This window comes from Alosa alosa, chromosome 5 (assembly GCF_017589495.1).
Source record: "Alosa alosa isolate M-15738 ecotype Scorff River chromosome 5, AALO_Geno_1.1, whole genome shotgun sequence".
Classification (NCBI taxonomy): domain Eukaryota; kingdom Metazoa; phylum Chordata; class Actinopteri; order Clupeiformes; family Clupeidae; genus Alosa; species Alosa alosa.
In genome coordinates, this window is record NC_063193.1 from 24,462,234 (window position 1) to 24,605,542 (window position 143,309).

The window sequence follows — 143,309 nt, forward strand, 5'->3', positions numbered from 1 at the left end:
TCTAAGACTAATTCTTTCATTAGAAAAGTCAATTTTATCAAATCTATTGTAAAAGCTATTTAACTAATTTGTTTATTCCATAGAGATGTTTAGTTGGTGCCTTTCAGCCTTGCCTTTGCCTACATATCCACTCATTAGCTTCATACCTTCCCACACCTTCATGTCATTCTCTTTTTTTCTACTTTTTTCGGTTTTCTACTTCACATTTACACCTATATTTATTAATTTCCTTTCTAAGTTCTTTATGGACCATTTTCGATGACCCTTTGTCCCCCCTAGCTCTCTTTTACCTTATTAACCTTCAAGTCTCATTATTTATCCAGGGTTTACAATTTGCATACAGCTTGACCCTTTTCTGCGGAAAACCACATCAGTACAAAATTTAGTAACCCTTTACTTGACGGGTGAGTTCATAACACATTCATAGCAGCTGTCATAAACTGCCCATAAAGCATTCATGACTCAACACTCATACCAAACCTTTCATGAATGTGGAAGACAGAACGATGACAACTTGTCAAAATAAAAGTCCAACAATCGCAAAGCAGCATTGTTGTTTTTGTTCCAAACCTCTTGCCTGATCACGTCACATCTGAGTCAATGGGCTATTCCAGTAACCTGACTCTCACCAGATGAATTTCGTTCAGACTAGCTCCACTCATCCATCTGGGATCAATCCATTGGAGAGGTGTTTCAGAAGGCTGGGCCTTATCAAAAATCCATGCATATGATTTGGATACGTCACATCTATGAAACTCCCGCCCTGCGTCCTGATTGGCTCTACCATAAAATCTGGTGCCGAAATCACTCTCAATGGAAGCGATCCCAGATGGATGTGAGTGGAGCTAGGCGGAGCTAGTGTTACATCCTGCCTACTAGGCTATGTAACCAGAGAGGGAAGACCACGCGGATTTTGCCGTATAAAAATATGTATTTATTTAAGTTAAAGGATTAACAACGTAGGTTAAGTAAAGTCAGTATAAATGATAGGTTGGGAAATAAAAGTGTATGCGATATGAGAATTGAGGTGTCGTGCGTAAAGAAACAAATAGCCAAAATGGTGCGGGAGAGGAGGATAAGCGGCGGCCTCCACAACCAGGTCTGACGAGATCTTAAAGCCCACGATCCAGGAAGTAATCACACACGTCGCGCTACACCTGTGCCACACCTGTGCTTGGCCCACCTGTAGAGGAGACGTAAGACAGGGGAAAAAAGCAACAATGAGGAGGAGCCCGGCAGGTCCGTGACACTAGGCGGAAATTCATCTGGCGAGAGTCAGGTTACTATTCCAGTGCCAAAAAGACAGAACATGGTCAAGCAAATAAATTTTGTTTCATAAAAATGTATTTGTTTTATGATGTAACCTTTGCAGATGATTTCTCATCTTTCTCATCTACTGGGAATGTCCAACCGTTCCAGGTTACACAAACACGGGTCAGCTGAATGTAGGCTAGTTTAAATTTGCCTCCAATATTTCATAAAGGATACCATTAATTTAACCTCCAGCCTCCTGGTTTTATTTTTATGCTCATTGAGCTCCATGCAAATCAAACCCTAATAGGCTAATTGAAATAAAACCATGCCTATCTCTTGGTATAGTGAAGGGTATGTGATGATGTGGGACTATTTTAATTCTAAAGGCCAAGGGAACTTCATCAGTTCCATAGTTCCATCAGATGCATAGTATCCTGGACCCATGAAATAACTGACCTTTAAAAATAAAAATTTGCCTGCCTCTTTGGGAATTTAACATAGGGGTGCCAATACTTATGACCCCTGTATTTTAAAGGAACCGTATGGAGGATTGTGGCCAAAACTGGTACTGCAATCACTTTCAAATGACTCTAGAGCGGTGTATCCCCTCCCCCTCCCCCCGAGTCGAGGTTGCCAGCTAGGCTTAGTGTTGCCAATTTAGCGACTTTGTCGCTAGATTTAGCGACTTTTGGCCGTCTCTGGCGACTGAAAAGTATATCTAGCGACTGACAACAAATCTGGTGACTTTTTCGTGTGTCTGGCGACTTTTGTTTTCTCTATGCGTTATCCTTCGGTTTGCCGAGGCTGACTGCAGCAGCAGCTTAAAGCGTGAGAAAAATCTTATCGCAAAGATGCCAAACTCTGTTTCGTTGTTGAAACGTCAGAAAATCTCCCCTCTCATGCCTGTTTCATTGTGAATTACATCGCGAATTTGCCCAAAGCGTTGCCCCATGATTATAAAAGGAATGACTGACCTATATAGTATCAGCCCATTTTATTAACAGTTAGTAGATGTTCTATAGATCTAAGCTCAGACAACGGTCATTGGAAGGTGCAGCAACTTCGGCTGAAATTACAAGAGAGTCAACGAGACGAGAGCAATGACATGATGACAGGGAAACAGGGACACGCTTGCCAGCATCGTTCAACAATTGAACAAAGGAAGTAGGCTAGCCTACAACTTAATTCACAAGCAAAGCAGTGAATGTTAGAAAAACCTATAGCATTCGTTTAGGCTATGTAGGCCTAGCTTCAATGTTGTCAATGCAAGTTGATGCAGGACTGTCGGCTGAGTAAAAAAAAAATTCTACCGCTCTGTCCGAGTGACGTTTAAGCCTATATTATGTAGCCTAAATATATCCAAAATATAGCCATTGCCTCAAGGGTACATTGCGTGTAGGCTACCCTATGGTCACATTATAATCAGACTTCAAGCAGTGCAAAGCAGATGCAGCAGTGAATAGGTTGGAAATGACTGCTTTTCAGCCACCTGATGCTAGTGTAGTCTAGATAGGCTACAGAAAGTAAAGTGTAGCCTATCAATAAATATACAAGTATATTAAATCAAATATATTTAAACTACGCTCTTAAAGCTGCCTATATGAGTAGGAGAAAAGCAAATAGGAGTAAAAGGGAATTGAAGGGCCATTAATGTTGTTGTTTTTTTTTTTGGGGTGCTGACGGCGATGATCGCAAATTAGCGTGACGTCATCTAGCGACATTTAGCGACTTTTGGAGCTGGCTTTAGCTACTTTTTATTCGAAATAGTTGGCAACACTGGCTAGGCTGCAGGATCTAGCAGGAACGTAAGCTTAAGGAGCTTCAAATGGCAAGTGACAGGACTCGTCACAGTACGTTTTTTCCCTGTTAATTATGTTTATGCTTCATGAGAGATGTTTTGCAAAGTAATTATGTATTGCAAAAAATGACTAATGACGATTAGCCAAATATAATCGTAAAGATGTACTGTAATACCACATTTCAGTCGGAACATAGATTGTTTTCATACACTGCTAAAATGACTTAGCTTCTAGCTAGTGGTGTGATATAAAGCTTTTCATGAACGCATTTAGCACGGGCGACCATGGAAAATCTTGTCTATATGTATGGAAGCATGGGGCTTTTAGCCTATACCTACAAGCATGGTAGAATATAGCATTCAAAAGTCGAGGGTCATTCCATGGCAATGAAATGTACAAGTCCATAACGCTAAAATATGTAATGTGAAAGATTACGTGACATTCTACTATTTTTGGCTGCATTAAAAACAAGTACAAAACGTTCCAAGTGGGCCAAATAATTCACATCATAGGCTACAATGTGCTTTTCATTGGTGTTATGGACGTACAAAAAGTTATTTTACCGTGGAATTGCGCCTAGTCCTTCCAAACCAACACTAACTTACTGCATAGCTCAAAAGGTAGAGAATGTTTATTTGGAGTTAGCACTTGTACTGCTCTCACTTGTTTCAGCCTGATGCAGACCTCAGTTAGGAGGTGCCCGCTGTCCTAAGTGACTCTGATGAGAGCTGGCAAGGTGAGCGGAGGCGCAGACCAAGGAAAAGAAGAGGGAGAGGGACAAGAGAAGATCGTGCAGGTCTTGGTCCAGGAGACACAGAGCAGAGAGGAGAGAATCTAGAAGGAGGAGATGGACCAGGTGGCAGAGGCCAGGGAGCTGGAAGAGAGAGTGCAGATGTTCCAGGTGGAAGAGGAGAGTGTGCAGGCCCTGCATCAGGTGACAGAGGCCAGAGAGGTGGAAGAGGTCAGAGAGGTGCGAGAGGAGGAGATAATGCTGGAATTGGCGACAGAGGAAGGAGAGGGAGAGGAGGTAGAGATGCAGAGGAAGAGAACAGAGTGCAGATGATCCAAAATGACCGAAGGGTACAGAAAGAGGTTTGTGTTACCAGAGTATGCTAAACATTTGATAGACTGCAGTAACATTATGGCTTGTAATAAGATCATCATTTGTAAATGCCAAACTTTCTTTTATGGTTTGTTTACTTAGGCACTCATTCAGGGCATGAGTGAAGTAAGACTACGAGCACTAGCAACTCAGGTCTTCTCCCGGAACCCTGGATTAGTTTTTGATGCACTTCCTTCATTGGACAGCACAACCCCACCTAACGCTGCTCTTCCACGGTGCACCTGTGGGAACTGCAGGGAAATGGCCACAGATGCTGAAAGGAAATGCCAGGGGCCTGAAAACTGCATCAGCAAATTGGCACATTTTGATCTGTATTGTCAGGGTCTTCAGTAGGGCTGTCACTTTTGTGAAAAAATCCTGTTTGATTCTTGAGACATAATTGTTAATTGAATCGATTGTAAAATCGATTTTTCATGTCTAAACACGTTTCAATTTTCAACGCCAAATATAGGCCAATCCACAAACAACTAACAGGCATTAGGACAAACGTAAAGGGGGCGCTTGAAGACGCACAATGGCGTGAAGTTTTGTGCACAATGACAAACAGGAGTGCAACATTCTCGAAAAACAATAAGCAGAGTGGACTGCCATAACATCGGTGAAAAACATTACTGCAGGCTTCAACGTGGCTGCGTTTACAATTAGAAATGTCAAACAAATGTTGCCTACATAGAACTCACGACTGCACAGTTTGCATACCGCTTTGTCCTTCTCCACAGTATACATACCGCTTTGTCCTTCTCCAAACCCCGAAGTGCTTCCATATCGAACTCCTCAAGTTATTAGGGCCTATCACTCGTCTCTCTCATGTCGCACAGGTTGATCGCATTTTCCTCAATTTTTTGGCAAAACACCAGCAGCACAGCAGCCGATTGAAACAGCTGTTTCCGGTGCGTGAAATTGGTGGGAATTTTCTTTTTAGCTTTCGCAATGATTACTGCACTTCGGAATTCTTTGTTATTTTTCTGCTTGTTTGTGAGTTTTGTTACATCTATCTTTTTCATTTGTTTAATTCGTTTAAAATTAATAGTGAACATATTTGGTTAAAATCGATTCCCTATTTTAGTTTTCGAAACTTGTGTTGGTTGGTCCAATCGATTGTGCAATCAATTTTCGAACGTAAAGTGACAGCCCTAGTCTTCAGTCTGGAATGCTGATACTGAGGAGAGCAAAATAAAAACTGAAGTTAGTTTATTTCAAACTTGGATATGTTATGCATGACATATGACTTGGTGTGTGGCATGTAGCCGAAGGTGCAAAAGAAATAAATTGGCATTCAACCTACCAAGACCTCTCCTGACTTGGGTGTGCAGGAGTTCCTCAATGGTTGGTGCCGGCACAGGGGGAAGTAGGCCGTACCTTCGGGGGTCATCAGGTCGTAGTGTCCTCTGTCTGGGCATCCCCTTACCAGCTAATCTCTTTTGAAGGATCATAGCTTGCAGTTCTGGGATGTAGCCATACGTCTTGGATGCCTTCAGAGTGTAAAGCATATACCTGCGAGCATTCTTTTTGTACAGCCTCCTTTACCTGAAATAGAAACAGAAAGGTGAGGGAAGAAGACATTTACATTCCAAGGCCCATGTTTTATAGTGTTCCAATGGTGTTGTAATATGGTATAATTGTTCAAAACAATAGCATAGAAATGAACAAGTGACTTACTGTTTGCTTCCATCAGATTTGCACAACTCTGGGCAGTCCTTGTGGTAATTGTAGTCTATTGCTGCAAGGAGCATCCTGGCCTCAAAGACAGGAGGGCTAAATGCTGTGCGCTTGCTAGTGTACATTAAAATATGGTTCTGGAAGGACTCCAGATCAACAGTAGACCTGTGGGGGGTGGGTGAGAAGAAACATTTTGTGGGATTTTGAAAATTACTTTCTAGCTACAGTAAATTACTTTCTAGCTACAGTAAATTACCTAAAGTGTAGGTATTTGTGGACCTCATTAAGCCACCGCTTGTTTCGAACGATGCTCTTCAGAGCCTCGTGTGCCATGGAGCCTCGCTCAAGCCACTGTTGAGCTCCACCAGATTCCAAGTCTGCATGCTGGCAGCCTCCTCTTATTTGGAAAAAATAACATGTACAATTAGTATAGTAATGCCCCCTCCCCTCCAAAAAAGTTCTAATTCTACAAGTAACACACAATTTCAGTACCAACTTACTCATTAGTGCGGAGATCTGGACATGGGCATCAGTGCAGACCTCCACTAGTTTGACTTCATTCAAAAGAGTGTCCACTGTCCGCACAAATGCCTCTCTCTCCATGATCACAGAATTTCGCCCAGTCTCCCTTTTGTCCACAGTGATGACGGAGAGGATTTCCCTGGATTCGTTCTCCATGGCAGTGTATGTACAGTACTGGGCGCAATGTCCAGGGCTGTCCATTCTTCCATCCGCTATTCAATTTGTAAACAAGAATCAAGGATTTTCACAGAACATCAAATTGACATATCAACATACTACTCTAGCTTAAATTAATAAAACATGTACAGTACATTACCTACTATCACCACATCTCTGTCTTTTAGGCGATGTATTGCCTCAGCCCTCCTCTCCTCCCAAAACTCCTTTACAGTGTCTATACCGTACGTGTCCTGAATTGTGAAAAAGGAACTACGGTCTACCATCCCCATGTTCATGAACTGAAACAGAAGCGAGACTTTGGCGTAGTTGCTTCCTGAAAGTAGAATGTTGCTTGCCAACATGAAGTCCCCTGCCAGCATCCCGTACCTCACAGTGGGCTGTGAGCTCCATCTCCATACAGTGTGGCCAACAGGGCAGGTCTGACAATAATTGGAACAATTGCTTCCACTAAGTGGAACTACAACTCTAGAAGCTTAATTGAGTTTCACAAAACCACTGTCAACGTATGACCATTGCCTCCAACACTAACCGACACTTATTTGCAATGTAGTATGATTATAACACCTACCCATTCCATGATGCTTGCAGTACCCCTGCGCGTAAAGGAAACTTCAAATGGAGGGCGACACTGACACTCCACTTGGCTGACGTCACATGTGTATGGGCATCTTTGGACTGGAAGCACAAGGAATGTTGCAAGCTGCTTCAAACAGTCCTCATAAGTGATGGAGGCCCGTTTCCCGATTAGGTCATCTTCAGTCATGACGCACAGTGTATCAGGAAAGTCAGGTTGTTGAAGTGGAGGTAAGGTGACTGATGGAGGCTCTACATCCGGGATGTCATGTACTGTCTCACTGGCATCTATCACAGGCAGATTGTCAAGGCATGGTGGTGCCTGCAATGCTCCATCCAACCTAAAGACATGAAAGATATATTTCCCAATTACAGATAGAAAGCCAATCAGATAAACAAAATAAAAATGGCAAATACAGAGAGGGGGTTATCTTTGAGGTACTACAGGGACCAGGAATTCTCTAAAGCACTAACATATTTTATCTTTATGTGTTTACGTATTTCATTGAATGAATGTCTGAGGGTGTATTGTGAATAATCTGTAAGGATCCAATGGTAACATACCGAATACAAATACGAGGGACATAGTCCTCATCTTCACTGTCATCTGCTTCAATCTCCTCATCATTACTGTCACCCCAATCAATTCTGGTAAATTTGATAGAAAATGATATTGGTTAATTAATACACAGCAGAACATCTTGTTACACAATATACAGTCAAACCCAGTGGAACTTACACACTGTTCATTAGGTCATTTATCTCCTGCTCATTCATGAGCTGGGTTTCAGCATCCTGGATGCTCATGTTCTGTAGACTAAAAGAAAACAATTCACCGGTCACAATAGATTTTTTTTTTTTTTAAACGAGTACATGTTCAACATAATTTCTTATCATTAGGCATATTAGGAAGCTTGAGAGGCTTTATCTACCTTTCCTCCAGAACCTCAGAGGCATCCATGGTGCGCTCATCCTCTTCCAGTCTTTTCTCAATAGGTGGCAGGTCCTCTCTGTAAATGGTGTAGTTGTTTTAGACCAAAAATGGTTCCAATTATGCAATGGAAATTAAAACAATGTGGTCCTGACTACTGACTGATTTAAAAGTGTTTCAGACGATGCACATCCAATACTGGAAAGTGATGGTGCAGTCAGTGGCAGACCTGGACACTTTGAGGCCCAAGGCAAAGGATTCCGAGGCCCCTCCGAGACCCCCCCCATGACGGTATATTGGGTGCAAAAGTGGTGAGCACATTTAACTGCAGATTTTGCATGTGCACACTAAAGTCATAAATGTGTAACAGTAAAGTTGAAGTTGTACATATTTTTTTATATCTTGTTAACACAAAATAGGGGCTACGGGTTCACAAATCCTTTTTACAGGTACACAAATCCTGTGAGTCACAACTTTCAAGAGTCATGGACACTTTTGCTCCAATCGTTGCAGCGCAGTTGGTGCGAAACACATTTGCACATCCGTGTTTCATAATCTGAGAACATGCACAACATTCGTGCATTTGTAAACCCAAATGTGAACTAATGCATTCGAAGTTGTGCATCTGTGAAATAATTTCTCATTAATAAAATTCTACAGTTCGCTTTGATTTTCTTGCACGACTACAAGTCAATTGATACACGTGCTCGAATCTGCTTCTACGAGTGACGATACTTTTGCTCCTGGATAGGTGATATAATAGGAGCAAAAAGATTTGTATGTGTGCACGTCGAGCGAATCGATCGAGAAAACAAGGCGGCCGGATCTGGATCGCGCTCAGACTACCATTGCCTGCTCGGATGTGCAAATGTGTTTCGCACCAACTGCGCTGCAACGATTGGAGCAAAAGTGTCCATGACTCTTGAAAGTTGTGACTCACAGGATTTGTGTACCTGTAAAAAGGATTTGTGAACCCGTAGCCCCTATTTTGTGTTAACAAGATATAAAAAAATATGTACAACTTCAACTTTACTGTTACACATTTATGACTTTAGTGTGCACATGCAAAATCTGCAGTTAAATGTGCTCGCCACTTTTGCACCCAATATACCTTCATACCACCCCCACACACACACACACACACACCATAACCCTAAAACTAAAACACTCTTTATTCTGTAATAATGGGACGTTGTGGGTTGTGGGATAGGAAAATGAAACAATCCGGCCAAATTATAAATAACTCCCTACAGGGACATTGTAAGTATTTTCTGAGAGGGGTGCGGACTATATTGGTGTCCGGGAGATTCTCCCCCGAAAAAAAAATTAAATTCTGATTGGGAGCATGGGCGGGAGCATGGGCGGGCCCAGATGTACTAAGGGCCCCCCACTTATTGTTGTATATGTGGGAGGGGGGGTTTGGGGGTCCTCCCCCAGAAAATGTTTAATTTGTTTGATGTGATATCCTGTATTCTGGTGCATTTTGGGGATGGCCAATACTAAATTCAATCAGATTCATAGCCTACATCCTGATTTGTTGATATTGAGGCAATGATTCCATGCAAAGGTTTGGGCTTCAGGGCCCCTGGGCCTGGGCCCGGTAGGCCCGTGCAGTAATCTATCCCTGTTTGGGAGGGACAGAAGAAGCAGTGCCCCTTATATGTGGGGCTCATGTGAGGCCTACATGATCTACCTGCTATCACTTCACTATTTGACACTATACCCTACCTGGAGACATATCTCATGTTATAAATCAAGAAGTCATTTCAGAAATTATGTTTTGTGCATATGGGTTAGCAGGCTACAATAAACTGCCTAACAGACAGCAGCCTAATTTCGAGGTATCACTAATATCTATTAAATAAATGTAAATGACACAGAATAGTGACAGAACTGTAAGCTCAAATTCAAAAACGTTTGAAGTCTACCCAAACATATGCAAAGGGAATATAAATAAATTGTGTTGCATATAGCCAGCTTAATGTAAATTTAAAGATTATGATTAGCCATTTCTATACTTTTGCCATTGATAGTTACAAAAAGCCACGTTGTTGTTTAAACTATTGTTGCTTCTAGCCCACGTTACCTCCAGTTTCACTTGCTGCAGGGACGCACACATTGCATGAACGCTCATAAGCGTTCTATTTGAGTTCTAGGCCTACATGCTGGAAATCTTAGTTCTCAGATGTAGAACTCAAATGTGTCTTGACGCCGCCGTTAAGATCAAAATAAGATGTTCTAAATGGAACGCGATCGTATTTAAGATATTACGATAGATGTAGCACTGGCACTGACACACTGACAATGAAATGCCGCCGACGTTTGTGATCAGATCAAATAAGACGTTCTAAATGGAACGCGATGTAATTAAGCTGTTCAGATCTTTTCCAAACGTCTTGGAGACGTATGTGTGCTGACTGGGCTATTTCTATATAGTTGATGACACCAAATGAATAAGTATTTCTGATTGGGGAAACTTTTAGCCTAGTTTTTTTCCCCGTCCGCGGTTCCATACCATCTTACTGCAAATGATCAGACGTGTGAAGCACCGGGCAGGGGCGTCGCTAGCTATTTAAAACATTCGGGGCTAGAGCACAGAAGTTAAAGTCCTTTTTGCCGGGGGGTTCGGGGGTTTCTCCCCCTAGAGATTTTGAAAATCGGGCTGATGAACATGCAATTTTAACCTATTTTGAGAATGAAAAGGAAGGCCAATTGTAATGACTCACGTCACGGCATTCTGAATATTTTGATGTTTAAAGACCGTGTAAGGAGAACGTCTCTTCTGCCAAAGTGCACCACACACAACACCCAAAATATGACATTAAAATAGCCTGTAGAATAAACATCGTCATGCACCTCTGTCAAGTGCACAGGTGTGAGCGTTCGTCTCGGGATAAACATTTGGACGTCATCCCCTTCAATTAATGGGCTATGGGTGCCTTGAAAGCAATGCATTTGGGTTGTGTAAGCTATCACGAACTTTTGCCCAAAGAAAAAGTTCCATTCTGTCAAAATCAAGCCCAAAATGCATTGCTTGGAAGCCCCCTCAAACGAGGTCAGGTTTACCATATTTACTGCGCATCTGATTCAATAGTAAATCACGATATATTGAAACTGAGCTGATCGAAATGTCCTCCTGGGTTGCGGGAGATGATGACACACTGAGTTTCCACTTCTTGTCCCTGCTCTGCCCTTTTTTTCTCTAAAGAAACTTCTAATCCATTTGTCCTTCTGTACACTTATTTCGCTAAGGCTAGTTAGTAGAAGCACGAAACAGCAATGCATAATAGCGTAGAGGATAATTGAAATTGCAACATTTTGCAACAAATGATTCTAAACCTGCCCAGATCACGTCAGATTTTCTTGCGCTGCCGTTAATGCACACAATGGACACAAAGGTCTCTTCTACGGGGCTATTTATTTAATTCACGATTAGAGTTTTTGTTGTTGACGGCCCATAGATCAGGGGGTACTATACCCCCCAATGAAGACCCAGTACCCCCCGCAAAGAGACAGAAATATCAGTTTTGGGGGGGTCAGATAACTTTTCTGATATTGTGAAAAAATATCATTACAGTTACAATACAAGTCAACTCCTATTATCACTGTAGGAACATTTTAATGTAAAGCGATTTCAGACACCCCTATTGTGGATCGTACCATTTTTAACCACCTATGCGCTAGAAGCAACTGAGCAAGTGTCAACATTGAATGACAAAACGCTAGGTAAATTCCTCCAGCAGGCTATATTCGGTTTGCTGCTGACGTGCATGGGTAAATGTAAGTTGCTAGCTGACGTCTAGCTTTTTGAAAATGTGTTATTTTACAACCTTCATTTATAAACGTGTTTTGTTGGCTACTGGCTACTTACCTGCTACTTACTTACCCACTAGTAAAGTGGACCTTGGTTAGGTTAGTTAGCAAGTTAATTCTCTATTTAAATAAAGCTTTACATTGTGGTGAGGTAAAATCGATTGTCATTTCCAAGGAGATGAACTCCATAGCCTACGTGTCCATTCTCATTTTATCTTAAATAAATTATTGTGGCCTTTTGAAATTAGTTTGGCACAGATCCTGTGTTTCTATACCGATATGCACAAGACGGTCTGATGTAGCTAAGCCTACATAATAGCCTGAGTGAAACCTGTGGAAACATAAAAAGACCCAAGTAGCCTAGGCTAAATATGTGCTAGTATTTGAATTTGTTTTTAATTGGTTGGTATTGTTTTTTACATTCTATTATTTCATATTTTTAGTTTGATAAATGTAGTTTACCCTGGCTACTATCTTAATGAAACTAGGATTTTATTTTATTCAAAGAGACACTATGAAGAAAAGGAAAAGGCACAGAGACATCAGGCACTTTTTTGGAGCTAAAAGAGTAAGCAGGAAATATTAACACTAAGATCTACAAACAATTACATTAAAAGTGTAGGTGCAGTTAGGTTTATACACTGTTCATGTGTTAAGGAAAGGGGTGCCCAGCAGACGGGAGAGGCACAATGATGAAAGCTGTGAGCAGGCCGCAGGGAGACGACACTATGAGGTCAGAGTTGATCAAAACAGTTCTCTTTTGGATATACAGTATAAGAAAGATTAAATATTCTGTAGTCTACTGATTATCAGTTTGTCGCATGTATGTGTGTTACACAACACATGTTGCACTTGGTGATCACGGTGGGGATTGATATGGTAATGGACCATGATGGTCATAGAAGAAGTGAAAGAGCAGGCCTACCCCCCAATTATGGTGGGGTAATTCGCACTCTGGTTCCAACTCTTTACGGGAGCGTTTATTTCCAAATTTTACTTTCATTTTAATCTGTCAAAAAGTGTGGGGGATAGAATCGTGTTCCAGCAAAAGTGTGTACGTTATAACACCCACATCCCCCACGCTTGCTACGCGCCTGACAATCAAGAAACGGTAGTAAAAACCTTTGAAAGTATTAGGCTACAATTATCAATGGTGTGTGTGTCGGTCTGTGTGAGAGAGAGAGAGAGAGAGAGAGAGGTGAAGGCTATCTGTCCGTGTAGGCTATGTGTAGAAGAGAGGGAGAGAGAGAGTGTGTGCGTGCAAACTAAATAAGGTGTTCAATCTTCCAAAAAGCCGACATCCAAAACAATAAACAGCCTATGCACTGACCGAATAAACTAGCCCTTTTCTGTTCTGTTTATTCTGTTTTCTGTTTATTTTTTCTCCATTTTTCATGGTCATGTAATAATGTTCAACCGTGAATCTTCTGGGTGGTTATCTGCATTTTTGAGGAATTCAAAATTATTAATTTGCACGGGGCCATTTTTAACGATTCAACTCGCTCTGCATCTCTTACGGTGTCTTGCCATAACGCAGGGTCGTCAAAAACAATCTTTGGTCGTCACTGATAACTGTAGTGCTACTAGGTATCGTGTTAGGGCTACTCATGTTACTGGTTTCGTTGCACCCAAAGCTTCTGCTACCGAAATGGTGTCTGTAGCAGCACCAAAAGCACCAGTGCGGACTTCGGCAGTGACAGTGATCTTGTCCCTCACGTCTGTTTCACTTAGATCAACATCATAATCATCATCATCATCAGTAGAAGAATATGTAGGCTAGTACAAGTTGCCGGTGGTGGTGCATCAGTACCACAGCTGCTGCAGCTAGCATTAGCTACACCACCCAGCTCAGCAGATGTTGCAGATGTCGATGCATCACTGTCCAAATTACTTTCTTCCGTGGAAGAATTCTTCGACTGGAATAAGTTGGTTAATTTAGGCAATTTCTTTCTAAATTCTTCCTCCTCCCTTTTTCTTTTTCGTTTATCACTTCCACTCTGGAAACGTTCCATGGCTGCTGTCAATCGCTCAACTCCACACCTCACCAAGACGTCGTTCAGACTAGAAGCTAGCTAGTTGCTGCTTTGGTGACAGGAAGCGGACCTGCAGTCATTTGATTTTATGATGAGTTTATGAGCAATCATGAGGCAAAAAATTTTTTCAATCTTTATTATGGATTAGAATATATTGTTTGGATGCGGTGATCATTTATTAAAAAAAAAAAAAAAAAAAAAAAAAACGATATGGGGATGACGAGGCCCCCTGGTGGCCGAGGCCCCAGGCAATTGTCCGCCCCTGGGTGCAGTCAGGTGTTGCTTCTTCCACGGTCTCTTACTGGGGGTTGAGGTGCTGGGGCCATAATAGCTGAAGAGACGTTTTTGTCTTAAGTAGGCTAACAAATAACCAACACATTTGCCACAGCGAGTATAACGCGGGGGAAATTACGCCATGACGGCGTTCAATATCACCAATGGCTATCACAGGGTTGTTTTCAGTCCCATCAGAAAAGATTGAGACTAACTAAACTAGATGTACCGCAGAGCGGTACAAAATATGACCGCCGCCCAGTCCAGCACATTTTTTCCACAAAAATAAATCACGCTGAAAGGCCAATATGATTCTAACTGTCTCACTAAATTGCATTATCCACACTCAATTCTCACTGGTATCTGCTAGACAACAAGTACCAAAACATGATTAGTTCATAGATGTCACATGTAAAATTCATTTTATACAGCCCCACCCCCATCTTGCCTGTTCATAATTCTGAGAAATTCTTGAATTGTGTGCATGTGCTTCGCTGCGCGGCGGTCATAATAACATCAGCAATGGGCATACAGGTCAACTTGCAGCATGTGTAGTCCACAGTATACGCGAAGAACGAATGAGGAATCATTTTTACCGAGGCTGTCTCAATTAACTTACGTTTCACATTGCCATAATGGGCGTGCTAATGTTGTTTTTCTCAGTGTCTCAGCATAATGGCAGAGAAACGGGCTCTGATAATGCATTGCTAGCTGCTAATGTTAGCAATGAGGCCGTTTTTATTTCCAGGGTTTCCCGCAGCACTTTGCAGTCAAGGCGGCCGCCTTGGCAAAACCACCCTGCCGCCTTAACTACGTCGTCAAAGAAACGTGACCAACGCCGATCTCCCTTCTCCGCAGAACGCATTAAAAAATAAGAAGAAACGTGTCATGAATCGAAAAATAATCAGATTTTATAATCTTTACATATGTGATATGCCTCCGAATCAGAGCTAGTGAGCGGTGCAAATATCTCGCTCCTTGTTCTCAAGAATCAGTCAAATCGCGAATAGAGGGAGAGCAGCTTCACAGAAGAGAACTTCTGACGGCAAATTTGAGGAAAAGTTGGTAAACCACCCTTCTTACCTAATTTGAGGGTGCTGATTCTGAATATTTTGTTTACCAAGCTCAATTCTGAGTTCTAAGCAGCATAATCAGCATTTTAGCTTATTTTTCCCTAAATTGGGTTGATTTCAAAAGTAATCACTAAAACCAAATACAAGTGTTCTCTAAATACATGTTTGAGCATTAAAGAAGCCATACTATAGTTTATTAACATATTTAATGGAAACATGATTACAGTTAACATGTAACTCGGAAATTCTAATCAAAACACAACCATATTTTTATTGCTAGTGAGTCGTGGTGTTTTATGCATTTCATCACAATAACAAGTTGCACAGATAACCTTCAACTCAGAATATATCCTACAGTACACAAGAACTTAGATAGTGGGAATAAGCCTAATGCATCTACCGTCAGCTACAACCGACAAGTAAAAAACATTTTACTTCTAGTAACACTGGATTTGGTATGTGCTTGCCTCCATACTAGAGCTTGATAATGTGCTCTTCTAATATGCCATTGAGCAGCATCACTGGTTTAAGGTAGAGCCTCCGATCCTCGACATCTAGAAAACAGAGTGGCTCTGGCATAGTGTTGTCACGATACCAAAATTATGACTTCAATACAATACCTGCCATAAATATCTTAATACTCGATACTGAAACAATATCCAAATCCTAAAATATCTGGAAAAGAAAGGACGCAGGCCTCCTCCAAGTGTATTGAGTCATTTGTGTTGAATTTGGTGCACTTTTGGTCAATTCTGGGTTTTAAACTTCTAAACTTCCTACACAATTATTATTTTTGTAGTCAGTAAAATAGTAGTTTGTGTGTGATTAAGTCATTTATTGTTTGTTATAGCTCATTTATATTGTGTGGTATTTTGGCAATAAATGACCTTTAAATAGCCAAAGTAGGCAAGGTCAAGGTCAGTGTTCAAATTACTGCATGCAAATCACTTAATGCAATGCAGAAGAGCCTAATCTTTAGGCCATCTGATGTAGGCCTTCCCGTGTTTATGGAATTCTATGACAGTTGCAAAGGGAAAAAAGTTAAGATAGTCTTCTTTGCTCCCAGTGTAATTTAATAAGTATGTTTCAACCACTCAGGTCTCAATCAGATGGGCCTACACCATTATCTGTTGCAATATCTGTGTGCATTCCTACATTAGGTCTTTCTTTGATAGTTAACATCATTTGCTACCACATAACAAATACCAAATAACAATACAAAAGTTTCTTACAAACTTTCCTGCATACTTCTTAAATGTACTGCAGTCAGATGGGTGTCCTAAAGACGTAACTAGATCTTGAGCATCTATTGAATGAGCAGTTTTTGCAGTGATCACTACTGGACATTCCACATTGCTAGACAGCACTTGAGTGAGGATAGACTTATTTCCACTTCACAAATAACCATTGCTATCTGTAATAGCTACAGTGCAGGGACATTAATCAGTTCATAGCTGAGGATTTGTCCTAGGTCCACTTCCCTTTCAGCATCAAATGCAGGAGATTTCTCCCCCTGGAAATTTTGAAATTCTGGCTGCTAAACATACCATTTCAATGCAGTTTGGAAGGGACAGAAATACCTTAACAGAGCAAGCAGCAACCCTCATCTATCTGAGGACTAAGCTAAAGTATCTATTTTGTAAGTTAATGTAAAACAGATAGGTTGGTGAAAGAACTGTAAGCTCATTAAAGCATGTTTAGACACACACATTTACACTTAGGCATACTACACATGATTTTAAAAACAGCACCATTGCAGTTGTTATGATTTGATTGATATGTGACCTAAGAACAATCTTACATTAAAAAAGTTGCTGAGGTCTGACTTTGTGGTGCTCAGAAATTGAATTAGTTTAATCTTAATTCATGTGATGAAGGACTTTGAACGAAGTTTGACAGGTGCTGAGTAACACTAAATATTTGAATATTTTACTACTAGTAATATATTTTTCATTACCATTATGGCAAGCAATAGGCTAGGCCTACCTCATTTGTAAGTTGCTACCTGCAAATCATGAGCAAGTGACCTGATAACCTAAGTTATGAGCACATGAGAGAGAGACTATTATACTTTCTTGCCCTCTACATCACGGTCATAGCAATCCTATTTATATAAAACAACTTTAGGCCTCCTTTTAAAAGACTAGGCCTATCCCTTTTCACTACATGGATTAGCCACATAAGTGAAGAGAACAAGTGGAGATTGAGAAACATCCAACGCAATGCCTTGGTAGGCCTAATGTTATTAGGTTGGATTTTGTAGCCTAGTCACTGCAAATTTAACATCCTTGTTTCTATTAAACTGGAAACAACTGAACCAGGAGACTTTGCCAAATATTTGTAATATGTGTAAGAGTAGCCTAGGTACGTTACACTGACACCATGTAGGCTAACGTTAACGTAATGCTCTGAATTCGCGGCCAACATCAAATCCATAGTTCTAACTATTTGATCGCCAAGTCAAAATTTCCTGGTCAACCACAAATAATTTCACTACTTTTTATTGCTTAGCTAGACTACTTACCACTTCAACACCATTGACTGTATCTGTTTAAACTGTAACTGTAACAGTTCAACTGTTCAAGCTCAATGCGCGTGTGAGTTGTTACAGGAACATACATAGACACCAATTTTAGGAAAAGGGCTAATGTTGACCGGTCCTCAGCTATTTTGGGACGGTTTATTCCACATCCAGAAGAATGCATTTGAGTCGTTATAGGCTCTGGCTTATTATGGAGCGTAATAGGAACCAAGTTATGATCAAGAAGGGAGGAAAAATCCGAGGGGGCACGTGCCCCCTTTATTTCAATGGGCATGACGCCACTGGTCAGGTGTGATGAAATGCGTTCATATTCCACTTTTTATGTCATAAACGTTGCAGGCCTATGGAAAGTCAAGTCATATAGTCAAGTCATATTTATTTATATAGCACACTTAAACACAAATGTTATTGACCCAAGGTGCTCAAAAATAAAAAAAAAACAGTAATAAAAACAAAAAATAAAGACATAAATGACAAAAAAAATAAAATAAATGAAAATACAAAATAATAATAATAATAATAAACAGATTATGATTATAGATAAAAATAAACATATGGTTACTGAAACTACTACTACTATAGGCCTAGAGAAAGATGTACAGTAAAGTTAGATGCCAGTTAATATAATGCAGAAAAGAAATAGAAATAAGATGAAATAAATAAAAAATTAAATAAAAATAAACAACCAAACAAGGGGAGAAATTAACATTATAGGCCAAAGAAAATAGATGGGTCTTTAAATTTGATTTAAAACTACTGATTGTGGGAGAGGACTTAATTTCTATAGGGAGATTGTTCCAGAGTCTAGGGGCAGCAACAGAAAAAGCTCTATCACCTTTAGTTTTAAGGGTTGCCTTTGGGACTGATAGGAGAAGTTGTGAGGAAGACCTCAGTGGCCTAGAAGGACAGTAGGGACTTAAAAGGTCACAGATATACTGTGGTGCCATTCCATTTAGGGCTTTGAAAACAAAAAGTAAAACTTTAAAATGAATTCTGTAATTGACAGGTAACCAATGGAGTTGGGCCAGCACAGGACTTATTTGCATATGTTTCTTTGTTCCAGTAAGAAGCCTAGCTGCTGCATTTTGGACTAATTGAAGTCTAGCAAGGGTAGATTGGTTCAGACCTAAATACAGAGAGTTACAATAGTCCAGCCTAGATGTAACAAAAACATGGATTACAGTTTCTAAGTCAGTATATGAGAGCCAGGGCTTTAATTTAGCTATTTGTCTAGCTGACTTAACTGACTTAACAGACTTTTGGTACATCTTTAGAGAATCTAAAAGAGACTTGGAGTTCGTCTTTTTTCCATTTTCGCTCATTTCTCCTACACACTTGTCTAAGAGAATGGGTAGAATCATTAAACCAGGGAGTGGAGTTGGTTTTTAACCGTTTTAGTTTTAAAGGTGCAACACAGTCTAGAGTAGCGGAACAGGAAGTGTTGAAGAGATTAACTAATTCTTCCGTATCAGAGCATAATCAGCAAAATCATAGAGTGGTCAGAGATACCAATATCAACAATTTCTAAATTAGACACAGAGAAGCCAGAGGAAAGTATAAGGTCTAGAGTGTGGCCTTTCTGATGTGTTGGTGCCATCACTGATTGAGTGAGGTCAAAAGAGTCCACTATGCATAAAAACTCATGAACCAAAGGTTTTGATGGGCAACAGATGTGAATGTTGAAATCCCCAAGAATCAATAATTTGTCAGAATGAGTGGCCATGACTGATAAAAGGTCAGAGAATTCCTGAATACATTTAGAACCAATTTTAGGTGGTCTGTACACTAATGCACAGAGGACAGGGGGATTAGCATGCATTTTAAAAAGTTGAACCTCAAAAGTAGAGTAAACATCAGTTGGTATAATTCTACAATTAAAACAGTCTTTAAACACAGTTACTAGACCACCTCCACGACCAGTAGACCTGGGGGAATTGAAGAAGCTGCACTTAGGAGGGCAAAGTTCACCGAAAGGCATTACATCACCGTTGTTAAGCCAAGTCTCCGTGATGAAAAGAAAGTCCAGTGGACTTAGTGGTAGGGTTGTCCAATGATCAAGTTGTTGCTTCAATTTGTGTTTTAATTTATGCGACGCACCGATGCTGGGTTCGTCCGTTTGGCGCAAGTTTAAAATATAGCCGACTGCGTGATTTGTCATTTTCGTTCTTTTGGCAATTAATCCCGACTGATCCCTTTAGTTAACGTTGCCAAGCTTGTTTGTTGTTGCAGTCTTTTAAAATAAATGTTCTGAGTGAAATATATTGCCGTTGCTCTTAGTTCTTTGGGACCGGGGAGCTAAATTGACCTGACCGAATTTAACCGGAGAAGCGGTAAACAGCCACCTGCTCTCAGCACAGTGTTGACGCGCAAGACTGACAATAGACAGGCCTAGGCCCGTCCAGGCCCATCCGTGCCTACGCGTATGCTTTCTAAATTATTGAGCTAACTCCATCCCCATCAACGAACTTAGACTATATGGCCAATATCTTTGAAATTTAACGGTCTTGGTTTTATTAGTGGGCATGCCTCAGACCTGTGGTGTGAGCGGTATGGGAGCGGAACAGAGCGGCCACTCCGCCTCTAATTAAAAAAGCCAGCCAAATTCCATCCATATTACACAAAACTATAAAATGATCTAAACTTCATTCACTCTCGTGTATAGATCAGGACAGACTTATGAACAGGCTGCAGGTAAACAGTCTGATAGCCTGCATGAAGATAAGCATTAATGGTCCAATAGTAAAACAGTGCAATTACCAAAGGGCCCTTGAAATGATCTTTTTTAAAGCCAAGGAGGATGGCTTTGTAACAATGCTAGTTGTCAGCTCTGCCATAAGTAGTGACTGATCACATTTGCACATTTAGTTGTTTTGCACTTTCTTTTGCACTTGTTCTATAGTTTGTAATAGTCTTTGTTAAAATTGCACAAATATTTTGAAATATTTGTATACTGTTGTGTTGTATAGTTTGTTTGGTGTTGTTACTTTGTTCTTTGTTAACTGTTATTTTGAGAAGCTGGGTATTTATTTAAAATTGTAGTGTTTAATAAATAATTGGTAAATATACAGAGTCTGTAGTGTATCGCACAAACAAGACGCCAACACCCACACCCCCCCACCGACGGCAACCGATACCAGACACCCCCTCGAGACCTACGACCTACCACTAACACATTTCCTGCGGGAAACCCTGCTACTGTTGTCAGTGATATAAGTATTTGACATGAACATGATTTCTTAACGTCTAGTGACATATTAGGGCCATTTTATGATTAATTGAAATACATTTCTTACATACGGGACCTTTAAGGAAGAACATGTATTTATTATTTATTTATTTATGATACATTATTCATTCACATAGAAAATTGGTGTCCTTAAAAGGTTGGATATTTCCTCATTTTTTACTTAAGGCATTAAGATCCATTTCCAAAAGATGATTTTATAGGTGCGGTTTTGAAAATTGGTCAAAAAACATTGGTGCGGATGGATGGCGGATGAATGATAAGTTTTGTAATGCAGTTAGCCCATCCGCGCATCTCTAGCGTGTGTTTATATGTGTTTGCATGTGTGTGTGTACGTGTGTTTATGTGTGTGTGCGCGTGTGTGTTTATAGATAGATAGATAGATAGATACTTTATTGATCCCTAAGGGGAAAATCAAGATATATGTGTGTGCGTGTGTGTGTTTATGTGAGTGTGTATCGGTGTGTGTGTTTGGCTTGATGGTGTTTTAAGCCCCCACCGTCAACTTCAAGCCAGCACTGTGACCGTTGACTTCAAGTACGAAGTACACAAATCCCGTACTTGAGTGAAAGTGGAGATACATGTGGTCAAATGTTACTCTAGTAAAAGTAAAAGTAAAAGTCCTCCTTTACATTTCCACTTGAGTGGAAGTACAAAAGTACTTGCCTTCAAATGTACTTAAGTATAAAAAGTAAAAGTCCTGAAATGTATTATGACTAATGTTGCATTTACTATTGTTGAAATGATTCGGCACAGCCATAGGCATTTATTGAGCCTTTCTCCTTCATTCAAGGACAAAATCAGCTAATAATTGTTGTATGTAGAAAGAACTAAAAACAAACAAATGTGATATCTTATCTTAGATACTTCAAAGTAACCACATCTTTCTTTGTTGAATGCTTTACACTTTCGGACCAAATCAAGATGTTCCCTTTTGTGTTTGATAGTGTCAGATATTCATATCATTATTATCATCAATATTGTGAAAAGGGGTCAACAAGGAACAGTAAATGTGGATATGACAATAATATAGGTTAGGCAACACCATTTAAAGCCTAGCTTGCTTAATAGAAAATATACAAGTACGTATTTGGACAGTCTTTTTTCCAAAAGGAACTTCAACTGTATTTCATTACATTACATTACATTACATTTGGCTGACGCATTTTTTGCCAAAGCGACTAACAACATGGTAAACAGTTTAAGTTTTAGAGCAATTCTCAACAATTTTAGGACAATTTAAAAAACATTAGAGTACAGTAAGAATAAGTGCATCAGTGAGTGCTGTTTTTAACAGTTGCGTGTCAGTTCAAGACGGCTGGTGAGTGCTAGGATCAGTAAGACTTGTTGTAAGTGTTGCTATGAGAGGAGATGTTCTCTAAAGAGCTGGGTCTTCAGGAGTTTTTTGAAAATGGAGAAGGATGTCCCTGCCCTTGTAGGAACTGGCAGTGTGTTCCACCAACGAGGAACAACAGATGAGAAAAGTTTGGATTGGCTTGAGCGCACGGTGGTAGAGCTAGACGTCGCTTCGTCTGAGGAGCCAGCGGTCTGGAGGTAGCGTATGTCTGTATGAGGGCATTCAAGTAGGTGGGAGCGAACCGAGACTACTTTGTAGGCAAGCGTTAGAGCCTTGAATTTGATGCGGGCCGCGGGACCATAGGTAGCCAGTGTAGCTGGATGAGCAGCGGGGTAACATGTGCCCTTTTGGGTTGGTTGTAGACCAGGCGCGCCACCGCGTTCTGGATCATCTGAAGTGGTTTCACTGTGCAGGCTGGGAGACCTGTCAGGAGGGCATTGCAGTAGTCGAGTCGTGAGATGACTATTGCCTGAACCAGAAGTTGGGTAGCATCTTGAGTCAAGTAAGTCCTGATTTTTCCATTATGTTGTAGAGTGCTAACGGCGGCATGACCGGGCGACTGAGGCAACATGATCTGAGAAGTTTAGTTGGTTGTCGAGAACAACTCCTAGATTTCTTGCAGTCCTGGTAGGTGAAACAGACAGGGAGTCAAATTTGATGTTGATGTCGTGGTGTATGGTAGGTTTAGCTGGGAGGACCAGCAGTTCAGTCTTTGAGAGGTTCAGCTGGAGGTGGTGTGCCTTCATCCATGTAGCTATGTCTGAGAGGCAATCCGAGATCCGTGCTGAAACCAAGGGGTCATCAGGTGGAAAGGACAGATAGAGCTGTGTGTCGTCTGCATAGCAGTGGTATGAGAAGCCATGCGAACGGATAATCTGTCCCAAGGAGGTGGTGTAGATAGCAAAGAGAAGGGGGCCCAGCACTGAGCCCTGGGGACCCCTGTGGTGAGATGGTGAGGTGCAGATAGCTGACCAAGCCATGATAATGCTAAACGAAGCGTCCTGTGAGGTAGGATTCAAACCAGGAGAGAGCAGAACCGAGATTCTCATGTTAGCGAGTATAGAGAGATGGATGCGGGTGATTAACCGCGTGTCAAAGGCAGCCGATAAGTCAAGCAGAATGAGTACTGATGACCGGCGGTCGCCCTGGATTCTTTTAAGGCTTCTGTTACAGACAGCAGAGCCGTTTCGGTAGAGTGGCCGCTTTTTTGAACCCAGACTGATTTGGATCCAGAAGGTTGTTCTGTGAAAGGAAGTCAGAGACCTGTTTGGAGACTGCTCGTTCAATGCCTTTGGATAGGAAAGGCAGGAGTGAGACAGGGCGGTAGTTCTCGACTTGAGCAGGGTTGAGAGAAGCTTTCTTAAGTAACGGTGTTACCCGGGCCATTTTGAACGCTGTTGGAAATGTGCGGAGGTTAGCAGGCATTCATCACATGTGTGATAGCTGGAGCGATGGTCGGGCTGATGGACTGAAGTAGGCTTGTAGGTATAGGGTCCAGCGAGCATGTGGTAGGACAGCTGCATGTCAGCAGTCTAGATACTTCACTCTCGGAGAGAGGCGTGAATGCTGAAAAAGATGTTCCAGCAGTCCCTAGAGGTTGTAGGAGTGCGGTATCTGAGTCAGATGCGTTGAGTGGGCATGTAGAGAACTGACTGCTGATTGCCGCCACTTTGTTTGTAAAAAATGAGGCGAGGGTATCTGCAGTAAGGCTGGATGGAGGAGGAGGCAGCTGAGGGTTGAGTAGCGATTTGAAGGTTGAGAAAAGTTTTCGAAAGTGTCTGTAGCGCTGTTGATTTTGTCATTGTAGAAAGCCGCCTTAGCAGCAGTGATGCTGGCTGAGAAGGAGGTCAGGAGTGTCTGGTAGTTTTGAGGTCATCAGTTAGTTTGGATTTGTGCCATTTCCTCTCGCGGCTCTGAGTTTGGTGCGCCATGCGATCGGAGGGTATCATTTAGCCATGGATGAGAGTGTTTGGATCGAGCTGGCCTTGTGGTAAGAGGGCACAGCTTCGCCTAGACACGCAGGTCAGTGTGGAGCAGAGCGAGTCTGTGGCCTCATTAACCTCCAGAGAGGAGAAGGTGTTGAGTGGAGGTAGACCGGAGGCAACCACAGAGGAGAAGTGCGTTGGAGACAGGTTCCGGATGTTGCGGCGGAACGTGACCATCGGCTGAGGAGCCGGAGGCTGTTCTGTCAGGCTGAACTGGATGAAGAAGTGGTCAGAAAGATGGAGAGGCGTCACCATGAGGGTGTCTGTGCTGCAGTTCCGAGTGAAGATCAAGTCAAGCTCTTTGCCAGCTTTGTGAGTCGCTGGGCTTTGAACCAGTTTGAGGTCAAAGGAGTGGATCAGGGCCAAAAAGTCCGCTGAGCCTGGGGCATCTAAGTGGATGTTCATATCACCAAGAACAAGAAGCGGACAGTCATGCTCAGGGATGGAGGACAGCAGAGTGTCAAGTTCATCCATATCAGACACACACAAAATGTAGTGGAGTAAAAAGTAAGATCTTTGGCCTCGAAATGTACTGGAGTAAAAGTAAAAAGTTTAACAAAATTGAAATACTAAAGTACAGATACATGAAAAAGGGACTTAAGTACAGTAATTGAGTAAATGTACTCAAGTAATGTCCACCACTGAGCCTAACACACTTGCACACACACATGTGCACACCCACCCACCCACCCACATGCACACACATAAAAACATACAAGCATGCAGGCAAGCAGGCGCACAGGTACGACCTAATTATCCCCACATACACACTGACAAGCGAACACACTCAGAAACGCACATATACACAAAAATAAACACCCACTAATTTACATACACAAAAGTTGCAAGAGTAGGGGCTGGAGAAGATGGAGACAAATTGACAAGTGTGATTTTTTTTTTCGCGGAGAGAATGTGCAGGACTGAGCGGTGGTCATATTTTTGTACCGCTTTGCGCTACATCTAGTTATAAACTTATTCTAGAGCATGTATTTTGGCATAGCAAATGCTTACTTGCCTTTTTTTATCTGTTTATCAGGCACACCACAGGAAAGCACACCCATACATAAGCTAATGCTGCTGAGTCAGTTTAGGCGGGGGAAAACTACTCACCAATTTATAAGAACAAAGATATAATCTTTCAGAGAAAACTTGATCTTGAACTAGAACTTGAATAGGCTAAAAGTACACAAAGTGTTTTTTTCCACAGCAGGTCAAGTAGACACACACACTACACATACAGGGGAGGACGCAGCCCCCCACACAAAAAGGAACACACACGAGGGAGAACTAAAAGGGAAACTTGTCACAATAAAGACGCTAACTTTACACTTATAACTTAGGAGATATAAAGACATAAACCCCAAATGTTGACCCCCGTATCCCAGCATGCCCTGCGTGGGAGAACGCTAACAAAGGTCTTGTGCGCCGACGTTACACAATGTTAGGTGGTCACTACTAATGTTTATGTGTTTTGTGAAAACTCTATGTCATAACTAAAAGAAATTAGTTGATTGTACTATTTAAGTGAAATGCACTGATCATGTTAAGCAGAGACAACGATAAATGTTATGTTTTTGCAAGGCAGAGGAGGGGTCTAATAAAAATTCTGCCCATCAACCGTTCCTCCTGCTTCTCAGTCCACACAGAGACATGAATGACTCCATGCATCGTGCTGCTGTGACAAATAGGCTACTACATCAAATGGTGGGTGAACTTTCTGATGAACTTGTTGAAAAATTTAAATTCTGATGAAATAACCGAAAATTATCTTCAGTTTGACCAATAGTTAGCTAAATGTTTGTTTACCTGGGAAAACTAAGGTAACATTAGCTTCGTTGTTAGCATGCTAGTAGTCTTTCGGACAGTTAGCTCATGGTAGCTACCTTCCAATGGGTGTGTATGGCAGATTATAACAATATCACATATGTTCTCGTGTAAATATACCTTCTTGGTGCTACTTAGTTTAATTCAGACTTTATCATTGAAATTGGTGTTTCTGTCTGTAGACAGTCTTAGCTAACCATCATAGATATATATACTGACAGTATATATATCTATGGCTAACCATAGCAGCACATGTTGGTTAGCTTTTGGCTAATGTTAGCCGAAGTTCATTCATTTATGTGTTGCATTCATAGGTGATATAGCAAACTTTTATTTCAACTGAGTAAATGAACATGAACTAAAAATTTGTTTTCCAGTGTTGCCAACTCTCGCGAGACAAATAAGCAACTCTCACCTCAAAAAGAAGCCCAAAAGAAGCCCAATGCCTAAAAAGGTGCCCCAAAGTCGCTGTAACCTGCCACAGCCTAAACAGCATAGACTATTTGTATAATGAGTGAAACAATTACTTTTCCAAAGCCAAAACGTACTTTATTTTTCAAGTTTTACAAAACAGAAATCTAAAAATCATTGTACAAGACACACATTTGTGTGTGTATGTGGAGAGAGAGACAGAGAGAGAGAGAGAGAGAGAGGAGAGAGGTATGTGTGTGGGGGGGGCAGAGAGAGACAGAGGTTTTTAAAGATAAAATATAAAAATAAAATATAAAAATAAAGCATATTTTAATAATAATAAAGAGAGAGTTTTTTATAAATAAAATAAATAACATATACAAATAAAATATAAAAATAAAGCAAAGCAATATTATAATAATATCAAAGCAATATTCTGCCACAAAATGTGTGCACAGCATGTGTGTGCCTGACAGCATGACGTGTGGGCCTGACAGCATGACACAGGGGTGGATGTCCCCCTATAAAAGCAGTCATTGATCAAATCATGGCATCACAGCTGACCACAAAACATATATTAAAACTTTTAGAGATCTATATATCTAGAGAGAGAGAGAGTGAGTGAGTGAGAGAGAGAGAGAGAGAGAGAGATGTTCCTGTCCGGTTTATTATGCCAAAAACAGTCAGCAACAAGCAGTTAAACATGGATGCAAATACCTTTAGAAGAAGGCCTTTAGATGAAGGCCTGGTTAGGTTACAAGTAATTCGTTTTGAAACTGAAAACATATGGATTGCCTAGAATATTAGCATAAAGATCAGGCATAGGCTACTTATATCAAATTATGCTTCATTAACAGCATCCATGTAAAGAATTATAAAAACTTTAACAGCATCCATCCAAAGAATGATGAGAACCATGAGAATGCTTTAAATCTTGAACCAATGTTTGGGTGCACACAGCCATCTCTGGAACACTAGCCTGCTGCACAACTGTTCAAAGGATCCTTAATCCTGTCCTCTATCCATCTCTGGAACACTAGCCTGCTGCACAACTGTTCAAAGGATCCTTAATCCTGTCCTCTATCCATCTCTGGAACACTAGCCTGCTGCACAACTGTTCAAAGGATCCTTAATCCTGTCCTCTATCCATCTCTGGAGCACTAGCCTGCTGCACAACTGTTCAAAGGATCCTTAATCCTGTCCTCTATCCATCTCTGGAACACTAGCCTGCTGCACAACTGTTCAAAGGATCCTTAATCCTGTCCTCTATCCATCTCTGGAACACTAGCCTGCTGCACAACTGTTCAAAGGATCCTTAATCCTGTCCTCTATCCATCTCTGGAACACTAGCCTGCTGCACAACTGTTCAAAGGATCCTTAATCCTGTCCTCTATCCATCTCTGGAACACTAGCCTGCTGCACAACTGTTCAAAGGATCCTTAATCCTGTCCTCTATCCATCTCTGGAACACTAGCCTGCTGCACAACTGTTCAAAGGATCCTTAATCCTGTCCTCTATCCATCTCTGGAGCACTAGCCTGCTGCACAACTGTTCAAAGGATCCTTAATCCTGTCCTCTATCCATCTCTGGAACACTAGCCTGCTGCACAACTGTTCAAAGGATCCTTAATCCTGTCCTCTATCCATCTCTGGAGCACTAGCCTGCTGCACAACTGTTCAAAGGATCCTTAATCCTGTCCTCTATCCATCTCTGGAACATTAGCCTGCTGCACAACTGTTCAAAGGATCCTTAATCCTGTCCTCTCCATCTCTGGAACACTAGCCTGCTGCACAACTGTTCAAAGGATCCTTAATCCTGTCCTCTATCCATCTCTGACTGCAGTATACAATATGGCCTTAAGAGAAGAAGGCAAGGACAGTACTGAGTGATACACTCTAAAAAATGCTGGGTTATTTTCTCAACCCAAACGCTGAGTTAAAACTGTTGGGTCATTGTGTGTCAGAGTGTACCCTAACATACAGGACCACTTATTTCTCAATCTCTTAAATATAGTTTAATATGGCCTAAATGCACCCGAAAAACAATGCCTCCATTTAGCCTACCTTAAAGAAGGAAATCACTCGCTTCATCTGCTTCACTTTCGTCCCAGAGTCTGCTCTCCATCTCTATACATTCCTACATTGAACTTCTGAAGCATCTCCGCTGTTGGGGCTGAGAAGCCTTTGCAGCATATTCCCACTAAATGCGCAGGCCGTGGCGAATGCTAAGTATGCTACTCAATGTTTTCTGACCCATGCGGTTTCTGAGTTTGGATTTCCGCGGATTCATTTGGGAAAAAACCCTTTCCACGCCGTCGGCGTTACTGAGGGGCATTGCGAGGAGTGAAAGTGCAAATAGTGCAAGGGCTTTGAAACATTGCTCCCCGCTGCTGTCCCTATAATTTAGAACGTCGGCCCAGAACTCTTCCGCTTGGTGGTCTTCTTTTGTGTCCCACTCATGGAAGTGCACAGCCTGATATTGGGAGTCCAGCTTCCTAGATCTCCAGTATACAGTTTTAAAACTGCGACGGTGGATAGCGGTGGCTTGGTCTGAGATAGCATCACTGATGGGCTGAACACTGCCATGGACCTCCACAGGTTCGTGTTGGCTGGCAGCCTGTTCTGAACCTGTCTCGCAGCCTCGAAAATAAAATCCGGCATCTGGTCTTCATTCCCATCTCTAAAGCACTATCAACATTGGCCTCTCCAAGGCGATGGTGAATTGCACCCCAAAGTTCACTGCGCACAGGGGCATATGATTGCGTGTGTCATCCAAATCAACATTAATCAGATGTGAATCGGACGGGGGGGTGGCGTTGGGAGTCAGGATTTTTGACACCAAGGAACGAAAAAAGTTTGCAGACAGTCGAGCATTTTGAAGGCGTTTCCGATCTCCAGCTGGAAAAAGTTTGTTTTACTCTTGAGAACTCCTGCAAGATAGGCATGAGGAACTGCAAATACAGCTTATTGATAGGGTCGCAGTACATCTGGTATAGGAGCTCGGCGTCAGTAGCAGCGTTTGGCGTCCCTTGCACAATTGAAAATGCAACTTCAGCTCATCCCACTGACCCAACAATCGCACACAACAGTCGTAGATGGATAGCCACCTTGTGCCAGAGAGCTGCGCAAGTTTAAGTGGTGTTTCTCCGGGGTTAATGGTTTCGTATACTATGGCAAACTCTCGTAGTCTCTGCGCACTGTGAGAAAACCACCTGTGCGACTGAGAAATCAGGAACTCAGATTTCTGGGCAGTGTTTCCACAGCTTTGCTTGCGCAGAGCTGGATTGAGTGACAGACACACTTAACTAGTTGAAGCTTCTCATTTTTTGCACGGAGGTGTGTGTACACGGAGTTATTCTTCCCGACCATTACACTGCAGCCGTCGGTTCCTAGGCCTACACAGCGCATGAAATCCAGTCCCACGCTTTCTAGGAACGTAGTCAGAGTGGAAGCTATGGCCACGGCATTTTCTCCGTTCAAATCTATTAAACCTAAATAGGTGGAGACAATCTTCTTCAGAGAAGTGCTAAAGTACCTGATGACAGCACACAGCTGCTTAACACTACTGATGTCAGTGCTTTCATCTATGATGAGAGGGTAGCGAGACTCCCCGATATCTTTCAGTAGTTCGTTGAACATAAACGGGGCAATGACATTTTTAATTAGTGCTGCACATTTTGTTCGGTGAATGCTCACGTCCATGTCACAATCTGTGCCAATTATTTCCCCCAAGCAATCAATACAGCGTATAGACGTGTGACATGCCACATAGGTTGCGAGCCGAAGCTCTGTCATTTGGCTTTTGGTTGATGATTTTACTACTGTGAATCCAATATCCGTTAATCTTGATGATGAGAATGGTTTAGCATTCCTTCTATGCTTTTCTGTGCGAGCATGCTGCATAAGGTCTGCATGGTGTGCTCTTATTTCTGCCTTACAGAACCTGCAAAGAGCCTTACTGTTATCCCCTGTAACGGGGCCTTAATCAATCCTTGAGCTCTTTCTGCCTCTCCCAGTCAGGATTGTATTTTTTTCCCATGCCGACCACTTTGTGGACATTATGCCAACTCTCACTACTGAACCAGTAGGCCTACTACTATCGCAAAACTCCGTAACTTGCACTAGCCAGATCGACTTTTGTTGTTGAGATTTACCAGCGTGATGTTAGAGGTATGATGCCGCATCGAGCTTGCGTCGCGCCAGCAGGCCCTAGTCTTGTGAATGAGAAGAACTGATTGGACAAACAGATAGATAGATAGATAAATAGATAGATACTTTATTGATCGCCAAAGGGATTAAATCTTAACTTAATAAATATGCCTACTGTTGACCAGCCTACAAAAACGTGAAGCACAGAGTCGCAGATATTTTTGGCATTAAGCAACCAAGTTTCTAAAAATAAGCCCAAAAAACCGCAACCCGCGACTCCACATTTTTCCAAGCGACTTCTCGTAAATACAAGCCCAAAGTCGCGTATTATAAGCGGACTTGGCAACTATGTTGTTTTCTTGTGTTCTTTTTTATAGGTTCTTCATCTTTTTTTTATAGGTTCTTCATCTACAGTGGATGTGGAATATGTGGAGTGGAGTTTATGTGGATGTGGAGTTTAAATGTTGTTTGTTCATGATTTATCAATAATAAAAGGCATTCCTATACATTGTGATGAATTTCTCTTAAATTTTTAATAAAACAGTTAAATTAATACAGTAGCCTAATCTTAAAATAAAAAAACAACAGGCCTTTCTACAGAACTTCATATTTTATGAACTACAGAGTTCAAATTTTAATGAGTTTTTTAACATGCATTTTAACCTAGTTATTTTATACAACTGCAACTTCTTAAACAATAAGTTAAGTGAACTAAAGATTTTTAGTAAAGACTACTAATGTAAGCTTAATTTGTCTACAGCATCAACATAAGGTTGTTAGTTGACACAACTAAACCTGTTTAGTTTTATGTTTTGTAAAAACTAGAATGGTTTAAGGCAATCGGTTTCCACACAATTTTCTAGTAATGACAACTAGTTCGGGTTTAGAGTGTGGTTTCAATTCTTATGGATCTGTAAAGTCGTCCAGAGAGGAGAAGCTGGGAAAAAAGTGGTAGTTTGGTTGAGAGGGATCTTTGATTATTCTGGAAGCACAGTTTAAGGTTTTAAGTTGTATTAATATTCATGCATATTCATGTGTGAGAGGATTGATTGTATTGAAGGTCGAACTGAAGTCGATGAACAAGATATTTCAGATATTTCATCCAAGATATTAAGATATTCCATTTCTCCAAAACAACGGTTAAATAAAGGGTATATTGTAGCGTACATATACTTGTGTGCTTCCGTGACTGTAACATTTAATGTACTTCCCCAATGTTAATTCTGTGATTTATGTTTAAATTTTGTAATGAATTTGTACCTCATTTTTTGTGGTAGTGTTAGCATGTAATTCTGTTCGGTATTTCTGATTTGGATTCTGTGGGCCCTACTTAGACAATCTACAACGTCTGAAGTGTATTTAAGCAAATTTAAGGCGTGGCCAGTCCATTTTTGCTAGTTTAACAGCAAAATAACAGATCAGATGCCAGGGCTGTTCTTAGGTTTCTTAATTAAGCATGGGTGTATTTTGGGTATAACATCTATTAAAACAATAAGTGCCATCTACCATTCCAATTAAAAGTGAATAGCGGAATCTGCTTGCATACGCGACCATCTATGCAACAGGATTCCTCTAAAGCTTGCTTTGCTAAATTAGTGTGTGTGTGTGTGTGAGTGTATGTGTGTGTGTGTGTGTGTGTGTGTGTGTGTGACAAGCAGAGTATCAGTATACACACATCTGCACTCGCTTAGTATTTGTATTATAGTATTTCACAGTATTGATTGACAAGGTGTTACAATCAAAACAGCCTTAAAAAAGCAACATTGAATTAAAATCCTACGGACATTCTTCCAAGCACACCAGCACAGTCTTTGCATTGTGTTGCCAGGTACTCGCTAAGGTCTTGCCACTACTAAGATGTTAAGAACAAGAGAACACTAAGAACATTAACTTGTTTGGTGACCAGGGGGGTATTCCAAGTACGTGGTTTAATGACAAACCTCAGTTAACTCAGAGTAAGCGGTAAACCTCCTACAACAAGACCCCTATGGTTTTGTAAGGAGAATGAAGCCATACAGCTCTTCTATTAGGAGGTTTACCCCTAATAGAAGAGTCTGCCTTAATAATTATTCTACCTTGTCTTTTATTACTTTTTTACTACTTTTGCCTTTGTTTTTGCTTACTAATTATTCTTTATTTTTAAATGATTTTACCTTGTGTTTTATGTTTTCTTTTTATTATGATCTTTACCTTTTAACTATTCTTTGATTTTGTGTTTGCCTTTCTTCTGTCATGCATCTATAGTGTGCAGTGTTTCCCACAGAATTTGATTGAATTTGTGGCGGGGTGTTAAGATTGTCTTGTCACTTTAAGACGTTCTGATGTGTGGATGCAATTCATAATGTTTTCTGTAGTTAGTTAAAATAAAGGTTAATACTTCTCTTTACTATTCTAACATTACCTTTGAGATACTGCTTGATTGCATAACTTAACTTAGTACACCGAGGAGACTAAACTATGTTGTAGATAGATAGATAGATAGATAGATAGATAGATAGATACTTTATTGATCCCCATGGGGAAATTCAATTGTGATAAGACCTTAGCAGAGTTAACTTTAATGCAGCAGTTTTTAACAAATTTGCGCAGAATTTTCACGTTGCTAAGCGGATTTAATAGCAATTTCGCCTATCATCTTCTATGCAATGCTTCTATGTGGCAACAACAATCCTTCAACAATTGTTAAATGCACATGCAGAGGAGGGGCAGTGGGCTTGTTACGAGAGAGAGCGGGGCGGGGCAAGGAAAGGCTGTGTGCATAAAAAGTGCAGCTCAATGAAAGAAATTTATCTTATCTTTAATTTAAATAGTACAACATAAAAGATTAATGTGTGGCGGTCGGTTTTGATTTTGTGGCGCCCCACCACAGATTAGTCAATGTATGGGAAACACTGGTGTGAGAACTGTAAGAAATGAATCCTGCCGAATTGTATGAGTGATATCATTTCTCCAACCAAGATAAAGTTCTGATGTTCTGATGGCAGGCCAGATGGTTTGGCGCCAGGTGAGGTGTGAAACACCAACGATAATAGAATGGGTTTTGGGGGTAAGCCATTGAAAACCATCCCAGCCAAAGGTGTGAGGTTAACTCATTATCATATAGCCTACATAGGACAAAAGGCTATCTGGGTAGAAGCCAGATTAATTTGCATTTGAGACCAATATATAATGACTTGAATTAGTAACTTTTAGTAGTTCAGGCAGACAGGACGAAGTAGTTGACCCAGACAGGACGAAAGAGAGAGAACTACAGAGAATATGCAGAGGGAACTCTTGTGAACCTTTCTACCATTTTACACTGGAATAAACCACTTTGCTGTATCAATCTGAAGAAGAGAAAACCTTTCCTATTTTTTCTTACAGAACCATCATACTGTGTTATGCACTTTATGCATGAGATGTGTTTTAATGTTTCCCGACGGTGCACACTAAAATATGTTTAAATGTTTTCTCACGCTGCAGCCAGTTAGCATGTTGCAGGTGTAGTAGGCTAGTTAGCGTGCTGCTAGCTGAGCTATGGCATGTGATATGGTTATGCTTCGATACTTTGATTATATGTTGGGTTTACCTGACGGGTTTACATGGTCTGTTTGGCAGGAGTCTGCACCTGGCTCGCTCCATGCCTGATTATTTTCTTTCTTTTCTGATATCTCAGATTATTTTGTTCAAATATCTACACACATGGCTACTGCAAAAATGTAAGGCTCATTTATCAAATGTTATTTTGAACTATATTAAAAAATCATCTTTGTTTTAGAAATTTTTAATGAAAGGGGCGGAAATTGGTGCTTTTACGATACATTTGTTGACAAGTTTCCAGGAAGTTTCCAGCAAGTTTCCTCCCTGGAGTTATCGTGTCACTCTGCAAACGTCACCTGGTTCGTTGGTCAGATTGGTGAATGACTATCCAATTGAGTCATTTGAACTATGCCTGTTGATCACGCCTCTTGTGCAGTATAAAATACATAGCAGACTCCCCAGACCAATGTTCAATCTTAAAAGATTGAGCTTGGTCTGGTGATAGCGAGACTAGTAGCATGCCACATTGTGACCAACTTAAGTGTTAGATCCAACTTTTCTATTTTACGATCCCCTCTGGACATGTGGGAGCCAAAATGGTCAACATGGGTTGTAAACCCAATTTCTTTGTTTGTGCCGCCAATTTTATGTCACCCTGAGATGATACCTTTGACCCCATGACCTTGAGTACCTCATAGCTGATGTTCATTCTCACTACAGGACAGTATTAAAACCACTTAATGAATTTGACATGAGGATTTATGCAAGGGATAACATCCAGGATAACACGCAAATACCTCCCCGATGCAAAAAGAGTTTTCTCCACCAAGTTAATTTACATTACATTACATTTAGCAGACACTTCTTTAATTAATTCTGAATATCAGGACACCTTACAGGATGTTATTCTGTTTGTCCCCCATGTTGCCAGTCATGTATGTAGGCAATTAGGCATGCATTTATAGCACAAAAAGGGAAATGCAGTTCAGTTTAAAAAGAGGCTGACCTGAAATTTGTTGTCCTACATTCTTTGGTTACGGAAATGATGGTGGGTAGTTTGCTATGTTACAGTTGATTCCACTGTAGTGAAGTCTGCTTCATGCAAGTTCAATCATTGTTTACATTGATATGGGACACTGATTAGATTTTTTTTACCAGATCTACTTCAATGTACCCAATGTACAGAATCAATAGCTCTCTGCCAGCCAATCAGAAAATAGTATTCAATACATTTTCAATAAAATCTAAAATTCTTTTAAAGGTTGGTATACCAAGATTATTGTGTGGGTATTTTTGTATTTTCAAATTACGTAGTATCTCCTGATTCTGTAATTGGTTAGTGAACTTAGATTCCTGATTGGCAAGTCTAACCTGAGCATCGCCATTGGCTATTCAACAGGAAGTGCCAGAACAGTCTCAAAAGTACTTGTACTTGCAGAAAATTTACGAATTGCGAGCGGCAGAGATTCGTGGCAGAATAGCTTCGTAATTGAAAGACAGCAACTGTGGAAGGTTTAGTGCCTGTGGAATATATTTGTAAGTGAAGGACATATGAGTAATACTTAAAATAGTTTGTGTTATTTTTATGTTAAATCACAAATCATTTTTACAGTTACAAATCCTGATACACACACACACAATACATATGAAACAATTCTCATCCCTAAGGTGGTGCAAAAGTCTGTGCACCTGTAGAAAAGATTTGTAACTGTACGACAGCTTTTTGTGCATAGAATATTGATTTGTAATTGTAGAAAATATTTGTAATGATAAAATATTTTTAACTGTAGGATGATTTGTAGCTGTAAAACCGATCAGTACCTGTAGAATAGATTTGTAAGTGTAGGGCATATTTGTAATATTGACAATTACTTGTACAGGTCATTTTTACAGTTACAAATCATTTCTACAGTTTCAAAACGTGATATACACCTACAAAACATTTGAGTCTAATATTCTTCCATACTTTCACACATCTCATTTAGGTGTAGTATAATTTAGATTTTCTCATAAATGTATCTCACATATTAAAAAAAGATGCTTTATCCCACACAAGCTTTTCTGAGCAGTAATTCCATATTCAATTACCAAAGCAAAAATAGTTTTTCCAAAAATGATCAGGGGATTGATTTCAAACGATATGGTACCTGACATCAAAGAATAATTTAAAAACATGTATTCACATGATACTATGAATATTGGGTTTCTATCTATTCTATAAATCTACTGAAGTGAAAAAGACCACAATGATTATTCAGAAAAATTGTGAGTGGGCAGCACATGAATTCTTCCAAGACTAAAACTAAGGAACCTGAAAGGAAATTCCGAAACATGTTTAAGCTTCCTGCTTCTGATAAAATTATTAATCATGGCTTGTACACGTAATTACCGGAGGAAACCTTCAGATAATATCACATTTTCTCCAACAAATGCCTTTATATAGGGCCATGAACATCCTAACTATAATCATCATCATCCAAGCCACTGTCTGTCCTCCATATGGCTGCCTACCGCAACAACATTTGGACTCTTGGTAAGTACTCTGTTTGAGAAAGGATGGCCCTTGGCAAACCATTTGCTATTAGGCTTAATCTGTAAGATCACTGTAGTTGCGGAAGTATCAGTGTTAGAGGCAGAAGTGTCTTTTTACAGTTGCCGAGTGTGTTACACAAGTGGAAACAAAACTGTGCCATATGTGTGCTATAAGCTGAGAGACATTCCTGGAATTTGAACAGGTGAACTGGTGTTGTGACTGAAAAATGGGACTGGGTGTAAAATGTGGGCGGTGGTAGTGTAGTGGTTAAGGAGCTGGGCTAGTGTGCAGTAGCCTGAAACTTTGGTCAAGAAGTGTCTGCTAAATGTAATGTAATAATACTGTTGATCTACTTTGTTACTAACCTGATGTGTTCTGCGATTGCAGTCCTGTTCCTGATGGGGCTTCAAACCCTTCTCATAATGACAACACCTGTTCCTCAGAACATGAAAGAGGAGCGCGACAGTTTAAGGAATGAGGCAAAAAAGTTACTCAAGTACATGGTAAGAAATCTCTCAAAATGTTTAGTGCTTGCTGCGAAACAAACCTGTAAAGCAAGGATGTATGGCTGATGGTTGGTTGCCATCAAAGTCAAAGACGTCAGACACAAAATTTATGTAAAAGAAGTATCAAAGAGGTGGTCAAAGAACCATTCTTCAGGGGGTTCTTCTATATAAATCAAAATGGTTTTATTCAAAATTTGACCATCAATTATTATTTTAATAATTAAATAATTACCAAAATTTAACTCAAAATGCAACTCAGCCTTTGCAGACTAAATCTCTAAAAACTACTGCTGAAAACTCTGCAGTAGTGCCGCAAAGTGAAATACTCTTACCCAACCTCATCACTGATCAGTGACTTGACTTTTCCTTCTAGGACAAACATAATGAGAGTCTACCTCACCCCAGAAAGCCCGAGCTCCAAGGTCTCAAAGTGCCCGTTAACGGTTCTAGCCTGACCTGTGAAGTCCTAGGCAAAATTTACTGTTTGACCACATTAAATATGACTGAGCTGGATTTTGGTCATTACCTGAATGTTGGCTTGAGGAGTCTGCATCAACGCACACAATTCCTAATGAGGAAGATTCCAGACTGCAAGTACTCCGTCAATAAAAAATTCATCAAGCAACTGATTGAAGTGCACAATGTGCTACGACTCTACGACCTGTGGATGGACACCAAAATTCCCTTTACCTGCCACATGGGCACAGTGAGCCACTGAGTTGCTGAAGTTTGGCGGTGATTTATCATTATTATTTACACCTTATTTATATATTTATTAAAGTTTACCTTCATCTGGCTCATCATGTCGTGGCTGTCCATGGGTGAATTCATTTTTTTCTGTTAAATAAATGACAACCATGAAGCAACCACAGCTGTTTGGATGTACCATCGATTAAGGGGGCGATCAGACAGGAGGTGGATTATCAGGATTATCCAGACCAAACGTGACTATTTTGCTACATACTATTCCTATTTATGTACCAGCATGCAAAATTTGAGCCTTCTACATGGTTTAGTTCTTGCGCTGTGGGCTTGTGAACTTTGACAAAAAAAAGAGGCCGAACAAAATCGACACCCCCCTCCCCCTGTAAAACTGGCTGTATCTTGGAAAGTATTGATCTTACATAAGAGTAATTTTACAGTGTGTCTCCTGGGTAACATAGGTACACCTGGCAATGTTTTCAGAATTTTTTGAGACCTAAGTGCGTGGGCCCTGGTTGAATTGACGTGGAATGACCCTATACTTACTTACTTAGACTATCAGTGATGTGGGCAGGGCTATGTGTAGCAGCGTGTAGTGCCCACTATCCAGGCTGCAGCTGGTGTGTACTTGCTGAAAGCCTTGCAGAGGCTATGTTACATAAACAACCTTACAAAAAGAATAACTTTTTAATACTCTCACCCGGGGAAGTTCAAAACTGGCTACACACCACATTGTTTAACGTCAACCTCTATTCAGGAAAAAACCTTCCACAAAAATGATTGTACTTCAGCATGAGATTAAACTTATCTTAAGGTCATGAAAAGAAGCCTGGCTATTATTAGATTTTTGAACATTTTTTTAAACAAAGATAAATTTGTTTGGCTCAAATGGGGTCCAGCTTATTTGGTGTGAAGCTGGCCAAGACTACCACAGTGAACGCATAGTCCTAACAGTAAAGCACTATGATTGAATGTTTTGATATGGGGCTACATGAGTGCAAAGAGTGCTGGGGAGATAGGCCTAACATATTTAGACAGGACTAGGGATATACCAACATACTAGCCGACCAATTCACTCCATGTCTCCTGAAGCTGGCAACAAAGGAATATTCTAGCACTTCAAAGCTCTGTCCAAGTGCCTGAGTTTATGTTGGCAGACTTGAATCCAATAGAACACCTAAGGTATTTTAAAGAGAAAGATAGAGCAATCCTCCAGCAGAGACCAGCTGTCTCTGAAGAATGGCAAATCTCTCCGGAAATGCATGCAAGGCATCTTATATGAGAAGGAGGTCAATCTCAGTCATAAAAAGTGTACCAACATTGACATACTGACAATGACAACTTAGAAATAGTTCAATTACTTAAATATGCAATTTCCAATATTTTGACATTTAAGTAACTGCACAGGGGTGTACACACACACAATACTGAATCTGCTTTATTTACACCGTGGCTTCATCACTTCGGTTGTGCATTATTTTCTGCTACTCAAATGCTGGGTCATCATCCATTATCCCTTAGGAAAGTTGTGAAGTTGACATATGTATGTTAGAATCAGTCAATAGCAGAATTAGTATTTCTTCTTAACATCATTTAATTACGGATTTACTAAACTTATTACCATTTTTCCCAGACTATAAGTCACACTTTTTTTCATAGTTTGGCTGCGACTTATAGTCAGGTGCAACTTATTTCAAAATATATATAATTTAACATGTTGTTAAATGTTAATTCCTGCTGACTAACAGGACCAAGGAGTAAACATGACCGTCTACAGTCGCGAGAGGGCGCTCTAGGCTTGTGACTCGCTGGTTTCTGTTAATTTAGCCTATTCAGCCTCCCAACACCAAAACTAGACTGCATTTCCGGCGGGAACTGCGAAAGTGTGCTTGCCCTGGTCCGGTCACCAACGTGAGCAGACAGTGACATACGCTATGCTGAACCTGGCTTGATCCAAGCATTCTAACAGTGCCTTTCAGTGTTGGAGCAGTGGCAATACCTCAAAAGCTCTATTCAACTATTGCCTTGCGGGTTGAATGCGATTCGTTGGATTTTACCTTTGGCCTGCCTTCGAATTTAGCTTCTATGACTGAGATCAATCAATAAAATAAAATGAGATCAAACTGAGATCAAATCAATAAAATAAAATGAACGCGTCTTGCGCCTCTCAAACTGGGCTATCAGGTAACCTACAGAGGAATTGAAATTATGAAATATGACCAAGGCATTAAAAAGCTGCTTGTTTGTCAGGATACTTTTTCACTGATTTATTTTTAAAAAAATATGAGCTATGAGTGTGAATGTTATATATTCCATCCCACAAAGGATGTTTTACTGGTTTATTTGACAAATAATCTATATGGATTTGCTCTATAAAGACCTTATGTCTGTTTGGGATTGTTTTGTGAGCCTGGGGTTGTTTTGTGAGCCTGGGGTTGTTTTGAGAGCCTATTGATGTATCTCAGAATAAAGGAATACTTCATATTACTCTAAACCACCGTCTGTAAATCAACTGTATACTACTGTCTACATTGCACTATATTTCTTGACCTGTCTCTGTATGTTTCATCACCGTTCTATACTTTGCCTCACATTGCAACACAGCTCAGATCTTTGGTTGCTATGAAGGCCAGTCGTTCTAAATAGATGGTTGCTATGGCCAAAGGCCAGTTCTATCTCTGCCGTTGTCAAGCGGGCATTTCGTAGAATTCTGATTAACCTTATCTTATTTAAAACATCTCTATTTTACTTAGCCCACTTCCATACAGTGGGTCCCATTAAGAAGTGGCCACTTCCTGCACGCTTGATTCACACAGCAGCATTATTAAATTAATCTGTCACCATGCGCCTATGCGTGCGTTTACAAAAGAAAACATTTTAATTTGATTCACATGAAACGTTACATTTCATGTACATATTGACAATGAGTAGGCTAGTTTTGGTTGTTGGTGGTGTTATTGCATCCCTTAGTTATGCCTGCAATGCAAGTTCCCTTAAGCTGTCACAGACGTAGGTGCTACTGTACTTTTAGGGCTAAAGTACGACGGAGTATTAGGGCCACACATGAAGAAAAAAAATATTTTTGCCATGGCGAGATTAAACTTCGACATGTTGACTTTAAAGTCAGCATGTGGACATTAAACTCGACATTTTGAGAATAAAGTTGAAATATAATATCTACTTTAATCTCGGCGTGTCGACTTTCAGATAGATTCGTCTTGTCTGTTAACTACTCATTGCCGTCATCGTGAAGTGCTGTATCTCGCGGTTGGAAATACCATGCACTATGCCGTTTAGTATATAGCTAGAATAATACATGTATCCAATGATATGTTTCTATACAAAATGCTATTTCACTCAGTTTTACGTGGGTAAGGCCACCGCACATTCAAATAACTGCCCTTCATGAACCACTCTAGGTTAACAAATTTCTCTAAAACTGCTTTTCCATGTCTCACCTGCAATAAACATAGGAGGCTATAAACACAGGTATAGCCTAAGCATACTATTTTGATCCCGTGAGGGAATATGTGTGCATATATACTTTATTTATGCACTGTGTGTGCATATATAATGCGCATGTAGGCTACTAGTACATGGGGTGGTCGGAGGAGGACAGCTTCATTAAGTCCCTAGACATTCAATAGGCTGTTTTGCATCCATTACAAACAAGCAATGTGAAATTCTAGGATTGGGGAGAAGCCTAGTATGCCTAGTCTAGTGCATAAGCATGAAGTTGAACCTTTAGATGAAAAACACTCTTTAATAATAGGCCTACAATAAATAAAAAAACAGCTAATGGCGTTTAGGCTACTTTTGACCATCGCATTTATCGCCTGTAACTCCGTGATAAGGACCTACAGGAAAGTATTTGGCTGAGCAACGGAGGTTAATGTTTTATGTTTTGTTCACATGATATAGTCCTATCTAATCATTGTTGCAGTCGAAGAAAACTGGAATGTTTAATTCGTCCTCCCTTTCAATCGTCCCGAGCGGTCCTTCTCTCTCCAAACTAACTTTATTCTCAAAATGTTGAGTTTAATGTCGACACGTCGAGTTTAATCTCGTCATGGCAAAAAGACGTACTAAAGTGCTTCGTGAATTACTGTTAGTAAAAAAAATAGCAGTCCTAAAGTTACACGTGACGAAGTTACGAGTGCAAGCATCTCATATCAAATGACCATGGCATTACGCTAAACAACATAAATCCCAATTAGCAACATACATCTCCTCCCTATAGCCACACAAGAAATGAATGATACTAAATCTCTGCTTAGCGTGCTTCTCCGCTTAGCATTCTAATAACAGAAGGGGCACATTTATGTTGTCCACTACAACATGACTCATTATGTCTGTAACGTTAACTGTATAAAACACTTACTTTCATAAAAGGATGCACACCATCCAGCACATGGAAACCGATATTTTTGGTTCTTGGCCACAAACTCAAAACGTGTCTCTCTGAAGCCCTGTTCTAGAATCTTTGCTCTGAAGGCTGTGTTGCTAGGCGACATCAAATAAACGAAATGATAGTCTTTCAGTATTAAATGTGTAGAACTAGTTCTACGTGTGATTCCGAATGGATGTGTGTGGTTTGCAAGAATAAACAAGAAATAACATTTCCAATAATTTCCCATGATAAATTACATAATATTTGCACCTTCCTTACTTGTGAATCTCACACCGTATTTCAAGCAAAGATTGTTAAGGCGGAGCAAGATACTTCGTCGTAGTTCATGTCTATGGGCGCGAAATGGGGATCGAATCCTGTCTGCATAAAGAGGCGTGTCGATGGCGTATTGGCGGCGTAAGTTGCAACCGACCAACAGCAGCGGCAGAAATAACGGCGCACACCTGATATAAGGTTGATTTTCTCCAGACTGGATTGCTCAAAAATGCTAAAAATGTACCTGAAATGTTCAGAAGGGTTTGAGGATCATGAAAATGTGCCCGAAATTCACATTCCTAACTCTATAGAACCAAGACTTTAGCATATGTGGTGAAATTCTGAGCTATGCCCATAGACTTCAATGGAGCAGTCGCTGCCTCTGCTCTGCATAAAGGGGATTTTGACCCCAGCGTCGCGATCCGGGTTCCGGAGTGGCTCCTGATGAAATATCTTCCTCCGCCTTAACAATCTTTGTTTCAAGTAGGCTACACTAGTGAAATGTAATACAAGTCTATGGTTGCCACCTAGCGTTCAGATAGGTAGGCTATTTAACATTAACGTGACATTGCTTGTTTATTCTTTCAACTCCATGCTTTTAGGAAAACAATCTTTTTATCATAGTTCCCTCTTCAACGAGCGATCACCAGCTCGTTTTTGTAACAGAGATAGCCGTTTATTGTTTCTAGGTTTACAGAAACACCTATTCATATTAATACAGGAAATCAAGTTAACGCTGCCGACCACTGTTTGTCTATTACATGGCCCAGAATGCCTTGCATGTCTTTACAACAAAACAACCCAGTAAAACCTAATTTCCCGTAAACATATGAATTTGCATACTTGTAACATTTGTAATAATACTCTCCCATCATGACATTTAACAATAAGGAAAAATGTAATTTGAATACCGTCAATGTGAAAACAACTCTATTATGTAAGCTATATATGGCTACTGTTCTCCCTACTATTTCAATTCGTAAGTCCATACTATCCCATGGCAAGGCAAGGATTTCATGACTGGGCAAGGTTGTCCGAAGACATTGTGGCTACACGGAGATATTGGGCATACTTGGAAGGCATTGATAGAAGGTGAAAGGTGAATGGAGGGAGTTACCAAATACCTGTGGGTGCTTTGCGAAATGATGGAAACTTTTGGAATGTTTCTTTTTTTTTTTAGCTTATGCACCCTCACACTGGAGTCCCCAGTTCATATACAAAATTTGGTATCGATATGTGACAGTGTTCCTGTGATATGGACAACTTCCTGTTTCGGAGCTTCGCCGCCGATTTCGTTTGGCTGTGACGGGCAAACGCTTTCGAAAATCAAAAATCCTTCTAGTAACTTTTGTGAGGCTTGGTCCAATGATGATGTACGTCAAGTTTCGTGGCGTTCGGACCAAATTTGTGACCTGTGAAAATTTAGTTTCACTTTCTATTCAATCCAATATGGCGGACGAACGACACGCCCACTTGACGTCATCTTCTCGAGCAAGTTACACTGGTCAGAGAATGTCTAATAAGGGGAGAACTGCCACTCTCGGAAAACTTCCGGTTTCTGAACTGGTTGCAGTTCCTTCTGTGGTTCCACATGAGGCCATTCCACGAAAGTGCAGAATGCATGGAGGTCTATGGAGCTGTACCCCTCAAAATCCACTTTTCTCGGGATATAATTTTTTTTCAAGTAATTTGAATATTGTATTCGAAAGGGGAGGCAAAGAAAATACACTTGGTGGAGTATTATATTTTTTAAAGTCACTTAATTGTTCTAAAAAGCCTTTCAAACATGTCAATGATGTCACTCATTAGCACAATGCTAGCGTGTTATGGGCAACAACGACCCAAACTGTAAGAGATCAAAAGGACATAAGTCAAGTCAAGTCAAGTCAACTTTATTTCTATAGCACATTTAAAAACAACTGAGTTGAACCAAAGTGCTTACAAACAAACATAAAACAATGACAATGGTACAACAACAATATAACATGGGGGGAAATAAATAAATAATTGAAATAATACACAAATTGGTCAAAAATAAAATAAAGAATAAAGAGTGTGTGTGTGTGTGGGGATTAAGGTAGATTAAAAGCTTGGGAGAAAATGAAAGTCTTTAAGTTAGACTTAAAGCAGTCAATGGTTGGAGAGGACTTAATATGTACAGGTAGACTATTCCAGAGTTGGGGGGCAACAACAGAGAAGGCTCTATCACCCTTAGTCTTAAAGTGTTTTGGGATATAGAGAAGATTCTGAGATGAAGACCTAAGTGATCTTGGAGTGCTGTAAGGAATTAGTAGGTCACCTATGTAACTAGGTGCCAAACCACTGAGGGCTTTGAAGACAAAAAGTAAAATTTTAAACTTAACTCTGTGTGCTCCACAGGTAACCAGTGCAGCTTAGCCAACACAGGAGTTATATGCTCATGTTTCTTAGAGCCACTTAATAATCTAGCTGCTGCATTTTTGAACTAGCTGAAGTCTGTTGAGAGTGGAGTGGGTCAGGCCTGCATATAATGAATTACAATAATCTAGTCTAGATGTTATGAAAGCATGTATAAGAGTTTCAAGATCGAGAAGGACAAAAAGGGCTTCAGTTTTGCAATGGTTCTTAACTGGAAAAGCTGCCTTTGACCACACTATTTATTTGCTTATTAAAATTTAAAGAGGAGTCAAAGAAAACCCCAAGATTCTTTACTTCACTGTGGCAGTTTGCAGAGAGAGGTCCTAGTGCATTTTTCAAGATAGAAACATCACTTGGAGGGCCAAAAATAATTATATCAGTTTTACTTTCGTTCAGTTGAAGAAAATTTCTTGCCATCCAGCATTTGATGTCACTGAGACAGTTAAAATATTCTCCAAAGAACAAATGCCATTAGTGTTAACAGGCAGGTAAAACTGAGTGTCATCTGCATAGCAGTGATACTGAATGTTATACTTTTAAAAATTGAGCCAAGGGGTAGCATATAAAGAGAGAATAAAAGAGGGCCCAAAATGGAACCCTGAGGAACACCACACTTTATAAGGGCAGAGGAAGAGGAGAAATTGCCTAAACTAACTGAAAATGATCTATCACTAAGATAAGAAGAGAACCATTGCAGTTCTGACAGAACGGGTCGTCCCGTTGCTAAGCGACCGAATAAGTACTCGTTCATTCAACTTTTGACCTATAACCCATGTTGAAGTTATACAAACTACAATCAAATCTGAGATTTGTCAACGACAATCAGGTCAAAGAGATACATTTAGCCGTCTAGCTCCATTGACTCCCATTCATTCTGCACTCATGGCGATCGCCCCCAGTGGAAATCTGGTGGAACTGCAACCAAAATTCGGTACAATGGGACTTAATACGGAGTGGCCAGGCTCTCCGTAGACTGGCTCTGCACCGGTACTGCCCGGACGTTTTAAAGTTGGAACGGTGTCTCTGTCTCAAAGGGCCTAGGCACAGGAGCTGGAAAAAAATTAGGGAGACGGGAATAATAATAATATTAATAAGAAAACTTAAGAAGAACAATAAGTGTTGCTTTGCAAGCACACTTAATAACAGCTAGCATTTCGCTAACCGCCAGCGTCTAGCTAACAAATGACACAGCAAAGGACAACGGCAGTTCAAACGAGGGTAAGCAAACAAACGTCTTTATTGTCTTCATGTCTTCATTAATAGCCTATTCCACGTCTGGCAGAAAGAAGACAACAAACTGTGCAACCAGGAACTGTCATTTTAATGTCCTTGTGACCAAGCTAACCAATATCAAATGGACTAAATTGTGTGGCTGAATAACTGTTAGGTTAACATACCTGCATTCAGCCTGTTGTTCTGTATAGATGAATAGCGTGCCTTTCCAAATTAAATGTCTGTTCTTGGTCTGGGATTTTGTGAAATAAATGTATAAATAAATGCGAGTCTAGTACCTACGACTTATATATCTCTCCTAGTTACTCTCCATTGGCTTCCTATAGTAGGCTAGCCAGAATTAAATTTAAATCTTTTACTTTGGCCTATTAGGACATTGACTGGATCTGTTAGTTATTTTAATTCAATAATCAAGACGTACATACCCAACCACTCACTGCGGTCTTCTGATGAGCGTCTGTTGTGTCGACCAGTCATAAATACTAGTGTTTAACCCAAAAAGCGCCTCCGTGTGGACGGGGCCTAGATCTAATTCAAGACTCTTCCTCAGTGGTTCCAGGTTGGTGGCATGAGTTGCAGTGCTCTCCGTTCCTGTGATAGTTTTGGGTCGAGAGGTCTGAAGACATTCCTGTTCAACATGCACTTAGTTTTTTAAGCGCTTCTTATGCGTTATGGTTTGTATAATATTGTTTTATTTCCATTAGGCTGTTGATTAATTACAGTGCATGAAAATGCACTGTACTGTTCTTCCTAGGCTTCTTCTTATTCTTCTGTTTCTTCTTCTAACGCAGTTAATGCAGCTTCAACCGTTTAACGTAGAAACTTCATTCAAACTATGTTACGTAGGTCTTACTAAGGACATGTGGGCTTTGTATTTTTTATCTTTGTAACTTTTATACTTTTTAAACTATCAATTAAAAACTATTCAAAATGTCCCCATAGACTTAACATGGGCTGATGACATCATAATAGAGCACTTAAGCAATTAGAATCCTAGGCCAGGTGTTCCGGCCACCTGCATCAACTGTCAGTTTCTCAGGCTTTAAGCATACAGTCTCATTCTCTTAATAAGACCACATCTTGTTCAACTGTTTCCTCTGTCCACAACATAATTTAACCATTTAAACTATCCACCTATCTAACTGTTCAGTCATTCCAACTATATTAAACCTCATTTACCTAGCAAATCATTTAACCATTTAAACTATCTACCTATTTAACTGTTCAGTCATTCCAACTATATTAAACCTCATCTAGGCCTACCTCACAAATAATTTAACCTTTTAAATTATCCACCTATTTAACTGTTCAGTCATTCCAACTTTATTAAACCTCATCTACCTAGTTCAGTCATTCCAACTATATTAAACCTCATCTACCTTTCAAATAATTTAACCATTTAAACTATCCACCTATTTAACTGTTCAGGCATTCCAACTACATTAAACCTCACCTACCTCGCAAATAATTAACCATTTAAACCAGTGTTTTTCAACCTATTCACTTTTGACACTTAAAATGTCCCACGGCACACTAACATCCTGTGTGAAGAAAAAATAAAACATACCATAGCCTAAAATTTAAAATAATACACAGATATGGCTTTATTATGGCTTCTATGCAAGACCTGCTCAATAAAACAAAGCCCTCTGTTTCATTTTGTAGGTGACTATATCTATAATTTAATTGTTGTTATGAACTGGATATGTGATGATTCTGTGAATATTGGATATGGGGGCCCAGTTGTACAATGCCTGCATACCACAAATAGTGCAATCATACAATCAATGAGGGCATGTGGTTATAAATTCTTTGATGCAACAGTTGCTTTTCTGGACCAGTGAGTGACATTTGGGTAATTTTCTCGCGCACACCTGATGATCTCTCACGGCACACTAGTGTGCCCCGCACAGTGGTTGAAAAACACTGATTTAAACTATCCACCTATTTAACTGTTTAGTCATTCCAACTATTAAACCTCATCTACCTAGCAACCAATATAGCAACCACGTCAAATACCCTAGTAACAGCCTAGAAACCACCTCAAGTACCCTAGCAACAGACTAGCAACCATGTCAAATACCCTAGCAACAGCCTAGCAACCACTTATACAGTTACAACATAGCAACCAATGAGTTTAACCTAGCAACCAGCATAGCAACCACCACAACTGACCTAGCAACAGCCTAGCAACCACCTCAAGTACCCTAGCAACAGCATAGCAACCATGTCAAATACCCTAGCAACATTCTAGCAACCACTTCCACAGTTACAACCAAAGCAAACCAATATAGCAACCAATGACTTTAACCTAGCAACCAGCATAGCAACCATCACAACTAACCTAGCGACAGCCTAGCAACCACCTCAAGTACCATAGCAACAGCCTAGTAACCATGTCAAATACCCTAGCAACAGCCTATCAACCACTTCCACAGTTACAACCTAGCAACCAATGAGTTTAACCTAGCAACCAGCATAGCAACCACCACAAGTACCCTAGCAACAGCATAACAACCACCATAACTACCCTAGCAACAGCCTAGCAATCATGTCAAATACCCTAGCAACAGCCTAGCAACCACCACAACTTCAACCTAGCAACCACCATAGCAACCAAAAGGATTACCGAAGCAACCAGCATAGCAACCACTTAATTTGGCATAATAACCAACATATGTACCCTAGCAACACTATTGTAACTATATCTGCATTATTTATTTTTACTCTGTATGATATTTTACATCATATTTTTTGCATTTTCATGCACTATATTTCCTTCAGGAAATGCTTTTCTAGTTTGACATTATTACACGGCTCAAGCAAAGTCCTTTTAGGCAAGTCCCTCCACTCGGCAGCCATTTGACAACGCTTTTTGGGCACTCGTCGGGCATCCATTTCAGCAGAAATGCGCATGCGCAAGGCTTCACGACACCAATCTTGCTCCAGCGGCGAGATCACAACACATGATTGGCACGATGTCTTCACAACACACCATATGATTGGCTCAATGTATTCACACCACACCACATGATTGGCTCAATGTATTCACATGTCGACGTTTTCCCAAGGAAAGGGGTGGGATATGCGTAGACAACGGCCATATTGGCGTGACAAACTAGCCCCATGCATTTCTATGGAGTATTTTTTGAGTGCTGTGTCTCCACATTAGAAAGTCTCAAGTGTAATTACTCCGCTGCGCGTCGGGGTCCGGTTCGCCCTGTCGGGACTTATTTTCCCAATGACTGGCGTTCTATACATTATCCCTTACTTATTGTTTGTTATTGATATTCTCCTTAATGTAGTCTTACCATGTTATTGTTTATTATTGATTGAATGGACATTATTGTTCATTATTGCTTTTTTCCCCTCATTTTTCATTGCTTATTTTATTAGGTTATTGATTGAATTTACATTGTTGTTTATTATTGCTATTCTCCTTATTATAGTTTGACCAACATTCTAATCTGTTCCCTGTTAAATTTTAAATATTATATTGTATTTGTATGTCGCTTTGGACAAAGGCGTCTGCCAAATCCCATAACCATAATGTTTTTTTCCCCTCTTCATGACTCATTTTTTGACTAATGCGACTGCCTACTCCGGAACAATTTATATTCCGGAAAATACGGTAATAACTTTAAAGGTACTACAAGTTATTTGTCAGAAATAAGAAAAAAAGACCACATTGTTACAAAAAGGCTTTTCTTTACTTGGACAGAAACAAAATGACAAAACAATATGTACAATACTGTAATTTAGTTCCAGCCTTTGTAAAATCCACAGTCTTTGCATTACACAATCCATCCAAAACAAACCAAAGATAAAATGCAGGGCTTTTCTTCCTGGGCAAACTTAAGAGCTTCTCATGAGTGACAAAACATGATACTATCCAAAACGTAAGCAATTTGACTTTTTCATAATAAAATAAGAAAGGAAAAAGAGACAAAGCAAAATGATTATGTGTTCACATGTGTGTATGAGATCACGCGGAGCAGTATTGATGTTTTGTTCATATTAGTAAGTACCAAAGAGGCCATGGAGGAGTTGGACTTACTTTATTGCCTACTCGTCCCCTGGACACAAACAGAAAATTGTGAAAGATTTGGGAAAATTGTGAAAAATTGTGATTGCTTGCGGCAATGTCTAAAACCTGACGTGTGTGTACTACTGCAGAGAGAGAGAAGGGAAGGCTAGGGCCAGTGAGGGGAGCTTGGGTCAACGGTGGCGGTCTGTTAATGCCAAACAGGCCTGGCAGGCTTGCTGAAGATGCCTCAGATCAGATAATTTCGATTTGAGGGCCGAGTCAGTAAATCCTCGAGCAATGACTTCACACACTCAGCAATAAACCAAAATGGTCATTGAGTTGCATTCACATGTGCACAGTCAAACAAAACACACACACACACAAACATACATGATGGCAATAGCTGGGATGTGGTAGCAGAGTTTAGAAAAATATAATCTTCTAAAGTTCAATAATTCTCTGACGTCCAAGCCTCAGTTAGACCACAACTTTGGTAGAGGAACTGTACTTTGAAATAAGACTGATCGCTTGGTTACCACAGAGGTGAAACCTAGCCGAAAACACAATTCAAAACATTAGTCTTTATTTCTTTCGCACATCTGTACAATTTACATGTTTAACTTGCATGCCTGAGCTTTGTTTTGAAAGGTTTGCTCAGAGTGAGCTGAAAGTGAGTGGTCTGCCTAAACCAATACTGATAGTACATTAAGCAGGGCTCGTGAATGGGGTTACTGCTCACGGCCATAGACAAGAGCCATGTGCCGAGATTTCCTGTGAAGTGAGGTTATGCAAGTCAATTTCCTGTGTGATGGCGTGATCTGTGACCGTGTCCCTGAGCAGGAGGAAGATAAACAACAACCAGCAAACAAACCATTAAGGCCTTTCCTTGCACATTCACAGTGTCTACAAGACTTGACTTTACCAAGTCACACACAAAGGCCACACACACACACACACACACACACACACGGCTTGTGCTTCTGGTGCCCCAGTGTTAAGAAGCTGAGGCACATGACATCACATCTTGCCCAGAAGCAAGAGATTACACCAAAAAGATATTGAGGTTTGGTTTCCATACAGAAAAAGGGGGTGGAAGACCGAACACAAGGAAGCCCCTGAGTGGCGAATGACGAAAGAGCGTCTGCTCTGCTCTCCACCTCTTTTCCCACAACCAGGTACATGGAGGCCCAAGGGACCAAGCAGTGCAAAGTGGAACCAGCTTCCACATCAGAGGGAACGGGGGAGAAAACCGCTTTTTCTCAGGTGTGCATTCTCCTACCCTACCTTCTGAAGTGTGTGTAGTGTGTCCTTAAAACAGCAAAATAAATAAAAGCAGCTCACAGAGAAGTGGAGTAAAGATCCCTCTGAGGAGACTTCCCTATTGGAGCACTCGACGTCACAAACCTTGCTTGTTTCAGTAACTTAAAAAAAAGTCGGAGAACAGAAATGAAGATGTAGTCAAGCTCCATGTTACACCATCCACTCAAGCTCCTCCTCTGACCCGAATCTCATCGCTCTCCCCACCTCTCCAAGGCATGAATTTCTTTTCCCTTTCTTTTGGTAACTGGGAAAAAAAAAAAAAAAAAAAAAACACCACAAAATCCTCAGGGCTGGTCTTCAAAGAGTCATTTGCCTGGCAAAGTCCAGCGCCTCGGGCATCCTGACCGGGACCCCGGGGAGGAGACTCAGGGCTCTGCAGCACGCTGCTTGGTGACGGCCTGCTTGGCTTCCTCTGGCAGGAGGGAGGGGTTACCAATGATGGAGGTGGTTGTGCTCAGTTGTCGGAGAGTGCCCAGAACCACTGCAGAGAATAGAGGGAGTGTGGCAGGGCGGGGGCGGGTGCAGGGCAAGTGGAGAGGGAGTGTGTGGCAGGGCAAGGGGGAGTAACCCAAACATTTTCATTGATTCAACTTTGTATTAATAGTCTGTATAGCTTGCCCAGATTAACTTGCAACCCTTTTAGGTTGTGGTAGAAAGTCTATTGATGTGTTTGGCCAAATAGCACTGGACGTGAGAGCACAGTGAATGTCCAGAAATACCCTTTCTGATGGATCTGTATAGTTGTGTTTAAATGACTGGCTATGCATGTTCATGAGCCCTCAAGTCACTGTACATTAGTAATGGCTTCTGTGTGTGTGTGTGTGTGTGTGTGTGTGTGTACACTCACTGGGGCGAAGCACTGGAAGGGCACAGTGGCGGTCCAACCACTGTAGAGTTGTCTCACACAGCTCCTCTTTGCTCTTGGTGGACACGCTCCCATTAAAAGACTCAAACAGTGGCTTTATGATCACACTGAACTGGACTCAAGGGTCAAGGTCACAAAGCACTGACAAGGACATTACTATGTACTGGTGAGCTTAAGTGGATATGAATACAAACACTTATACATACACATGGGTGGGTTATACAAACTCTACATATTGCTTACTGCTGGAATGACAGCATACCAAAATTCTTCTTCTACAATCTTGTACACGTCAGTACAGTAATCAAGACAGAGTGTCTGTTAATTTCTGTGCTGATGACCACAACCCCACCCCCCCCTCTGCGTGAAAAGGATACGATCCAGAACTTCCAGTTCTGCAGCGTCCGGTTCTTGACGTACTCGTCATATTTCTCCCTCATGTGGTTAAAGTGGTGCTGCGTGAGGGACACACCAGTATCTGGCAGCTGCTTCTGACACAAGCTGATGCCCACACGCACACACGCGCACACACACACACACACGCGCACACACACAAAGCGCTTTCAGATATAACCTCCGGAGTATATGTCAAACGGAGGTTTGTCAAACGGAGGTCCTACCCTTCGGATGATTCAGATTTGATGCTAACCTGCGGACCTTATACTGACCTATGTGTGAGGTTCCGTGTGGTTGATGAGTGAGGGGTGGGGGCTTGTAGAGTTCACAAGAGGCGAGATATGACGCAGAATATATGCGGCTGCTGTCACAGCTGCTGTTTGTTTACAAAGTGTATGCATTATGTAGGCTAAAGAAGAAAAATCTATTGTGCGTAGGCTAATACTTGAAGTAGTCACGTAAGTGCGCACTTGAAATTGACCTACATGTGTGCTTCGAATAAACACATTTATCTGTTTTCAACGTTATGTAGCAGAATTACTTGGCTATGGAACCCCAAATCTGGTTTGCGTTGGAGAGCATGCACGAACTTTATGGTAGCCTACCAGCCAATTCAGTAGGCTAACTCAAGACTTCTAGGCCATCATATACGTTATATAAACGTTTTTAAGCAACAAACAAAATACTAACATAACTGTGAAGTGGTTCGTTTTTTCATGGTTTATTTTTCCAAAAGCATTCTCTCCCCATTTGGCCTTGCGATGCAGTTGTAGGCTACATAAACGTGTCTATTGCCGTTCCCTTCATGTGTTCTATCAAAATGTTGTATGCCCTCATGGACAGTAGCTCCGTGATGTCTGCATCTTTCCAGGTCGGAGATTTTCTGGACAGCACTATGCCACTCCATCATAACACTGGCATTTAAGTCAGATTTAACCACATGGACGCACGAACGAAACATCACCGACACGCCTTCTGAAGGTGTGAATTTTAACCGCATGTTCTACGCTTCGTTCAGACACAGTACATTTACATAATGTCCAGAGGAAATACTAGGGGGAGGGGAGTACAACAACCGGCTAAATTCGGACTTCCATATGACCGGTTATGTCGTTCAGATATACGGCCCCACCGTTTAACATCCGCAGAACCTCCGGTCTTACACATATGTCTGAAAGCGCTTACAGACTTCAGAACTGCCACTACATCTGGATATATATATTTTTTTAAAGTATATTTTTTTGGCCTTTTATGCCTTTAATTGACAGGATAGTAGAGAATGACAGGAAGTGAGTGGGAGAGAGAGTCGGGGTGGGATCCGGAAAGGACCACGGGGCGGGAATCGAACCTGGGTCGCCGGCGTACGGTGCAGGTGCCCCAGCCAGTTGCGCCACGGCTGGGGCCAACATCTGGATATATTTAACCATGAACACTAATTTGGTACTATGCTAACCATTACAAATGTAAACCAACTTATGTCTCGACATAAAAATGCTGTGGGGGTGGGAATCACACTGACCCCAGTGGGTAGAGTAATGGTTTGGGATTTAGAATAGACAGGAGGCTGGCTTGGGGTCAAAGCACACAGGTGCGTGGCAGCAGGCTAATAGCATGCGCCAGGTGAGAAGAGGGCTACCTGATGGAGGCGTGGAGCTCCTCGATCTCCTCCTTCAGTCTGCGGCTCTCCTCTTGCATGTGCTGTCTCTCCTGCTGCAGTTTCCCGATGTACTCCACCGTTTTCTGAAGCGTGGCCGCATTACTGATCTACACACAAGAAAAACCTTGTCAACTAAATGTAAGGCTTTGTTGTAGAACTACACAGACCTACAAACACATTTTAGAGTGGACACAAACAAGAGGAAATTTGTATAATTTGTTGCATGAAGGTCATATTGTCTGAAGGTTTCATACCCCCTGAATCACAAAATGAGAATATATAAAATAGCTCTTGAATAAATCCTTTTAAAAGGATAGTTACACATTACGTTGTTTATCATATCTGTGCTTCTTCACTCTTTCATAAACTGGAACTGAATAAAGTTTACAGTTACAGTAAGAGCACAAATAAACGCAAATTCAAGGATTCAATTTTCTGCTATTATGCACCTGAAACCCGAAGACCAACGCGGTGGGAGTCACACATACCCTGTTTTAGTGAAAATTGCTGTGGAATTTCCTAGAATTCTAAGTGAGGCCCTGATCCGGCCTGAGCTGGGTTAACAGCCTGGTGGGGCCTACAGGAAACAGAGGCTTCCTCTAGCCCTCTATCATTTCACAAGTTCATCCATCCATTGTGGACAGTGGATTACATTTCGGTTCCGACACACAGGAAAAACTGAACACTTTCTGTAATATTTGCAAGGTTTTATATCCTTCTGTGCTTGGTAACCTCACCAAGCATTCCTCATGAACTCATGCCATAAATTATACAACAGCTATAATTACATTACTGATACATTACACTATGTCTCTGCCACAATGCTTTATAAATGCACAACAAAGCTTACGTTGGACTGTGACTTTAGTGTGGGTACAAGGCTGCAGAGAGTCTTAAAGCCGTTATTGATGTTGAAGCGCCTCTTCTGCTCCGCAGAGATGTGATTAATTCGGCGGCTCTGTAACACATATACACAAGATCAGGGGGAAATAAATACAACCATCAGCAATAGAAGCAACATCAACAGATTACAGAGATATCACAACATATATGGTGTTTGTACGTACGTATATGACTGTTGAACACACACACACACACAGATGCTCACAAATGCACACACTTGGTTGTTCTCGTTCTTGAGTAGCACAGTGGAATTGAGAGGAGACTGCGGGCTGGCTGCTTGCTCCAAGCCACATGGAGACCCCTGCCCAGACGAGCGCCCCTCCAGACCTGCCAATCAAACGCATCACGTAAACACAGCAGGTACCAAAACAAATGCACTTTAAACAGCAGAACAATCACAGGCAGGTCACTACAGTGCTTTAACTAGTGATGTGGCCAGTGGTTGACTTTGCACTATAGAGTCCCTATGCTGTTTAGCTTGAAAGGCAGCTTCGGTGGTGTGGAATGCTTATTCATGAACTCATGAGAGCGCATATAACCATTGCAAATGACTACTTATTTACCTCTAACCAATGAAATTGGTCAAATCAGTTACGGATGAAATCGCTAGTGCTTGTATGAGTTGTATTTCTCCTAGAAATACACTGACAGCATTTGTGTGTGTGTGTGTGTGTTCAAAAGTGGATGTTTGCTGAGCATCCTGACCAGTGCTGGGCGATGGAGTGGGTGTTTTGCTGTTGGAAGTGGAGGCAGCCGTCTCCTCCTTAGGCACTATGGGCTGGGGAGACTTCGTCTGCGTCTGAGGAAGAAGATGATAAGCAGAGCCCTGAAAGAGACAGTGAGAAGCCGGTGAAGACAGTGGACGGGGCAGGGTTGTGCACAATTCGAATTGCAATTCTGCTTCCTGTTTGCTACCACAATTGAAATGCAAGTGAAATTCAATAATTGAATTGGAATAGAAGAGCCAGTTTCAATTCAATTCTGGAATTTTGCACAAGCTTGGTGGACGGTGGAAAAATGACCCGTGGGTAAGATCTCCGAGACGTGTCTGTGTGCCTTACCCGGGCGACATTGGGAGAGCCGAGGACCACCCCTGCAGTGGGGACAGAGTCGCACTTCACAGTGGACGGAGTGACAATCACAGCCCCCGTATGCCCTGGGAACGGTGCTGAAACACAATACACTCCACGACTCACCACTTAGCAGTTTAACACACTCCACGACTCACCACTTAGCAGTTTAACACACTCTACGACTCACCACTTAGCAGTTTAACACACTCCACGACTCACCACTTAGCAATTCAACACACTCCACGACTCACCACTTAGCAATTCAACACACTCCACGACTCACCACTTAGCAATTCAACAGTCCCTTTTCTAGTAAACTGGTGGAATTGGCACCTGGCTCTACCTGTTAAGTTACAGAATCCCACACTCCATACCAACTCCACTGACAACACAAGGGAAGATCAGTAAAAATGACTTCAGAGAAACGTTCATGGTCATTGACATTTTGGCTTACTATGGCCCTCTAGTGGTTAATGGGGTGTTATAGTCATGAATATCTCAAGGTGTTAACAAAATGAATTGAATTTGAATGAATGAATTCAATGACCTTGAATTTCCCCTTGGGGATCAATAAAGTATCTATCTATCTATCTATCTATCTAAAATCTATCTAAAACAGAAGACACGAGGGCTAACTATGACTGACCGGTAAAGATTAGCTGGGTTGAGGGCCGGGCGCTGGCGGGTGCGATGCGCTGTGCGTGCCGGCTCTTCTTGCTGGAAACCGGCCCGACAGGCCGGGGCTGGATGAAGGCTGGGGGCAGGGCCACTGCCTGGGCTTGCGCCTGAGGCTGGACGGAGGGCCCCGGGGGTGGGAGAGGGGCGCTCTGGAGTGGGGGCTGGGCTGCCGGCTGGGGTAAACTCTGGGGGAGGGACTGCGGCAGCTTGGGGGCAAGGTGCTGAGGTAGAGTCTGTGGCAGTGCCTGTGGTGCAGTCTGGGGGAGGTGCTGGGTCGGGGGCTGGTGCAGGCTCTGGCTGAGGGGGTCGGGGGCTAACTGCGTCGAGGGGAGCTCCGTGCCCTGGCTGAAGGTGGTGGCAGCGTTACTGGGGGTGACCACAGACGACGCTGTGTGTGTGATGACAGACAGTGGAGGCCCAGTGCCATCTCCAGCACCTGGCAACAGGGATGCTGTCTCCGCCGAAACGGCCGGGCACGGCAGAGAGGGGGGTATTGCTGCCAGAGGGAGGGGCTGAGGAGGGGAAGAGGCAACTTGCACACCAAACAAAGGCATGTAGTTCTGAGAGTAGGCAGAATTAGGGTCCCGGGGGACACTCTGATTGGTCAATCGGTCTGAAGGGAGGGGCATAGACGGGAGCATAGGGGCCTGGAGAAACAATTAAACAGATTATGAGGGATACTATAAAAAGTATACCCTAGTTTGGGTACCTGTGAGTATGAATCTGTGTCTGTCTGTTTGTGTCTGTCTGTGTGTCTGTGTGTGTGTGTACCTGTGACTGGGAACTGCTGCTGGGCAGTGCGATTTGCGCTGAGGCTGAGGGTGTTGGTGGGCTGAAGGGGAAGATTGGAGGTCGGAGCGTGTGAAACAAATCTGTGAGGAGACAGAGACCGGGCCGGGAAGGATTTCCCTCAGTCACTGCAGATTGCTGCCATCAAAGCCTGTCTAATCACTATACCAGCCAAGCAACTGCATGAATGAGCCATTTCTAAGCGTTCAGTCAGACTGTTAAAACTGTTTAAACAGTCATCCTGGCTGCAGTTAAAATATATTTGAAAGATCCATCTCGACAGCTGTAAGATGTGTGTATGATGGGCTAAGGGCCTGGAGAAAGGGCGTACCTTGCCAGGGCTCGTCTGTGAAGTCTGGCTGCAGTGGGATGAGACCTGGCTGGATCATGTCAGCATTCCCCGCATGGGCTAAAGAGGGGAGAGGGAAACACAGAGGACAGGGGTTGAGGGGTTAATAAGACCTTCCCATAACAGGTAATGAGGTTTAACATAGTTTGCAAGCTGCCCGAGATAGAGACACTCTTGGTGTTGTAACACAGCTTTTAATTAGCCATTAAATTGCACAAAAATGTCCAAATGTCAGGTCAAATGACCGTCTACACTGACTGGATAAGGAGATGTGGCCTTTGTGCTAACTAAATGAAACCGACATCAATATCACACTGAGCTTCAGATTTCAACTGATGCCAACTGCCTTAAGGGCTCAACATGCTTCTGCGTCAACTCCACGGCGTAGCTACGCTAGCACTCCTACGGAGTCGTGACCATTTTATGGTTTTGCGTTGGGTTGCTTTGCATCGCGGTGCATTTCACTGCCATAACGCTCTGTGTCGCCTGTGTGTCTGCGTCGCTCACCACCGGAACAAGACTGTATGACCGGAGCCCGTCTAAGGAGAGACTCTCCACTCTCTATTAATCCCATACATATCGAATTTGGTTGCAGTTCACCAGAGTTCACCTAGATGGCGATCGCGGGCGAGTCCAAAATACATGGGGTCCTATAGAGCTAGACGACTAAATTTGTCTCTTTCACCTGATTGTCGTTGACAAATCTCAGATTTGATTATAGTTTGTATAACTTCAACATGGGTTATAGGTCAAAAGTTGAATGAGTACTTATGTCCTTTTGTTTTCTTACAGGTTGGGTCGTTGTTGCCCATAACACGCTAGCATTGTGCTAATGAATGACGTCATTGACATGTTTGAAGATCTTTTTAGAAGTGACTTTAAAAAATATAATACTCAACCAAGTGTATTTTCTTTGCCTCCCCTTTCAAATACAATATTCAAATTACTTGAAAAAAAATTATATCCTGAGAAAAGTGGCTTTTGAATGGTTCAGCTCCATAGACCTCCATGCATTCTGCACTCGTGGACGAGCACCCTCTTGTGGAGCGACAGAAAAAACTGCAACCAGTTCAGAAACCAAAGTTTTCCGAGAGTGGAAGTTCTCCCCTTATTAGACATTCTCTGGTATGACCGAAACGGTAGCCTACTCAGAATGGCAAAACCCATAGACTTTCGTGCCAAAATATTGATTTTGTTTTTTTGGCCTTTTCTTGCTTAGATTTTGCACAAAGTATTGAGAAATAGACACAGTAAACCAGCAAATAAGTCTGACGCGAGGTGTCTGCCAGCCAGTTTAAGTTATGTTAGCAGGCAAACTTTAGCACAACTGCCCACAAAGTACTGCTTGCTGGCGAAGTGCTAATTTCAAAACGTTACTGACATATAAACACTTAACAAATGGATAACCCCGTCATTGTAACCAAAATATGTCCGAGTTTATTTGCAAAGCTTGTCAGTGAACTAGCATGTTGCTAATCCCCATAGTAGGCTGCTTGAAACACCGACTATCAACACACAGGACGAGTCAACCAATCACAGTCCTTGCGGTCTGCGTCGCCTCAGTGCGAAGTTACAATTTTTTGGAGGCCCACATCGAGCTACGGTGGAGGGGTCGGAGAGGGGTTCGCGACGACGCAGAGGGGTCTGCGGGGGTACGCCATCGATTCGACGCAGAAGCATAAAATAGGCTTTAGTTTTGGCATTTTGGTTGGGAAAATCTGCTTCAAGTCAGAATGACTCACAATGCAATGCAAAAGCCAGGAAACTCTCAGACTTGATGACTTGAACTTGATACAGAGCATCTTAACTGACATGGTAGATGGCAAATGACAGTGGGACCGATTTCCAAGTGGGTACAAAATGACAACAAGGCTAGAGCTCCGATGGATGAGTTGACTAGCAGCGGTGGGGTCAGGTATAGTGTTGGCTCACCGATTTCCCTGGGGTTAGGCCAGGCGATAGGCTGGTGGGATGCCAACGTGGAAAACAACGTGTCGGAGAACTCAGACATCAGTACGTCCATGTCGATGAAAGGGTCCATTTCCATGGGCACAGGTGAGTCGTGGCTCCTGCGGCCGACGCGGCGCATCTCCTCATCCTGACAGAAGGACATACGGAAGGTGTCGGGGAAAGCGTCCCCAAACAGGGAATACTGCTCTTCCGCCCCCTTCAGACAAAGCCAGAGCACAAGTGGCAGTCAGGCAGGATGGCACAAGCATGAATACACAAACACGACACACACACAAGGCAGGCTCAACGCAGAGGGCAAGCACACATAAGGAAAAGCTACAGTGATCTTACATGAATGAGCACTGTGGTAGACCCTTACACCATCCTACCTCTGGGTGGGCCTGAACATATGATGATGATGATAATAATAATAATAATAATAATAATAATAATAATAATAATAATAATAATCCCTCCAAGCAAACATTAATATTACAGCCCAAGGTGGTGAATGACTTGGTAAAAGTATTTTCATGTTTGAGGTGGGGACATCAGAATGGAGGGGTCTACACATATGCCTTCAAGCTTTCATGCAAACACCCTGACGATAGGACAAGGTAGTTACCCTGAGGAGACTGGAGAGGTCATCATCCTTGTGTCGCTGCAACTGTTGGTAACAGCAGCAAGGAACATTTATTTTAACAAATCAAGCAAATCAATCTTTATGTTCCTGAACAAGTGTAAGCACCAGAGTTGTGGCATAAGATGTCAAGGTGTCTAAAAACCCTCTACAGGGAATTGAATTTAAGAGCGGTCTAGAATTCTCCATCCTTAACCCCATATCACCACCCCACCCAGCACCCCATCCCGATGACTCGGGTCTACAATTATATATAAAAACTGCCCAGCGCTAAATCTTCGAGTTATACAGTACGTACCCTCTTCTTGAAGTAGGCTCTCCATTTGTGGTATTCGCGGATAACTATCTCTTTTCTCCTCTTCACATATTTTACTTCAGTTGCCTGCAAATAATGGAGAGATGTTTGATCAGATGCATGGAAATGAGAGAAAATGGGTCCCATGAGAAATGGGTCTCACCTCTGCAGGTCGGATGTCACAATCAATGTTGCCCTCCAGAGGAGTCTCAAATCGGCACACAGGGTTCTCCCTCCTTTCCACATCTGTAGTAAGACAGACAGACAGACAGACAGAGTTAGACGTCGCAGTCCAATTCCTCTTGCACCTGAAATAATAGTTGCATGCCTACATTGCCCACAATAACAATGATATCAACACAGCAATACTAGACAACTGTCTGTGTGTGTGTGTGTGTGTGTGTGTGTGTGTGTGTGTGTGTGTGTGTGTGTGTATATATATATATATATATATATATATATATATATATATATATAAAAATATATATATATATATAGATAGGGATAGTTATGTAATTCAGAAGATTTTCAGGAAAACCAAAAAGGTTAGGCAAGTTTTGTGTCTGAAAAAATATATTGATATTTTGCGTCAAGATACTAACACACTGTAAGCATAAACAGAGATACATCACTGTTTTGATTTTGACAAAGGCTTCTGCTAAGTAACCATAACCATTTTACATTCCATCCCTAGTTTGCATAACTCAAAATTCTGCGAGAGAGAGAGAGAGAGGGCAGTGTTTCCCATACATTGACGGCCCACCACAATATCAACATTGACCTCCACACAATGATTTTCCAAGTTGTACTATTTAAATTGGATGGAATTCGTTAATTGTAGAGCTATGTGGACCTTTGTGAAGCCTTCCCTTGTCCCTCAACAAACCTACATGTACGTTTAAAGAAAATATTAACAATCCTGCAATTGTTGGCATAAAAGTCGACTGGCTCATGCTTAAATCTGCATCATAACCACGCTGCGCTAATTTGTTAAAAACTGTTGCATTCAAACCTACCACCACAAATAGAATTCAAATCCGTGTGAAACACTGCGAGGGGCATAGTAAACTGAGATTACTGAGAAGTTTAGTCTAGCATAGCTCTGGCATAAGTAAGCACAGTCTGAGTACAGTATGATTACAGCACCACTGGCCTTAGGTATTGGGCATGTTAGGATTTAGGCAGCAGCGGCCACAAGTGTGTACTCAAGGAAAGAGATTCTTACACTGAATGTACCAGGCCCTCCAGATAGCATTGTTGAGGCGTATTTTGTCTCTCCACTGGAGTTTGAGTCCTTTGAAGTTCTTCCATTTTGGTGATACTAGTTTCCCACTGTGGAGAGGCACACAGACAGCCAAATCGTTACCCAGAGAAACAGAAATAAAACCGAGAGCAGATTGCTCCCTGACAGCTGATGAAACTTCTGTGGGGGTGCTTTAACATTAAATAGCTTTTCTTTCGACATGTCTTCACAATAACCTAAATGAAAAAAAGAATTGATGGTACACTGTCATCTGAACACAACATCATCATTCCCACTAGCAGCCCAGATTTTGCAGTAGGGCAACTCAAAAGCCAGCAAAAGTGGAGGACCACAACGATGCCCACAAAGATGCTTGCAGTTTAAAAAAAAAACACTCAAATTGCTTTTTGCTTTTTAAAAATAATTTCCATTTTCAAATGTAACCTGTAAAAGTATATGAAATACAATTCTATTACTGTGTTAAACCGTGCAAGACATTGCAAAGAACTATTGAACAAACTATTTAACCCTAACTTAACCTGTCTGCTTTGACCACAACAAAACGAAAAACAAACAATTCACCTCTTTACAGCTCATTAAAAAAAAAAAAAAAAAAAACAGGCAGATCAGCCTGTGGTAGCGCTGGTGCCTTACAAAGGGTTCAGGATTTGTTGTGAGTCTGTGTTGCTTTGGATAAAAGCGTTACCAGTTACCTTACCTTTAGTTGTATAAAAGCACCTGCCAAAGTAATACTTTTACATACTTCCATTTCACCTAAACACTGTAAGCAATTGGTCTGATCGAATGCCAGAGTGTTCAGCTTGATACCAATTCTGTTCACAAAATGTGCGCAAATGCACTCATTACATTTTAAGATTTTGGGCTTTATTTTGCACTCTGGCGAATGGCGTAAAACTCGTTTTCCACCCGGCGCCAAGTTTAATTCGGTATTTTGCACATTTATTTTTTAAACAATGTGCCCAGGGGTGTGGCAATTAACAACCTAGGGAGTGGCCTGGCGCATTGTCTAAAAAGCTATTGTACACCTGTTCATAAGTCTATGGCGAGTTATTTATGTTATTTTAAGAGCGCATTGTCAACATATTGGCAGGTGCACGCACCATTCTTCTATCATTCATGAACGCACACCAACGCACGTCCATGCAACTTGCACGATTACAATGGGAAACATCATTTGAATAAAGATATTACGAAATACTGTACATATCAAGATGAGTAGTTATTCACCATCATTTGCAAATTGGTAATGATGGTTAAAAGTGATTAGGGGAGACACGTATGGAGCACAACTGAAGATGAACGGTCACGAGATATAAGCAACTCCTCTGCAGGATAAATGTTTTTTCAGTCATTTGAGCAACATTAGGGTAAGTGTTACTTTTTCCAGCCTATGTTTTCGATGGTAACCCATTGTCAGTCAATAGTGAAAATAACTGCATATAACTGTCTTGTCGTTGACTGACACCATGGTGAAGTTAGTTTCACTTTGCCAATGAGTTCAAATAATAGAGGAGTGCAAATGCGTGAAGGCTATGCTAGGTTTTAGTAAAGCATGGTTTAGTGTAATGACTATTCCATACGGTCTCGCAAGCAGCCTCCTTCAAATGCGCCGTTGAATGTCAAAATACCGATGCATTTATTTGACATCGCGCTTTGCGCCGTTAAAGGGAATGGCAGATGTCATTTTCATTGGTTTAAATGATGTTATACACCTCAAACACACCCATGGCTGATTAAAAAACCTAGGAACACCTTGTTGCGCCATGCGCTCGACGTTTGATAACGAAAACCCCTTCAATGTGGACTGGACACATCCTACTAAATTTGAATAAGCTTTTGACGAGTGACGATGCGCTTTTTACTGTCATGATAGGGCCCCATAAGTCACTTTCACCTCACTTGGTATGACATTTGTTATGCCATATTTTTTGTTTCAGCCAAGTCATAAACATGTGGAGAAGCAAATGGCTATTCTTCTTCCTTGGTCAGCCTTGCTTTGCATGATCGAGATTACTGTACCAACTTCACCGGTAGTTTAACGGAACATACCAATAATACATGATAAGGATTAATATGTAATCAAGTCAAGTGACAAAGCAGTGAGGAAGGCTACTGAAGACCACCAAGCTCTGGACTATAGGAGGCATGAACATGCCACAGAAGCATAAAACTGACCCAGTGACCACCCAACGGTCACCACATTTCAGGCCTTCCCTCGTGATGGACTATGGCATCTCGTCTACTATTGCACCTGGCTGACCTCCAGCCTCTCAGATCATTTTCTCAGCCCTGGCGCATAAACAACCTTGCTGCAGCGTGCTGATGTGGTTTATGTGTGCCTATAAACTCAAGAAAAGCCAAACACAAACACATATCCACGTTCTGTAATACTGAAGTTCTCAGTAACACTCACAGTAACAGTGGTAACACAATAATATTGTTATTATGCCTTTTGACAATTTGACAAAAACATTAAAATGTGGTCATTTACTGAACACTGTAGGTTTTCAGTCACATTTTTATTATATTTTATTTAACTCAGTTTTCATTTTAGACAAGTTTCTACGATGGTTTCTGTCTGCATTGCCATTTAAACTGTACTGTCCTACACAACGGCCAAGAGGGCAATTACTGATATTAACTCATAAATACTAAACCAAATGAAGTTCGCACTGCTTTGAGGTGAGCATCTCTGATCCATAGTGAGGGCAGTCCCTATACACACACAAACACTATAGACATAATATGAACTTCTGAGACGAAACTCATTTGGCAGATAACCGACGTATTTGTGTTTAAATTCTGTTTTTTAATTATACCATTAAGTAGCAGGGAAACAAATTATATGTTATTTAAAAAAATGTGCCGACCTATTGGCAAATAAGGACATCTGGGGCATGGCAGTGGCTGATATTAACTATCATGTTGCATTAATTAAGTATAAGTAAATAAGTATATATACACTCTTTTGATCCCGTGAGGGAAATTTGGTCTCTGCATTTATCCCAATCCGTGAATTAGTGAAACACACTCAGCACACAGTGAACATACAGTGAGGTGAAGCTAGGGTTGCAAAATTCCGGGAATTTTCAAAGTTGGAAACTTTCCATGGGAATTAATGGGAATATACAGAAATTAACGGGAATAAACGGGAATTAAAGGGAATAAACTGGGAATTTTTAATATGGCAAGTTAGTCTATAACATGGAACTTAAATGTAGTGGACAAAACCCCATCTTGCAGAATATTAGTTAAAACAACCTGATTTAATGCAATTTCAGTCAAATTTCTACCCTGCACATACGTGAATCCCATGCACACAGCAATCAGCATAGGCTACTAGACATAAAGGAAACCTATGGTGCGTTCATGTGCATGGGGAAAATAAATTCCGGGGGAAAATAAATTCCTAGTGAAAATGTTATGTCATGTGGGAATAACTGGTGTGAAACTGGAAGTTTGCAAACAGAGTTGCCCAGTTATGGGCTTGTCGTCACTTTCGTCCTCATTCAAATGGGTGTACGTCATTTTGCATAAGCTGTAATGGGACAATTAATCTGTCTGATTAAGCTTGACAACTTATATATAACTTACATAATCTATAAGGTTTGGTTGGGGTGGTATGTTGTGTCGTTATATTTTTATTTGTTTTACCATTTTCTGGGATTCTAACTGAACAAAATGATAGTTAGTCAATGTTCCAACCAATTGGATTTTGTTGTTGAGTGGCGTGGTGTCTCTTGGGCAGTTTAGTGGTTTCAGTGTTGCTAGCTTAGCACGCTAGTAAACCATAGGCAGAGAATGGGATTCCTGCTAGCATGGTGGCTAGCTTTGTATGCCAAGCTAAGCGAAAATCCGAACAAACAAATCATATTGTTTATTACGGAACAAAATGTTAATGTCTGTATATGAAACAGTAGGAATTACCAAAAATTCCCAGTTAATTCTTGTAAATTCCCATTAATTCACATAATTTCCTTTAATTCCATGAAAGTTTCCAATTTGGAATATTTCCAAAATTCCCCATCTTAAGTTTCCGGAAATTTAACGCCCCTTTGCAACCCTAGGTGAAGCACACACTAATCCCGGCGCTTCCTGCAACAACGGCACTCGGGGAGCAGTGAGGGGTTCGGTGCCCTGCTCAAGGGCACTTCAGCCGTGCCTACTGGTCGGGGTTCGAACCGGCAACCCTCCGGCTACAAGTCCGAAGCGCTAACCAGTAGGCCACGGCTGCCCCAATTCTGCACTAACTAAATATTGTGTTAAGCATGTACTGGCACATTTAGAGATGGTGCTACTGTATGAAGACCTGAAATGTATTTTTTGTGGAATTTTGGCAAATAGCAGCCTAAGATCATAATCGGACGATATTTGACTTGTTTACTGGTATCGACCTATTGGCAGTGGCTTATGTTTAACTACATAGTTGCATCCCTACAAACCAATGAATACTATTATTTACTATACACACAGTACCCTCCAGTACCCCTAGAAAATTCTATTTACAAAATGTAACAGAAGCATTTTCCTATCTAATGTCAACTTCTTCAAGTTTAATCAAATCAGAGTGTCTGTAAACTTTCAGAAGTAGTTCATGATTATTTTCATACCTCGGTAAAACAAGACGATACACTAAATTTAAATAAAAAAGAAAGTGTGTTGACATTTGTAAGTCAGAAAATGGTTACGAAAACTAGGTACTTTGTTGAAAATGCCTATATTTACAGTTACAACAATTAAAATGTTCTCAACTGGAAATGTGACAAACATGCATAGTTATCTTGCCCCCACGCACAGTATGGAGGATAGTAAGACTAACAGAAAAAGGGATAATCTTGGGATCACCAAGTCCCCCAAAAAATCTTCAAAAGTGACCTCACTGCTAATAGATTATTGGTAAGGTAAAAGCCTTTTCAGTCATTTAATTAAAAATGGCAGTAGTTACTGAATGGTATAGTGATTTTCTTCTGGAAATGTGGTCTGTTGTCAGATTAAATGCAAATTGCACTCTTTGGCAAGAAACGCTTTAGGTGGGTTTGGCGTACATAGAAGAATGACTATACTGAAAAGAACCTCATGTCTAATGATAATTATGGTGGAGGGGCTGTGATATTGTGGGGATGTTTTTATTCCCAAAGGCCTTGGGAACCTTATTAAGGTTCATCGTATCATGGACCACAAGGAAAACCTGAACATTTTCAAGGAAATCTGTCAATCTCTGCCAAGACACTAAATATGGGTCATGATTGGATCATTCATCAGGTCAATTAAGCAAAACAAACGGCCAGATCAAAACAAAAATGTTTTGTCTGAATCTGAGGAGATTTTGTAAAGAAGAATGGTCATAAATCCCTTGCTTTGTATTTTACAACTTTATGGGGTGTCATAGAAGAACATTACAAGCTGTTTTATTGGCGAAGGGAGGCTTAACCACTCGGTGAGTTGCAGAGTTTTGAAAATGAATGTTTAGGGTTGTTTTAGGACATGTTTGAGCATGCCTGTAGGCAGCCACTCTGAACGAGTCAGAAAAGTCGAGTCAGAAAAGTTGAGACGGACCAATCGTCAAAATTTCGGTGTCCACCACTCTAGTTCATCCAAAACAAACCAGAAAAGGGACTCAAAGTGCTAAATACCGTAATTTTCCTTTTAATATAATACAGAAATGTCGACCTTTTCGAAATAAATTAACTAATCTGATTAATCTAAAGTAGTTAACTTATACACTCAATACAAATTACTGCATCAATGTGGCGTGGTATGGAAGTAATCAGCCTGTGGCACTGCTAAGGTGCTATGGAAGCCCAGGTTGCTTTGTTAGCGGTCTTAAGGTCATTTGTACTGTTGGGTCTGGTGTCTCATTTTCCTCTTGACAATAAATCATATATTTTCTATGGTAGTGGTTTTTCAAACCTTTTACAATAAGTACCACCTTATAAAACAATTGTCTCTCCAAGTACCACCACTGGCATTAAAATACAGTAGGGTAAGCATGTTTTACATTGTATACTGTTTTGCGTTGGGGTTTTCTAAGAAAATTTCAAAAATTAACTTGGTGGCTTGTGGTGGCTCTTGATGCAGACTCCAGTCTCAGTCCACCTCTTGTGAAGTTCCCAAGTTCTTGAATTGGCTTTGCTTAACAATTCTCAAGGCTGCAGTCATCCTTGTTGCTTGCACACCTTTCCCTTCCAGTCAACTTTCCATGAATATGCTTTGATACAGTACTCTGTGAACACCCTGCCCTTTCAGCAATGACCTTCTGTGGCTTACCCTCCTTGTGGGGGTGTCAATGTGTTAACGATTAAGTCAGCAGCCTTTCCCATGATTGTGGTTGTGTTTACTTAACCAAACAGAGAATAAAGGCTCAGGAAAGAATCATTTCTGTATTAGCCCAACATCTTTATTCTAATATTTTGAGATACTGATTTTTGATGTTCATGTGATATAAGCCATAATCATCGACACAAAAAGCTGCTTGCTGTCAGATTTGGATCCGATTAAAAATAATTCTGTTGAACACTGATATGCTACAAACATGTTATGAACAGCTTGGAAAGGCTGTCGCAAATCCCTCGAACAGGTGATGTTCGAGGGAACAACATGTCACAATGCAACAGCCTTATTTTCCCTTGATGAAAGTGAAACCACGAGTTTTCCCACATCTCAACTTTGGCCAAAGTTTTCAGAAATAATCGTTTTCAGTGCTAAAACCTCATCAAATAATATGCATTTTCCATATGGGGTCTTAAAAGCCATGTCTCCTTCTAGCCACAGCGATATTGTTTCTAACATAGGCCTAATCTAAGCGTGCTCAGATGACGTGATAGACCAGGCGCTGTTGCTCACCTGTCCATCATCATAAAGCCCGATTTGATTGGTCTGCCTGATCTAGGGCGAGCATAGTTGCTCCACAATGGAGCAATGCCAGACCGAACTTCCTGACCTCAAATGTTGTGGGCGGGAATAAGTTCTGATTGGCACCCAGGCTATGTGTAGGGTGTATTTCATACACAATACACAATCTGGCAACCTGGGAGATGTCTAACAGAAAAAATGAATGGATCAATGATTTTAAAATGAAGTAGGGTTGGGCGATGTCGCCTAAATTGGCATTTGACGATGTGTACAGTAAAACATTGTGATGGACGATGATATGGGGGTTAGTGTGGTAAACACTAATTAATTAGCCTATAGGTATGTCTGTACAGAAATACATTTATAATGTTCTACATAAAAAAAGAATATATATATATTATATAGGCTATACGGCCTGATTAAAGTGGACAGCTAAGAGAGACATACTGACCAGGCTACCGAAGTTGTGTGGAAGATCTGCTCCAAGAAAATTGTTGTGAAAGACAGATAGACAATCAATCTGAACACTTGCGTGTGCACCAACCAGCGGAATATTACACATTGCCAGCCTTCGCTGGGCCCAGCAAAAAAGCTACTTAAGACTACTATCGTGGTCACTCATTTAAAATCTTAGTACTATGCAGCATCCCACGTTATCAGGCTACCGTCTATACTGACTATGAGGGCGGCAGGAAGTGAAAGAAAAGGGCTGCGATCACGCAGTCCAGGCTATATAGGAGGGCGAAGTAAAAACACTTTTATAAATAACGAATCCCGATTACCACTCCGCTGCTGTCTGGGACTTTTGCTAAATGCATGAAATACAAGCCTTACAGTAAAAGACGAATAGGCTACCTTCTGATCCTATAATCTGTCAACACTCCCGTTTCTCCCGGCTTTCTCCCGTATTTCAAGGTCATCTCCCGGCACCCTCCGGTTTTGTTATTTCTCCCGGAAAAGTCCCGTAATTTGCATGGCCATCAAACTTCATTTTAGGGTTGTGGCGATGGACGATATCATCGTCCATCGTGATGGTTGACAGGCATCACGATGGAAAGCAACCATCGTGATGCCACGCCCCCACATGCCAGTCACTAATTCCTATAGAAGCTCCAAACCATTTAAACATTCAAACCACCTTCCAGACAAGAAGCCAAGTTATGCTGAAAATGTTCAATTTGGTATCAACTTCTATTAAAGGGACACCAGGCAACGTTTTCGTGTTAATTACTCATCTTCGTAAGTCGGTATATGGTTAAATGACTCATTACAGGGCAAATGAAGACTCTCTCGTCCGTCCCTGCAGCCTGTAGGAAGAATATCCCGCTTGCAAGTTCAGTGTATCGTACCCGCCGACCGAAGCAGGATCAATTTACATCCTGCATCCACAGCACAGAGGCAGGCTAACGAAACGCTAGCGATTGTTGCAAACGTGTGTATAATGGCAGAGCCGGCAAAGAAGCAGTGAAAACCCTTGACGGAAGATGCAAAGAAAAGGAAAAGAGCTTCAGACCGAGCGAGGGGGAGTTTCGTAGAGAAAAAGCATCAGGCTTGCCTGGTGTCCCTTTAACGTTCAATCAGTTCCAATCCATTAAACTTGATCAAAGTAAAGGCCAATGCACAACACTGTACACAAGTCAGAAGGTTTACATCTTTGAATGGACACAGCACACAAAGCACGTCACACATTGAGTAAGACATATTTTCATTTGTCCAAAAGGGCAAACATACAACCATCCCATGATCTAGCAAACTCTTATCATGACATCTATAAAAATTGCAATGACATGATATAGCTACACTATAAAAAAAAAGCTATAAAAACTGAACATATAACTAAGGCATTGAAAACCTTAACTCTGCTTGGTTGTGACTAAAGGTGTCACGATTTCAAAATCGTTCGAAATTACATCTCAATCTCGAACTTCGAATTTAAAAGTAGAATCGACGATGCAGCCACACCCCCAATGTCACATCCAGCATGTATGCCAAGACGCACAAACGCACGTGCTGAACTGCAGCATCAACACTCCTCTAATTTTAGGCTGCAGCCAGTTAAAATATACACATTAACCTACCGAAATCAAAGCCCCTCTTGCTACTTTGAAATCACCAGTGTGGAAGTACTCGTTCATTCAGGTCAATTAAAACTAACTTACCCTACTCAACTTAGCAAGTGAAAAGATTATCTAGTTACAGTCTAAAGTTACTTTAAGGCTTAAAATGCTCATTGATAAGTATCCATGAACACTAACCTTGGGTCTCTTCGAAGTGTGCTGAAACGATCAAATTATAATTCTGTGTTGTTTCATTTCACTATGTTCACATCTCTGTTTTAGCCTAATGTTTGTTCTGTTTACATTACAACCTCGCGGTTGGAACGGTTTCAAAATAAAAGCCCCCCGAAACAGAAAAGGAAAAGGCCAAAAAGAGTAAATAACATCTAAGGAATGCATTAATAGTAATGTTGAAAAAAAGATCAAAAATCGAATCGAATCGTGACTTTAAAATCGAAAATTGCATCGAATCGAGGATTTGGAGAATCGTGACACCCCTAGTTGTGACCCTCATCTATATAAAAAAAATTGACTGCCAAGAAAACAGTCAATTTTACAAAGGGCTACAGAGCTACAGCCAAGAGTAGGGGTGTAACGGTACACAGAAGTCAGGGTTCGGTTCATACCTCGGTTCGGACATCATGGTTCGGTACGAGTTCGGTACACAATGGAGGGAAAAGCAAAAAGAAAAAAATGCAGAAAGCATTTTTTTTTTATTGTGCATGTCTCAGGCTGTACCACCTATCTGCAACAGACTGAAGTGTGTAAGATGTAAACAGTACAATAAGTACCCAGACTCCATCTGTAACTTGTAAACAAAATAAGACAATCAGCTATAAAACTGAAAATAGGCCTACAGCATCTCTTATTTCTGAAAGTGCAAATTACATAGAATAATGATTTTTAAAAATCCACTTAAGCAAGACCTTCAACATCCGTGTTTAGTTGTACATGGAAGGGTCTACAATTTGCCTCAATATTTTTCAGTGTGTGTACAGTAATAATCTACTAACTGAAAATATCACACTATTTTGCCTTCTTTTAAAAAAACGAAATTGCTCCTTTCATTTCATAAACACTGCCAGCTCCTCATGTGAGAAGTTACAAGTTACCCTAACATAAAGGTAATTACCACGTGATTTACATAGCTTTCGGTCATTACGACATCATTTTAAGCCATAGGTTTTGGCCTTATTTGTATGTTTATCCAAAGGCTGGTGAAGCGCAGGGGAAGTTTTTTTTCTCGATTCAGTGATTGGTAGCCTACATCATCTGGGTGATGGCGTCGAATATGTGTAGGCCTAGCATGTTCGGTATATTTCCACTCACATACCCAACAACTGCTGAACAACGCTGACACACAGTTTCGTCTTATCCACCACTCTCTCGCCTGTAGCCTACTACTGTAACTGAAGTTCTCAAACTTGCGATCTTAAGAGACCAGCGGGTCCTCTAAATCGCGTGGGTCGCCACCACTCGCTTAGTGCTGCTATCTCTGACTGACTGACTCAACCAACGACCTGACAAAAAAATATCAGAGCTTCAGAGCTAAGGCGAGGCTACAAATTAGTGTTAGGTGTCACCAGAGCCCGTTTACGGAGAGCCGGATCACTCCCTATTAACTCCATTGTACCTGCAATCTGCTGCAGTTCCGCTAGGGGCGATCTCGAATAAGTGCAAAAACAATGGGGGTCTATGGAGCTAGACGGCTAAATGTGTCTCTTTCACCTGGTTGTCGTTGAAAAATTGAAGATTGGATTGTGGTTTCTGCAAGATCGATATGGATTATAGGTCAAAAGTTGAACGAACGAGTACTTACGTCCTTTCGATTTCTTACAGGTTGGGTCGTTGTTGCCCACAACACACTAGCTTTCTGCTAATGAATGACGTCATTGACGCATTTGAAAGGCTTTTTAGAACAAATAAGTGACTCAAAAAATATAATACTCAGCGGTGTGTATTTTTCTCTGCCCCTCTTTCGCATGCAACATTCAAATTTCTGGGCAAAAAATTATATCTCGAGAAAAGTGGATTTGAGGGGTACAGCTCCATAGACCTCCATTCATTCTGCACTTATTCGTGAGCGCCCTCATGTGGAACCAGAAGAGGAACTGCAACCAGTTCAGAAACCGGAAGTTTCCCGAGAATGGCGGTTCTCCCCTTATTAGACATTCTCTGGTGTCACTAAAGAACTCTCGTAACTCTCGTATTTAACAGTAATTCCATTAGGGCTGGGACAACGTGTCGTTGTAATTTATTTGACGCATGCTCGCGTTTAAAAGTGTCATGCATAGCTGTCCCCGATGTTACAGCAGCTCCTTGTGGAAACAGCAAAGAGTGCACACATCCGATGAGATTTCTAACGAGGAACAGAAGCTCTCTGCCTCACCAGAGCCTTACTGTTTATTAATAAAACAATGATATAGAATAGAAACATCTGGAATCTATTTATTTCATCTTAAAGTTGGCTACAAAGAGCATTCATAGCCTAGAGAAAACGATACATTTTTCTTTATCTGCAATGTTCCAGGAAGATAAGCTTACATTTATAGGCTGTCCCTGTTTGATCACAGGTCCAAGAAAACGAGTGGATATAACGTGAATGCATTCTATTTATGTTTCATGTACTTTATTTCATGTTGAGTTTTGCTTCCCAGCATGCATTGCGATTCATTTAGTATTTTTGGCTATTATTAGTTTTTAATATTTTGAAACAATATGGTTTGAACACTTTATATTAGGCTAGCCTAGGCCTACTCTGATGATGTTTTGAATGCTACGGGATATGCCCATTAAAACATCGTATTAGTTTATTAAGAAAATGACACTGTAGATGTGAAAGCAGCACATCCTAGCCCGGTATAAATGTCCATGTCTACTCATCATTAGTGTAATGCATTCGGAGGACGTCATTTTATACATGCGTGAAAATATGAGGTGAGTGAAGTTGATTGTGTAGTTGTAGAACAAGTCATTAATGCGTGTTCATGTTCCGTCTACCTCTCTCCATACCAAATCGCGCTTCATGTTTTTTTTTTTTTCCATCGCGGAAATATAAACGTCGCGGTGACCATTATAGGACATCCTCTCAAAGTCTCGTGGACGTCTTTTAGACCTCCCGAACAGAGGTCCGCTGGACGTAAAGGGAACCCTACACAATGTCGAAGAGGTGACGTTCGCCAGGGGACCTTTAGGGGACGTCGCCAGGACTTTATTTTGTTTACTGGGTGTATTCGTTACTCATGCAGGGCTCATTTTATTGACTCTGAATGTTTGCAAAATCCTGATGTAAATGGAAAAGTGTTTTCCATGACTCAAAAGTGCTTGTCCAAAGGAGAAGTACAAACTGAACTAACTACGTTATGAATTGCATCCACACATCAGCAGCCTTTTAACTGTGTTAATGTTAATTGCAAGGATTCCCACACGAACATCTTAAAATGACAGGCACTCAATTAGACATACACTACTGAACTTTATTGAATGCTACCTCTGACTAAGAATGCATTACTTTGCACTTGTAAAGTCTTTTATTTTGGAATCTTAAGAGCAATAAACATATATTGTAATGTTAAAGAATTCATGTTTTTTCATTCAGATGTGTAAATAAACATGTATAAGTTGCTATTAGTGAATTAATAGGGAGATAATCAAATCGAAATCGAATCGGACTGAAAAAATGAATCGTTAGATTAATCGATACATCGAAAAAATAATCACTAGATTAATCGTTTAAAAAATAATCGTTTATCCCAGCCCTACGCATTACATTAATTAATCCGCATGCAAGTTTTATGTATTTTTATACCGTGTATTCTCCGTGTAAATTCATGCACCGAACCGTGACGCCCGTACCGTTTCGGTTCAATACGAATACTACCGTTACACCCCTAGCCTAGAGCCTGTGCTGTGACAAACATGAGGCTAATAGCTAAGCTTCCCTCGGTCAGACACCAAACACACACAAACACACTCAGAATGACTCCTTTGAATAGGCTCACACTCTCACCAGGGTTTTACAGAGGATTAACTAATTGCTTAATAACCACTGATTGGAGTGTAATTGGCTGTAAATGAGGGGGATGGCTTTGTGTGCTTAACAACCACACATTCAGTGAAATCTCATTACACCAACGGGGTTTACTCACACACCATTTGAGCCCAAATCTACAGATGAACCAGCTGAAAAAGCTGTTGTAAACGCATATGTTTTGTAAACGGACATTGAATTCCACCTGAACAGTGTTATAACAAGACCCTGTCAGTACCAGGATTATTCCATAACCAAACGATACAAGGATGGATAATAACCACAACAACATTGACAACAACAACAGCAACAACACACATTTTTGGAAGACAAGCAGAGGGCCCTAGCACAGCAGTCAAACCTCATGTCCTTGGCTACCACCTATCTACCTATGTTCTAGAAACGCATCAAAAACAGAGACAAAGCTAAACTCTCTCTTCCTCCTGTTTACCCGCCTCCCTCTCCATTATATCGATTTGTTATCAGACCTCTCACATTTCTGACATTTACTTTCCAGGTCTATTCCCATATCTGACCCCTCTCATATTTAACTACCGACGTATATACATGACAGCCTTGAGAGGGATTCTTTGCTTATTTTACTGGTCCACGTGGTGCAGAACACAGAACACAAAACACAGGTAAACAAGCCAACACACACAGAGAAACTTTAACTTAAACTTTGACTTAATACACATAAAAGACAGCCAATGGCCCTAAAGTCCTTCCTCTCACTGTTTGAGCTCTCACTGTGATGTGACCTATCTTGACTAACCCACGTGTAGATGTGTTGTTGTACACACATCTGCTGCTGACATACCCATTCGCAGTCTTTACTGGCTGCTACCAAACACTCAAAGAAATCCCCATGGTGCACTGGGTCAGGGCATGCCTGACATTGTTGTGCAAGGTTATTTTTCTGCGTGTCCCAATTTAGCAACCAACATGCCAAATGCACGGGTGCACACACACACACACAAATAAAATTGGGTTTGTCTGCCAGCTCCATCTTATACAGAGAAAGACCTTGGAATCATTCATCACACCTTTTAAATAAACTGAATATATATATATTTTCAAGACACAACTCAGTCTCTCTCTCTCTCTCTCTTTCCCTATTGTGTGAAGGCAGGGCTGCATTCCTGTGAGGAGTAAAACTAAACTAGCAATTCCATGATGATGCAACAGCAGCCTACACAAACATACGACAGCAAAAAGTAAAAAGCAAGCGGTTTTATTTTGAACTTTTGTGAACTTTATTTTGGCTTTCTTATAGTAAAGCATAAAGCATATTCAGGGTTCCCATATCTTCTTAATCTCACTCATCAAATCAAAATCACATTCTTTTCTAGGACTTTTCAGGCACAATTCTCTTAAGTTCAAAGAACAAACGGCATATTTTTAGAGCTGACATCAAAGAAAAAAACAGAAACAGAAATGCCACTTTTGTTAGCCTAGAAATCTAGACGCACCCTAGCGGCGGCAAATTAAGCCTGTACGTCTAGTATCAAACCATAGGGATTTCTATTGGCTGACGCCGTGGACCTCATCCAATCACAGCGCTCTATTTTGTTAGAGTCTTAAGGCGGGCTTAACAGGATAACCACAGTCTTGCGACAGTGAACAACAAGGAAGGTGGCTATGGCGAACGAAGAGCGGTTGTGTGAATCGGCGTTGGCGTCAACTTTGGAGAAGTTGGACTTGTGCTTTTCTTTGAAAGTTGAGCAACACAATGCACTTAAGTCATTCCTTTCAAAGAAGGATGTATTTGCCGTTTTGCCGACCGGATACGGATATGGTCGTAGCGCTGGCCTATTTCATGCCTAGGCAGTTTGAAAGACAATTACTGCCCGTCCCTTGGATTAAGCGAGGTGAATGGTTCGATGCCAGACTATACATTTCAATGATATAGGATGGCCCGCCAGGCTACACTTTTGTATGAACTTCAGGTAAAAATGAATAAATAACTTATTTCTTTCAAAAAAGAAAATGACCTGCTGGTAGGGAGAACATTTTGGTCATGTGGTATGAGCATTTCTAGGGCTTACTCCCCAGGTCACCATCTCACTCTCACACACCCACACACACACAGGCCACCTATGTCCAGCAGCTACTAATATGCCAGTCATAGTTGAAACTGAAAAGGTGTCTGTTCATCTTCAAAAGAAGCTGGTTTTCAAAGTTGACAGAATTCAGTGCCCGGGAGTTTCAGGCCCAAGACCGGCCAACGTTTTCCATAGTGGTGGAAATTGGATAAATGAAGCAACATTTCAGCTCTTACTATCCTGTAGTTTTTATTAGTACCATGGTTCAACAAATGTGTACAGTAAAGGTTATATAATAATTTACTTCAACTGAGAAGTTAACAAAAAATATTCCACAAGTTAACAAAAACAGAAAGAAAGAAAGAAAGAAAGAAAGAAAGAAAGAAAGAAAGCCTTTGAAATGTAGCCTATCCCACGCTTCCACAAACAGGCATATTGAACTAATATTTAGGCTACATGTTTTTTGCATGGGTAGGCTATATTGTTGTTTGGTGATTTAGCCTACTCCTTTACTACACCCTCTTCTGAGCAAACAAGGCATATTTATCATGTAGGGTAATTGCTCTTTCTTACTAGTGTTAATTTTGTCACCTATTTTTAATTTAGTCTTAGTCTTAGTCTTGTGACGAAATGTCCTTTTTAGTCTTTGTCATATTTAGTCATTCAAATATCATTTTTGTTAGTCAAGTTTTAGTCGACTAAAAAGTCTCGGCATTTTAGTCTAGTTTTAGTCAAAAGAAAACTAAAGGTATCTTAGTCTTAGTCAGTTTTAGTCAACACATTTTAGTCTTTTTTTTATAACTAATTATTTCTGATTACCATTTGAGTCAAATAGTGTTTCACACATCTCAATTTTCCAACAATATTGTGTGTCCACAGGGCTACTCGTCTGTTATAATTACTCATTCTGATTTATACAGTTATAGCTCGGCTGGGATTTGACCATAGACAGTAAAAGATTTGACTGGACCACTGTCATATTCAGAGACCAGTGTTTCTCAAAGTGTTGTCCGTGGATCACTGGACGTCCGCAAGCTATCCCAAGTAGTCCGCGAGCAGACGTGGTAAAATATAATATAGATGAGTTGTTTGCAATATTGAACCAACTTGTATGTAAAAACAGTTCTGCAACACTGTCTATGTAAGATATGCCAGTTTAAATCATACAGTATGAATCCACACAATAAGCAAAGTGGTTCAGTGAGTAGGCCTATTGTGTAGACTAATTATAGGCTACTGTTGAAGTAGGTCTAGTCTTTTTTTTTTTAGCTAGGGTTAGTTTAGTGGTCCTGAAACTGAAAAAGTTTGAGAAACACTGTAGGCCAAAGTATTAATGTTTTACTCCGCCTTGCTAGATGGCGATATGCTTAAAACACAACACATTCCCCAATCAGACTCTCCATCTTAGCCATAGCTAACCTGCTAGCTTAACTTTCTATATTAGCTTACTTGCTAGCAAACTTTGCATCATCAGTCTAACTAGTTAAATAATTGACATTACATGATAAACATTTTCGTATGGACATTCTGGGGATGTTAATTTGTATGAGAGAACCTTCAACTTCTGGGTATGTAGCATTGTGGCATAAAGCTTATAGTTAGCTTGCTAACTCTTGCAGAAATCTCCAGTGTTCTTGTTCCATGTAGTTTAGCGTTGCAGCCACAGGGTTGCAGCAACAGCACGTAGACTAGCCTACAGGAAAGCTGTTAGCATGAACTCATTCGAATATTTTGAAAACATAACAGCTAGATGTTCTGTCTTCTCATTTTGTAGACGAAAATGAAGAGAGATTTTATCTTAGTTTTTATTTCATGCAAAACATTTTAGTCTCGTCTTTTTTCGTCAACAATAATGCATCTTAAGATAGTCTTAGTCAGTGTTTCAGGACAATACTGCCGTCTCGTCATCGTCTCGTCTTAGTCATGAAAAAAAAGGTTGTTGACGAACATATTTCCTCTCGTCTCGTCTGACGAAATTAACACTATTTCTTACATTAAATAACTTTAATTTATCCTCTCTACTTGTCCCTGTAGTCATGGCCTTCACTAATTTCGGGCTCATCATTTTCAGTGGTCGACTGGTTGATCTGCTGCTCAGTCTCTCCTGGCCTCTTTCTACCATCCATCCATCCTGACGCTTGTGTCTACTGTAGGGCCGGCTCGGCTATCCGTATCTGAGAAAACTTTTTGGAAAAGACGGGCTATGGACCCAACCAACTCTTTTTGGGAGGGGAGAACTCCCTCGCGTAGGCTACAACCCATGCAGAGGCATTGCATTGGTGTCATGCACAGAATGCGGAGCGTGTCCTACTGAAAAGATAGACTAACGTGACAAACTAACAGGCCCAAAAGTGAAGGGGCCACCAGGAATTCTCCCGATTACCCACCCCAGGCCTGATTCAGTCTTACTCTTCTTGGACTGAAGACTGAAGTCCTGCGATGCTAAATAGCCTTTCACAGGCCGCTGAGGCAGGTAGTGGAGTGTTCAGCTTCACAGAAGCCTGCCAATGTAGAAACATTTCTTGTAAATACGGCCACGTTATCTTCACCACTACCCTGTTCACCGAGTTCACCACTATCGTCGGGGTGGTCGTCTATGATAACGGGAGGTCCTCCAGTAGGTGCTCGTGCTTCCATGGCGGTTTCAGTTGTGCGTCCTCCTCCTTTAGCAACAAAAACGCGCTGAAATAGAGCGCGCAGGGTGCATAATGCAATCTAGGAGCAGTGATTCGCCAAACCCCCCTTATTGCAGTCGCACACATTTCTTCTAATTTTATGTTTTAGTAACGAGTAACAAAGATGCTTAGTGGAAATATAACAGAGTAAAAGTATACATTTTATCTAGGAAATGTAGTGGAGTAAAAGTGAAAATTGACATAAATTTAAATAGCGAAGTAAAGTACAGATACGTGAAATTTCTACTTAAGTACAGTAACGAAGTATTTGTACTCCGTTACATTACAACACTGATTGGTGACATAATCCTTCCAACAGCTAACACTGCAAACCTCTTCCTTTCAGGGCACGGAGCTGTCCATTTGTGTCAGCTCAGCAGCTCATGCCTGGCATCCAGCCACGGCCAAGAGTGGCATGGTCATGGGTACAGCGTAGGGCTGACAATGCCTGATAGGTGGTGAATGGCAGAAGGGTTCAGCTAGCGATAGGAGTAGAGGACTACCATGTGAGAGCTCCATTTATCAAGAGCCTCTCTAGGATCCCTCTCCTGCCAACATGCTTAGGTTTAAGAGCTCCTTTTACGAAGGTGTAGGAAAGATTACTCGGGTTAATAAACCTCAGATAAGACAAAAAGCGATCTTAAGTACAGTTGATATGACTTGGAGAGTGTATGAGTGCCTTTAAGAGAGGAACTGTTTGTTTGTGCATTGTTTATGTTTTGTTATTCTCTGGATAACATCTTTCAGAGACAACAAGCAGACAACACAGAGGCCTGATCTTTCTTTAACATGAAAGGAAATGAGAGTGCTTTAAGACTGATTTACTTTGCAATGTCCATTCTCGTACAGAGGGGGGAAAAAAGCTATTTTTGCCCAGTACAACATAATGTGACTACAGAACAGTTCAGGGGATCCTGACTTATAACCTTTGCAGTGACATTTCCTCAATCTCACCACCAACCAAAAGCTTACAGTTCTAGAGTTCAAGCAGGATGAGAACTGCTGTCCTAGTGTCAGGTCACAAGAAAAATTGTGTGCTGACCCAGCAGAAAACACATTCTGATTTTGCGTTCCTCTCTACTATAGTCACAATACAACACAGATCAAATAATAAGGGCTTGAATGGTCTACGCCACCCCACCAACACACACACACACACACACACAAACACCTCCCCATATTAAAACACCTCCCCAAATCAAATCGGACAGCGGGTTGGCCAGTGGTGCCACCCAGGCTCCACGCTGTGTCTGCTTGCAAGTGTGTGTGTGTGGGAGGGGGATTAGTGTATTTGGGTGAGTGCATATGGTTATATTTAGATCGTTCTGGAATGAGAAGGCAGCCCCACATTCTCTGGACGCCCCGAGATGTGATCCTGTGGGTGTTGCACTCCCCTCTGACCAACGACATCAAGCCTAACTTAAGTAGAGCAACATTCACAGATTGGTCTACAACTGTCATAAGGTCAAATAGACTCAATCATAACTCAAGGAATCCTTATGACATCAGGTGTTTGTATGATTGTGTGTGTATATCTGCAAATAGACATGTTGTGGCAAGTCAAGTAAAAATTGTTGTTACCTCAGCTGCATGTATATTTTAAACAATAGAGCAAAACGGTGTGGCTCTAGATTAACAGTGTACACAAAGTACACAGTATACACATAAGATATGTGGTTCTTGCTAAGGGTCAAAAAGTCACAGAAAAAAAGTCAAAGATATAATAGGAGTGGAAGTAGCTACTGGACAACTTCCAAAAAGCCCAACTCTCCAAACTCCCCTTATGCCAGAGATCTGCATGTGTGGTCAAGTTCTACCCCTTTTGTAGTTTATACACATACTCTGCAGACAGCCTTTGGTGCCTTCAACTTTTCTTGACTAAATAGTGGCCTAGTTGCCACATGTTCCAAGAGGTCTCAAACGCAGCACTAAGACTCAGTCAGCATTGACGCGAAATGGAAAATCAACAGAACATCGACATGTTGGTCGACATCTACAGAGCTAGACTGGGGTAACGCCAGATGCTTCCCCTTGACAGGAAAGGAGTTAACAGAGTGGTAATTACAACAAAGTATGTTTGCATGGGTAGGCTGCAGACTGCCTACTGTCATGCAACAAATGCCTTCTTGACAAATGAGAAAAAATGTTATTAACAATGCTTTCTGATACCATGGGAAAAATCACCTTCTTGTTTGTCAATTAACTTTAGTAGCTAGTAACTAAAAGGCAATGCTGTCCATTCCATTACTTTATGGCCATGTAATCATTGGGCTACTAATGTGTGAAGTCATCTCAGAGTTCCTAGTGTGTGTGAATGCAAACAGAAAAAAAGCCCTAGGAACTGATTAGTTCTAGGGGTTAGTAGAACTAGGTTCCTAGAACTGTTCTATCTAACCGAATGGACAGTGTTTTTCCTATGTGTTATTCACCATGCATTCTACTTTCAGTAACTGACGCGAGAGTCAGAGATTATTAAGGCTCGTCCAGTTTGATGTAGACTAGTTTATTGCAAAAACATTAACTTTCTTCGGCAGTGTTTCCTTTTCATTTCGTAGTGGTGGCTTCTGCTTCAGAATTAGGAAAGGTGCACAGCATTGTCTGGGAGCATCAGGCTGTGCATGGCCTCCGCTGGCTGGTGCTCACATCATGGCAGTTTAACAGTAAACAGCAATACCAATCAACAGTACCTGTCTAGTTTTATTCCATAAACATTTCTATAGACGTTAGTTAGTTAGTGGACTGCGCCATGCGGTATCGGATTTTTTAAAAAAGATATTCAGAACATGTTTGATTATGGTGGAGGTTATTGTCCAATGCTTATAACAATACCAGTGGTATGAATGGTGCCTATTGTGTACATATTGTGAATGTGGATAATACAGTGTGATTTTTTAATGTAAGTTGCTATTGGTGAATGAATTCTTTTGAGAGGTGGATAAACTCTATTTCTGAAATTCCAAAGGTGGATAAACTGCGTTTACTTGTGTTTAGCCTCCACTACATCCCTGATTAGTGGCATATGTACTATCAAAAGCGTCCATTTACTGCACACACCATAGGCTACTGAGGGAACGCAAAAGCATTGCGAGGGAACGCAAAACTAACCTATGGTCTAAATAAATCGCCACCCTGACCCGTCGCGGGCTCCGTATGAATCTTTGGACAACAATTGGCAATTTAATTCTGCGAGCTCAGTTGTGCTCTGGTTTACTTCCAGCTCATACGTGGCTTGCCAAAGCATTGCCTAACCTTTATCACTCGTATCACTTCTCTAAGCATCATAAATTGACTCCTGCGAAAGTTAAACATGCACGTAAGAGTCTGGCATCGATAAGACCCTTTCTCCGAAAAAACAACTTTCCAACAGCCATTTTGAAATCAACATCGATAACCTTATATCATGATCGACACAGTCCCTTCCCGTTTCTGCATGGTCAATTCCACCCATTCCCGGGGTGGTTCAAGTGCCAGCTCTAAACACGTAGAGGCAGTGGGTTAGTTGCTAGTGTTTAAGCACCTCACTTGTCTCAAGTCAACCTGAATCTCTGATTTCCCCCGCGCAACCTGGTATTCTGCAATCAATGAGTCCCTTTTAAACAAAGCAACACATGGTTGCGTCCATTCCTTATTCCTCAGTGTCCTTTATTTACAGCTCGATAAAGCCGGAATTAATAGGATGAACCGGGTGCTCTTCTCCCAATGCAGAACTCTGAAGTGACTTGGCTTGAAAAAGAGCACCGCCTGTCACGATACATCGACGTTTTTGTTTTATGAAATGTCACCTGCTAGATATCCTGAGTAGAAAAGTACATGGTGGCTAATATTGTGATTTGGGGCATGTGCATGAAGCACAGAGGCCGTGAGTATTGTACAGGAGGGAGCACATAAAAAAAAAAAACACTGATGTCTGAGCAAAATTAAACAGGCTCTAACGTTATTTTCTGACGCTGCGTATTCAATGAGAACCCCGTGACAGCCACGCGAGACAATACAGCGTTTCTTTCACACATCTTCTCAGGGAGCGCCGAACTCAAGTTATGATAATGATCAACAACTCTGAACAAACTTAACATTCTCTGCACGATGCAGTAGAATCGCATGTGGCCACTGGCCAGGCCTACTTAACGTTATATGGTCTGATATGAAAGATCTGAGCATATTCTAAAACTATATTCAACCTTGAATCGGCCAGCTAATAACTTGTCTTCAGCAACAGGTAACGTTAGCTAGCTAACGTTAGCCATTTCTGTCAAATTGCTCGCTTGGCAGAATTTAAATTGAGTGTACATTAATTGAGCTAAATTAGGCAATCTAAAGTGCAGTAACATTAATGTTGGCCAGGTTACACATGACACGTAACGTTAACGTTAGCCAACACTGAAGCGAACTAATCTCAACAAGTCAAGCTATCGGTAAAAAATAAGCAGGAAATATTCGTTTACAGTTTACAATCAGCTTAGTTAATGTAAGACAAAACAAATGTGTGCGCAGAAGACAACATCACAACGCAGTCTATGTGAGTGCAATAAACCTTAGTTGTCAGTACTGTTAATGTTAACTTATCAAACTAGGATGGCTAACGTTAACGTTAGATAACTCAACGTTAGCTTCTTTTGTTTCAGACAACTGTTTAGCTTCTGGGAGAGAGTAACGTCATCCCCACTCTGTTCCATTTAGTCTGTAGATACTCGAAGCATTTAACTATCTAACGTTAACTCTAATATTTGCTATAGATACTTTGCTGTGTACATCGTATATTGTATAGTTAGTGGGCGTAGTAGGTTTCATTTTAAGACAGTCTGTCTCGGTGACGTTACTGGATATAGAGTGTTACAAATAAGGCTTGGTTGCATCCCATAGATTGTAACGTTAGTTAATTTTCGCCACCAATTTTGTCTAACTTACCTGTATGCAAGGGTCATGCATTCGAATAATTTCGTCAACGATGCATCAATGGAAAGGTGGGACCTGCTGGTCTTTCCGAAGTGATATGTTTGACAGGTTTGTTTGTTAACTGTGTCAAAGTCATATCCTTTTTTGGGTGGGTGTTCGGTATGCGGGGACGACACCATGAAGTGACCACTGTGAATGATCTGACTCTCCCGTCCATCAGATCTCTTTAACGTTAATCCGAGGTGGGGTTCCTCTGCATCCGAATCGTCGTCCTGTTCTTGCTTGATATGCATAACAGGCCTCCTGTGTTGTCGTATTTCTCTTGTGGCCATGACGAACTGGGCTAGCTTACTTTCAAGAGCGCAAGCCTAATGTTACTCTGCATAGAACTTTTACGAGTTAAGGTAAATTACTTCACATTACCGACACATGAGGTATTTTTCGAAGTAACTGCACATTTTCCCCTTACGTATCTCGTGTCCCCTCTGTTTCTCTTCCAAAATCATCCAACTTTCACTTAGACCATACGGTGTTGATTCCTCAACAACCGCTCCACCTACCTACATCGATAGCTTCTTGAACTGAAAAACTCTCTTCACTTCGTCACTGCGGATCTCATCGTGATTGGACGAAGCCATTGCAACACCCACTAAGTGCTTTCGACTGGATGAAATCCAACCTCGGCAGTAGGCTATCATTCTTAGGCTAGGAAAATGTAGTTGTTCTTTACAACATATTTCTTGTTACATGGTCCTGTAAGGAAATGTTGTAGTCACATTATAAATACAGTCAGCAGGCCTATGCATAAGTAAATGCTCGGTAAGGAAAGCTTTTATGCCCTGATAAAAATCTCCAGCTCATTTCTTATGCACAGACTTTTAACCAACATTCTTATCTTTATTTTTGCTGACAATTAAGGCTACAATACAACCGGATTTGTGTAATTGATTCAAATATATATCCATTTTAATGTTCTGAGTTTTCTATTTTTATGCAGAACCTCATGCCCCACCAACACAGAACGTTTAGGGAACGTTTGGGAACGTTATGGTTCTCTAAAGATTAGTTCGATTTTAAATTAGAACGTTCCCTCTGGGTTATAACGTTCCCTAAACCTTAACCCCAGGTTTATAAAGGTTTATATGGCTCTGGTTAACCCGTGTAGGTTGTTGAACATTTTAACATAGATTCCGTTCCGCAACAATTGAAGGTTCTAAAATTCTATGTTGAATTCAATGAACCCAGATATTCTTTACGTTCATTTCCCAACATTCCTGTCATACCGGTGTGACGGTACTCCTGGGAAGTTGGAACCAACCATAAACATTCTCCTGTGGTTGCACTGTACCTCCACACAATGTTCCAGTTTGTTTTTTTCTTGGTTGTTCTGAGTGCAGTTGTGAAATGTTTATTAAAACCAACTCCACACGGGTTTCCCGTTTACCAACAAAACTAGATGCGCGCGCAGCCGTGGGGCAGAAGACTCTTGGTGGCGCCGTCCACACGTTATAAACTTAACTTAAATAGTCGGCTGCTTTAAGCTACAATCGGACTTTTTTGTATACACCTGTTGTTGTCTCAATGATAATAACATCTCATTTCAGACTATATTTCAAAGTTTGCCGTTCATTTGCATTATTAATATAACATCGTATTTTGTCATTTTTGGCGAAGACATGCATTCCGTTAGGGATATTGAACATATTTAACATTCTCTAACCATCGTGATTTCGAATTGGTGCAGTTTTCAGCACAAAAACTAAATTTATTCTTCTGCTCTTTTGCATTGCTCTATGCTGTTCTATGGTGCGTTCTGCCTCTTGGTTGCGCACGCATATTTTCGTGACGTTGCATAGAAATGGGTTTAGTTTAGCAAGGGTTTAGTTACACAGGAGATCAAAGCATGGCATTCACATTTGGCAAGTTAGAAAACTTCACCAATCAGACCATCCATATGTTTTGAATTGCAATGGAATTTATTAGCAAAATAGAAAGCACACAAAATAAAAATATTTACATCTAGAAGACAGAAGGAAAACATGAAAATTAAACTGGTACTGTTAGTGTTACAATGTAGCTATAGCTGAAACTTTACAAGCTGAATAGTGTAACCTGGTAACAGATGATTACCCACAACGGTCACTATACATCTTTCGGCAATGAATACATTCAAAAATGACCGTGTACTGGAGCTCTGGGTTGAACAACACACATTTGAAGAGTTTGTAACTAGAAGGAAATGGACATACAACAACGTATGAAATGAAAAAGGCTCAAAAGTGGCCCATGTAGACTTTACTGAAAGACCTTTTAGCTAAAAGTGAGACAAGTCACAAGGTCTTTTAAAGAAGAGTCCAGTCAATGGGTGCCTTCCCAGACTTCTTTAGCAGCTCATTGGTTCTGGAGAAGTGCCTGCAGCCGAAGAAGCCCCTGTGAGCCGACAGTGGAGAAGGGTGCACCACCTGCAGGACATGGTGCCGTTTCTGTTGGGGGCAGCATTTCCCAGAATCAACAGACCAGACACAAACATAAGGACATGATTACAACACCACCAAAAATCAGATCAAGTCTATATCTAGAGACCAAAAAACTGGATCTAGTCTTTGCAGCAGAAAACAGACATGCCCCAACCTTATTGATGGTCGCTCCCTTCTTTTGGGCATAGGCTCCCCACAGCATGAACACAAGTCCATCCAGGTTGGTGCTGAGCCACTGGATGACTGCGTCTGTGAACGTCTCCCAACCCTGATCCTTGTGCGAGTTAGCCTGGTGTGCTCTAACTGTTAGTACAGCATTGAGCAGAAGCACTCCTACAGACGAAAAGGAGCTTTAAAGACTGGCATGCAGTCTCCCCTCTACAAACTACTAAACTGCAGTAGCAATAAATGAAAGAACGAGTACGCAAAAATATATTTACATTTAAATATATGGGTCTTTCACAACAGAAACTAAGACCTTACATATTGAAGAGCAATCAGTGTATTTATGTCAAGGTAGCAAATTGAAACAATAAACGCATATCAATAGAGTGAAAAAAAAAAAAAATAAATAAATAAATAAAAATATATATATAAAAAAATGTTGCCGTGTTTGAAATCATGACTCCCTGTTTGAGAAACTGACCCTACTATGTATAGTGATGTTTTTTAACACCAAGCAGTATGGTCTCTTACCTTGTTTGGCCCAGCCTGTCAAGTCCCCGTGACACGGGTGCTGGAAGCCCTCTATATCGGAGCTTAGCTCCTTATACATGTTCTCTAGGCTGCAGAGATGAGAACAGAACCAGTTCAAGGGGTAACCATGTCACTGACTTGTTTAGGTTTTACAATTTCAGTTTTCTTATAAAGTAAGAAAACAGGTTTTGTTGGTGCTTATAATATTGCACGGATGAAGCTGTATATCTATAAGAGTTCAAACCAAAGGTGAATATCATAATGGTTGGTGAACCCATGTGTACTGCATGTGTATATGTGCAGGTGTACTGTGTACCTATAGACGTGTTTATGCAAAAACAGTCTGTCCCGAGATGCGTTTTTGGGTATTATTCATACTTGTCGTCATCTTTTCTCCAACATCAGCTACTTACTCTATTATGCTTTCAGTCATTCTTCTAACACACTATCAAGTCTCTCACAGTTATAAAATAAGAGGCCAAGGGTAAGGCTTGTATAATTGTGTCTCTGTGTCTGCTCACATGGCTTTAAAAAATCCTACTAGTCCCATTTAGGCCATGCACAACTGCAAAATGTATAGCCAAACCTTTATCATTTTGTTATAATGTTGTTAACAAAAATATGTTTTGTTAATTTAAGTTAGTTTAACACAAATACTTTGGGCTACAGTGACAGCTTTGGCTAACCGGATGTGATCAATCTTAAAGGGCATTACATAGTAATTTGTCTAAAACTAGCTCACTAACTGCCCACAAACTTAGATTTGCACAGATGTACTGATAAACAGCTGCCAGGTTACTTCCTGATGCATTGCAGTGATTAATTAGGTAATGTTTTGTTAGTTTTCCTGCCTTGACCACAAAGCTATACAAAGCTTTTTGGACCACAATATAAAGCTATATAAAGGGAATGATGTGTGTTCATATCTCGTTCACGTGAATATACCAACAAAATGAATGGGAATGTTTAAAGGTGCTCTAAGTGATGCTGGGTAACGTCACTTCTGTTGACGTTCAAACAAAACAGAGAGCTAGCTCGCTACTCCCTCCCCCTCCATCCCGTGCAACTGAAACTCTCCTAAACTCGCATCTCGTCAGTGATTTGCTGGAACAGTTGTTTTTGTTGCCGTTTTTGGAGCCTGGGATGTCCACAGACACTGCACTTTTTTACAGTGTATTCGGGGCACAGGCAGCTAGTGGATGGTGAGGTGATGTTTGCTGTATGTGACAAAAAAATGTTTTAGCTTAGAAACTGCGTAACATCGCTTAGAGCACCTTTCAGTTAACTGCCAAAAAAATCAGACCTTAAAAGTAGTGAAAACTAGCCTGGCGGGCCATCCTATATCATTGAAATGTATGGTCTGGCATCGAACCATTCACCTCGCTTAATCCAAGGGGCGGGCAGAGAATTGTCTTTCAAACTGCCTAGGCATGCAATAGGCCAGCGCTACGACCATATCCGTATCCGGTCGGCAAAACGGCAAATACATCCTTCTTCGAAAGGAATGACTTAAGTGCATTGTGTTGCTCAACTTTCAAAGAAAAGCACAAGTCCAACTTCTCCAAAGTTGACGCCAACGCCGATTCAAACAACCGCTCTTCGTTCGCCATAGCCACCTTCCTTGTTGTTCACTGTCGCAGGACTGTCGTTATCCTGTTAAGCCCGCTTTAAGATTCTCTAACAAAATAGAGCGCTGTGATTGGATGAGGTCCACGGCGTCAGCCAATAGAAATCCCTATGGTTTGATACTAGACGTACAGGCTGAGCAAATTACAGTTTTTCTCGATTGCTTTTACCTGCTCAAGTAAACTAGAGCCCACTTGGTCTTCATGACTACTTTCTTTGCACAGCAGAAGTCATCTCTTGCGAATGTGTTCACACATTTTCATTGGGTTCACATTTCTCACACCCTTTGCAAAACAGTTAACACAGGTGTCATTCAAAAGCCCCAAACTCTATTGGTTTTCCCACGCTAAACAAAAGGAAAACATCTTTTCACAGGTGGTATAGATTCCTTGCATAAGTCTGAATCTCTGATACACCTGTGTGAAACTCCTTTGCACAATTCTTCAATCAGCAATCATTCATTATACATAAGAGATGTCTGTTCTGTGTTGCTATTTGCAAGTGTGGATCTAATGCACATTTAGACAAAGTACTGTATTGCCTATTTGGTGGAGAAAACAGTACAAAAGGTGTTGACTGTAGGTCTATTTCGATGAAAAATGACAAGTTGTAGTTCAATGAAATTTACTGTATCTTGCTAGGTATTTACTGTATGTATTACATGTCAATGGCAGTTACATCTTGGGAGGAATGAATAAATTATTTTTTTATTTAGTACATTTTGTCTTTTCACAGTTTTTTTCTGATAGGCCTACCAGAAAAGTGAGAAAGTAATGGAACAGACATAGCAAAAATGCTCATTTTGAGAACTAGATTTTGCATTTTGTTGTCCAGTGTGTAATGATTGATTAAAGAGTGTTTTTAATTGGCAACAAGTTGTAGTATTTGAAGGCAAGATTTGCTTTTTGCTGCATGTTTTAAGTGTTTTGAGAGAGTAACAGCCTTTTGCAAGCAAAATGTGTCATTTTGTCCAGAGTGCTTTTGTTCAGACACGGGTGTTAACCCTCTAGGCGCCACTGTCGAGTTTACTCGACAAGATGCGGTACTGAATAAAACGGCCGATGAATCAAATAGGGTGTCATATTTCGCTCGACATCCACTCCACTAGGTGGCAGACATGTCATACGCCATCCCCGAAGTCCTAAAAGGTCATGGTTTAAACAAAACTTTTTGAGCTACAGCGCATTGAATCAGTGCGTGCAATACCGGAGCTAGTGTGCGTGTGAGCCACTTAGTCAGAGCGATATTGTCAACGCATGCGAGTATTTGCATTAGATTATCGCCTAATGGCATCAAAAAGTTTACCTGAAACGAAGTGTTGGGTCTTCTATTCAAGGACCCTGATTCTGAAGGGGAATATCTGCCTTCAGGAAATGACGGTGATTCGTTTAGTAAGGCTTCAGATGCGTCCCTGCCTTCAATGATGCAGCTGGACAAAGTGAGAGTTTACTCCATAGTTTAGCTTACACCAAGCACAAACGTTGAATCGTTTGCCCAATGTCACTGGTGGGAATAATGTTTCACGGGTTCGAGTGTTCATCGAGAAGGTAGCAGGGTGTTAGTGGTGTGGCTTAACAAGGCTGGAGGTAGCCTAATAGTGCTAGCTTCTGTCTTTTGCCTCTCCACAATCGCGGCGACAGTAACGTGGTGGAGCCTTTGTCTAATGCGACTGGGTATGTTAGACGAGGTCGAAATGCTCATAGGAGAGTTAGGGGGAAACGTAGTGGCAGTGTGGGGAGTCGCAATGAGAATGACAGTAGGCCTAGTCCGAAAGCTGGGCGCAATTCTCTCCCACTGGCGCGCCAGAGGCAGATCTGGCCATGCTGCTCGTGATGGTGGAGGTGGTGACACGCTCTCTCCCTCTCCCACACACACACACACACACACACACATTAGGTCATGCATAGTCTATCACAAGATGATGGGAATGCCGCCCTGTATGGATAGGGATAGGGAGTCATTATCTCTACAGCAAAAGGCCTACATAAAAAAAAAAAAAAAAAATGTCAGCCATTTATTAGTAATGATTTACACTGTTGATTTGCTATCTATTTCCCTGATCATTTAGGACATACACTATGTGTTCCTTTTTGTGTTCATGTCCTTGTGTGTGTGTCTTTGTCAGCTAAGAAAAAAAAACATCAACAAAAACAACAAAAAAAAAAAAAAATACTAACATTGTCTCTTGTCTTGTCTCACATCTCACTCCTGATCTGTGCCTTGCCGTGGCAAATGAGCTTTTGAACTAAACAGGTCTTGTCTACTTGTGTTTGTGCCATCTGAATAATCTATATGTGCCCCATACATGGAATCAGAGTGCCTACTGTATGTAGTAAATGGAAAATCTCTACAGCTAAAAGGCCAGTCTACCGCTACATGCATTTGGTTTGTTTCGCCATTTATTAGTAATGATTTACACAGTTTGTTCACTACTTACTATTTACCTGTGCATTCAGTATTGTGCAATATAGCATACAGAAGGTGAGGGACATTTTGGGGAAAGAAGTGGTGCATTTTATCATTCAAACATGCAACTTTTCATGAAAATTCTATAATCCAAGATGGCCGCCACCATATGACGTCATAATATGCAAATTAGATATAAACATTTAATCTCTACATAAACTTTGGGTCATCCTTAATATTTCTCTAATTTACATAAAGTCTCTATCTCTTATCACTTAAATGTATCGTTTCGGAAAAAAACCTCTGGCGCCTAAAGGGTTAACTGTTTTGAGTTGACACAGGTATCAAAACGATCGAGAAAAACTAATTTGCCGCCGCTAGGGTGCGTCTAGATTTCTAGGCTAAGTGAAAACTAGAAAACCGCATGGCTAAACTGTTCAGGCAGGAAACATGAGCAATCACAGACTGTATCATAACATCTTGCTATTTAGGTAGCTATTAAGCCATTTCTGTCCATTCTGGCCAAGAAAATGTCACCCCTCACAAACCTGACTAAGCCATTCAATGACTACCTGGAAACATGTATTTTAACCCATAAAGGATTGCCAACCTGGGTGGAGGACGGACAGGCCTCTGCACACTAAAACACAGTCCATGAGCTTGACCTGGCCCATGGTATGGGTCCTGCCCCAATACCACAACCTTTACCTGTAAGAAATTAAGATACAAACATTTGCAGAATATCCAACCTACAGTCTCACATCTACACTCATTGAATCATCTAAAATATATCAAAACTGGTGGGTGGGTGGTGTGGGTGTGTGTGTGTGTGTGTGTGTGTGAGAGAGAGAGAGAGAGCGTGAATTAATGAGTGACAGGAGGCGCTCACATTTTTTATATCACACATCTGGGTCCATGTGAAGACCTGGTGTGGGGGAGGATAGACTGTGTGCTTCTTCCGTTCATCTGCTACGAAGGACATTAACTGTAAAGGGAAGAGAGAACCTTTTTGCCACGGAATCAGAATTCAGAAGTTATATCTGAAGACTCCTATCAAGAACACAAACAAATCCTCCATCAATACTTATACGGAGCAGCAACACTGCAGCCATGCCAGCGATGCAGTACCTCTTACCTCTTTGAAGTAAGGCTTGGCAAACTCTTTGCTCAGGGCTCTTCGCCAGCTCTCCTCTATGCCATTGGGGGCAATGTGGGTCGACAGTCTGTCTAGTGCCGCTCGCTTGTTGCTAGCAATACGGTCCAACTGCTCCGGGCTCAGCGAAGACGAGGAGCCAGCGTCAGTGTCCTCTGCCTTTCGTTTCTTCATCTGTATAATTTTTGTATATTTAGTTAACGTACTGCTTTGTGTGACTACTGCTTGTCCGATTGAATGTGAACGCGCCCTATGAACGAACAGGGATCTTACGGCGAACATTTGACCGCAGGTACGCACTCATGTATTAGCCTACTTTTTAGCGTCGGTCCGGTTGATATAACTAACACCGTGCAACTTTAATGTTACAGTAAAAGGCATGTCGCGCAGACAATTTCAATGCGTTCTGCACACACACACGTGACCGGAAACAGATGAGAAATCAACAAAGTAAACTCGCTGCCGATACTGTGCCGAGGCGGCTGCATGATGATGTAGGCTACCAATGTCATTAACCGAACTTTAATCATATTACAAATTGAGAGCTAAAACAGTATTACAAGATTGTTTACATGTTACGACATGAGTTAAATAAGGACAAATGCTTCCGGGGTTCAAGGGTGGTCGATGGTTTGAACAAGTTTGAAATTGTACCGCGCGCACATGTGGGAAATATAAAAGAGCACATGACAAAAATGTAAAAACTGTTCATGAACAGTGCAAGAGCCGGTAGGTTATTTACCCGCCCCTCGTTTCGGCTAATTAACTTAAAATGTAACGTTAACGTTAGTGCAATGGCTTTAGCCAACATAAACTCACACTGTCCTTTACGTCTTCTTCATTTTCCTTAACATCCTCGATACTCCTCTTTTTATCAACTGGAGAAAAGAAATTTCTTATGCTTTTCTGTCCAATCATTATGTCCGAGCTTGCAGTGCTTTACGCTATCTTTGAAGAATGTATGGAAGGAAGAGAACTGTACCAAGTCCGTCAATAGCCTAGTACTCTTTCCCGCCAAATTGACGTGACGCAAAATTTGCATAATTTCAGAGGCGCAAGCCCTGAGTTTGCACAGCAGACGAGGGACAGTCAATTAAATTTGTAGGCCTAGGTGTACATAATAAATGCTGAAATGACTCCATAAGTTTAAAAAAATTCACCTGTCTGCTATCTATCTGTAACCCTTATCTCTATTAGTGTTTTGTGTTTTGCTGGCGCTGGGATGGACCGGTTTGTGACAGCAAGCAGGAAAAGGAAAAGGCATGTTGGAGGAGAACTTGACCAAGCTTCTCACAGCAAGAAGAGCAGAGAAGCTCCTGAAGAAGAGCTGGAGGAGGATTATGGAGAAGAAGAAGAAGACATGTTGCTTAAGGAGTTCTCTCAGCCAATACCATGGCGGAAAATTGAAGCAGAGGGTCTGGACTGTGACTACTGCCTATTGTTCAAGACAGATGAAGCAAATGAGCTGTTCAATGCATTGGAGAGGGAGCTTGAGTACTTTACAGGTGAGCTGTAGCCAAAGAAAGGGCCTACATCCAGGTGCATTGTACCTAGGCTTGTTTTTATGCTCATGATCATGTGCCTAGAAACTTAACTTGGTATGGTAAAGGTCCACAGCAGGTCTAAGGTTACATAGGACATACATCAAATCACTACAAAAGCCCACCATGTCTTCCTCAAGCTTCTTTTTCTGAGTGGATATTTTTACAGAGGGTCTTCATCAGTTTATCCAGCAATAGTCACTGATCAAAAGGACAATTTTGCTTTTGGAGTGTGTTTTTTTCCCCTTGCTGTTTGTGTGTGTTGTGACCTCTGCACAGGTGACCAGGCCAAAGTGCAGGTGTTTGGGAAGTCCTACAGTGTTCCACGGAAGCAAGCGACCTATGGCGATGAGGGACTCATGTACTCTTTCTCTGGGGTGCATCTTCTTGCTCGAACCTGGACCCCAACACTGGAGAACATACGGGATACAGTCACCAAGGCAACTGGGCACACTTTCAACTTTGTGTTAGTCAACAGGTGAGAATATACTGTACAACCAAATACCTCATGGGTTATGAAATCTGTGACATTGTTTCTATTGACCTGTTCTCAACAAAGAATTGTGCACTTTAAACCTATGGTGGTCATCTTAAAGGAAAATTCCGGTATTTAGCACTTTGAGTCCCTTTTCTGGTTTGTTTTGAATGAACTAGAGTGGTGGACACCGAAATGTTGATGATTGGTCCTGTCTCGACCTTTCTGACTCGTTTTGAATCGCCTTTGACTAGTCAGAGTGGCTGCCAGCAGGCATACTGTAGGCTACCCAAACATGTCCTAAAACAACCCCTTAAAGGTGCCATGTGTAAGAATTGAAGTAAAAATATCCAAAAATAAGCTACACGCATCAAAAGAATGAGAAGAAATAATGGCGATGATGTCATTGAAAAAATGACAAGGTATAGTGCTGCAGAGATATCAACCTGAATTAGCATGCTAAATTACTAGCCACAGCCAGACAGGTGTCATAATACCAGTTTCGCCATGGGAGGCGGTATCTTAACAACATAACCGCCAGCCAAACTGCAATACACGTGTCTCGGTTGTTACTCTGAGGTAGACCAACTCACTTTCTGGAGGTATACTGCCCCATCTTTTATAGAATGTGGAGTATGAATTGATTTTTTGACAGACATTACACATGGCACCTTTAACGTTCGTTTTCAAAACTGTGCAACTCACCGAATGGTTAGTGGTGTTCGTTGATTATTAAAAGCAAATATATCGGCGTAATTTGTATGGAGTAATTTCACCCTAGGGTCCTTTGCACCATGACCCCGAGCCAAACACCCTCCCAGAACCTGTTTTCCCTTGGTCGAACCCTGGTCGAGTAGCCCTGTCAGAAACTAATGAGTTTCTGCGATGCAATGGAACCAACTTTTATCTCGTAAATTACCCCACTAATAATGCCCTGAATGGTACGAAACTTCTACAGTATGTTCTTTACTCGTAAAACGAGGCATTGAAAAGTCCTGTCGCAGGACTGTCGTTATCGACTGTCGTTATCCTGTCGCAGGACCGTTGTTGCTTCCTGCCAGGATTTTTACAGGCTTTTCCCAAATCACGAAAGTAAAAAAGTAACGTCGAAGCAGCGGTATAGTAGCAGATAGTAGCATCCATCAGGCAAGTGTTATTTAAATAAACTCCTGGTGTACCTACACTGCAAAAAATTAATTCTAACCAAGTGTTATTGATCTTATATTAAGATTAAAAAATCTATTTGGTATTGATTTTAGTATGAAAAGACTTACCTAGCCCTCTCAAAAGATCATTTTGACTTAATTTAAGAAGTTTTATTATTTTTAGACAAATTTGCTCAACGCACTGGCAGACAAATTTGCTTGTTTTTAGGACAAATTTGCTTAACGACTGGCAGACAAATTTGCTTGTTTTCAAGATGAGATGTCTTAAAATAAGTCAATTTTTTTTTTTAAATTAAGTCAAATGATTTCACAAGAAAGCGCTAGGTAAGTCTCTTTATACTGAAAACAATACCAACTATTTTTTTTTATCTTGATTATAAGATTAATAACACTTGGTTAGATTTTGTTAGATAAGCAGTTTTTGCAGTGTACAAACTTTTCAATGCCTCGTTTTACGAGTAAAGAACATACTGTAGAAGTTTCGTACCTTTCAGGGCATTATTAGTGGGGTAATTTACGAGATAAAAGTTGGTTCCATTATACCTGCAGAAACTCATTAGTTTCTGACAGCGCTACTCGACCAGGGTTCCACCAAGGGAAAACAGGTTCTGGGAGGGTGTTTGGCTCGGGGTCATGGTGCAAAGGACCCTAGGGTGAAATTACTCCGAACCATCGCTTTAACTTAGAGATCGCTTTCTGTATTCCAGTCTTACTCCTCAACTCTAACCAGATTTCCATACTCAAGATTCAGGATTTATTTTATGGTCAAACATCAATAAATAAGTGAAAATATATGTTTGTTTCCATATCAATTCTATCCCTGTTACATCTGCAACTATTTAAAATGTATATGGAAGTAGGTCGAGGAGTTTTTAAACTATTCAGATGAAAATGTGGTATTTTGATGGCAGGAGCTAGTATCAGTGTTGAAGCACATGAGATGGGTTGGTTATTATCTTTTTTATCTTATTTAGCCTGTAAAGCCCTATTGATGTTGCCTACTCTATGTAATGTCACAGCTTTGATTGTGACTGCCTAACCTTGAGTAGAAAAATATAAGACCAAGGTTTAGTGGCTACAGCTGAAATCTAAGGCCTAGGACATGAGCTAAGTACCTTGCTTAATGAGGCCTTTTCCCACAGGTACAAAGATGGTCTTGACCACATGGGGGAGCACCGTGACGATGAGCGAGAGCTAGACCCCAGCTGTCCCATTGCATCAGTGTCTTTAGGAGCAGCGCGAGATTTTGTGTTCCGACACCGGAACAGTCGTGGGGGTGCTGGGAGAGGCGGACCACCGCCAGTCAAACTAGAACTGGCTCATGGTAGCCTGCTGCTTATGAATGCCCCCACCAACACAAACTGGTACCACAGCCTGCCCGTGCGCAAGAAGTCCCAGATGCCCCGCATCAACCTCACCTTCAGGCGCATACTCAAGAAGCTGAAATGACCAAAGAACCTGAGACAAAAAAGCACTGACATAAGCTCTAACATAACAGGTCCCTCATGCCCCAACTCTCCTTTACTGTGATGCAGCCCTGAGGACCAGCTCTCAGCCTCACCTGCACTCGCTCATATCTGGGAACAGGAACAACAAACTATGTGTCTTAAAAGATGTTAAGTTGTGCTTGTTTGTTTCACACTGTGTGTAAATGTCTTTCTGCAGCAAATTACAATCAATATCACTTAGTATAATTAAAACAAAACACATTACAACATGTTTACAAGGAAAAGTACTTTTATTTGTTTTTTTTTATAAAACCAATAAGTACATATAGAATAAATAAGTGAAACGCAATCATAACCTCTGTACAAGAATTTACTAATGCAGAGTGAAAAACAATAAACCAGAAAACTAAACAAATATGGTCCCAAGACTAACATTCTATTGTTTCCTCAGGTTCAGAGACCGAACTTACACAAGGCAATAGTTTGGCTGGACTCTGGTAAAACAAGAGAGTAACAAAAAAAAGAATTTGTGGTATAAATATTTACATACCTTAGCGAGCAGACGTGAACTGAGAAAAGAGATTTTTTTTTTCTATGGAAACTTTTAGTGTCTGAAGTACCAGCACTGCTGGACCTATTCTTGAGGCATTGCATATTGCCCCACCCCCTCTCCAGTCTGTCACAGGTGCTGTCTGAACAGGTCCATTCTATACAGTGTCATTTTTTTTGTTACATTTGTGTTTTCCATAGATTCCGTGGGACCACTAGGCAAGGGATACATTGCTACTCTAACAAACTGCCATGCTAGCACACCCCTATGCCACTACCATAGCACGCTGCTATGCTAACAAGCACATTGTCCCACAAGCTACTTTTTCTTGTGGTGAAACCTTTTAGCAAGCACACGTGATACTCCTTATATCCAAGTGACCGATCTTCAATCAGCAGTACTACCTCTTACACACACAAGAGGCTGTGCTGGTTATTACCTGCTAACAGATCTGGAGAATGACCTATTGGTGCCAGAGTAATCTCTCGACTCAAGGCCCAAAGTGTGACCAATGTAAAAATGGCAGCGGTGTATGTATGTGGACACATATGCAGTGTCACCTTCAGGGATTTGCAGAGCTGCTGAAATGGTAACCTGCATTTCACAGAACTGTGTCTACACAGATGTAGACCATTACTTTGCCATGCCTATACCTCATTTGCAGGCTGTGCTGACATGATACTGTGTGCATGTGTGTGAGTGAGGGGGGTGGTACAAAGTTAGGGATGAGAGGAACACAGACAGAGGGCACTTGAAGATTTAAAAAAAGATCAGGAATCAACATGTTTAAAAAAAAAAAAAAATACACATCTGCCTTGTTTTTGTGACTTGGGGTGGTCACCTAGTGTATCCGGCACATGTCTGGCCAATAGCGCAGTCTAAAAACATGCGTTTGGCTGGAGACTCCATGTGACCATGGGTTGGAGGCAGAGGTGACAGGCATGAATGTGTGTGAATGTGTGTGAGTTTGTGTGTGTTTGTTTGTGTGTGTTTGTGTGTGTTTGTGTGTGTTACAGCAGCAGGACAAAAAGATGCAGGGCCAGATGAGAACAGTGTGTGGACCCTCCTGAGTGTGAGGGAAAAGAATGGAAGGGAACATCAGGGAGTGTGTGTGTGTGTGTGTGTGTGTGTGTGTGTGTGTGTACGTATGTGTGTGTGTGTAACATCAGCAGCGGGTCTCACAGTTTTCTTTTCTTTTTAACAAAAAAACCCCAAAGAAAAGCAGAAACTACAGGAGCCTGAGGCTTGACCTAGAGAGAGGGAGAGCAGGGAGTGATGGCCAGGGGAGGGGGGGGGTGACCAGAGGCCAGAGAGCTAAAAGGCGGAAGTCTCTGTAAGAGTGGACAGAGTTAGCTCTCCTCTCGACTCCCAGAGCCGGAGTACTCCAGTTTTCCCTTCTTACTGGGAGGAGCACCATCTTCTGATTCCTAGAAGAAAGAGTGAGGGACAGAAACTATAGACCCTTTCAAAAATAAAAACAAAAACAATGCTTGAACGTTCTATTTGGTTCCCAATCTACTTCCTCTACATTAAGATAACATATGGAATGTTAAAACGGAAGCCTTGTAGGGCCAACTATGATGCTGATAATGGAACTCTCTTGAAAGGGTCTAAACACAACAAAAGTTTTTATATCTTTTGTAGTTGATATACATGTGTGAGCCCACATCTAGACATAGGATTGTTCAATATTTTGCATGTATGCATTAATAATACCTGGGGAGTTTTAGAAGCATCCGAGAAAGCTTCCTGTTCTCCTGAATTCTTTCCCTCCTTTTTAGAGAATTCTAGAAAGGAAAAAGAAAAATCATATTAATAAACACAATTTCCAATAACTTTTGCACATTAGTGCCATCTTGTGGGGCAGTTGAATATAACCACCACTGCATGTCTCAGGAACAAAGATGCTCTATCATTAAAATTATTTAGATGTGATAGTATTAAAGTAGCCTCATTCAGAACTGATTTTAAGCATCAATTTGTTCTGACCTCAGTGACTACATGACTATGCTTGAGGCAGTACAGTATTGTATAAAGTTATAGCCAACAGTGGGAGCTCGACACTCAGTTTGAACACTCAGAGAGCCAGTTCAATTGTCAAAACCACTTTGAAAGTCTGTAAATTGTTCAAGTGTTTGTACCTGTGTATAGAACAGAGTACTCAGGGAATCAAATGAGTGTCAGAGTGTGTGTGTGTGTGTGTGTGTGCGCGCGTTGACAAACGCACCACTCTTGCCATTAGACACCAGTGTCTCCTTTGCGGGTGACGGACTCTGTTCACTCTTTCCCTCTGTGCTGTCACTCTGAGACGTTGCTACGGCTTCTGGGGCCGGACTTGTGTTGTTACTGGTTTCCTGCTTTAGCGGAGAGGAGTCTGCAATGGAGCTCTGGTTACTGTTGTCATCTGTAGAAGGGAGGGACATGGATCATGAACATGAGAATGTGAAAGAGACAAAAAAAAGAGCAAAAGAAACACAGAAATATAGCTAAATGAAGCACACCACTGACCATGCATGTCCATCATCCCAGGAGAGGAGCTATTCTCCGGAGTGGTAAGCTCAGAACCGTACTTGTCATCCTTGCCCTTCTTTTTGTTCTTAATCTTCTGTGAAGACATGTCGAATGAGAACTAAATCCAGATATTCACAACACTCCACTACAATAAACATTGACATGCAGAGCTGAGAATTGTTAGTGTTCAAAGAAACAAAACCATATGAATACCACTGCCCCCTTTGTACTAACTTAATAGCTGGAGAAATTTAGCAAAACCAATGTATAAGCTGCGGCTAATAGTTGGGAAATTACGGTAGTCAAAACTAAGTGTAAAAACCTTCATAAGTCTTCAAGTGTTCAAAAGTTAGTAGATGCCGATATCAGAGGCAAAATATAAAATGTTCACACAGAACATTGTCAGCTCTAAGTGAAAGCATTGCATGTGATGCTGTAAACATAATACACTGCACTCTTTACATTTATTTTGTTCCCCCCCCCTTGGGTCCAGTCAATAAAAGCAAAAAGAGGGTCTGCACTCCAAAAATCTTATAGTGACCTTTCACTGTGTTATTAGCAGCAGGGTCACAAACACTGCAGTCCACTGCCCTTCCTCAGTGTGAGACTATCAACAATGTCATACTGCACGCTAAACAGAATGGGTCATAACCGACAGGCCTCCTCCTTTAACACAGCTATATCTATATTATGCAATTGGGACACGAATATGCACCACTTATGGATACAGTTAGCATGGGTGAACTTACGTCATCAGATTTAGGCTCAGTCACTGGAACCCACTTGTAGATTCTGAGAGAGGTGTCTCCCACAGTCACCCACTTCTTCTCCCTGAGGAAACACAAACAACTTCAATGCACAAATCCAGTAATTAGTAGGCCTACCTGGTAGGCTAGTAGGAAATATGATGCAGTTGAGGTAGTCAACAACGGAATTGGCCAAATGTGGTAAAAAATATCTTCCAATAGCCAACAAAGAGATGCCTTAAAACAAGGCACTTGGTCTACAAAGACTTTCCACTGAACCGCCGACAGTTCTTGCAATGCTGCCGACACGACACAAAGCAAGTGGCGGGTCTGCTCCGGAGGACGACACGGCGTACTCCCCGGGACAATAAGCCCCCCGCGGATACCGCCCTCACAAACACAATGTCCACAGAATCACCTAGCCATTCAGATCGAAGTGTGGAACATCATGTTAAGTATTATGTGCTCGAAACTCTTGCCGAATGCAACAGACTTCAGCGTGAACTTGCAAGATTGTTTCAAGTCATTGTTTGTGACTTGAGTTTTGCGCTTCAATAAGCGGTAAGCTAACCAAGTCTAGGCCAGTGATAAATAGGCCTACACGTTGTTGTATTTCAGGCTATACTTCTATAATGGGCACAATTATTTTATATTGGCAAGCTGAGCCCAAGTAAATAGACTCGACGAGACCTTTAAGACTATTTAAAAATATAGCTAGGCCTACCCATTGGACATATTCACTTTCACAAGTTTTAATAAGCCAAGAACAATGCTTGATGTTGAAAATGGGCATTTTGTTAGGTCCATGTCAACCTCATTAGACTACAATAACATTGATTTTTCAATCAATGGACATCAGAATCAAATCAACATAACCAAATCAACAGAATAGCCTAACCTATGAGACAATATCGACTAACTCCAAAATAAAAACACATCACATAATATTTAAATAACACACTTTCAATGATTAATCATACCATAAATCGCACACTGAATATAACCTTCACGTTTCCAAATAATCTCTTTCTCTATGTTTCTTTTTTTTTTTTTTCGTTAAACGCAGTTGCGTGTGAAACTTGCGTGCAATGTCTCCCAGCCCCCAACGCACGCCTATTTCTGTCCTGCTGGAAGAACCACTCCAAGCGCTACATTTAAAACCCCGGGAACGTATAAAAGTATTCTCACTCTACAGCGCCTTCGTCGTGCCGCAAGTCACTCACTAAGTGTAGATAACTAATGCCGATTCTAACGTCCCCAACTCACTGCACATTCCGAGCACACAAAGCGCTCTCCAGCCGGCATTACAGGCTCAAACAGCAACGGCTTCATGTGACTGCAACGAAATGGCTTCTAGGTTCAACCCACATTAAATTTTAATGGAAGAAAATCGTCTAATAAAGTAAGTAATACTCGGTTAAACATCGCCGGCACGGCCACTCACAAGCGCGCTTCTACAGCACACCTGAGCCGAAGGAAGATTCCGACCAAAAATCGAACTCAATAAAAGCCCCTTCTTTGGTTTCATTACATTGTTTCTCCTCGTTGTCTCTCCTCCCCCACAGTCTTTCTGTCCTTGAATAACGTGTAATGCCTTTTAGCGCTTACCATTTTCGTACTTTCTCAATAGCGGCCATAACCCGCTTGATGTCATCTTTCGCCCTGCTCCGGGTCTCCGCACGGACCGACCTGCCCGACATTACTGCTGTTGGTAAAATATCTTTTTAGCTCGCCGGCTGTTTAGACACAATGCGAATGCTCAGTAGAGGATTGAGAGAGCGGTTATGCGCCTGCGCAGATCACACACATAGAGCAGTGTGCCCTCAGGACTAGCGAGCAGAAAGCAGACAGTGGTGCTCATGCAGAGGCAGAGAATTTATCCGCTCGTTGGTGTTCACATGGAGTGTCTCTGGTAGCCTAATGCTAAATCAAACGCGTAAGCGTAATTTTTAGTTCTCATGATCTTGATTAAAACCAAGTAGATGCTTTATTTTATCTGTCCTGCAGACAGAAAGTCAAACATGGATTTGGGGCATTACATTTTTTTATTGAACGATGTTAACCAGAAATAAAATATTATACTGTAAAATGTTAAGAGAATTAAACTAAATCAGTTGTATTTCAATTGTTTGGTGGACATAGTCAGGCAAAAGGCTTGCCCTGAAGAAACTTCCACAAAAACAGACACCCAGTTGTATTATGGTGAACTCATGTTAGAACTGCTACCACACACCTCCAAAATGTTCTGTCAAACAGATGGTATGGACATACCTATATCATCAGAATGTTTCCATGTGTTTAAGGAGTTTAAATGCTGTTCAAATGTCTCATATGGTTTACTTCCTTCAATACTTCTCATTTTAATTCTGTGACATTCAATAGAAAGTAACAGCAAGTATGTACTGGGTTTAAGAGTCACTGTGTGTGAAATGCTGCTCTAAAATTAGTGTCCTTATGACTGTACTTCATTGGTGTCTTTCGGAGGCAGAAGTGAGGAGATGTCGGAGGAGGAGATTGAGGCCTCTTGGTTGCTAAGAGGAAACCCCAGGATGCCTTTAACAAATGTTTCCAAGGTGATCTCTTCAGGGATCTCCGTATCTAGGAGTGTCTCTTTGTCTACAGAGAGAGAGAGAGAGAGAGAGAGAGAGAGAGAGAGAGAGAGAATGTAAAAGAGAGATCCATGAAATGTAAAAGAGTTACAGGCCCTGTTGATAGAAATGTGTCCATTTACATTCTGGCATTTCACTGCAATGACTACTCTGTCCACCATCATGATTGTCCTCTTTCTATGTGAATATGAGTCAGTAATCTCTTGGAGCTCTCCAACTGTTTGTTAATGTCTGTAACTTTGACTTTCAATGTTTGTTGCTGGTTATTTAGCAATACCAAATACACTAAACACCAAAGGAAAGACCGGCCAGTTCTAGTCCTCTAAATACATTACTTTATTCCTATGTCAATCGTCTATCGTAATTCCTCTGATAATATGTTGCATTAATAAAATCTATTATGAGAATGGGGAAAGGCTTTAAATCCATGAGCCATTGCATCATTTTTGCCTAAAACTCATGAGCTAAACTAACTAACATCCAAAACAAAAATCAATAATGGAACTGCATTATTTTGACCTATATATTTCTAAAAAAAACAAAAAACAAATTTGTCCAATCAAGTTTCATTTTCCACAAATCTGAGCTCCACCCCCCAAAGCCTTCAGCGTGTTCACAGTTGTGGTAATGAGAGCGTAATATCTATCAGAAATATTGTCTGTTTGGGTTTGTTATAAGGTTTGTTTTAGATAACATAATGGAAATACTAGCAAACTTAAAAAAGGTAAATCGGCTGAAAAGGTAAATCCGCTCTACTGTTTTGGTGAAGTGGTGATGTTCACAAATATATATTTTATAGTGTCTCTACCTAGTTAACAACAGTTGACAATGCATTTCTGCAGTCCTTTTCATACTAGAAACTGAGAGTTAAAAATCTATGTGTAAAAAAAGTTTCCTCAGTTACATTTTACTCTAGACTTTAGTTGTATGTCTTTAGTTACATGTTTATTGCTCACTAAAGCAGGACAGTTTGACACTGTCTTTAGTCTTTAGTCTGTTCAAAAAATAGCAATGTTGACATTTGTCTCTTCAACCTGAAACAGTTGACATAAACTGAAACTTTTTTCAAGACTGAACAAGAAGACTTTAAACCACTGTAGTAATATTTAGCTGCAGAACCATTGTTTTTGATAACTGCTTCACATCTGCGTTGCATAGAGTCAACAAAGTTCTGGCACCTATGAACAGGTATTTCTGCCCAGAATGAACAAACTACATTCCACAGTTCCTGTGAATTTGGGGGCTTTGCCTCAGAAACCTAATTTTTAATGTCACCCCACATTACCTCAATATTTTATATCTGGGAACCACAATTTTGCTCACTAACTTGAGTGTTTGGGGTCGTTGTCTTGTTGAAACACCCATCTCAGGGGCATTTCCTCCTCGTTGTATGGCAACATGATCTCTTAAAGTATTTTGATGTATTCAAACTGATCCATGACCCCTGGTATATGATAAACAGGTCTGACACCATAGTATGGAAAATATCTCCATACCATACTTTTTGCGCCATCATGCTTCACTTTCTTCACAGTGTACTGTGGCTTGAATCCATTGCAAAAACAATGGTTCTGCAACTACATATTAATTTAGTGATTTAATGTGAAGTTCAATTAAATAAAAAAAAATGTCAGTTAACTATTTGAGGTTGAAGAGAAAAATGCGAGCACTGCTATTTTTGAATATTCCTTTTCTTTGCTTCCAGTAAAAAATAATGCGGACTTGATACATAATTTGTTAATAATTTGATTTGGAATTGAATGTGGAATGTTTCTATTAAATTTGAAACATGGAAATAAAAACTATTATAAAGAATTTGAACTGTATTCACTTTTTTAACACGCTGCTATTTATTTGAACATAACTCAAAAGATACTCCATAGAAATGCATGGGGCTAGTTTGTCACGCCAATATGGCCGTTGTCTAAACATATCCCACCCCTTCCTCGGCAAAACGTTGACATGTGAATACATTGAGCCAATCATGTGGTGTGATGTGAATACATTGAGCCAATCATATGGTGTGTTGTGAAGACATCGTGCCAATCATGTGTTGTGATCTCGCCGCTGGAGCAAGATTGGTGTCGTGAAGCCTTGCGCACGCGCATTTCTGCCGAAATGGATGCCCGACGAGTGCCCCAAAAGCGTTGTCAAATGGCCCCCGAGTGGAGGGACTTGCCTAAAAGGACTTTGCTGAAACATGCATTTGTGAGTCTGTCTGGTAAAATACATTATTTCAAGACACTGGGCCTACTAGAAAAAATCCCTACTTTGGACTATAATGGCCATACTACAGTAAAAAGACATTTCAGGACAAACAGGTTTTTAAAACATCTACAAGGTGATTGAAGGTCTTAGCTGGCACTTTTCAGAGAATGAAATGTGATTGGATTGAAAACTATTTTTTCCCCCCTCTCTACTTGTTGTCATGTTGTCAATCAAACCCTTATTGGGAAGTGATCGGGAAAACAGAGGCAGACGCAAAAATAATAAATGGTAAACTTAAACAACATGAAAGGATCCTTGATTTTTTTCATCAGTTTGAAAATAGTTAGGCCTGCAGAAATGGCCTAGCATGATGGTCCGCCACTGCAAGGTATATACACATATGTCAGTGTAGGATTTTCTACATTTCTTAAACACACTCTAAGCTAGCAAGTCCCACCGCACCACTTGAGTCTGAGTGCACTCTCTGTGTGAGCTCTCACCTGGCCAGTGCATACTGCCTGCTTCTGACCTCCCGCCTTCTGAGCTGACCCCAAGCAGTGTGCTGAAACATTCCGCCAGTTCTTCCTCTGTCATATGTTCTCCTACACACACACACACACACACACACACACACACACACACACACACACACACACACGCATACACACACAACAATGCATACACATACAGTTTACACATTTAAAAGCCAACACAAATACTCCTGGGAGTAAAAGTCATTCCAATTTTACAATATAATTTTGCTTAAAGATGGACAAACACTCTTTTACATCTGCAGTGCTTTCCTTGCATACACATATCCACTCTGATGTGCACACTCACCTATGGAGATATGTGCCAATGCACGTCACCATAGCTTTCCAGAAGCATGTCTGCCCATTTTCACATACATGTACACACACACACACACACACACACACACACACACACACACAAACCTCTGGCTTGCAGCAGTTCCATCAGGAGGTCTCGGGGGATCTGTGTGTCCCCTGTGCCATCGCTCTGCCCCAGGACGCTGATGGCCCACTGCAGCTCGTGCAGCCTGAGGCCCAGCGCCGGCCGGTGGTTCACAAACAGACGGATGAACTCAGGCAGGTCTACGTGCGTGACGTACTGGCCCGTCTCTGCATAGCGACTAAACTTCACCTCATTCTGCATGTCCTCCAGCTGGCATGCGGAGGGAGGGATGATGGAGAGAGAGATGATGGAGAGAGAGAAAGGGGGTGGGAGGGAGAAGAAAAGTACGCGGAAAAGACAGAGCATGGAGGAGGGAACTAAGGTGAGACGTAAGAGAGCTTTTCTGTTCTGTCCATTCTTGGACTGAGCACTTTAAAAAAATTCAGACCATTTCAGATTTCACCTGGATTCAGAGTAAATCACTGTCAACATCTGATTGTTATGTTGTAACTGACTTATACTGTAAGTAACTGACAGAATCATCAACTGACAGGGTGATTGACCAACTTGTGACTGACAGAAGGAGTGAACCTCTGTCAGAGCTTCTGACTGAACGTTTGTGATTAGTTGAGTAAATGTATGAAAGCAAGAATAGGGCACCTCCTGTTCAGTGGGGTAGAAGCCAAGGGCCCTCATGACAAAGGGCACTTCTGCCAGCGGGATGTGGGTGGACACCTGCCGCATCTGCATGCTGTCAATGCCTTGAGTGCGCAGCTGGCTGTAGTAGAAGTAATCCTCCATTTCCTGTCAGGCCGACACACACAAACACACACACTTACCAGAAGCACCACACAGACAATACCAGAGATGACATATTTTAGTAAAAAAAAAAAACTGTGTTGAAGGTCTAGCCAGTGTGATCATATTAGTAAACTGAACTAAATTATCAACAATCAAACACAAAATCAACACAACACTAAAGAAAACCATGACATTTTCTATGAAAACTAGGCTTTAAGTCAGTTCACCTGAACAGAAAATGAAAGGATCTGATTTCAAGTGTAGTGTAGTGCAGTGCATGCATGCACACACATGCATGGAGACGCACCCTGAAGAGTTGGCCATCTCTCCCTCCCTCCAACAGGCTGTAAAAGGGGTCCAGGTCTTTACCACCCAGGGCTGCTGCAGCCTCCAGAGCACTATACACACACACACACACACACACACACACCATTATCACCGCAACAACAGTAAATCCTGAGGTGAACAGTCCACTGACTGTGTGCAGTCAGTTCAGTGTGTGTGCAGAATGATGAATGCGGTTTGCCAGGGTTCACCTGAGGCTGATCTCCCAGCAGAAAGCCGTGCAGTCGGCTCCCCCTGCTGTGAATGCGTAGCGGCCCTCGTGAGAGACGGCCAAGCTGGACACCCCCGAGGGGTGACACAGCTGGGCACTGCAGCGGTGAGGATTCCCATCCAGAGGGAGGATCTGCAACCCTACCTGCACACACACATAAACACACACACACACACACACACACACACACACACACACACCAATGTATTTATTTTATGCTTATAATAAATACCTTAAATATGCATATTGAGAATGAAACATTTTACCAATGTAAACTTACTCATCTCTGCCTTACACATCTCATCTATGTCTATGGCTGCATTATTCATAAGCTTTCCTTACTCTGTGTGTGTGTGTGATTGTTTCACTATTTAGTGTATCTATTTACCTTGTCTGTGGTGATGTAAGCCATGTAGCGGGCATTGGGGTCTCCATCATTGTTCCGTGGCAATAACATCATCTTCCTGACAGGGGAGCCAAAACAGGGTCCCAGCAATGTCTTCCTGCAAAACCAGTGGGGTCTCAGTGGAAAAAGGATATGACCTACAGCGCCAGTGTGTGTGCCTCTAATTTAGGGGTGTGTATCTACATGAGAGTATTGTGCATGTATAATCATCTAGTCCAACCCACAGTACTTGTCCGAAGTGCCATCGTAGAGTGTTATCTAAGATGCTAAAATGCTCAAGGGCTGTGTGTGTGTGTGTGTGTGTGTGTGTGTGTGTGTGTGTGTGTGTGTGTGTGTGTTTGTGTGTGTGTGGTCTGACCTGCACATTTTGGTGGTGCTGTTGTAGAGCTTCATCTTGTAGAGGTGGGATGCAGTGAGCAGGAAGTGTTCCGTGTTGAGTGGCGGGTACCAGGTCATGCACATGGGCACTCCGCTCTGCTCGATCCTCTCAGCACTCAGGATCACCAGTCTGTCATCACCACTGGCCTGCAGATCATACTCCACCTGCACACACACACACACACACACACACACACACACACACACACACACACCAAATAAGAACAAATGAAATCTATGCACATGGGGAGAGAACAGCTGAAATGTTAAATTACATTAATTGTGTTTATCTATGTGTTATCAGTATGGGTTTATGTGTGTGTGTGTGTGTGTGTGTGTGTGTGTGTGTGTGTGAGAGAGATTGCACACGCAAGTATTCCAGTAAACACACTGACCAGCCTGCGATCCTCTCCCAGGGACAGGAGTCTGGGCAGACCAGTGTCCAGCTGCTCTCCAAACAGCAGGTCCCTGATGGGCATGTAGTGGGAGTGGTGGCGGCCCTGGTAGCGCCAGCGCTGGACACCCTCTTCCGAACACAAGTGAAACAGTGTCACCGCCTTACCGTCATCCTGGGAGGTACACACACACACACTGCATTGAGTATCACTCAACAAACTATGACTTAGCATTTGTGTCTGCTAGGATGTTGCAGAGCTTGTCGTGCACATGAAAAAAATTGAAACAGCAAGATGAAGCTCTACAAGATGAAGCTCTACAACAGATGGTGTTGCTTACACTAACTGGATATTAACTCAAAGTTCTACCGGAGTTCAGGTTCTGTTGTGGGTTGCCGTTGTCATAGTGTGGGTTTGTTTGCTTTCGTTAGAAATAACCTGTTTGCTTTCGTGAGAAATAACCATAATTTATGAGTTGTTATCGAAACTAGGCGACCTTCTATTCAACAATTAGTTGCTGCTGCAGGACTATGAAAGTCTACAGTGCCAAGGGATCTGTAGATAACAATATTTTTTGCAGAGCAGCACTTGTCGCCTGGACCATTTATTGGCCTGAACCCTCAGGGAAAGCACACACTTACTGCAGCAGCCAGGTAATGGGAGTCATGCGAGAAGGCCATGTGTGTGATTGAGTCAGAGCTGTAGCTGAAACTGTCCCCGTCCTCTGAATGAAGGCTGCAGCCATCCAACACACACACCACTCCATTTGCCAACCCCACTGCCAGATACACTCCTGTCCACACACATGGACATGGGAATTAATCACATGTTATAATACTTACCTGTAATAACATTCCTTGTGAATTATTGCTGAATCTGCTGTAAATCGCTATGTGGACATTTGAGTATAAGACAGGGTTCCCACTCTAAGTCAAATGTAAAAATTCCAAGGCTTTTCCTGACTTAAAACCTGAATTTCCATGAGCTGTAATGAATGGTATAATATACTGACCAAAGATTTCAGAGCAAGTCGTGTAGCGTTAAAAAATCTTTTCCTTTTTTTAAAGCGGAAGATGAATAAATGGGTGTTGAATAAACAAAGTTGGGCTAACCACAAGCACTCAAGCATGCAGTAAAGCCAATAACCAGGCAGATATACACCAATTCTGCATGGAAATATATCTGTATTAGGCCTTGTGTATTTTAGCAAGTACATTTTAAACTGCTACAATTCCCAGATATTCCATGACTTTGCTAGCCTGGAAAATCCAGACCCTAATCTAGAAAGATTAAGGGTCTGGCCACGAACAATGTAATGGCCCAATTCGAGGGGCGGCACCAAGCATGCATTTGAAAATCTCACTGCACACAATTGGATAACACTAGACCAATATTTACTCTGAATGATTCCGGACTTCGACGATTGGATAACACTACGACCAATGTTTACTGACCTCCAACGTTGCAGCGCTGTCGTCATCAGTTTAGCTCGCCTCTGGCCCGCATATATCAGATACGCCGATTTGATTGGTTCCCCGGGTTGCAAGGGGTAAAAAGTAACGTGCATCATTGCTCATTGCCAGAGTGTCACACAGAGACAATTCCATTGTGGTCTCGCGAGAACTCTGGATTTCCAGGGTATGACTTTGCCCTAAATATGATAAAATTCCCTGACTTCCCATGCCTGAAATAGACTTCCAGAAATTCCATGACCCGTGGGAACCCTGATAAGAACTGTTTGAAAAAACAGTGTGTGTGTGTGTGTGTGTGTGTGTTCTGTTCTTCACATCTTCTGTACTCACCGTATGGATCGTAGGCCAGGCACTGGATCTGGGGGTCTTTCTGGAAGAGGCGGCTACACACCAACTTTCTCTGCTCATAGTCCCACACCTTGAGGATGCCACTGTTACTGGCCATGGCAACAACAGGTTGCCGTGGGTGACAGGCCACAGCCTGCAGCGAATCAGCATGCTCCTTCAGCAGGGTCTGCACCACACTTCCCTGAGAGGTCACATGCACAACTACAGCTGTATGTGTGGAGATGACCAAGTTCCTACAGGAAGACCAGAGGGACAGAAAGGCTCAGGACAGCTCTATTCCATTGCTCTATCTTTCTAAACTACATTTCCTTTAATGCAATATAGCTGCTACATCTCATATTCTGTTGCCAAGTACAAAGACTTTTTCCTGAAAGGAAAGAGTATTCCACTGCAACTCTATTTCTGATTACTGTGGACACCAGGCAACAATGTCATGTAATACAATGCAGGCACTCTGAGCTAAGGGAAAGGCAACCTCTCATCCACGCACACACGCGCACACACTTCACCAATCCTCACTGAATGACGAAGGGTCGGGCTGCGAGCGTGCAGTCACGGGGGTGTCCCGTGTGGCCATTGGGCACTGTGGTGCCGAATGAGAGCGAGCTGATGGAGTCCAGGTTAAAGTCGCTGTAGTGGCTGATGAGCTTCATCCTGCTGTCGTAGAACTTCACATGACCCCGGCTGTCACCTATGACTATGTAGCTGCAGGACACACACAAACACACACACACACACACACACACACACACACACACATACACACACACACACACACCATCAGTTTGTGTCAGGGCTGTACTTATTTCAAGTGGATTAGAAAAACGAATTATAGCTTACAGTATTTATTGTATACTCATATTTGTAGACTTTGAAAACTGTTTCCTGAGACCCTGCAGTCATTTTCCTACACTGACCCATCTTTAGTTCTAGGCATAGGCCTACTGCTACACACATTATTATGATTAAATGATGGAGCAAGCTGCAGCTGTGATGCAAAAGAAGTAATATGTTTGCAGTCATGTCATATACAGTCTTGACGGTATGAGGTAATCAGTGCAAGGCCCTTTGATTGCTCTGTCACTGACATGTTTCATGGAATGATGAAATGATAAAAAAATAGATAAAAAAGATAACAATAAGCTGATTGAATACATTGTACATATATTCTTATGAGGCATCTAATGTTTGTTTAGATTTGTTTGTGCGTGATCCTCTCATAGGTGTTTGGAGATTCTGAGTACATCATTAACAGCTCTTCTGACAATCACATCTGCTCTTGTCTAGTATTTTGTTTTCAGTTACTGTCATAGCATTAGCAAACTTCAGTTCCTTACATTTACCTGCCACTTATGTCTAAACAAAAGGAAAGACTAAGTTGTCAATTTATTGCTTTACATACCAGTGTGAAATTGATAAATGTAAGGCTACCCTATGAACTAGTTAAGGACCAATGTGTGCTGAGTCATATGCACCTGTCTATTTGTGTGAGTACAGTAATGGCATCCTCCTGGAGTGGGACGAGTTTGAGTGCGGCGTAGCTGGACCCTGTGTCCATCCCCTCTGTCCTCTGTGTCCACATCAGCAGATTGCCCAGTGAGGTGGCGCTGAAGGCCTGCGCTCCTCCGCTGTGGAACACTGACTGGGTGAATGCACCCACCGCCTTATTGAACGTCTGAGAGCGGATAGGGAAGGAGGACCAGGGGGGGAGGAGAAAAGGAAGAGGAAGAAGAGAGCATGTGGGACAGGAGGACGGAAGGTGGTGAAGAGGAGAAGAATCCAAAGTGAAGGAATGAGAGCAGAAGTGAAGAGAGAGAGAGAGAGAGATAAGAGATGAGTTTGTGAGCGTTCTAACACATGAGATGGAGCAGTATGGCTGTGGCACATGCTGTGGAGCACAGAGGAGTATGGCACATGCTGTGGAGCACAGAGGAGTATAAGTATATATACTCTTTTGATCCCGTGAGGGAAATTTGGTCTCTGCATTTATCCCAATCCGTGAATCAGTGAAACACACTCAGCATACAGTGATCACACAGTGAGGTGAAGCACACACTAATCCCGGCGCAGTGAGCTGCCTGCATCAACAGCGGCGCTCGGGGAGCAGTGAGGGGTTAGGTGCCTTGCTCAAGGGCACTTCAGCCGTTCCTCTTGGTCGGGGCTTTGAACCGGCAACCCTCCGGTTACAAGTCCGAAGTGCTAACCAGTAGGCCACGGCTGTCCCCAAGAGTGTCTCAGAGGGGAAGAGCACAGGAAGAAAGCTGACCTTGTCTGAGATCTCAGGGGCCGAGTACTGCAGAGTCGCCCCCTCCTACACATGGGAGACATTTACATCAGAACAACACATACACTACTAACACATATACAGTACACTCACAGGAACAACTGCTACAACAAATATGCAGATATCTTCACGACACTAATTAAAGCAGGAAAAACACCGATGCAGAGAGAGAGAGAGACATGCCGAACTTGCCATTGTGTAAAACAGCACCCTGCTGTCACTGGTGCTAAGCAGCTGGGTATTGTCATTGGGGTTGAATAAAATGTGTTTCTGGAGGAAAGAGAGTCAAGAACAAATTAGGAGACAGTTCAAAGTGGATGACATTCGTAATATACTGTGATATCATGCATCATAAGTTTTATATTTCAATCAAAATAGTGAAGAATATTTTTTAAAAAGACTTAAACAGTAGTAATGTTTGATAATTTGTTATTAGATCAGATTCAACTTTATTGTCATTGTGCAGAGTACAAGTACAGAGACAACGAAATGCAGTTAGCATCTCACCAGAAGTGTAAAAAAGCAGAAAAGTGTAATGTAAACACTACAGACAGGTAGTGCAGTATAAACAGTATAAGACATATAGTGCTGTATAAACAGTATGACATATAGTGCAGTGTAGACAGTATAGTAAACAGTTAAGTGTGTAGTATGGTTTAAAGTAAGGATATGTGCTGTGTATTAACAGTAACATTATAGGAGCAGAATAAATATTGGTATAAACATTATTTCATCATTTTAGAATCATGTTAGAATTTGTTGATAAATGAAATCCGCACTTCATACCTGAGTACCAAACTCTTGGGGAAGTTCAGTTACACACAAAGGACTCTCTGATTCACTGGTCCAGTCCCAGATACACACACGCTGCTGATATTAACACAACCGCACATCAGACAGATCTACTGCTTGGTGCCTCAAACCCACCAGTTAAGTATTAGGGCATACTCACACTAGGTACTGTAGCCTTGTGCCTACTCCCCCGCTAACCAGTGCTTACACTGCACTTACCCATCTGGATCACCTAGTGTGAGTTTACCCTTACAGGGAAGCTACACCAGGCGTGTACCTGAAGCGTTTCGTTCGCAACGCGTAAAATCCATTTTAGATGAATGGTCTATTTTTTTCAAACGTACACTATCATGTCTGGTGTAGCTACTTCCATTGATTTTAGTTGAAGCTAGTTGTTGCAGCAGATTCAACGCGAATGGAACGCTTCAGTTACGTGCCTGGTGTAGCTCAGCTCTATACACAAACATGACTATCATAACTATACCATACCATCACTAGATGCACACATACAGACACATACAATGTTGTTGGTGATAACCACACAAAATTACTTGTGTTGCTTTCCCATGACCTTTACAGTGTTATGGCACACAATTGCACAATAACATAATTTGTTTGCATGCTTTATAATTTCACTCTCTGAGCTCTAATAGTTCACCTACCTGCACTCCTGCAGCCCCCACCGAAACCAGATGTTTGGAGTCATGAGAAAGGGCTAATGCAACAGTGCCCCCTTCAGGATGACAATCAAATAAGGTCCGCACAGGGATGCTGTGAGGAGCAGCACAATTACATTTATTTATACAGACCACAGGGAATCAAACATACCTGCGTGCACACACACACACACATACACACACACACACACACACACACACCTTTAGCCTTACAGGGAAAAAGTCTCTCTTAGTCTATAATGTGTGTCTCTGACCAGCCCCTTTTAAAAAGTCCCTCTCTATGCAAGCAGAGCCACTGTAGTGTAGTGGTATTATGCCTCTCTCTTTCTGTGTAGCCTTACCAAGTATATGTGTCCCAGACAATAACCAGGCTGTCTTGACCCTTATCTGCAGTCACCAGCCAGCGGCGGTCCTTACTCACACACACACAGGAGATCGGGCTACAGTGGCCCTGCAAAATAAACCAGAAACACCTTAACAGTGGGCCACACACCACTGAGCTGAGCAGTTCATGTTATTTAGCAGACACTTTTATCCAAAGCTATTCACAACATCATCAATAAAGAAGCCTGTCATTCCTCTACATAGAACAACCATTAATGTTACATTTGCACTAAAACAGTTTAAACTAACACTAAAATCAAATCAATTTTAAATTTAATGTGGGATACTCCACTCCACACATAAGTTGAAGCTACACAATCAATCAGTTAGACTTTGACGAAGACACAGTGGTGTCGAAACATTGGTTGTTTTTGTTTGCACTAGTGACGACTGCAAGTTTAATCAGTGTGCTCCAGTCTGTTTTCTTTGTTTCAAATACATTTTAAAACATACAACAGTTTTGCTTCCCCTTCCCCCTCTTCCTCTTCCCAATAATTTAAATTTCAGCCATTTGTTTGTGCTTCAGTTAAAAGTACAATATTTACTTAAACTTTTGCATCCTCTGATTATTGTTACCCTTAGGTCTCCTTTTGTGGATTAGGTTGAATGTTAGTCCTCATTTGTAAATTGCTTTGGATAAAAGTGCCAGTCAGCTAAATGAATAAATGTAAATGCAACCTGCTTGCATTTACATTTACCATGTCAGTCAAATAGAGGAGCAGGGAGCCCATGACTCCTCCTCAGTGCTAGCTGCAGGAGCTTTCATGGCCTGTGGTCTTACCTGAAGCAGGTGCTGTGTGTTGGTGGTGTGGTCATACATGACAGCCACATGTGCACAGACATACAGAATGACCAGGCACTCATCATCCTGCAGGCAGAACACTGGGAGCATGCTGTTGATGCCAAATGCCCAGTTCAGAGTCTGAAACCATGACACAACAAATACTAACCAAGTCATTATAGGCCTAATTATTATCATTGGAAATATTACATGACTGAGACCCAGCTGGATCTATGTTGTAGAATTACCAGTGGATGGGTTTTGGTTGCTTTCTGCTGACTGGGCAGGACAATAGAGGTAGCCGAGTAGACATGAGAATCCAGTTCCTGTGAAACACTTTTGAGAGCCTGGTCAGCATCAAGGTTCTCTGTGCCATTTTGGACACCGAAGTTGGCTTCAGCATGTTTTGACTGCTGCTCGTCCGATCTGGGTATAGAGGCGTCCGAGGAGCCTTTTTGACAGTCATTGGCGTAGGACATCACGTAACGACGGAGAGATGTAGCAACTAAGTAAAGATGAAAAGGTGGTCAATTACACCATTTAATCTTAGAAGATGTCTAAAAGTTATGACGCAGATTTCTGTTTCATTGTAACGTTATCAGTTAGATGTCCGTCATCTTTCGCTCCCTATGCACAGTTATTATGCCTATACCATCGCTATTTCAGGATGAGGTGAACGCAACAGGAACGATCATTCCAACCTGGCCTAGCCTACTGGATGCTGGATGGATCTTCCACTAACGTTAACTTACGTTAAATGTCCTACCTTCATTTTACTTTATGCTTAGTGTAGGCTTTCGTTAGTCTAGTCTATCGTTAACTAGGCCTAACGTTAACATGAATTTAGCACTGGGCCTCAAGTTGTCATACATAAACCTTAGGTTTTTTGTTTTCTATAGCAACAATACAGCATTTCTGAAAACGTCAGGGCTAAAAAAACAAAACATTTAGCAACTTACTTTTACAACATACCGCGATCTGCTGGTAATGTTGTTCCCTCTTGGATGGCTCGGATGGTAAGCGTTCTGTTGCTATGATACGGTGTGAAGGGAGGAGCTTCTACAGTACACAACAAAAAAACAGATAATTTCGTGTTTTCAAATGTTTTTTTTTTTCCCTTTTTTTTAAAATCCATTATTTCATCTTTGACATATACATAGTCAAAAACATTAAGGGGATAACAAGACCAAAAGAAGGTTACACAATCTGTAGGTATGCATTCTTGCTTTTAACTTTCTTTAAGGACTCAAAAAATAAAGCAATATCATTTTTGAAGGACACAAAGTTAGGGAGGGTTTTTGAATACCTGCATTCGTGTTTTCAAATGTAACAGACTTTGGTGTGTAAACGTAGCATAGCCTACTGTGCTGTAGAATGCATCACTTCAAATATTTTATGATAGACCAGAATTTAGGAGATATCATAGGCTAGGCAGTTCTTTTAATTTCCGCTTGAGAAGCTGAAAAACATCAACGACCACCTGGAGCTCAGTGAGTGACCCCATAGACAGTCAGTGACCAAGTGACGCGGTTCTCCCGGTAGATGGGCAGAGAATGTCTTCCTGTTATCCCTTTCTGGAATAGTGTTACAGATACCATGGACAAAGTTTGTGCACTGCCTTTTAAGTATTTTGTTACTTACAAAATAAGAGAAGTTTCATTGAAAGTAGCCTACTTCACAAAATCTTTCTTTCTGCAATATTTCTATCGAGAGAAGTAGCTCTCTAGGCTAGTATACAGGCAGAAAGGGTAAGGCCTGTAGCAGCTGTGTGGGGCGCCCATTTATAGGTCCCATATATAACATGACTATAGCATATCCAACCAAATATTTGCCTCCTTTTTATCGATTATTAAATACAGTAGGCCTACTAGGCTATAGACCTGCGTTCAAAACTTTCCCCTCACATTGTCATTTTAATATAACCGAATCCCATAATGTCAAGATTTGTTCGGCCTAATTCTATTTCATGTGATCTAACATGATTTGTTTGCACTAAATGTAAAGCAACACGTTCAAAAAACATAACTCTTACAATTAAAATATTATTTTATTCAAAAAACATTGACATGTAGATACTGGATAGATAAGACACAATATCTTAAACATCAAATTAATCTGGACAGAATTGGCTACACATTTGAAATTTTCACTGGTGATGGTAATTTTGATACCACAGATGATCGAATGAAGACCCAGTCAGGCAAATAGTAGGAAAAACAAACTAACTAGACAAGGAATTAGCTAGAGTTTAAGTAGCCTCCTTCCAGGTTGACGAGATGCATGGCATTGGTCATCCCATTTTACGTAGACCAGACTGAACCAGACCCTAGTGTCAACCTGGCAATAGAGCAGATAGTTACTGACGCAGGGGATGCACCCATGCAGAACAGTGAAACATTGCAAAATCATTATATTCCCTCTTATCTCTAAACATATAGTCACACTCAAATATGCACAGGGAAAGTACAGGAACAGAATTAAATAGTGAGTCATCTCATCATGATGATATGACTCACTATATTATCTCAACATGATGATATGAACAATCTTTGCTGATGTCATTTGATACATCTTAAATCCAGGGTAGAGGGGCTCAGTGAATGTGGCCTGAACTCTGTGCAGAAGGAACATTGCATCATCAGAGACATTATAGAAGGACAGAGTTCCAACCCTGTAATCTACATACACACCTATGTTGAAACTGGAAGTGGTAGATAGATGTGTCTGTTCATTGTTATGCCAAAAAGAGAGAGAGCCATAGAGATTATTACGCCCAAAATCACTGTCCCGCCCCCGTCTATTGATTCCTTTATATGAGACTGCTATGGAAATCCCTGGTCCACTCCACTCAACCTCCCAATAGCATCGTCCAGACACACCATCCGTACACAAAACCTGAGGCATATGCTGAAATCTGTCTGGATGGACAAGCCCTTTAAAACGTAGTGCATAATTATTCCATTCCACCTCTCTGTTCCCTTCCATGAGAACTGGTTTACTGGATAATGTGTTGGGATCCAGTGTGAAGCCATGGTAATCTGAGGGGGAAAAAAATGAAGAGTAATGTTTTCAGAAAAATGTACAGTATGCACACAGGCAAAATGTGTACATATAACAGACAGAGAGACAGAGTTATTCAGGTAGAAACGTTGTACATATGTATGAAATGATTTGTCTTTGTGTTGTTTTAGTGCATGTGTTCACTGTAAGTCCCTAATGCCTGTTATAGTGAGTTATGGGGTTTAGTTGTGATGATGAATCAGAATAAGAATCAGATTTATTGCCAATAGGTTTTCATATACAAGGAATTTGCTTTGGTCTCAATGTGCATGACATACAATAATAATTAAAAAAAAAATACAATAACACAATAAATAGACAACATATTAGGACGAGACAGGCAAACAAAAACAAAACAAAGCGCACAAAGACACCGCGGCAGCCATTCACAGTGCCATGGCAACTACATAAATGACACACAAGACAAAAGATGCCGGACGTTGCGGCGTAATCGCCATCGTACCTGTGACATCAAGACATACAAGACAACAAACAAATAATAAAAGGCAAAACATAAAAAGTAAAACATAAAAAATTACAATAATAATTAAATTAAATTAGTCCAATTGGTTGCATCTAACTGGTTAAAATATTAATCAGTCCACTGCGACCAGTGAATAAGTGAACATATGTGAATATGTGTGTGCATGTATGAGTGTGAACAGAACAAAAACACCAGACTGTTTTGTGAATCCCATCGGGCTGCTGCACATGTCGTATGTGTGCGCACGCACACATGGATTTGTCTCTTACAGCAGCACAAACAATCATGTCTAAGATTTGAAGGGGCTTCTGTGGTCATACAAAGAATTTAAATTTCGTTTCTTACTTTCCCATGCAGACATAGACATGCTTTAAATACAGACATAGACATACTGTGTGCTACTTACATAGTAGGAACTCCCCTCTAGTCTTTGGCTCAGGAGGCAAAATAGCTCTGATGCTGATCACTGTGGAGACAGAATACACAATATAGACCCTTTCAACAATAAAAACAAAAACAATGCTTGAACGTTCTATTTGGGCCCCAATCTACTTCCTCTGCATTAAGATAATATATGGAATGTTAAAACGGAAGTCTTGTGGGGCCAACTATGATGCTGATAATGGAACTCTCTTGAAAGGGTCCATACAGTATAATGTTACTGAAACTCAGTTCAAAGGTATATTTCAATGAACTACACTCTGCGGTTCATAGTTGCTTTTGGCATAACCCATAACCCAACAAAATGTCTGTCCATTACATGTACCATTGAGATCGTCTGGCCCTACGCCTGTGACCATAGTAAAAGCTTCCTTAGGGTTGGGTCATGATTTGAAATAATGTTATAGTTGCTCTGTGTACATTTTCAGTATGATTTTCTGTTGTGTGGTGCAGTACAGTAGGCTACACTGGGCTAAACTCACTATAAAGCTATGAATAAACATAAATAGCAAGCTGGAAACACAATTCCCAAACCTTCTTTAGATATCTTAATGACTTCCTGCTTGCAGAAATCCTCCACTTGCTGCTTCAATGCAGAGACAGATCTCATCACATCCTCAAAAGAGAGGGTTTCATTGACGACTACCCTGGGTAGGTCTTTATATTCATCTGATGAAGAGACAGACTGGAATCTCTGTTGAGAATATATACAGGGAAAGGAAATCAAACAAAAGTGAGTTAAAGTTAAATTATACCAAATCATTTACATGCATGAACACAGAGATTGTGACCTACCTTCCAGATTGTGACCTACCAGAAATCTTTTCTGAATTAACCAGAGATGTGTCCTGTGTAGGTTACTCACCACCACCCTGCCTACATCAGTGACGTTACCTTGAGGAAGTTGATGTGATCCTCAGTGTGTGGAAGGAGGTCTAGTTCTGCATCTCTCCTCTTCAGTTCAGCAATCCTCTGCTCCAGCTGCTTCACCAGTTCTTCAGCCTGAGTCACCTCAGTCTTCTCCTGAGCTTCAATGAGCCGTTTCACCTCAGAGCGCCTTCGCTCGATGCACTCGATCATCTCCGTAAACATCCTCTCACAGTCTCCCATTGCTGCCTGTGCAGAGCTCTGCTTGGACACACACCCAGACAAAAGGGTCCATTTGAAGCAGTTCAGTCAGTCAAACTTTGCTGGAAGTTCACTGCCAGTCGCCAACAATTAATCAGAGGTGGGGTACTGCAATGTGATCCACCAGCTCTTCCCTTGCCCACAGGCAGATAGCTTATTGATCTTACTGAATTACTGAATAATTAAGAAATGCCCTCTAAAATACCTGAGTCTCTGAGTATCTGAGTGCTTTGATGACCACCTACCTTGAGCATTACCACAGTCTTCCTCAGGTCCTTAAGCTCCAGTTCTCTTTCCTGGATACTCTGCTGGAGTTTCCTCTTTGTCTCCGCCAGCTGCGTCTGTGGATACAAACACAAACATACAGTCAATACAATCCAATAACAACCATTGTCTGTAATCAGAGAGAGCCAATAATTGCACAGTACTGTCAGTGATATAACATGTGGCTTATATGTGGAAGGGCAGTGAGGTTTTGTGAGGCAGTGAGGGTCCTGTTATTCTTTATGTCCAGCTTTTTGGTACAAGGTACAACACATCTGACCAATATAGAAAAAAATGGTAAGGCTTCTGACCAATATATAGAAAAAAAAATCAACAGATGTACAATATAAAACTAGCCTCATGTTTCACAAATGAATCTATAATCATTCACTAGTAGGTGATTCAGATGATATATACTGTATATCTGAGCCATTGTTGGAAATGTTTGTAATGTTTAAACTACTAATGACTTTAGATGGTATAAAGACTCATTTTTTACCTGTTTCTCAGCTCGCTCTGCAGCAGCTGAAATGGTCTTATGTCCATTGTGTTCATCCATTGTGCACAGGTAGCAGATACAACTCTGGTCAGTCTTGCAGAAGATTTCCAGTACCTTCTCATGCCGAGAGCAGATTTTTCCTGTAGGCTAGTTGTGGCATCAATCACTTTGTGCTTCCGTCCTGGGTTCATCAAGTTGTGGACTTTGTAGTGAGATTCACAGTAAGACACCAGACACACCAGGCAGGACTTGACAGCTTTGTGTCTTTTCCCAGTACAAACATCACACTCGGCTTGTCCAGCCTCAGCATGTTCATCTGCAGGAGAAGCAGTCTGATTTGCTGTCCTCCGCATTTGCTCCACTAATTCAGAAAATATGTTGTTTTTGCTCAGAACAGGCCTTGGAGAGAAACACTGTCGGCACTGGGGGCAGCTGAAAATTCCTTTCTCATCTTCCTGATTCCAGCAGTCGTTAATGCAGCCCATACAGTAACTGTGTCCACAGGCAATAGTCACCGGCTCCTTCAGTAGATCCAGACAGACGGGGCAAGTGAACAATTCATGGTCTTTTGCTGAACCTTCTGCCATTTTCCAACTATAACTCACCAGCACACGCAGAGAGAACCTAAAATATGGCTTCCTGGTTCTAGGAAGTACGGAAAGGATGTGGTCATTGCTGATTGGTTGTCATTGAAAGTGAAACTATCAAACAGTATGTGGCACAAATACCAGCCTGTTTTAGTGGATAGGGTCTTGTAAAATGTGTACTCATGTGCAAAAATGAAATAACATTTCATAAGCACTTACAGTCATGATTTATTGTCTAAGGTACATTTACATTTTACTGATCTTTGATATTTAATAATCAATCGAGTTAGCATTAGTGTTTAGTTCAGTACATCTTCATGACCAGGAGGAGGCGACATTCTCATTATGTACTGGGTAAAATGAATGAACAGAGTAGAGAATTATAATCATTGCCTTAAGTTATAAGTTAAACTTCTATTTAATGTCCTCATAAACTGACGTGCTATGTCCTTATGTTTGGGGGTAATGCATACAAATCCATTTGATCAATAGAGGAATAGAATAAGATTGGGGTGAAATTCTCATCTCTTACTCAGCCTCTATAATCAATTCTAATATTGTTGTTTTATGGAATATGTAAATAAACTGTAAACAGACACAACGATGGTAGTGTGTACTGTCAACTGTTTCCCCAGTTTCCATTAGAGGAAACTGAATGTGAATAGGCCTCCTGCAGCTCTGAAGGAGCAGCTGATACAGGTCAACCTGCCAGTACATGGGCAGTGCAGGAATGTAAGAGGTCCTGTTCTAGGAAACAACTTCTGCTCTCCGTCCCTGTGTGTGTGTGTGCATGAGCAGATGCACACACACACAGACACACACACACACACACACACACACACACACACACACACACACACACACACAGAGAGAGAGAGAGACTAAAAATAATACAAAGGTCCCTCTAATCTCACACCTAAACCTGTCTGACCCCAACACAGAGACAAACCTGAGTGTCAGCTCACCTTGGTGGTCAAACAGGAAAATCTTGTTGTATGAAGTATGACATCCAGATGTCCCATAGACGAGTAGGGTTGGAAAATTATCTGGATATATTTCTTGTGCTTGAAAATCACATAATCACAGATCACATGACTGCATTTCATGTCCCATGTACAATTTCAACCTGAATCAGCAGTAATAGCTGGTGAACGATTTTTGCATACAGTTGATTGATGATTTTATCTAAAGTAAGTTTCATTAGGCCAATCCTCAGTTCTAGTGATGAATGGGAACGTTTAGCAGTTATTCTCTTTTTTTCAGCACAATGGTGACTACTGCTGGATTGCCATTATGATCTCCTCAGGCTTAGTAGGCTATGCTTCATCAACTTGATCTCATGGTTAGACAGTCTGCCCAGTAGCTGGGGTGAGGGTTTGTGATTTATGTGTTCACCTGGGAGAGATGTTCCAATCTTCCACAGTCTTCCACAATCCTTCCACACAGTCTTGTGACATGTTGTATCCGGTCTGCTTTATGCTCATCAGAACTGGGCTGGGAAATGAACGGCTTTTAGTTTTAATATTTATTAAAATACCTACCAAATAAAAACCAGTGTCTTAAATGAATGCACACAGCTCGATATGCCTTTGTGTGGAGTATATTGTTTCTGTTGCAATTGGGGGTGCCTCTCAGCTTTGCTTGTAATAAAGATATTTTATAGTTATATTCCCACAGCTGTTGGACAGGTAATGTGGTTGCTGAATGTCAACAGACCCATCTGTTTTTAATCTGTATTAGATGGTGGCAACCTACCGCTTATAGGAGGTGTCATATGTTTAGTTTTTTCAGTTTCTTACTAAAGGAGGTGTTAATTAAATGAGGTTGCCTAGTTTTGTACATGAAGTAGCCAGGGCTCCACAAAGCATGCAGAGGAAGTCTCCAATGATTTCCTGAGTTCTAACAGAAAGACAGAGAGTAGAAGGAAGTTACAAAAGATTATATCACCATTCAAGATTAGCCTACAGATGACTGTTCCACTGCATGAGTGTGACAGGCTCCCAGGCAAGGACTAACATAATGCAAAACAAACAGCCAAACAAACAAACAATGCCTAATCAAATCTGAGCCAGAGGTCCTGTGAAATTATCTTTTTAATCAATGTTAACAACGTTTACTCTGAGGCAGTGTGGATAGTGGTCCACCCCATACCAACTGAACTCAGTCATTGTCACAATTGTCACCAGAAACACGTGACATGACCTGTTCGACCTGACATTATGAATCATGTGTTGTCTCTGTGCCTCCCGAATTGTGATAACTGCTGTTTGAGTTACCTGCTCTCATAGTTATTTTGTGCATGGTAGCAAACTTGCTTTAATCTGCTGTAATTTTGCCTCCTCATATTGCAACATTTTACTTACAGTGAACAATATTTGGAGGTGAATGCTGTCGTAATGTTTTCATGACGTTGAATCTGAAAAATGCTATCAAGGTGCTTGAAACCTGAGTCATGTGAACTTGCACTAACACATTCATGTTCCTTTCCGATCAGGCAGAATAAGGATATAGGCCTACGTCTCTGAAAAATAGGGCTCTCCTCATTTTTCTTTTAATCCTCTTGTATGTTTACATGCAAACATACGCGTGAAGATTGATGGGGATTGTGAGATCAATTTTGCTTTTGCACTTGTTTTCACTTCAGGAGGTCTCCAGGCACTGTTTCAAGGCACCATGCCATGGCAGGATAACCAATAGCATAAAGGCACGGCCTCCTGAGTAATCCCGACTCAGTCTGGCTCTGTTTTTTAATCTCTGCCTCACTCTGATGTGTCCAATGGAAGATTTAATCCTCATGATAAAAACACAAGCTCTGTTCATAAATACAGACAGTGGCAATAAACAGACTTTTAGTCCAAGAATGCTGCATCTGTTTGTCACAAGCCAGAAGCTACTACAAACGAGAATGATGAGTTCAAAATGAATCTAAAACTAATTTTAAGTGACATAATCCAGCTCAGTTCCATTATTAAGGAATAGGCTGGGTGATGGTACAGGGAGCTGTGAAACGCACCTAAATGAGAAAACCTCTGGCATATTTTCACCATGAGGAAAGGTAAATAATAGTGCAATTTTAAATCATAGTTGTTATGGTTGGATAAGCTATTAGGCTATCAATGTGTCACCATAAAAGGTAGCCCACATACGGTAATACAATTCCTGCATTCCAATACTAGGCTGCAGTGTGCTAGGAGGGCAGTGACAGTGCACATCACGCATGACGTAGCAAAATACTGAGCTGACGTTTGATCTCTACTCCCGTTGCCAAGCGCGAGTGTGTTCTCTCGAGCGGCTCGAGTGAAAGCGAGGATAGTCGGACCATGGACACGCTGGGAGTTTTCTGTATTGACCTCGCGGATGTGCGGTCTTCAACAGTCTGATGTGGTGATGAAATGGTCGTGTTCCGAAATGTGGATTAAAATACATTGAGTGTCTTCATTTGGATTAAGGCGTTGGTCATACGTGATTACCCTGTTGTTTTTACCAAGCATTTCACGCGCTGCTTATTATTTGTATGCATTTTTTTCTGAGGAGTGGATTTCCTACATTCCGTAGCGATCGGCAACGTTTCAAGAAATATAGCCTAAACTACACATTGTGAACTTCTTAGGCCACAGAATCCAAACTAGTTAAGAAGGATGAATTCCATACACTCGCGGGTGAAAAGCAAAAGGACGGAAACTCACTTGGGAGCGGAAAGAGAGCACTTTGAAAGACAGCAGGTATGGTGTTCACTTACGTTGTGCTCGCTTAATAATGCTCCAGTGACTGTGCATTTCATAGAAGTAGGATATTCCATAAGTAACTTTAGCCTACAGGGTGCGATAGATTAGCTTATTCTGTCCTAGGCTATAGACTACTTCACAATGTATGTCAAAAGAAGCCGAAAATAATTCCTCAATGTAGCCTATCACAGAAACCAGTTTTGTCTCTTACTAGTTCTACGGTGAATGTGGCTCTCGTTAGGCCTATGTTGAAACAGCCCCATCATCTTCCAGGTAAAGAAGTATAGCTAGCCTATCAGTAGGCCTATGTAGGCTAGCAGCATCTCCCACAGCTCAGGTGTCAGGTAGATGTTTAGAACTCTGCGGCGGCGGCCTGGATGTATCCCAGTTAGCTACACTGTAGCCAACAACCAAATATTTTCTTTTGACGTCTGCCTCCTAATTGGGTGTATTATAGGATGCTATAGGCTATATTGTTGCATTTAGTCTGCTGCTGTTCATGTAATAGGCTCTTGCTTCAGAGTAGACTCCGTTGGCGCTTGCTTGACTCTGGCTAACGTGCTGGAGGCTACGAAAAATAGCCAATTGACATTACAGATGGGGCAACCACAACGCTAGGCAGGCTATAGCCTGTAGTATGCTGTTTTATTTCACAAAATAAAAGCCAAACCATTTTCTGCTGCGTGAGACAATGTATGCTAACGAAATAAAAACCGGTCAGACGCGTTCTTCCCCCGAGGTAGGTGAGTAGCCTAGGCAATTGCTCAGCGACGTCCAATGGGCGATCAAGGCATTCCCCTTTCCTCCATACCTCCGCCACCGAATGCATCCTCTGAGGCCTTATTATCGACGTGCTGAATTATTTTGCGTTGGATTCTGCTCCAGACATAAGAGAACAGTTAGGCTACTTTTCTTTTTTTTTAAGCAGAGTTTTTACAGTAATAGAAATGTCTTTTTAGTGCACGTCCCTTTACGCCACATTCAGTTCATGGACCACAGATATGGTGGACTTGATGTCAGCATGACAATTTTGCTCCCCCAAACTTGACATCAGCGGCAGTGTGCTATTGATAAAAATGGTGCCTTAGTGACCTATTATTGTGACCAGTTTTAGTCACATCTGTGTGACAATCATGCATTTTAATCACCTCCTTTTGATATGTCACACCGGTCAGGATAGATGATCTTGACAAAGGTGAAGTGCTCACTGACATGGATTTTAACCATTTTGTCTGTCTGTTGCAGACCTCTTTAAAAGATAACCAAACGGACAGGTTTTTATTTTAAAAGTAATCTGGAAGATGCTATCAAAAAGGGGAATTGTGTTGCATAAATATGAAATGTGTCTTCAGGTGCCATCAATTTCCTTAAACAGAGGGTAACTTCAGCAGGTATTCTTACCTGCCTGACTGAAACTAGAGCAGATACTGTAGCTTGTCTGATTCTCCCCAGAGGGCCGAAGATGAATGGAACATCAGTTGGCTAGTCAGATGGGCAAGGCTTTAATGGTTATAGAATGTTTACGTTCAACAAGAAGGCTTAAAAGCCCCTTCAGTGTAGTCGTGATTAAATATGCATACACACACACACACACACACACACACACACACACACACACACACTCACACACACACACACACACACACACACACACACACACACTCACACACTCCATTTTTGTCATGTCCATTGTCCTTCCAGTATTTCCAGCATTTCCAGCATTTATAAGCAGCTAGACTTGGAGTGAAGTGTTGAGAGGAAACAGGAACAGGGACAAGGGCATGAAGTCCACCAAATCCTGCAGGTTCAAAGGCATCATCCCTCTGTTTCCTCCTTCGTTCTGTACCTGCATGTGTTAGGACACTATGGTAATAGCTACATTGTGTTAAGTCTGGAGAGGGGAAAGCATCTTACTATATGTGCTGTACGAAGGGATTTAAGGACGGCAGTGTTTCCCCATACATTGACTTATTTGTGGCGGCATACCACAATATCAACATTGACCACCACACAATGATTTTTCAGGTTGCACTAAATCTGGTTAGCATCATAACCACACTGTGCTAATTTCTTGAATTTCCCCTGGGGATCAATAAAGTATCTATCTATCTATCTATTGTTAAAAACTGTTGTATTCAAGGGAATTCTGCAAACCAACCACCACAATTCAATTCAATTATGTGGGAAACACTGGACATGAATAGCAGTACTGTCATTAGGATGGATTGCTGTTTAAAAATGATGGATCTTAAATGTCCTCTCATTTATATATTTTGTATAAGGTACAATAAAAATTGTGTCTGAGTTGGGAGCCCAGTTTACTCCAGAAGCATGTGCTCGTCACCAGCAATGTTGTATTCTCAGTGTCTCATCGACTTGACATTAGGGGCATCACATGTGTATCGGTGGTATCGGTATCGGTGGTCCTGATAGTAGTTTGCAGTGTTTTAAAAAAAAATTATCTTGTGATTTTTATTTAAGCCACAGCCTTCCAGAGCACAAGGATTATAGCAACATAATGTACAGATCACATAGTTTAAGGCCACATATTTAATCTAGTCAGGAAATGTAACATGGTTGTCTATCTTCTTGTTCTGAATCTGCCAGCAACCATGATGTAGCATTTGTTTAGATGGTATTTATAGACATTACTGTTTAACTGCATTTTGTATTCCTCTGTGGTGTTTTCAAGTTTTCAGGATTGACTGTGGGGATTCAGGGCCTATTCACATGTAGAGTAGGTTAGAAAGGCACACAGAGAAACCGATCTCGCTCACTCAGCCAAGCGCACTGAGTAACAAACATAACATGTCCTGTGATGTAGCCTACAACTTTAGTCACAGAATCCAAGAAAAGATGACCAATGGATAATATCTGCAACACCCAGATTGAGGTAGAAATTTAGAAAAAAAAACTTAATATACACCCAGCTAGTGGCTATTACATGTTAAATTCTAAATATACACCCAGCTAGTGGCTATAACAAGCACTATGTATTTTGGTCCAGTCCAGTTGTGTAAGCCTGATAGTGCTGTGTGAATTAGCTGTGATGTCGTTCATTGGAGTAAGGCTATGGGATCTGGTTGCTTTCCTGTTGACTGGACGCGGTTTACTGAGATGAACATGACTTATGACACATCAGTGTAAAAGAGTAATGCTGCTAACTACAGAGATGATAACCAGTAGAGTGTTGAACTTGGACATGAATTTAACGTGTGGCCAGTATGGTTCTTTAACAGTAATTGTCAGCAGTTTTACAGCAGTCAACTTGCTTACACTGTTGGTGAATTACAGGAGCTTCCATTATCTTGTACTTTTTTCATACATTTTCACAAACAGAGCACACACACTCTGTTTTTTCCCTTTCAACACTGTGTAATTTGTGGCCTAAAAGGATTGCAAAAGTCGGTGTGGCGTAAGCCTCTAAGCGTGTTTGCTGTAAATGTGATGTGGACAATTGCTGCCATTTACTGTCATTAGGTGGTAGAAGTCATTTTACTCAAGTCTCACAGTAAAACAGTGGATGTCTGTGAGTGATTTTCAGTGGTCACTGACATTGATCTATCTGTCTGTCTGTCTGTCTGTCTGTCTGTCTGTCTGTCTATCAGTCTCTCCATGTCGACCTCTGCCTTTCTCCTTACCAGCTCAGGAAGTGTGTGTGTGTATGTATGTGTGTGTGTGAGAGAGAGAGCGTATGTACTCATTTCTGTGTGTGTTTGTGTGTGTGTTGGGAGGTGGAGGTGGTGGATAATGACCTCAGAGGGAGTGTGTGAGAGGAGGACCTCTGAGAGCTACTGCTGGCGCAGCACTTTAGCCGGCCCACATTAGCGCATCGGGATATATGGGTGTGCTGGTCATGCCAGACATCAGTGCTGGGATGAGCCTTTGACGTTCCTGCAGCTCTAAGAACAGCAGAGTTGAATCAACACAGTGTTATAATAATTTACATAGGCGTAGGGCTGAACCAGTTAGTATTAGGTTGATGTTGTGCCTTTTGGTCAGTATTGTTCATGTGTTTTAGACACAAAGTACTGACAGTTTCTTTACAGTGAGCAACATTGGGCAGCTGAGTCTCAGCCATTCCATCAGCATTCCTCTCTCTGTAAACACATTGATCTCTCTGCATGTCTCTTTCATTAGTCTGAACCAGTTGTCACTAATTTACTGCAGAGACAGATGTAACCTTATCAACTCAGCCATATTTAGGTAATATAGAGATGTAATCAGATGAGTCATCTACAACTTTATCTGATCTCAGGTCTGGTTATGGCTGATCTATGAGGAAAAGTGAGTTACGACATTCGCCAAGTCAATCTCAGAATGCTGTAGACAATGATTTAATTTGCTGATGGCTATTTCTCCTTGACATTTGAGTCCTTTGCATTATTTTCCTTCATTGAAGGAGAGGCCAGAAAGGTGTGTGTGTGTGTGTGTTTGTGTGTGAGCATGTGTTTTCGTGGAACAATGTCAAGGTTATTCCCTGAAGCAGTGTCCCACTCTACTGTCAGCGGGTAATGGATACCAAGTCCCGCCACTAAACAGAGGGCAAGGAGCTGACAGTCAGTGCTTCAGAGAGAGAGAGAGAAAGAGAGAAAGAGAAAGAGAGAGAAGCTCCTTGTGAGAGATGGAAACAACCATTATGTTGATAAGTGCATACAGCATACCAATCATAACTAGAGTAAGAATTAGCCTAGCAGCTTCCCTGTTACACAATTTCATCTGAATCCCATTCTTCTCCTTTGCGGTCTTTGACATCAGTGATTTACAGTGGATCTCTAGAAGTGTCTACATGATTAAATGCAGTATGTACCCATATTGATACCCATCCACTACACTGGTAGAGGCCCCTGAGCATGTGAGTTGCCATGTGAGGTCATTGTGTATGAAGGAAGAGAGGTGGTGGTGGTGGAGAGTGTGAGGGAATGGAAACTCAGTACCCCCTGGGACCTCATGGGTCACCTCCTCTCCCCAAACTCTACTGTATTTCAACCTGAGCAAGTTCACTTTTTAGGTGTGGAATCTGCTTACCAGCAAAGATCGATGCCCTGAGAGGGTAGACGCAATGAGCAGGTTGGTGGGTATCATTTTCTGTTCCTTTCTGGTCTGACATGAGGAGAACAGTGGGTCCAATTTATTTCGGTGTATGACTTCAAGTCATCTGTGTCTGTAGACATTGCATAATATTTTGTTAATAGGTTTTTAGTAGCTCCTGAGTCATGACTCACACATCATGAGTCAGAGTCAGACTCAGATGTGATTGTTAGTGTGAACAGTCTACGTGTATCCAAGCCTGTGCGTATCCATAGAGTTCCTGCTTTGTGGAGATGTCTTTGGGTTTGTTTTCCTCAGGTGCCCTGTAGAACTAGCCTACCTGCCAAGCGAAGAGTCTGAAGTGTCAGTGGATCACACTGAGCAGATCTAGCCTGTGTTGATGAGCTCTAAATGAGCAGGTATGTGTTGGGGAACTCCAGTCTAAATGGCTTGAATGTGAATGGAGCCTGTGATTCCTTCTGACAGCATGGTGCCAGGGTGTGAACCCATCCCAGGGTGTCTCCCTGGATAATCCTCATGGCTTAGTTCAGTATAGTTTACAGAATTACCCAGTGAACTTTAAGGCTTAGATCTACAGGAGTTAATCTGTCAACAAAACCAGTGTAATTCATAATTATATCTTTTTTTTTCTCAATCATGCACAGCCTCCATTGTTAGCTAGAGAGGATTCCAGCTGTAGAGAAAGGCTCACTGGCTCATCATCAAACACAAAGTCCTCCATATTCACCAAGTCCTGCTTGTTGCCATATCACGCTAATGCTTTTGTTTCGCTTTGTGGGTGTGGAGGAAAGTATTGTTGTTTTGTTTGGGCATGGGGCAGGTATGTGTTTGCAGAGGCCTACTGTGTGGCCCAGCCTTGTGGCTGAACCTCTGCCATGTGCCTGACTCCATCATCAGCAGATAAGTTCTGCTGGTGTATACACTAGCCTCATCAAAACCAGATGTGTGTCTTTTTGGTTCTGTCTGTATGAATTTACCCCTGAGTGCTGCTAATTACTGCTAAAGCAGCAGTAACACCTATCTACGCAGGCCGTTGTCTGACCTTGACTGGCACAGTTGGAGTAGGGGTTTGTCTATTGAGTTAAGCTGATAAGAGAGCACAATAAAGATTGGCTGCACAGGCGCTGTTCACTCACACACAGGCTCGGGGTCCGTGGATGAGTGCAGAGTGCTCCGCACGTTAGCCCATAGTTGTTAACTTATAGCTCCAAGGCTAATGCGTTCAACTCTTACTTGATAGCTCACAGCAGTTAGCCGTTAGCCTCTCAAGGTTAGCCTTCATCGCTACAGGGAGATGTCAAAGCATCTGGACCAGCTGCTGAAAGCCCGTGAAATTCCGGTAAGGCGGGGAACCTGAGCTGAGTCATGCTGGGAGTGGGGCCTTTGGATGGCGAAGCAGGTCAACCTCATGTAGGCCAAGGGCCATAGTTTCCTCCTCAATCCTTGTCCAAGACCCACTGACTTATTCATGGTCTTGTGATCTCTTTTTTTTCCTCTCACTTTCCTGTTTTGTCTACCTCTCTCTTTATTCGTCTGTTGTTCGTTGTATTGGAGAGGCTGGTAGTAAGATTTGTCTGGGTGAGCATGTCTGGCCCACTTAACTTCCAGTTAAGACCATCTGCTTGTTAGTCTGACTCTGAAAGTACAGCTGTCTCGGGCTACCATGTGCTGTTAGCAGGTAAAGACCAATGTGACCTGCTTATTTCCCTTATCAGTTGTGCCTTGTTATCTTTGTATGCTGTGTGTGTGTAGGCAGGAGAGATTGTGTGTGTAGGCAGGAGAGATTGTGTGTGTGTGTGTGTGTGTGTGTGTGTGTGTGTGTGTGTGTGTGTGTGTGTGTGTCTGATGTATTGGGTGAAATGAATGGGAACCAGCAGTGATGTAGGAAAAGTGTTTGCCTGCTGCCTGCTGCTGTGTGCCTGCTACAGCAAGGCGGCCTGCTCAACCGGTTCAGGGTCATGTGAGACCAGCCCCCCTCTTATCCTCTCTTTTCTTCCTCTGCCCTCTTTTCCTTCGCCCTTCCCCCAGCTCTCTCTCGCGCTCACTCCCTATGCCATCTCTCACGTTCTCTCCCTCTCTCTGTGCTCCTCATTGGCACCCTCAGCCCTCGGCCTTCAGCCCGCGCTCACGCATCCACCTCCTGTCCATCTTTTTCCTTTTTGTCCCAATACCCACTGACCATTTCTATTTCTCTCCTCTCTCTCACATGCTTTTTCTCTCTCTCTCTCTCTCTCTCTCTCTCTCTCTCTCTCTCTCTCTCTCTCTCTCTCTCTCTGACGGATGGCTGGTCTGCCTGTAGCAGTGGGGTTCACTGGCCATCTGTCATCCTCTCAGTGCCAGTGTCTGGCTGAGCTCCAGGCCCCGTCCCACTGCCCAGCTCCACTGCCTTTCTCTCCCCACAATCCCCACATTGTCCTGGGCTTCTGGTCCAGATCCGTCCCCTTCCCCCTCCTCAGTGCCAGCCGCCCATACCTCTACCCATGCCACAGCCACTAATGAGCCTCCAGCCCCACCGAGACTCCTCTCTCGCTATGGCCTTCTCTTCTGTTCTGTCTCTAGAACTCTGGAGCGCTGTCTTTTCTCTCTCTTTTTTCGTCAGTACCTTTCCTGTACCTCTGTCCTCATCACTTTTTTGACCTATTTGCTGTCTTGATGAGGGGCCTTAACTTCACCATAGTTGGAGATGAGAATGTGTATATGCCTCTGTATTATTTGCTCATATGTGTGGGTGTATGTCTGTCATTTTATGGAATTGGGATTTGAGGGAAGTAGACAACAGGTGTTTGTTACTGTCTCTGTCAGTTAGTCAGTGAGTTTGACAGTGTGTTTTTTCTGAAGATTGGAGATTGAGAGATTGTGTCTGTGTGTCTGTGTTTCTGTCTGTCTGTGTCGCTGTGTGTTGTTTGGCTGTGGAGTGACTGTGACAGCCAAATTGTGTTTCTAATGTGAATACTTCGGTTTGCTCATCGGGGAGGTGTGTGAGAGAGAGTTTATATATGCAGCATGTAGAGCAATAGACAGGAGGTAGGGGAAGGGTAGTTGAATGGAGATCTGCATGAATGAACCATTAGCAGTCATGCACACAGTTCCTCCTCAATTACAGTTCCTCCCACATGCACATTCATACACGTAGACAAACATGATGTAAATGCTCACTTATTGAGGAATGGAAGAATGTTGTCAGGAACAGGCATTGTACATCAGATCCAGACTACATATTGACCTGACTACATACTACGCTACAAGACTTACAGTACTCTATACTGATTCCAGAACAGTGGGTCAGTCCAGAGAACACTGAAATCTGAATGGACCATTACATGTTAAAACGTGTGCCCTGGATAATTAATTAATTCAGCTAATTCATTCTATAATCTTGTTGTGTAAAATACCCCCAGATCTTCCTAATCATAGAGTTCCAGTTCCTAACTATGCAGTGTTGGGATGCCGGTGCTCTATGCAGAATGGGATGCCGCTCCTGGTGCTCTATGCAGAATGGGATGCCGGTGCTCTATGCAGAATGGGATGCTGGTGCTCTATGCAGAATGGGATGCTGGTGCTCTATGCAGAATGGGATGCTGCTCCTGGTGCTCTATGCAGAATGGGATGCCGCTCCTGGTGCTCTATGCAGAATGGGATGCTGGTGCTCTATGCAGAATGGGATGCTGCTCCTGGTGCTCTATGCAGAATGGGATGCTGGTGCTCTATGCAGAATGGGATGCTGGTGCTCTATGCAGAATGGGATGCTGGTGCTCTATGCAGAATGGGATGCCGCTCCTGGTGCTCTATGCAGAATGGGATGCTAGTGCTCTATGCAGAATGGGAAAAGAAAGCGGCTGTAACAGCTCTTGTGCTGTTTCCTTTTATGAACAATTGGCATCTTTTTGTGTTTTAGTTTGTATGGGGTCTGATAGCTCAGACAGCTAGGTCAGTTTTGAGCTTTATGCTTTACTGGGGCAGTTTTAATTAGAGGCTATTTTCAGAGTGAGTGTGACTATGTGTGCATGAGTGTGTGAGTGCATATGTGAATGTCTGAGTCAGAGGGAGAAGCTGGGCTTGTGTGTGGTTGTGTTTTGAGTTTGCTTTTCTTGGTTCAGATGGTTCTGTTCCAGTGGTGTGTTTTGTGCTCACTGTGTGTAGTGCAGGAAGCCATGGACACTCCTGCCTGACGTCTTTCTTTCTGAAACCCATAGTGCCTGTCATTCTCCTGTACTCCCTCAGCCACTAAGACAGAGGTCAAGACTAAACTGCTGGACGTTATCCTCCTGAAGGAGTGTTCCCTGACTCTTTTCTCCTGGAGGCTGAAGCAGTGTGCTGATGAAGAGATGTTTCATTAGGCCTCAGTCATTCTTGGTGAAGCTGTGCATCACTTTACTGCAGCGAACGACAGAGGGGTCACCCATTCAACAGAGTGCAGAGTGCTGCTTGGACTAAAAACGGGAAAGCTTGTGTTTACTGTAGCTACTGTATACCGATACTGTAGACCAATATGACTATTTATCACCTATGAGGATTTCTGTTTGTATGTTTCTCTAAGTAAGACTGGAGTACTATACATTGTGTATTACATGGTATGTAAATCACTTTGGACAAAAGAGCTTGCTTAATGTACTACAACTACCATGAGCCTATTCATGGATTAGGACTATATGGCTAAGGATATCTGCTTTCTATTTATAGCTCTGAAAAAAAATGAAGAGAGCACTGCACATTTTTCTGATGTCATCCTACGGTTGCTGAGTGACATTCAAATGTGTTTTCATATTCAAAATTAAGAGACCACATTTTTACTCGAAGTAGCCTAGCGTTGAATACGTTGAAGATGCGGAGGGCAGAGGCCGGTGGTGCCAGTGGTGCAAAAAAAATAACACCAATGTAGAAGCTTCAACTATTTAATATTGCAAATACCCTGTCAGGAACAGGTTGAACTTGAAGAAGATGAAGGAGATGTAGATGAAGCAGAGCTGGAAATTAATGAATGGGCATTGAAAAGACAAGGTAGGGCTAACCACAACCACTTAAGCAGCCAGTAACGATAATGGTCATTTATTCATTTCCAGCTTTAAAAGATAGAAAGATGTAGCATTCATTGGTTATGAAACTTCAGGTTTTTCTGTCATGAAAGTCAGGGAAAAGTCATAGAACATTTGTCATAGAACTTACATTTGTAGGAACCCTATATTTACAGCAACAGGCAATATTTAAAAGTCTATATTTATTTTGTGTTAGGTTTAAGTTGTCCTATATATATATATATATATATATATATATATATATATATATATATATATATATATATATATCCTATAAGATGTAATAGATTACAGTTAGGCCTCACACAGTTTAGCTCTTTACACATACAGTAATTGTTTGGTGCTGCTACCAATTTAGGATTGTATAGTTTTATTGAATAATTTGACATTATACTTTGAATTCTAGCAGAGCCTCTTTTACAATTGTTTGTATTTGTACGAGATTATGTGCAGAATTGTGTATTAGTGGGTGTGCCTGACTGATTGGAAGGTCACTTGGGCCAAATATGCCATGGCTGATTTTTTTTTGTCCCAGTCCAGCCCTGTGTGTGTGTGTGTGTGTGTGTGTGTGTGTGTGTGTGTGTCCCCTGGCCACACCCAAATAATCAAAGCAGCCAAGACCAGCAGCTTTGACCATTAGCCTGCTGCCTGATCTGTGCATGTTGTTTTGATCACTTTTTCTGTATCGCTCAACATGTCTTAATGCACCAGGACTTCAGGACATTTAGCAGTGTTCCAAACTGAACTGTTCAAACTGAAGTTGGCAACTGAGTGGATGAGTCATATTTCTTACCCTTTTAGACTGGCCATAGGCAACCTGCAGTTGGGAGAGGCCCATTAACCTGAGGTTGTATTTTAATGTTGGTGTGGAGGCTGGTGTGTTCTCAGTGATGTCGGCTCTCACACTATGTCAAGAATGTGAGATCCTCAGTGGCAGTATGACACAGTATGCTTTCCGATTTCAACCGGAAAAAAATATGTGTTTCCTTGATTGTAGCTGGTAGAACAAGATGCCAGCAGACCAATGAACATTGAGCACACGGTTATAATGTATACCCTACCCTACCACATGTCTGTCATTTTTGTGACCTTGGAGGAAATCTTCTAAGTAAATGGTCAATCTTAGATGGGAAGTCATGTATACTGTATTACGGTAGGTTAATTAGGTAGTTTATATATTTATTTATTTATTTATTTATTTGTTAGTTGATTTATTTTGATGCGATTACTGTGCTAAGGTGTGATTGAGGTGTCTCTTCTGACTCACATGGGGTGTGTTTGTTTACACATGAAACACTCTGCGTCTGCTGACCCCTGAGCTGGCTAGACAAGTCTAACCTCTCTTGTCTCTTTTCTCTCTCTCTTTCACTCTCTCTTTTCTCTATCTCTCTATCTCTCTATCAGCTCAGCAGCATCAGCAAAGCCATCACCTCCACAGAGACGCCGGTGAAGGAGAAACATGCCCGCAGTATCCTTCAGAGGAACATGAGCCTGCAAAAACACACACACACACACACACACACACACACACACACACACACACACACACACACACACACACACACACACACATATACACATACACACACACGGCCTCACAGACATGCATCACATTATGAGTCAATAGCAGTGAAAAGGATGTTTGTGTTAACATGCTGTTGGGAAATTATTTTCTTTCTGCCTTTGTCTTGCTATTTTTAGTTTTATCTTGAAGGATTTAGACTTTTAGTCCTTTTTCAGTTTCCCTTCCTCCCTTTGGATCTGTGCAGGTGTGTAGCTTGTGAGGGGGTGTGTGTTGGTGTACTTGTGTGTGTGTGTGTGTGTTTGTGCTGGTTTCCTTGACGCTGTGTGTAGGGATCATCCTGGGGACGCACAGGGAGAAGGGGGCCTTCACCTTCTGGTCCTATGCTCTGGGCCTCCCACTGCACTCCAGTGCCATCCTCAGCTGGAAGTTCTGCCACGTGCTCCACAAAGTGTTACGAGATGGACACCAGAACGTACGCCGCCTCTCGCCCCCCTCTCCCGTCTCTCTCACCCCCCTCTCCCTTCTCTCGTACCCTCTCTTTTCTTACCTCACTTTTTCAGAACATTCTCTTCTACATCATCTGAAAACGCATTAATACGTATTAGCTTACCTCTCTTACCTTGTCTCTCTCTTCCCTACTCATTCTTTTTGTTGTTTCTGTCTCTCTCTCTCTCTCTCTCTCCCCCTCTTTCTCCCTCCCCCCCCTCTCTCTCTCTCTCTGTATCCATGATAACGCTTCTCTCCCTGTCCTCCAGAGTTTACAAGATTGCATGAGGCATCACAGCAGTATTGTGGAAGTAGGAGTAATGTGGGTGAGTTTCTGACCGTGTGTGTGTGTGTGTGTGTGCGTGCATGTGTGTATGTGGTGACAGAGCACACTTTTTTTTTTCATCATTCCTGTTGTTGGCTGGTTGTTTAGCTGCCAAATGTGGAGATGAGACGCTCCCTCATGTATGTTGTCCTTGCCCCTCTACTGTTGTGATTGACCTCCATTTTTTTCTTTCACAGGGAAACCTGAGGGACCGCCATGGTTACGGTCAACTGGTCTCCCTCTACTCCAAGCTCCTGATCACCAAGATGGAGTTCCACACCAAGGTGAGAGCCCCACCCACACTCCCATCCTGGAGCCACTGGTCCAGGAACAGTTTTGGTTTGTGTTCACTGTGGTGAGCGTTACTGCATCAGCAGTGGGTACGCATTAAAGAGTCATTACCACCAGTCATGGGATTGGAACTCAAGTCCCCAGTATAATCTTGACTAGCAAGATGCCCAGTGCCCATATGATGTTATGATCCTGTGACTTGTGATGCTTGTGGTGCTGATATGGTATCTTGTCTGTCAGTATGGATGTCAGCAGCTCTTTTCTAGTTTTAGATTTATGCTCTTGTAAACCCTTGATATCAAACCAGTTAGACACACCTTTGATCCCAAGCCCTCTGCATTTTTTTTGGATCAGGAGTCAGTCAGCACATATTCAATTCACTTTCTGTCTAAGCAGCCCAACCTTTTTTCAGCATGGAGAAAAACAGCTGATAGTACAACATTTCTGGAAATAATTCATCTATTGCAAAGGCAGATTTCTTAAACTTTTCTGCTATGTATGAAGTGTCTAACACACCCAAGGTTGTATGAGGACAGAATGGAAATGATTCCACTTCAGGCTAAGAGTTAACTCTGCCCTCCCCCACCAGCCTCCCCTCGTGCCCAGCACTCCTCAGTTGTACTGTGCCCTACTGAAGGGCTGTGGGAGGTGTCCTCCAATCACAGTGGGGCACCAGAGAAATGACTAGAAACATCCTGAGTGCTGTGGTGCGGATACGTCGGGCCGTGTTTGACTGTGTGCTTGGAGCTGTTTTGAGGAGGAGGAGGAGGAGGAGCATTCTACAGACAAAGAGACCAGGAGGAGAGGAGAGGAGAGGATGTGAGGGCCAGAGAAGCTGTAAACATGCCAGTGTTTGAAGTGCAGTCTCACTATTTCTCCTTGTTTCTCTCTCTCTCTTTCTTTCTCTCTGTCACTCCGTTTTCCTCTGTAGCACGCTGACATCCGCACCAACCTAGAGGCCACGGATGAAGTTTTTGAGCGGACGGCAGGAACAGATATCAACAACGTGTATGTACCTCTGGCTCTCCCTTGGTCCTGTGGCGTTGGTGTGCTGAACCCACCCTGAGCCTGTACAGCAAAACACACAAAATCCATGAAGGAGCAGGTGGTTATAGTGTAGCTCATTTGGTTTCTCCACCTCAGTTAGTCATCATCACAGAAATGGCTATATCACTATAGCACTACAACTGGCCTTGCCAATTCTAGGACTTATCACCTTACACCTTACTGTATAAAAACAGCACTCACTGATGCACTTTTTTTTTATTGTACTCTAACTTTAAATAGTTTTAAATTGTTCTAGAATTGTTGGGAGAATTGTTTTAAAAAGCCTAAACTGTCTTATCGTGTTTGCTTTGGTTAAAAATGCATCAGCCAAATGTAATGTAATGTAATGTAATATTATACTATACAGCAATTAACTGTGCATTCCCATGTATAGCCCGCCCCTGTGTATTTACCTCATAGCTAAAGAAATGTAGCAAAATCAGTGTCTAAACCTTGGTTAGGTGAGGGATGGAGGCAAAGGAACTGCGGGAATACAGGGCACTAAAGAGGGAGGGAGGGAGAAAGGATGGCAGGTTGGATTTCTCCTCTTTGTAAGCGTTCCCTGTAGGTAGGGTGTGTAGTCCAGAGGCGGCAGCTCGTGTGTCATCTCGGCTTTCAGTAATAGAGCTGCCGTCACCGGCCAGAGTCTGAGAAAAGGGCCAGAGCAGAGCAGAGGTCTTCAGCACAGGTGGCCCAGACCGCCCACTGCTGCAGGGACACACTCCACACCCAGAAGTGAAACCCAGGCCAGCTGCAGTCAGAGGGTGGAGGAAGTTTTTAGAGATGGTGTGCGTACGTCTGTGTGTGTGTTTGTATTTGCATGAACTCATGGCTTGGTGCTGAAATCATGGCTAGACAGGGTTAAGTAATGCTTTGTGGCATGGTGTATAGTATTTTTAGTTGATTTATAATGTTTACTTTGATAAAGATAATTAGGGCCCTGTGGTAAGTTGTGTGTGTATGTGTGTATTTGCATCTGTGAGTGTGTTTGTGTGTGTGTGTGTGTGTGTGTGTGTGTGTGTGTGTATTTGCGTCTGTGAGTGGGTGTACAAATGTGTGTATGAGTGTTGCATTGCTGAGTCATGTTTGTTTCCCCCAGGTTCCAGCTGACGGTGGAGGTGTTTGACTACATGGATGCAGAGCTGAGGGTAGCAGAAGCAGGTGAGTGACACGCCACACTCAGCATCTCAGCCTCTGGCAGCATCCATCCATCCATCCATCCATCCATCCATCCATCCATCCGTCCATCCGTCCATCCACTCATCTACCACTTGTCCACCCTTTTCTTCAGACATCCATTTATCAAGTGGTTCAGCAGCACAGGCCTTAGCCTCTATTTTTTACTACTCCTGCAATCATCTGTATGTCCACCCATTAATTCATCCATCCATTTTACAACAGTCACACAACATCAATCTACACAACAAACCCTGACATTTCTCCATGATGGCAGTGACATGACACTTTCAACACATACTTGATATATGCATATATTTAATTCATATTCCATTTATCCCATGTAGCCATTTCTTCAACAACCTATTCTAACATTAAGTAGTTCAGTATTTTTTTGGTACGCCTTTTTAAAACGAATGTGTGAGACCACTAGCCTGACGAGCCAGACCCACATTAAAATGTAGGGTCTGGGCACTCACCGTTCGCAGTGCTCAGTCCGAGGGGTGGGATAATCAGTTGTCTTTCAAATTCCCTCTGCACGCAATAGGACAGCGGCAACGCTATGAGTCCCATGCATTTCCCACCAGCGGAGCTAGTTGGCTAGTTCAAACGTTTGCCAACTTAATAAAAGCTTAACTCGTGTCACACTGTTCGCCAGCAGCAACATCCATCTTATTTGTTTTCAAGTAGCAGGGACTTCAAGCCAAACCGTTGCAACTCTGCCATCAATCATTATGTTAAGCCCACCTAACGACTCTATACACGATTTCATTGGCTTGATTGAGTTTCGATTTCTGGAGCTCACAAGCCAACGGAGAGTTGCTAGACTAGCCCTGGCAGCAAATGTAATTCCGCTAGGGGCGCGTCTAGATTTCTAGGCTATGAGACCACAGGACATGTACAGACCCTGCCAGTGTGGTGTATGTAAGTTGATTCATAGTGGAGAGTTAGTGAATGTTGTTTTATCCCGACTCTAAGCTGCTAGTTGACTCATAGTGGAGAGTTAGTGAGTGTTGTTTTATCCCGACTCTAAGCTGCTAGTTGACTCATAGTGGAGAGTTAGTGAGTGTTGTTTTATCCCGACTCTAAGCTGCTATCAGGCAGTCGGGCGCAGTATGCTGATCAGACCTCAGATTGGGCTGTCTGTAATGACTCTTCCTGTTGGGGATTTCCTGATTGGACTGTAATGGTCCGACTCCTACCTACCTCGAGGCGCTCTACTGCCCCACTCTACTGCCCCCTCTGCCCACGTCCTCATCGGCTCCACCCGGCCAACCACCATCCCCCCTTGGGAGCAGACACGGCCACTGGGCTGCTCTTGGCCAAA

General features: G+C 41.7%; 8 protein-coding genes and 1 long non-coding RNA gene across 16 annotated transcripts in view; 3 read left to right on the forward strand and 6 right to left on the reverse strand.

Annotated features, from left to right (window-relative positions):
* Positions 1-846: 846 nt before the first annotated feature.
* On the reverse strand, positions 847-42,434 carry LOC125294097. 2 transcript variants are annotated; one of them, XM_048242459.1, is made up of 13 exons: positions 37,829-37,901; positions 37,344-37,465; positions 37,162-37,228; positions 8,043-8,120; positions 7,850-7,927; positions 7,675-7,758; positions 7,106-7,451; positions 6,674-6,767; positions 6,336-6,569; positions 6,092-6,232; positions 5,836-6,000; positions 5,462-5,703; positions 847-1,183 (listed from the first exon to the last, which is right to left on the reverse strand). In XM_048242459.1, exons 4-10 carry the CDS (start codon positions 8,069-8,071, stop codon positions 6,150-6,152), a joined length of 948 nt encoding a protein of 315 aa, XP_048098416.1. In that variant the 5' UTR covers positions 8,072-8,120; positions 37,162-37,228; positions 37,344-37,465; positions 37,829-37,901; the 3' UTR covers positions 847-1,183; positions 5,462-5,703; positions 5,836-6,000; positions 6,092-6,149. The 2 variants fall into 2 exon arrangements, with proteins under 2 accessions (XP_048098416.1, XP_048098418.1); XM_048242461.1 differs by lacking the exons at positions 37,344-37,465; positions 37,829-37,901 and adding an exon at positions 42,386-42,434.
* On the forward strand, positions 11,767-31,200 carry LOC125294098. Its single transcript, XR_007193487.1, has 4 exons — positions 11,767-11,821; positions 12,362-12,422; positions 12,512-12,587; positions 31,144-31,200. It is a non-coding gene; the product is annotated as an uncharacterized LOC125294098 (long non-coding RNA).
* Positions 42,435-49,988: 7,554 nt separating the features above from the next.
* Positions 49,989-85,701, reverse strand: LOC125294170 (MLX interacting protein). Of its 3 annotated transcripts, none has more exons than XM_048242586.1 (17): positions 85,071-85,673; positions 62,468-62,574; positions 61,406-61,488; positions 61,246-61,329; positions 60,933-60,974; positions 60,290-60,524; positions 58,340-58,417; positions 57,991-58,091; positions 57,188-57,866; positions 56,530-56,636; positions 56,174-56,294; positions 55,674-55,795; positions 55,416-55,523; positions 54,545-54,672; positions 52,890-53,013; positions 52,495-52,624; positions 49,989-52,128 (listed from the first exon to the last, which is right to left on the reverse strand). In XM_048242586.1, the coding sequence occupies exons 1-17, from the start codon at positions 85,388-85,390 to the stop codon at positions 52,013-52,015; spliced, it is 2,685 nt and encodes an 894-aa protein (XP_048098543.1). In that variant the 5' UTR covers positions 85,391-85,673; the 3' UTR covers positions 49,989-52,012. The 3 variants fall into 3 exon arrangements, with proteins under 3 accessions (XP_048098543.1, XP_048098544.1, XP_048098545.1); XM_048242587.1 differs by having other exon boundaries at positions 55,686-55,795; positions 85,071-85,671; XM_048242588.1 differs by lacking the exons at positions 49,989-52,128; positions 52,495-52,624; positions 52,890-53,013 and having other exon boundaries at positions 55,633-55,795; positions 85,071-85,701.
* alkbh2 (alkB homolog 2, alpha-ketoglutarate dependent dioxygenase) lies at positions 84,339-98,351 on the forward strand. Of its 4 annotated transcripts, none has more exons than XM_048242595.1 (4): positions 84,339-84,681; positions 94,614-94,921; positions 95,237-95,435; positions 97,741-98,350. In XM_048242595.1, exons 2-4 carry the CDS (start codon positions 94,639-94,641, stop codon positions 98,045-98,047), a joined length of 789 nt encoding a protein of 262 aa, XP_048098552.1. In that variant the 5' UTR covers positions 84,339-84,681; positions 94,614-94,638; the 3' UTR covers positions 98,048-98,350. The 4 variants fall into 4 exon arrangements, with proteins under 4 accessions (XP_048098552.1, XP_048098551.1, XP_048098549.1 ...); XM_048242594.1 differs by lacking the exon at positions 84,339-84,681 and adding an exon at positions 93,591-93,708; XM_048242592.1 differs by lacking the exon at positions 84,339-84,681 and adding an exon at positions 93,821-93,910 and having other exon boundaries at positions 97,741-98,351.
* On the reverse strand, positions 87,022-94,446 carry unga (uracil DNA glycosylase a). Of its 2 annotated transcripts, XM_048242591.1 has the most exons (7): positions 94,236-94,446; positions 93,399-93,590; positions 93,153-93,248; positions 92,874-92,971; positions 88,232-88,320; positions 87,690-87,868; positions 87,022-87,541 (listed from the first exon to the last, which is right to left on the reverse strand). In XM_048242591.1, the coding sequence occupies exons 1-7, from the start codon at positions 94,332-94,334 to the stop codon at positions 87,401-87,403; spliced, it is 894 nt and encodes a 297-aa protein (XP_048098548.1). In that variant the 5' UTR covers positions 94,335-94,446; the 3' UTR covers positions 87,022-87,400. The 2 variants fall into 2 exon arrangements, with proteins under 2 accessions (XP_048098548.1, XP_048098547.1); XM_048242590.1 differs by lacking the exon at positions 94,236-94,446 and having other exon boundaries at positions 93,399-93,831.
* Positions 98,318-103,690, reverse strand: bcl7a (BAF chromatin remodeling complex subunit BCL7A). Its single transcript, XM_048242596.1, has 6 exons — positions 103,462-103,690; positions 101,857-101,938; positions 101,105-101,201; positions 100,824-101,000; positions 100,313-100,383; positions 98,318-100,023 (listed from the first exon to the last, which is right to left on the reverse strand). Exons 1-6 carry the CDS (start codon positions 103,551-103,553, stop codon positions 99,946-99,948), a joined length of 597 nt encoding a protein of 198 aa, XP_048098553.1. The 5' UTR covers positions 103,554-103,690; the 3' UTR covers positions 98,318-99,945.
* A 158-nt stretch (positions 103,691-103,848) lies between these two features.
* cfap251 (cilia and flagella associated protein 251) lies at positions 103,849-117,884 on the reverse strand. Its single transcript, XM_048242585.1, has 21 exons — positions 117,832-117,884; positions 117,108-117,364; positions 116,860-117,000; positions 116,036-116,145; positions 115,680-115,788; positions 115,012-115,095; positions 114,418-114,495; positions 114,208-114,252; positions 113,417-113,616; positions 112,461-112,646; positions 111,924-112,174; positions 110,763-110,914; positions 110,122-110,295; positions 109,707-109,891; positions 109,331-109,445; positions 108,923-109,086; positions 108,694-108,784; positions 108,246-108,389; positions 107,627-107,855; positions 107,171-107,272; positions 103,849-104,469 (listed from the first exon to the last, which is right to left on the reverse strand). The coding sequence occupies exons 2-21, from the start codon at positions 117,336-117,338 to the stop codon at positions 104,306-104,308; spliced, it is 2,955 nt and encodes a 984-aa protein (XP_048098542.1). The 5' UTR covers positions 117,339-117,364; positions 117,832-117,884; the 3' UTR covers positions 103,849-104,305.
* A 1,042-nt stretch (positions 117,885-118,926) lies between these two features.
* LOC125294679 (E3 ubiquitin-protein ligase TRIM16-like) lies at positions 118,927-123,699 on the reverse strand. Its single transcript, XM_048243598.1, is given in 7 exon segments — positions 118,927-119,897; positions 120,810-120,869; positions 121,379-121,538; positions 121,739-121,972; positions 122,218-122,313; positions 122,736-122,869; positions 122,872-123,699. Coding segments are annotated over 7 exon segments (1,653 nt in total). The 5' UTR covers positions 123,323-123,699; the 3' UTR covers positions 118,927-119,379.
* A 2,862-nt stretch (positions 123,700-126,561) lies between these two features.
* hip1rb (huntingtin interacting protein 1 related b) overlaps positions 126,562-143,309 on the forward strand; it is a 30,034-nt gene continuing 13,286 nt past the window's right edge. The window contains exons 1-7 of the mRNA XM_048243892.1: positions 126,562-127,044; positions 138,537-138,600; positions 138,987-139,129; positions 139,413-139,469; positions 139,666-139,752; positions 140,691-140,767; positions 141,906-141,967. Of these exons, the coding sequence (XP_048099849.1) occupies positions 126,961-127,044; positions 138,537-138,600; positions 138,987-139,129; positions 139,413-139,469; positions 139,666-139,752; positions 140,691-140,767; positions 141,906-141,967 (574 nt within the window). The 5' untranslated portion in view covers positions 126,562-126,960. The remainder of the gene's footprint in view (positions 127,045-138,536; positions 138,601-138,986; positions 139,130-139,412; positions 139,470-139,665; positions 139,753-140,690; positions 140,768-141,905; positions 141,968-143,309) is intronic.

Coding starts and splice junctions, on each gene's coding strand:
- unga (XM_048242590.1), bottom strand. CDS start 93,698: ATGTTCGCCGTAAGATCCCTGTTCGTTCATAGGGCGCGTTCACATTCA. Junction 93,249..93,398: donor CCAAGCCTTACTTCAAAGAG/GTAAGAGGTACT, acceptor TTCCCTTTACAG/TTAATGTCCTTCGTAGCAGA. Junction 92,972..93,152: donor AGATGTGTGATATAAAAAAT/GTGAGCGCCTCC, acceptor AATTTCTTACAG/GTAAAGGTTGTGGTATTGGG.
- LOC125294170 (XM_048242586.1), bottom strand. CDS start 85,390: ATGGCCACAAGAGAAATACGACAACACAGGAGGCCTGTTATGCATATC. Junction 60,975..61,245: donor GAGCCTACTTCAAGAAGAGG/GTACGTACTGTA, acceptor TGTTACCAACAG/TTGCAGCGACACAAGGATGA. Junction 58,418..60,289: donor GCCTAACCCCAGGGAAATCG/GTGAGCCAACAC, acceptor TCCCCTCTTTAG/CCCATGCGGGGAATGCTGAC.
- LOC125294097 (XM_048242461.1), bottom strand. CDS start 8,071: ATGGATGCCTCTGAGGTTCTGGAGGAAAG. Junction 7,452..7,674: donor GTCCCTCGTATTTGTATTCG/GTATGTTACCAT, acceptor TCATGTCTTTAG/GTTGGATGGAGCATTGCAGG. Junction 6,768..7,105: donor CTGCAAGCATCATGGAATGG/GTAGGTGTTATA, acceptor TTCACAATTCAG/GACACGTACGGTATAGACAC.
- bcl7a (XM_048242596.1), bottom strand. CDS start 103,553: ATGTCGGGCAGGTCGGTCCGTGCGGAGACCCGGAGCAGGGCGAAAGAT. Junction 101,939..103,461: donor ATTGAGAAAGTACGAAAATG/GTAAGCGCTAAA, acceptor GTGTTTCCTCAG/GGAGAAGAAGTGGGTGACTG. Junction 100,024..100,312: donor ATGCTTCTAAAACTCCCCAG/GTATTATTAATG, acceptor TCTTTCTTCTAG/GAATCAGAAGATGGTGCTCC.
- cfap251 (XM_048242585.1), bottom strand. CDS start 117,338: ATGTCCTACGCCAATGACTGTCAAAAAGGCTCCTCGGACGCCTCTATA. Junction 110,915..111,923: donor CCTGGCCTACGATCCATACG/GTGAGTACAGAA, acceptor GTGTGTGGACAG/GAGTGTATCTGGCAGTGGGG. Junction 107,856..108,245: donor TCTACCCCACTGAACAGGAG/GTGCCCTATTCT, acceptor TCCGCATGCCAG/CTGGAGGACATGCAGAATGA.
- alkbh2 (XM_048242592.1), top strand. Junction 94,922..95,236: donor GGAGCTTGAGTACTTTACAG/GTGAGCTGTAGC, acceptor ACCTCTGCACAG/GTGACCAGGCCAAAGTGCAG. Junction 95,436..97,740: donor AACTTTGTGTTAGTCAACAG/GTGAGAATATAC, acceptor CTTTTCCCACAG/GTACAAAGATGGTCTTGACC.